The sequence below is a fragment of the Pholcus phalangioides genome, unplaced genomic scaffold (assembly GCF_987345545.1).
Source record: "Pholcus phalangioides strain wild (caught in Gottingen) unplaced genomic scaffold, Ppha-v1.0 ptg000032l_1, whole genome shotgun sequence".
NCBI lineage: Eukaryota > Metazoa > Arthropoda > Arachnida > Araneae > Pholcidae > Pholcus > Pholcus phalangioides.
In genome coordinates this window covers 315,178-451,872 of record NW_028301622.1, presented here as the reverse complement: position 1 = coordinate 451,872, position 136,695 = coordinate 315,178, and the positions used below count along the sequence as shown (strand labels likewise).

Below are 136,695 nucleotides of genomic sequence, written 5' to 3'. Positions count from 1 at the left end.
CTGAGTACTTTGTGAGGGGTTTGCAGGATCATTTTCATTTACTACCATTGCATGAATGACACATTCTGTGCTGTATAATTTATTCAATTTTTTATGATAGGCAAATTATAAAAATAATAACCTTTGGATTTTATGGGAGAGGGCTCGAAAATGACTTTCCAACGCTATGGGAGGGGTGTTCGCAGAGCATTAATCAGCACCACAAAGGGTCAGTGACATCGACAAAATTGGAAAATATTTATTTATGTGATTTTTCAGATAAAATGTTTGTAAAGTTTAAGAGCGCTTTGAACGCTGATTAAATCAATGTAAATTATAGAAATATGAAATAATTCCCTATGTTTTAGCTATGCTTGATTATCTATGATGTAATCATTCTTTTGTTTAATTCATGTACATTTGTTTTACTAATATGTAAATAGTTTCCTCTGTATCACAGTTAACCCCCTTCATGGGTTTGATGGTCAGGGAATATGTTTTTTTAGCTAATTTTTATATGCTCTATTTCCAATAAATATTTGAAACATAGCAGCATAATTAACATGCAGTTCTGCTATCTGTTGCCTGGAATAGGAAATAGAAATAGCCTAAATGAGTAAAATATGGGTGTGCTATGGAATACATAAATTAGAGAAGACAACTTAAATGATTTTGAATTTCTCCATGCCTTAGGTACATTCAATATGCCTGAATACAACCTAAATAGCCTAGGAGGTCATGGCATACCCAAGTACAGCTCGTGTAAATCCAGGAAGGGATTTTCTGAATTTGCTGAGGGAAAATGATGTTTTGTCTTCCAAGCATGAAGTAAAACTTGGCTACATCTTGTCAAACAGTTCTATTCTTTTAGGTAAAATTATTGCACATAGAAAATCTCTCATCAGTTACTGAGCTTTTGGCTTCTTCTAGAAATAGATTAAAATGGATCCATTCAACGCGACGGGACATGACCCAATGTAGATAATCTCGTGCTTGGAGGACTATATTATGGTATAAAATTTTTCATTGGCAATTATATAACGTTTTTTCCGTATTTATGTGAATGTTTGTATGTATATTACAACCTAGGTGCAAAGTGAGGTTGACTTTGAATGTTAGCCATGACGTGTATTGGGTGTCCACTCCTTATCATTTTGAAATAGCTGATTCCCTTAACTGCTAGTTTTAAAGGAAAGTTTCAGTTGTGAAAAAGTTTTCAAATATTTGCACCTATTGCCCCAGAAGCTGTTCTAAGCAAAATTGATTCCTTAAAAAGTGACAAAATTTCATTCTTTTTCATATGGTCCAGAGATCCTGTAAGCCATATCTTTCTTTTTTTGTCAAATTCATACAATGACATGTTGAACTAAAAAAAATCATAATTTTGTGACCACAATTGGTAGAGCTAAAGATAACTGAAATTGAACTTTTTTAATGAGAAATAGGGGGGGGGGGGTTATTACACATATACAAAAAGTTATTTCAGAGAGAAATAATTATGAATAGATGTTTTCATTAGGAGCATCATAACAGCCAGAGCTGAAACTAGGGGAGGGAGCAGGCGGGTTTGGTGCCCTGGGGGCGACAGAAACAGAGGGCACCAAATTTACCCTATTAATTTTTCAATATGACACAGTAGCGCCAAAATGTGTGGTTTCCCTAGTTGGCTAAGTATCTATATCCTGCAACACATTTCAAAACCAATGACGTTGCCTGCACTGTCTAAAAGAAACCCTTGTGTTGGACAATGATGAAAAGTAGACACACTGTATATATATATATATTGTGCTACCTTTACCAAAAACCGAATATTTTTTCTATTGCACTGTTAAAAATTTATCACATGTTTGCATGTATTATTGATTTTAGTAGGGAACAAATTTGGATAGATAGATTTGATTGTGCTTTCTGTAATACTTGATAATTTTTAGAATGTTTCAATCCATTCAGGTCATTGTCTCCTGTGCCTCACCCCCTCCTTGGCAAGCACTGATCAGTATCGTGATACCTTAAAGTGGGGGGTTGAGATTTTCTTTTTTTATTCCTTTTTTTTAAATCTAAATCCGCCCGGTTTTAAGAATATTTTGCGGAGTATATCCGTGCGATAGAAGTGTAGATTGTAGAAATTTGTAATTGTATTCTGTAGTGAAAAATTGTAACACAAATATGTATATATATACACATATATATACCTTATTATTTGAATTGGAAATATTGGTATGATGAAAGACGGGAAAAAATTACGAGATTGCTTTTAAAAAATATTGATGTGATTATATACATTTACACATTGCTGTACATCATTTATATATCAGTTTGTGTGTGTGTGTGTCTCCTCATACCATATATTATATACATACACAAATGCTTTGTGTAACATATAAAAAAGAATGTTGTATGTAGATTGCTGGCTACTGATGTATTTTAATTTTTTGTTTGCGTTTCCCTATATTTGAAGTATGAAATTCAATTGCAGTTCAGCAAGTTTTTGTTAAATGCAGAGTGGCTCTTAGGGGGCTGTGCAACAGGTGCAGCCACACTGCCCCCTACCCTCCCCCACACTCACAGTAACAGTGATTTCTTTCATAAATTCTGAATTTTTATCATTTTTGATGTTCAGAATTGGATTTTCATCAATTCTGAAATCCTGCATTTTCATCTAAAAAGAAATAATTCTGGAATTCATAATTTTCATCAGTTCCAGAAGTATTCCTTTTATTTATTTTGAATTCTCATTTATTCTGAAATTATTTCATTCATTTATTTGGAATATTTTCTCATTTTGAAACATTTTCTTTTATTTATTCTAAATTTTCAACAATTCTGGAATTACAGTAAAACCTTGATAAGTTGTCACCTCAAGTTATCGAAAAATTATGACGGCTTAAGCAGAGTTCCGTCAGTTTTAATGTGCAATGTTATGAAAATCGTATAAATTTAAAGTAATATGACATTTATTAAAGTATGAATCAAAATAACAATATATTAATAAAATTTATAGATTGCAAAAGAAAAAATAATAGCAATTTTTTATCTTTTTTATCTCTTATTACACTGCTGGCCACCGTAAATGCAACACCCTGAAGGAAGCATGCAAATAATATGAAATTTACAACATGCATTAGTGGAGGTGAGATATGCAAATGATTAGAATTTCAGCGCAGACGCACATCACGCGTGCCTGTGGCGCCACTTCAAAGCGCTATTTAAGGCTTGGAGATTTCGACGATTTGAAGTACGGCAATTGTGTTTTTCTTGTGGTTTTTTCAAAAAAAACGATCAATTATGCCTCGTAGAAAACAGCGATCATCTTTTGATCAAGTATCCGAGTTCAACAGAGGAAGGATAGTGGCCTACCGAGATTGTGGATTATCTTTCAGGGAAATCGGTAGTCGTGTTGGACGAAACCAAACAACTGTAATGCGGATATGTGATCGTTGGATGCAGGAGGGTACGACGGACCGACGTGTTCGATAGCATCCACCTCAGTGCACCACTTCACGTGATGACAGGCGTATTGTGCGTATGGCAGTGACGGATCGCTCAGCCACATCACGAACCACAGCACAGCACATTCAGTCTGTACCACATCAACCAGTGTCTGCGCGTACCATTCGACGCCGTTTACAGCAGAGTGGTCTGTCCGCAAGACATCCATTGCTTCGTCTACCCTTGACGCAGAACCACAGACGTCTCCGCCGCCAATGGTGCGATGAAAGAAGGATGTGGACGGCACAATGGAATGAAATTGTCTTTACTGACGAGTCACGCTTCTGTCTGCAACACCACGATGGTCGGATTCGAGTCTGGAGACACCGTGGAGAGAGGATGCTGAACAGCTGCGTTATGCACCGCCACACTGGTCCTGCACCGGGTATTATGGTATGGGGCGGTATTGGATATCACTCTCGCACTCCTCTAGTACGCATTGCCGGTACTTTAAAAAGCCAGCGCTACATCTCCGAGGTGTTGGAGCCAGTTGTCCTTCCTTACCTTCAGGGCTTGCCCACAGCCATATTTCAACAGGATAATGTTAACATTGTGGTCTATAAGAACTGGAATGGTCTGAAGAAAAATGACGACTTAACAAGGTTTTACTGTACTTTACTTATTTTGAATTTTCATCCCTTCTGGAGAATTCTGAATTTTCATCTAGAAAGGAATGATTCTGGAATTCTCCATTTCCATCTAGAAAAATTTAATTCTGGAATTATTCATTTTGTTTACTCAGATTTTCCATCAATTCAGGAATATTTTCTTTCATTTATTCTGAATTTTCATCAATTCTGGAATCCTGCATTTTCATATAGAAAATGTTAATTCTCTAATTATTTCTTTCATCTATTCTGAATTTTCATATGTAATAGAATTATCTCTGTCAATTATTTTTCTTATTTTCAATTCACCAATTCTAAATGTTCATTAGTTCTCAGACAATTTCTTTCATTAGGTCCAAATTTCAATTTGTTTTGGAATTATTTCTTTCATCAATTTAAAATTTTTTAAATTCAAAATTTTCATTAATTTTAATTTATTTTTATTAATTTACATTCAATTATACCTATGGATATTTCTCAGTATTCCTATATATTTTGTAATAATGTATAAATTTTTGGATGCCGAAATTATTAAGATGCCTCTGGCCCCGCTATTATTTTTGCTCTGGGCACCTACGTCTGGTAATGGCGGCCCTGTTTAAACACTTGGTATGTGTAGTTCTGATTATACATTGAAGTATTCTGAAAGCTCGCAAAGATTTTTTTTAAAAACAAGAAGGGAGAATTTCAGAGAGTTAGAAATTACACCCGGTTCAGCAGGGACATCTTAATGCATAGGCCCATCCAGGCAGCACAGCCCCTAGGATGCCTTGTGTTCCAGAAAATCACTTTGACCCGGGGCCCTGTCATGAAGGGTAGTGTCAAGTCTGTCATGAATGAAGCTATCACTATGATCATTTGAATATTCAAGGTTGAATAGCTGTGGTCCTGAAGAAATATTATTTACACATGTTTCATCTACATCTGCAGTAGCATCTTCACAGCCGGCCGCTGTGGTGGTCGAGTAGTCATAGTGACGGACTCGCTTCGCGAGGTCCCGGGTTAGTGGTGGTCAGCCGAAGTTGGCTTTCTGTGGTTCCCAACTTCAAGGCACGAATGCGAGCCGATCTCCCCTTTAAAAAAAGTCTCGCCACAGAGAGGAACAGGCCTACAAACAGTAAAAATGTAATTCAATCATAACACATCACTCACTTCACTTCTGAAATATAGATGGCAGCACTAAAAAAAAAAATCAAACACAATACTACATACGCACTCAGACAGGTACACACTTAGGTACACACACAGTTACACTTCCGGCACACCTCACTAGGTGGTGAATCGCCCATAGAGGGTGATAGACCCGAGTTGTACTCTGTGTGAAAGAAAAAGTATCACCTTCACAGTGGAGTCAGAGATTTTCAACTATTTTTTATTTTATGGCTGGCTTCTCAGCCTTCTTTGGACAACCAAAGAGATCACGCCTCTATTCTTACTGAGGATAATAGGGGCTGGGGCTGTTCAAGCACCTCCCCCCCCCCCCCAAATAAATTTTCTGAGGCGCTGATTTCCCCCCCCCCCCGCCAATAGTTAAGAAATATACAATCCAACGCACCCCTCCCTCTCTTGCGCGCAACAGGCATGAATCTCGTATATAATCGATGACTACCAATTTTCAGTCACTCCCCCCAATGTTTTCTTCATGTCTGCTGAGAATGCAGCCACAAACTTGGATGAAACGCATGGAAATAATTTTTTGGATTCTGGTCCCTTCAACCTGGAATTAAACTGAACTTTGTCTGATGCCGTGAAATACTGTTACGATATTACTTTTAAAGTAGCCATTGGAGAAAATAATAAGGATTAAACAAGACAAAAAATAAACAATTTTATTTTAAGGGTGGCAGCTTTTCACATGAATGTGGTGCTCTTGCCGAAAATATAGTGTTCACTCCATCGCGTAAGGGTTTTTACGATCTGCAAAGAAGTCTGCTTGAATCTACGAGAATTAAGTCATTAATAAATGAGAAAATTAAAAAAAAAAATGGAAACCGGAGGTTTTTTTGCTGAGGTGAACTGGTAAAAATCTGAAAAGTGCTCATTAAATTCTTCATTTTGGGCTTTCACTGAACTGATATTCAGTGAAACCTGTATGAGACGGAAATATAGTCTAGTGAATAATTTATTCTTTTTCAATATTAGGAAACCTCTTCAAGACGGAAACTGTATAACGCGGAAACGGAAGGCATATTTAGTCCATTTGTAGATACAAAACCTGCTAAAACGGCAAGAATTTTTGTCCAAGTGCAAGTTTTTGGATGGGAGGAAAGTCGTTCTGATTCGCCCTTTTCGTTAGGCAAACTTTTTCACTTCTTGGAAAAACGATGCATGCTTGCTATGAACTGGTTCTAGGGGTCGGGCTTGAGAGGAGGAGGATTTACTATTCAAAATTTAGTAAAAGCTTGTTTTTAGCATTTCATTTATGATATAAATGGTGACTTTTGTTAGAAAACACTCCTATTTCTTGAAAAAAGTTTGATAATTTCGAAGGAGTAATACGCGAGGAAGACTGAGTTATTGTTTGCAATTTGGCGATACCGTGTTTTGACTACTGCAGAGATTTTCATTCAGTGTACAAATGGCCACCGGCAACAAGAAACACGTATTGAATTTGAACATAAAAATAGAGTTCGTAGAGGCGTAAAAAAACCAAATTTAAAAAAGTGTTACAGATATTTAGAATCTTTCTTTCACAAACACTATTGGTGGTTGATCTCGTTATCACTGTTTTTTAAAAAAGGTGTGCAATTTCTCAATTTTTATTTTAAACACAGTGAAACCTCACTACAACGATACTAGATATAAGGATATCCTTTACTACAATGAATCCCTCTAACGATATTTTTGAGAGATTTCTGAAACTGCTATAACAACAATATGTTTTTATATTTTGCTCAAAATCGTTTTGGGCGCGGTAGCCCAGGTCGATAAGATACTCGCCTAAAGTACCAAAGGATGTTTAGAGGTGTCGCGAGTTCGATACCCGGTTCGTCCTTGTCAGAAAACTTTCCTGACACACGGGTACAACAAAAAAACGGCGACTTGACCGCAGCAAAAAATTGCTACCGCAGGAAGTCCCCCATCGAGGGGTTAGCGCACCAACCTCTCGACGAGTATGAAAAACAAGCCTGCCGTTCGGAATCGGCAATAAATTGTAGGTCCCGGTCTAATTAGCCCTCGTGTGCAGAAAATGACCGTGGTGCGACAAAAATGATCAAAATCGTTTTGAATTTAATTTTAACTTCGTCTCTCATCACTTCTTTTCCTTCTTTTGAAGGCATCTGATACTACCAGTATTTTACTCTAAAAAATCACAGTAAGCTTAAGTAAGTTATTGGAATAGGTACTTTCTGTGTGTGTGTGTAAGACATGAAAGTGCAATACAGTAAACTTCTTTACAGAGGCAATGCATCTTCATGAATTTTTGTAATAAATTGTAATTAATCAAATGCAATTTTTTTGCGGCCAATAAATACATAAAAGATCATTTTCTGATGGCATTAACAGTGTCGATGTAGAAAAGATGACAACAGCAGCATAAATTTGATCACACGTAAGGACAATTTTACCTCTCGATATAACGATAATCCCTCTATAACGATATTTTTCTTGGTCCGCAGAATATCGTTATATCAAAGTTTCGCTGTGCTAAAACATTTTCATTTATTGACAAAAGTAAGTGTTTACTCTATTGCTATGCAAAGGAGAACGTTTTATATTGAAGTTTAACTATTAGCGCATTAAATATGAAATTTCAAATCTAGTTATTTGAAACAGCAAACATGAAAAAATTTAAAATAAAATAATATACACGTCTCTGTTTAACACTCATTGGTTTATGGAAGCTAGGGTGATGTTTTCAAAACTCGTAAACGATAGAAATGGGGCCGTTCAAGTATTACGTCATCATCGATGGGGGGGGGGGTTCCGATTTGCTGACTTTTGATGACGAGGGGGGTTTGGATAATGCTTACGTCATCAACCACCCTTTATGAAAATATGAGTTAGGATTCAGAGGGTCAGAGCTGATGACGAAATTTTGCTGACTAGGGGGGGGGGGGGTCAAAAATGGCTAAAAGTTTGCTTACGTAATACTTCAACGGCCCCAATAAATCACTGCAGATATTTTTATGTGCACCTCTATAAAATGGAAACCTGTCTGGAACGGAAAATAATTTCAGTATCTATGACTTGAGGAAAACTCATAGTTTAAAAAATCGATTGTAGATGACAGCACTACACATAACACAAGCATATATATATATAAAATATTACACACACACACAGAAACAAACTTCACACATATTCCAACATGTACCAATTCGTTAGAAGTTCCGCAAAGGAATATGGATGAGGTGCATGTCTAGTAGTAGTATTCTCTAGCCATTTCGTTTTATACAGGTTTCACTATAATAGTAAGTTCATTATTTATTCAAATTAATGACATCCATATTTTTATGGGCATCTTTTTCTCAGCCACCTGGTTGGGCATTTTGCCTGTTGTAGCGTTGTATTTGTGATTTAGTTTATTTTCCTGGAGCGTCCGCGGATCGCAGGTTGGGGACCACTGACGTGGGTTCACCACACGATCTCCCGCCCCCAGTTTTTTCCCGTAATATGGACCATCTCGATATTTTTAAAAAAAAATCTGCCATTTCTACAAAGCGGATGCGGTTTGCAAAAAAAGTTATTCTCAGGAAGAAGGATTTTTTTTAATTACTGAGAAATTAGTTCGAATTTTCATCGATAGTGGGCGCTGCAAGAAAGAAAATCACTGTAAAGTGCAGGTTGTGCGATTAGCAGCTTATTTCTGAATTTCCTGTTACTGGCTCTTAAAGGATTTCATAGTGATGGTGCCTTTGGTGGATGAGGCACTATCTGGTGATATACCGCCAGCAGTGCCTCATTAGCGTCACCTGCAGAAGCTTCACGAACGTTTCGGAAACAGGGACTGAAGAAAGGTTCGAGTCTTGGATTATATCATTTGCTGTCATGCAGCGCCATCAATTGACAAAGATTTGAATTAATTTTTTTTGTTCCTGTATCAAAGAATTTCCCCCTTCTTGAGAATAACATTTTTTTTTTCAAACCACCTTCTCAAATATACCAATACGCTTGATTTTTATGAATTTTTTAAACTATTTATGAGACACCCTGTACATTGAAGCACGTTGACATTTTTCAATAGTGTCTGTTATGGGAGGTTTCACTATTTGAATGATCATATCAGTGGTTCTCAGCCTGGGACCATATGGCATCCTTGTGGTCCTAGGATATTCTATGGGACTATGGATAAAAATCAAATGGCAGAGTAACAATGACAAGTGGCTGTGAAAATTTTTCTGATGTGCAGAAATAAAGCTTTTCAGAGAGAAATATTGTGGGAAATTGTGATTACTTCGATTCTAACTAGCACAGTAAGACCAATAAAACCCAGCGCCTTTTTAAGAACATCGTGGCCAAAACATTCAAGGGATTTTTATGAGGCCCTACCCTGCAAATTCTTGAAAATTTCAACCAGTTCTCAATTTTGTGAGGTTCCTTGTCCTATCTCATCCATGGGTCCATCCAGTTATAAGCAAGAAGGATCCACCACTGACAATACAAATTTTATGCTGTAAAAGTTTCTTTTTGGATTAGAGATCGTACTTGTTTTCCATTTCGGTTGAGAGAAAATACCATTATTTACCTAAACTATTTCGTGGTTTTTTTTACATTGGTACCTCGTGTTACTAGTATGTTGCGCTTAGATTTGATACTGTCGTGTACACTCGACTCAGGAAAAACTTCAAAAAAATTCAGTCATATGTCAAAAAAACATTAATTTGTAGGTCAGAGGTCCTCAATCTTTTTCCAGTCACTAGCACTGCCTATACCCATCATCAAAAGAAGAGCACCCTTACGACAAGTCCAACATACGAATGCATGAAATGACGATTATTTTAATCCTTGAATGCATTTCCTCTATGATGTTTAATTTAAAAGTTGATCAAGTGCTCGGGAGCACGAAATCGGACACGAGCACTCTGGGTACTTCAGGGGAGCACCGTGGTTCTCGCAAGCAACGGGTTGAAGATGCCTGTTATAGTTGATGCGGTTGGCATTAATAAGTGAAGAACTATTTTCAATGATTTTTCTTTTTACAAATCTCAAAAGTAAATTTGATGGATATATATAAAATGAAAAAAAGAGGCCTACAGGGTTCCACTATAAAAATTATATACAAAAAGGGCTCCTCGAGTCAAACAGGGCTCCGATATAAAAGCTATGTACTGAAAAAGGGCTCCGCGAGTCAAAAAAGGTTGAGAACCGCTCTCTGATCTCCCTCTATACTATCTAAGTTGTTCCTGAAACGCGGAGGTGTATCCCTTTTGAAGCACACGTTACAAAACATCTTACTTCCATAGAGTAACATGGCTAGAGAATCCATTCGAATGTCATTTCCCACGTTCTTTTTTTTTTTTTTTTTGCGAGGACAGTGCACATTCGTGATTCTGGGATGACGTAGCCGATATATTGGTTATTGTACAAGCAGAATTTGACGAAATTACGTTACAAAACAAATTACAGTATGATACATGGTAATTAGCTCAGCTGAATAAAGGCATTCTTTAGTTTTGACATATTTTTTAATAAAAATGTCTTATTTGTAAGTTTTTGCTTTGGAGAATCTCTCACATGACCCCCAACCTCACCTCAGTTCATTGACACGAACGACCCACGGTTTGCGCACCTCTGTGATTCGCTCTTACCATAGTTGAATAACAATGTGTTTCAACAAATGAATTCTTTCTCGCTCATTATTGAACAACGGAATCCTTTAAAAATGCATTTTGGAGGTGTTGATATGTCTGTTGAAAATCATTCGTGTTGGAGATTCCATTCCGGTAAGACGTGTTTGCGTCTAACCTCGAAGGAAGGCCTCTGTATGAGGCTTAATCTAGATTCAGGTAAGAATCACAGTTTTTAGGGCTTTGGTCGTGGGCATTGACACGGCTAGGTAGCTCTGGGAAGGGTTCCCAATGTCTTCGTTTGATGTTTTTGCGGTTCGTTGTTCTTTCTCCCCTGTTAGTTTGGCTTAGCTCTGTGGACCAGAGAGGTACCGAGCATCGTGACTCCCGGCAGTTTGAGTGAGCGAACCCTTTGCGTTCGTCCTCTCTGCATTTGGAGGTCAGTTGCTCAGCCACTCACACTCAACATCGTTGTGGCAATGGTATCACTGGCTCCTTGTTTCGAGTCACTGTGCCAATGGTGCCGGGTTTTGAGGTGGTGGGCTAAGGGTTCGCAGAGCTGAGCAGAAACGGTTTCATTCAAGACTACTGCAGTCAAACGTAGGTATGTACACTAAACCACTGTGGTGGTCGAATGCGAGAACCCGGGTTCGAACTCTACCTTCACCACAGTGGTGGTGAAGTTGGTTCATCTGAAGTTGGTTTTCTGTGGTTCCCGTAAAATTTTCATCGGGATGGATAAGATTGACCACATGAGTTATCAATACACCGTCAATCGACTGCTTCGACAAGAGGACATAAGTACCGTTTGAATTGGTGCTCTACCCCTCTGTCATGTAATCCTTGATCGATCAAACTTTTGATTGCTCCTGTGATATGATTTTACACAACTTGCTATAATTTTTTATTGGTGTCCGTTGCAGTTTGACTTTCACTTGATTTATTTGATTCTTCGATTTACATAATGTTCATTACGATGCACTACATTTAATCTTTGGCATATCAATAAATTCTGGTTTTACCTGAGATACCCTGTTTCCCCCGGGGGGGGGGGGGAGCGAAGTGCCTACGTTGATTGTGCGTCAGTCTGGGTGTCTCGCGGTTTTTCCAGTTATAACCGAAATGACTCCACGCTGATCCAAGGAAAGCCGCCCATTAAGTGAAGCTACCCATTTGCTTAGCTCAAGAGATTTAGAAAGTATTAATTTGTTTACTATTTATTTATTTATTTACAATAACCCCAGAAGGCATGAAATGCACTTATACTGGAAGGAAAAAAAAAAAATAATAATAATAGTCAGTACGGGAAGCACTTCGCATACGGAGCTAGGTCGAAATCCCCAATAGTGGAAGCAAATCTTGCGTAGGAGGCACATACAAGTTCTGATGGAAGACTGTTCCATATTCTTGCCACACGGCATCTATATCCGTGGAAAAAGCAATCCCTTCTAGCCATTGGTATTCTTATTTGGAAGCGATGCCTACGTAGGTTAACTCGCCTGTCTATGATGTCAAAGAAAGGCTCTCTCGATGGTAGATAAACATTTTGGTGGACTAGTTTGTAGCACATCTTCAGATCTGCAGCGATTCTACGCCATTCCAGTGAGTGTAAACCCAGAAATTGAAGTCTCTGGCAATAAGATAGACCGCTCATGCCAGGTATTCGTTTAGTAAACGACCTCTGTGGCTTTTCGAGGAGCTGTATGTCCTTGATTTTGTAAGGGCTCCATACTTGCGAACAGAACTCCAGAGTCGGGCGAACGTACACACAGAAAGCATATGACAACGTATGCGCATCACACTTACGGTATGCCGTACGTAATATATATGAAATTCTATTAGCTTTGCAGACTATGCCATGATAATGATCAGTGAAATCCAGAATGCGGCTCATTGAAATACCTAAATCCACGCATGTATCCAATTGCTGTAACGTTTCATTACCTAGTTGGTAATATTCAGGATCGGTGCGTCTACCTAAATGCATTGATCCACTTTTTGATGATGAAATAGGTAGCTTATACTGACAACTCCACTGGAAAAGTTGTTGGCATGCAATTCTTAAGCCCCTAGTGTTTTCCACTGGAGAGAATAACTTCACGTCATCAGCGAATTGCAATAGAGAGATGGGTGTCACAGCCTGAGTAATATCGTAAGTGTACAAAGTAAATAAGATCGGGCCTAACACTGATCCCTGGACAACTCCGCTTGGCACCTGACATTCTCTAGACATCACGCTGGCTACGCGAACCTGATGAACTCTGTCTGACAGCAGTTCTTACTAGTGTAATTAATGAGATGATTAAGTACAGTGAAACCTTTCTTTTGCGGTCACTGGTGGGACAAAAATAAAATTCGTCCGTAAAAAATGGGTGACCGTTTATCAAGGATTTCAATGGTATACTTTTATTACACCAAGTTAAAATACTATTTGGCCGTAAAAGAAGGGTGACTCCATCAGTGGAGTGTCCCCGTTAAGAGGAGTTTTACCGTACTACTTAACCGCACATGCATCTCGTAAACATTTCTCTGGGAAATTTCTAAGGAATTTGTGCATGCAGAACGTGTTGTGTGCATATGCGTGACTCCCAACGTACAGTCAAACTCGGTTGTAACGACACCTCGGCTGTAATTATTGACTGTTCGTACTCATTCCCATAAAGAATAATGTTAATGAACATTGCTTATAGCGTCGATAAAATGCAACCACCTCGGATACAACGACGAATTAAATTAAATTTGTGATCCTCACGTATTCCCAAGGGGTCAGCATGATCCGTCCAGGGACTGTGTTAGTAAAAATTCATGCCCGAACCGGTATTCGAACCCAGACCTGCACAGTGAAAGACTAGCTTCCTAACGGCTCGACTGCCAGGCGGCAAGTGTCACTTTTGTTTCCATGCTGATGACGTTTTCTCAAGATATTGTTGAGATTAGAGCTGATTACATCCAGGGAATGTTCGTCTGTTTTTTATACCTAACGTTGGAGAAAAAGATTCATTGCATGTAAATCGTAACAATCGTAAAATTTGTCAAACAGGCGTTTGTTATATCGAGGTCAGGTTTCAGAATTCGTCAAATATGAGCTAATTATAGGTGTTATTTCGAAGATGTTCGGAAAAATTCGCTAAATCAGTGTGCATTATATCTGATTCCGATAGTCATCTGGATAATAAAATGCTATCACGGAAATGGGACCGATTTATCCCACTTACCAATACGAAATGTCGATTATGCATAACAACCGGCAAATGTGATGAATTTAGTACGATTCATCATGTCATGGACGACGCTTGGGTATTATGCATAATCGGCGGTAAAAGTGATAAATTTAGGGTAGTTTATCAAAATTACAAAAATGGTAGGTGATTACGCAAAATAAACGGATTTATCACATTTACCGTAACATTATCACCCTAATTATTATAAAGAACACTGATTAACAGAAAAAAAGACGAGTCGCTATAACCACGGGGTCGTTGCATTTTCATTGACAATAATGTGGGATGAATATATTTATGTGATTATAATTAATTATAGTCATACTGAGTCATAATTATCATGATATAATTTATGTCATGTAAATAATCTTAATTATTGATTTCAAAACTTCAACTAAGCCTTGTTGAAAATAGAGAAAAATAAAAGGGGCAAGGTTCGTTAACATTATTCTCTATAAGAATTAGTTACAACCGCCACTTATTGACATTATAACCGAGTTGTCGTAACAACCGTGGTCGTTCTAACCGAATTAAAATGTATTTGTAAACGTAATTTGTAAACGACTGAGAAAACATAGGTCCCACTTGATGGACAAAAAAATACATTTAGAAGTTTTGGAAGTATGCCTCTCTAGGATCAATGGTTCGCTAGTAGAAATCGCGCGTGCTGTTGTTACCTATGCATCTTGTATATACACTGAAGAGCCAAAAAACTGGTACACCTGCCTAATATCGTTTAGGGCCCGCGCGAGCCCGCAGAAGTGCCGCAGCACGACGTGGCATGGACTCGACTAATGTCTGAAGTGATGCTGGAGGTAATTGACACCATGAATCCTGCAGGGCTGTAAAAATAATAAAAAAATAAATCCGTAGGAGTAAGAAGGGTGGAGATCTCTTCTGAACAGCACGTTGCAAGGCATCCCAGATATGTTCAATAATGTTCATGTCTGGGGATTTAGGTGGCCAGCGGAAGTGTCTAAAGTCAGAAGTGTGTTCCTGGAGCCACTTTGTAGCAATTCTGGACGTGTGGGGTGTCGCATTGTCCTGCTTAAATTGTCCAAGTCCGTCGGAATGCACAATGGACATGAATGGGTGCAGGTGATCAGACAGGATGCTTACGTACCTGTCACCTGTCAGAGTCGTATCTAGACGCATCAGGGGGTCCCATATCACGCCAACTGCACACACCCACTACCATCACAGAGCCTCCACCAGCTTGGACAGTCCCCTGTTGACATCTAGGGTCCATGGATTCATGAGGTTGTCTCCATACCCGTACACGTCCATCAGCTCGAAGCAATTGGAGCCGAGACTCGTCAGACCAGGCAACGTGTTTCCAGTCCTCAACAGTCCAATGTCGGTGTTGTCGGGCCCAGACGAGGTGTAAAGCTTTGTGTCGTGCAGTTATCAAGGGTACACGAGTGGGCCTTCGGCTCCGAAAGCCCATATCGATGATGTTTCGTTGAATGTTTCGCACGCTGACACTTGTTGATGGCCCAGCATTGAAATCTGCAGCAATTTGTGGAAGGGTTGCGCGTCTGTCACGTTTAATGATTCTCGTCAGTCCCGTTCTTACATGATCTTTTTCCGGCCGCAGCGATGTCGTAGATTTTAATTTTTAACCGGATTCCCGATATTCACGGTACACTCGTGAAATGGTCGTACGTGAAAATCCAAATTTCATCGCTACCTCGGAGATGCCATGTCCCATCTCTCGTGCGCCGACTATAACACCACGTTCAAACTCACTTAAATCTCGATAATCTGCCATTGTAGCAGCAGTAACCGATCTAACAGCTATGCCAGACACTTTTTGTGTTATATAGGCGTTGCCGACCGCAGCGCCCTACTCTGATTGGTTCCATATCTCTTTATTTGCATACGCATGCCTGTACCAGTTTTTTGGCTCTTCAGTTTATGTATTGCTATACATATACAGGATGCACAGGTAACGGCACGCTCGGCATTTCACTGGTGAGTCATTGACCAAACTCGGAACTCCAAGTAGTTTCCATCTGGCCAGCGAAAGTTGTCCCGATTGAAAAGTATCTACACACGCACAACACGAAAAATATCTAGTATGACCATATTTCTCTTATAAAAAAAATACGGGATATTGCCAAAAAAAGTCAAGTTGCCAGTAACAGTCAAAAGAATTGTTAAAGACAGGTGAAGTTGCCATTTAAAGCTGAAAAAATTTGTCAAAGACAAATTAAGTTGCCAATACCAACCGAAAAAAATTGTCAAAGGCAAGTAAAGTTGCACTTTATGGCCGGAAAAAAATTGTCAAAGACGAACGAGTAAAGTTGAAATTTACAGTCGAAAAAGTTATGAAAGACAACTACAGTTTCCAGTTATAGCTGAAAAAAATAGTCAAAGGCAAGTAAAGTTACCAACAACGACCAAAAATAATTTTCAAAGGCAAGAAAAGCCCGTTACAGACAAAAAAAGATAGTCAAAGGCAATTAAAATCGCCAGCTATCGCTAAAATTGCTGAAAAATCACAGGTGGCGGGAAATGATGGCTACTGCAAATCAAAATGTAATGCGCCAAAGCAACGTATGTGTTTCACAATAGTGTGGGGGATGAATATATTTATGTGATTATAATTAATTATAGTCATAATAATCATGATATAATTTATAAGTCATGTAAATAATCTTAATTATTGATTTCCAAACTTCAACTAAGCCTTGTTGAAAATAGAGAAAAATAAAAGAGGCATTTTCAAAAAGTTCGGACGGTCAAAAATACGGAATGTCCCGTGAACTATGAGTCACATGTTCAAATTTTATGTATGCTACTACCAAAGCTCGAAATGCAGCCAATTCGCGAATCGGACGAGAGTTTTAGCCAAAGTTCGATGTGCTGATGAAAAACGGTCCGGTGGGTGCCAAATCTATATTTTTTCACGCCAATGTGTGATACGTGGCGATATATAGTAGCTGTATTGGATTAGCTCCATGTGACGAGATAGAAAAAGAAATTTGAGAGAAAAAAATTATTTATATATAATTATATAGACACATAGTATTCTGTCAAATTTTGACAGCAGTAACCTGTCAGCGGTCATATCTGACTGTAAAATTTTGAAAAAAAAAAAGATTACCGCATTGTGACTGTGATGTGATGGATTGCCTTTAGCGAACGTGGACATGATTAACACGAAGAAATATGCTAAATGGTGATGACCCCGAATCCCCTTATCTTTTCGGACTTTGGCCAGGGATCTCTGGCCATTTCGCGCGAACTGGTCGGGTTCAGGCTTTGTCAGTAACATATATATACAAGGTTGTGCATCCCTACGTTAGAATGTTCGTTAGTCAAATCCGTATTTGCAGTAAAACCCATCATAACGGACAGCCCTCTCTTACGACCAAATAATAATTCCTCCTTGTGTAATAAAACTATGCTTTTTAAACCGCTGATTCATCACCCTTCTTTTACGGGCAAATTTTTTTGTCCCATCGGCGTCCGCGAAAGGGAGGTTTCAGCGTATTAGCCAAGGTAGGAAAAATGTCGGAAAGAAATCTTCGTTAGCCGAAAAATTCCCAAGTCGAAGCGTTCGTTAGCCGAGGTATCATTAAACATACCAATTTCGTATAAACGGACTTTTGATAACAAAATCTGGAACCAAACCTTAACGAGAAAGCATCGATCATTAGCTCCAAATGCTCACAATAAAAACCAAAAAGAATCTCAGAGTACCATCAACTCATCAAACGTTGAACCGGGCCACAATCACCATCATCATTAAAGTATCGATAACACATGATATCACTCTTTCATCCAGTACATTAACGAAAAACATCGAAAACTAATCATTATGACCGCTATTCCGATTCATCTTGCTATTTAACCACTAACGCTGCTAATTACGTAATTTTTACGGAGAGGACCTGTACATATTAACCATAACCACATTCTCTCCAACGTGGAGTAAAACCGAAACTTATCAACACTGCTAAGCCGAAAGTTAATCACGTGAGAGATTAGCAATCAGCGCATCATTGATTTTTAGTGAGCGAAAATATTGAAAAATTATGCAAATCAGTCATTATTGAAGAATATCTTATATCCTTGATTCATGGGAAAATTCGCCGACAGCAATTCATCTTGCCACGCAATTCACCAATATGAAAATTTCATGGACAAACAGTTCGTCACGAGTGAGTGAGTGATTGAGCAAGTAAGTGAATATGTGAGCAAGTAAGTGAATATGTGAGCTAGTGACGGAATGTGTGAGCGAGTGATTGAGCAAGTGAGGGAATATGTGAGCGATTGATCGAGCAAGTAAGTGAATGTGTGAGCGAGTGATTGAGCAAGTGAGTGAATATGTGAGCGTGTGAGGGACCGAATGAGTTGGTGAATCAGCCAGTGAACAAGCTAGTAAGTCACTAAAGTGTTCATGTGCTCACCAGCTCACTCACTCGCTCACCTGCCCACTCACTTGCTCACCTGCTTTTTCACTCGTTCATCTATTTACTTACTCGCTCACCCACCCACTAACTCTCACTCACTCACCCATTTATTTTTCCACTCACTTGCTCAGCACTCCTTCACTTATTCTTATTTCTCATTAACCTCGCTCGCTCAACCGTCAGTTTCTGTTATCCGTCATCGTTTAAAAAAAAAATGCGTGAGTATCAACACAAACAAACAGACATCTTTAAAATTGTCCACGGATTACTTTTACACCCTACTGCAGCGGTTCTCAACCGGTGCTCAGCGGAGCCATTGGGGCTCCTTGTGCGCTCCTCAAGGGCTCCGCGGCCACTCCAGGAAAATACAAAAAAAAACAGTTATTTGAAAAAAAAAAATTATAATTACTTTAGAACAATAAAAATAAATCAGTAATTTTGCTAAATAAGTAAAAAATAGGTCTCCGCCACATAAATTATATGCCAAAAAGGGCTCCGCGAGTCGAAAAAAGGTTGAGAACCGCTGCATTAAATAATAAGTAAAAGAATTCATAGAAATTAATTATTAGATAATTAATGCAATCAATTACAGAAAAAAACCCCTGAATTTTCTAAGATAAAAAACATTGGGGGCGCGGGAATGTAAGTCACATTGGGGGGGGGGACGAGAAGGAAAAAAAAAATTGGGAACCACTGCTCTAGACAATGCCATAGGTCTCCTCCCTCAGGTGGAGGCCTTAAGTGCAGGGGGGGGGGGAGGAGGACACTTGTAAAAATGATATTTGGTCAAAATTTTCAAAATTAAACATTGTGTCGCCAGGTAGAGGTCTCAGAAAAATCACTTTGCCCGAGGGCCCAGGATGTCGTTAAGACGGCTGACTCTAGGCCACTAAACTGAACTGGTCCCTCGCTCCGTAGGTCGCTTGTTTGGTCATTCCCATGGTTCCTCACTCTCTAAATAACTCTTTTGCTCATTCACGTTCTTGCGAACTCTCTAGGTCACTCACTGTCCTTATAGTGATGGATTTATTGAGGGTTATATACTGTATATACACATTAGATATATACAAATTTCCCCGCCGTTCTCCCGTCCTGCTAATTTTCTTGGCCACTGACACCTCAAATTTGCCGTCCCTCTGAAATTGCTGCCCTAGTCCATAGCCCACTAAGCCCCCCTTTAAATACGCCACTAACTTCAGTGGCGGGGCATGCGGGTTTAAAATCTGAGTGTTACAGAAAAAAAAATTGTGAGAAAAAAATTAAAAAATACAAATATACAAATACAAATACAACGCCACAACTGGCAAAATGCCCAACGAGGTGGCTGAGAACATAGCCTAAAAAAATAGCATTAAAAAATTACGTAGATTGAGTTGAATATTTCTGGAACACACTAATAGAGATACGAATTATTAGTACAATAGGCTCTTGCTAATCTGGCACATCACACCAGAGAGAGAGAGGGTGTGCTAGATTACCAAAATTACCAAATTACTGCATGTTAATTGGAAAGCTTATTTAAATAATATAAACTTCTGCTCATAGACATGCACCGATATGTGCTCCTTTTTTATGCTCTAGGAAAGTCGGCCTGAAAACGTCGGATTACTGAAGGGATTATTGAGTCTCATTTCTATACGTACTAGCAGGGCCGTAACTAGGATTTTTGCCACCCCCAAACTGTAAAATTCGATAATTTTATAACGGTGTTCTTTGTTCCAACCTAAAATTGCCAACCCCCTAAATTTTGCCATCCGAGGCAGTTTCCAGCAGTGGTTTTAACTTCTTTAGTGCATATGCCAAGCAGATAAAGGGTAAATCCTAAGCTACGAGGATTTATTGAGCGAAAAAGCAAAGTCCACAGGGGCCCCCTGATGAATGAAAACAAATACCCTTTGGCATGGCCCCCACATCCTGGAGTAGGGCCCCTAGGCTGGGATCTTTTGCGGGGCCCCCGACCAGACTTTCACGGGCCTCTTTATGGGGGATTTATAGCGTGAAAAAACAAAAAAATAATGAAAATCATCCCGGACCCCAGCGATGGAGCCTTGCCAGCCCACCCCTTGTGGAGGCCATGCCCTTTGGTCAGGTCCAGTGCCGGGTGGCAAGTACTGAGCTGATATGAATAGAGTACGAGCCAAGCAGAGCCAACTAAGGGGCTCCATATGGATAGGCCGGCAAATAGAATACTGAACGAGACAAACAGAAATCACAGAGGGTTCACCTGGGAGTTCCTCAGTGTCGTAACCAAAGGTCATTTGGCCGGTCCGTCCCAGCACCAGCACGTAAAGTCTGAATAGAAAACAACACTATCCTGTGCTGTACTGCAGGGTCGTTTTAAGAGCTCCCGGGTCAAGTGATTTTTCTGAGGCACTACCTGGCAAATTCTAGAAAAATTCAACTACTTTCAATTTTTCTGAGGCCCCTCTTCTCTTGAGGCTCCCGGGCCATGCCCAGATGAACCCATGCGTTAAAACGGCACTTCTGTACTGAAACCGAAACTGTCTTATCATGAACCCTACATGTTAGAGGACAAAAGCTATGCAGCGTAGGTTGTTTTTTTTTCTGTTAGCATGTGGCTATTTAAAGTTTGAGCGGTCACATACATTTTTCGCAAGCTCAGTGCGACCCGTTACGGGTAGGAGACTGTTATTGTGTGTACGCTGTACATAATCGATAACTGCTGTTTGTGTGTCGGGGCTTTGGATTAATTCTTTTTCTTCAAATAATCAAAAATTCTTCTCAATACAAGGTTTCTGGTATCCGAGGTAGCTCAGAATGCATTTCCTCTGGTTGACCGAGATCCCCATTTTATTAATATTGTTTTGCCTAATTGTTATCAAAATGTCGCAAAGAGAAACGTTTAATACTTTCACAGGGATCAAAAAATTAAATTAATAAGGAAAATATCTACCTACTTTGACATGAAAAGCTTGAAAAAAGCATTTATCGAATACATACGGATAAATTTTTATTTGTGTACGTTGTTTGTCTGTTGTTATTATTATTTTTTGTGTTTATTGTTAACTCTGAGCCTTAATTTTTATCAAGCAAAGGAGAAAGAAATAGGATTCTAGGAGTGTTTTAAAATAATAATTTTTTATATGCTCTTGGATATATTATGCTTTCTTTTCATCTGCAAAGTTTTCATTTATTTGTACATATAAATTATTTTAGCTATTAATGGGCATCAGAATTCCTTACAATATTTATAAATATAACACATGTATGTATAGGCCTATTATTCAGTCCCCCTCAAACTTTTTTGTGTACAAGGCTAGCCGGCACAAATGTCCAAATTTATTGTCAAAAACAGATAATTCGTCAATTGTAACACTAGTTGTTGCATAGCAATTTTTAAAATAAGTGTTTATTGAAAAATATGACTTTTACAAATATAAATTTTAATTTAGTTTTAATTTTTAACAAATGTAAATTTGTAATTAATTCGATTCTTAACATATTTTAATTTTTAATTAACTTTAAAAAATTTATAATTTTTATGTTCTAAGTATGTTTGGCATCTGCGCACACTAGGTTGGGCCTCACTGTTCGATACCTTCACTAAAAAAAACTCGCCTCCCAACACATCACTCTGGATCTGCGCCTGATGAGAATAAGTATGTCGATATGTTACAGGGTGTTTCACGAAGGACCCCCTAAGTTTGAAAATAAATAACTCGGAAACGGTGATAGATAGAAGCATGAAACCAGTGGAATGTTTATTAAAAAAACCGTAAAAATCTGATACAGACGGCTCAAAATTTTACTTACAAATTGTGCCAATAGATGGCGCTACACCGGTGGCATTACAGATTCATATAAAGAGATCTCAGATGCCGAGAGCGATCAGTCGTCGAAAATTTCGCCGTTGAAACGTGACCGTTATTAGCATATAGTGAAAGAAATTCCGGAAGTGATGTATTCCGTGTGTTTATTGTGTTGGAGTACCACCGATTAAATCACAGCTTTACTGCCACAAGAAGTTTTCAAACGCGATTTCAAGCCGCAAAAGGCCCAGATAAGAAATTAATTCGTGAGCTATTCAAAAAATTTCAACAGACAGGCAACGTGGCCGATGCGTTAGTCGGAAATGTGGGTCCCACCCACTCCGTCGTTACACCTGAAAATGCAATGATACTTGCTGCAGTTATTGAGCGTCATCCGAATAAATCTGTCTACAGAACTTGCAGCTGAATCCGGAATCACGCCATCCAGCACATACAGAATCGTGCGCAAAACATTACACATGTTTCCGTACAAGATTCGATGCCGGCACGCCATACCAGTTCTAACTGAACGACGACGACATACAAACAAAAGGTCTCAAGGAATACATGGACGAAATAAAGGTTAAAAACATTGATTTGTTCTTATGTTTCACATAGTTTTTAGCAATTTGATGGGAATTTTTTCCACGTTTGACAGTTTTTTAGCAATCTGTTGGCAACTTCTTCAACATTTGATAATTTTTTACCAATTTTTTGGAAACTTCTTCCACATTTTGCATTTTTTAGCAATTCGTTGGCGATTTCTTTCACTATTGACATTTTCTGGTAGTTTATTGGGAATTTCTTTCACGTTTGGCATCTTTTTTTGGTCAAAATCGGAAAAGTTCCGTATTATCCCGAATTCCATAATTTTCTCTATTAAATATGGTCAGGTAAGCTTCAACAAGGTGATTGATGACGTCATTCGATAACCAGCGACGTTCGTACACATTTGCTGTGTGCTAATTTTTACTCCAAAAAAAAAAGAGCCAAAGTTTAAAAATTTTGTATTTTACGTTATTGAAATAGTGTTATTTATTCGGGAAATAATTTATAATTTCGAACAACTTGAAAACACTATGTACAAAAAAAACAAGAAAAACAGAGGAAGTAAATACATTCATAAATTTCAATCCTGTCAATTACGACTTTATAAGCGTCGTATTGGCAACGTGTGCGCGATCCCCGGATGTATAATGGTCGTCAAGTTTGACTTTCAGGGAGGAAGAGCCGCAGACTGTTTCAAATTTAATTATATTCCTTGACAAATCTATTGAATTAATTATAATATTAGTGTTAGTTTTGAATCGATTTAAAAATAGTTTTGGCATTGATGGTAATGCATGCAAGGAAATTTCCACGACTCGGCGATGGGTACTTTATCTTTGTTATTATAATAGTGGAGATGCATTTTTTTTTATTTATTTGTAACGTGTAAATCGAGGATAATTATAGTATAATTAACCATTGATAATTAATTTAATTATTAATTGTGACAGATTATAGTGTCTATACATTAGAATAGATAGGATTAGTTAATGTCCCACTAGGACTGTTACTGACAACAAGCTGTTGTTGCAACATTAGACAATTAGTATATGGATTGTAAAACAGAGTTAAAGTGTTAAAAAATTCATTTAGGTAATGTAACAATCGAAATTCAAGCTTTCAGTGTATTTAGTTAGTTGTATTAATACTTTTCTCCAGTCCAATTGAGATCTCGAATAACAGATTGCCCTCATGAATATTTCAAGTAATTGGCGTATTCCCAGGTATATTTTTAAAAAAATTAAGGCTTAAGAGATCTCGCTTTCCATTTTAACCTGTATCTTAATCATATTTAGGGTTTTGGTATTGGTTAATGTGTATCGAAGAAGTCTATTATGGTAAGTGCTAAATAGGGACTTCCATTCATTTCTACATTGAAGTAACCATCCAGCACAGATATAGGTATCAAAATCAGCGTTTTTGGCATTTGATAGCGTGCAATTTGGTGGGTGACTTGCGAACCGAGTTTGCATGCAATATATATGACGGATCACAAGAATAAGTCCTGTCTAAACTGGTTGGCAGAATCCCTCTAAAATCCTAAACTTTGACGGGGCTATCACCGTTTTTTTAATTAACGGAACATACTTTTAGCAGCAGAATCTTACGATTTGGTGAGGTATTTACAAAAACACTGTTTTTGCTAATCACAATTCAGTTACACAGTTAACTAACATGTTTATTGACAATCACTGTTATTTGCATGAAAACTTATACAAATACACAATATCGGTTCTCCCAACATGTATTTCCTTCACAGTACATGGCAGGTTATTCAGTAATATATGAAAAATGATCAGCAATGATGGGAAAAGATGAGAAGTAATAGAAAAATACCCAAAATATCTTGGTCAATTTATAAATTTTACTTCAAATAATTCGATAATCCTCAGATGTATTTTTGAGAAGGAAAGCTTTAAGAGATCCTGAGTTATTTTAATCTGGTATCTCACATGTAATCAGGGTTTCACCGGTGATTAATGTGCATCAAAGAAGTCGTCTATTATGGTAAGTGCTAAATGGGATTTACATTCATTTGTACATAGAAGTGAGCATCCAGCACTGATTTAGATATCAGAACCAGTTATTTTTGGTACTTTATAGCATTCATTTGATGGTTGACTGCCAACTAAGTTTACATGGAATATGACATCACAAGAATCAGTAGTGTCTAAATTGGTTGGCTGAATCCCCTAAAATCCTGAACTAAGAAAGGGGTATCGCTGTTTTGATTATTGGAATGAACTTCAGGATCTCGAGGAATGCTTGAAGAATTGTGGAATCTCTCATGATTTGACGAGATACCTAGCACACCACTGTTTTCACTAATTTCAATTTAGTGATGAACTTGACCCTTTAGGTGGCAATGACAAGATATCTCGCCTCCATAAAAGCCTTCTATTTTAGCATTGACAAGCACAGATATTTTGTAAAGTTGATTTCTCAATAGAAAAATTTTCCCACATATACCTTTTCGTTTACACCTGCAGAAAATCGGAGGAAAGCCTACTATATATAAAAAAGTATATGGTGAACATTTCAAATAAGTGGTGAATTTGTCTATATTTGAATATATCTTCAAGAGATATATTTCCATTTTAACCCCAATTGCATTCAGGGCATCTCTGTTGATTTATGTGTATCAAGAAAGTTGTCTATTATGGTAAGCGTTAAATGGGATTTCCATTGATCTCTACATAAAAGTAACCATCTAGCGCAGATGTATAGGTGCCAAAATCAGTTTTTCTTCCACTTTAAGGCACACAATTTGATGTAACAATTTGACTTGCAAACCGAAATTACATGAAAATGATGGATCATAAGAATGAGTCCTGTCAAAATTGGTTGATTGAATTCCTTAAAATTCTGAATCAATAGGAAATTTGCACATTTTTATTGTTGGAACGTATTTAGTGATCTTAAGGAAAATTCAGAATAGTGGTATCTCTGTTGATTTTGTGATAAAATTAACATTGCTTTTAGTTATCCTAATTCAGTTATATCTTCTTTCACTTCAACAACCAGTGGCGTATTTGTGGGGAAGGGGATTTAGCGGGCTATAGCCCAGAGCAATATAGCCCGGTTCACAGAGGTGGCAAATTTGAGTAATGACTGGCCAAGAAAGTTTGTAGAATGAGGGAAGGGTGGAAAAATTTGTATAAATGTGGATAAATCAGCCTTTGCCTACAAAGCAAGAGACTAGGTTAGTGGCCTAGAATATATATGTAAATCATCAAAAGAGTGATCTAGAGCGTGTGCAAGCTTGTGAATGACCAAAACAGTAACCTAGAAAGGGTGAAAGCATGTGAATGACAAAAAGAATGACCTAGAGTAGTTGAGGCAGCCAGGTACAGGGCCCTGAGATAGTCAAACCGGGCCACGATAGTGATTTATCATTCATTTTTCTCCCATTAAGTGAGTTTACGACTGGGCATCCACTCAAAAAAATGATTTTATTCCCCCGGTAGAATGAAAGAAGGGTTGGCAGAAATGCAGGCTTCCAAAGGTTGAGGACCATTGACCTAGAGCATGTAATAATCATGAGTAATCTATAAAGCAAGAAACCATGTCAGTGAGTGGAAAAAGTGTAAAATAGAGCATGGAAAGTATGTTAGTGACTAATACTGTAGAAGGGTACGAGTGATCAAAACTGCAAGCATATGAATGACTAAAAGAGTGACTTAAAGAGTCTGTGAGCATGGGAGTGACCAAAAGAGTGACTTCTTTCACTTACACAGAGACGGGTGTACATTACATAAGTAGGGAGGGGGAAGGTCAAGCAGGTTCTAGTACAGGGTGGTGAATTTTATGAAAGAGTAGTCATGAAAATTAGACTAGAATGGGAGAAAGTGAGAAAAATTGGTGTAGCACACAAGCAGCAAAACCATAAATGCACCTCTGTCAACCACTCATGAAAACAATCATTGTTGGCAATATACTGCAATCCTTTTGCACGTTTCTAGAGATACAAACTGATTCTATGTTGGTAAATAAATCGAGCACCAGGTCGCCATGGTGATTAAAAAATAGATATTGGCGCCTAAAATTTTCTTTGTGCTACTAAATTGCATGCTGAGAGCAGCACAAAATGTTTGGAATTTATAGCAGCATATCTGCCAACATGAAAGAGGGTCACTATGTCCTGAAAAAAGTTAAAAGGAGTATTACTTGGGACCTTTTTCTCTGGGTAAAATTTTTTTTTCTTTTACCTGGATTTTTTTGCAATTTATCGAGCTCAGTTCTATGTACTTCTAGGATTGCATGTTACACTGATTTTTACATGTATGCTAGCTGCCTGTGCATCTCTAAGGATGTGTAATCCTCGTTTCCGGTTGTACATATGTTCAGGATTAAGAAGGTCCCTCCCCCCCCCCCTATCGAGGAACTAGAGGATAGCATTGGGAAAGCTGTCAACAGTTCCAGGTTTAGAGACGAAACTCTGGCAATAGTGCTGCATAATGGAAGAAATAAATGCATTAAAAGTGGACATTTTTTAAAAGAATCAACATGAACTTACGGAAAATAACACTTTCAGTTTTGTATCATTTTCAAAATTTGTTTGAATTTTCAAATGAATCAAAAAAGAATCCTTTGAATTTTGTGTGAGAGGGGATGTGTTACGAATATGGTTAGTGTAGAGCAGAGTGGTTCAAACTTTTGTCTCATTGCCCCTCCTCACCGTAGTGAACCATCTCATATGATCCCATGTCACCCCAAAGCAGAATATATTGAAAACTGTTACATACATCGCAGAACAATCTGGAAGAAATAAAAGTATTAAAAACACTCTTATGAGGATTTTGTACCATGGAACATTTTTCCAGCCAACTGAGGGCTCATTGTAGAACAATGCGAAACATTCTGTTTTCGGGTCTTGTTGTATGTGAAGTATTTCCCACTTTGGGAAACACTGGTGTAAAGTTATGTTCTCAGTGATGCGATAAACAATATTCTTGGTGAACCAGTTGCCTACAAGTAATATTGGCATGGTCTGTGCAACAACAGAAATCTTTGCAAAATGACAAGTTGGGAATGATCTATTCTGACTTGGGTTGGATGGGATGGGGAAACAGTTATATATATACACTCGCTTCCAAAAGTTGAGCATGTGACGGCTTATCTAACATTACACCACTTTAACCGTCTCTTTCTGGATTGGACAGTTAATGGGAACACAAATGCGTGGTACTTGGGCGCATAGTCTCTTCATGTAGAGCTGTTGGCACACAGTACTGACAAATATTGTCTTACTAAATGATGCTGCAGCAATAGATGTAACAGCGGTGAAAGTCACTTGTGGATTTGGCTTGAGTACTATACCAATATACCGATTATGAAAACAATTCCCAGGCAAGTTGAACAGCTGACCGGAAACATGGGTCCAGTCAACCAAGGTTACCACCTCTATCTGATGATCAGTATATTGCTATAGTACCCAAGCGGAATCCACTAGTGACTTTCACCACTTTTACATCCATTGTTGCGGCATCATTTAGTTAGACAATATTTGTCAATACTGTGTGCCGAAAGCTCTATATGAAGAGACTATGTGCCCAAGTACCACGCATTTGTGTTCCCATTAACTGTCCGATCCAGAAAGACACGGTTAAAGTGGTGTAATGTTATATAAGCCGTTGCGTGCTCATAGGCTGAGATAGACTTGGAAGTCTGGGGGGGGGGGCAAGATGATGTCAATTCGTATATACATATATACATTAGATCAGCCGACTCCACCTTTGACGCTGGGGGGGGGGGGGCATATCTCCGCCCATGCGTGTGCTTAACTTTTTTGGAAGCGAGTGTATGTATGAGTGAAGGAAACTGATATTTTCTGGATTTTATGCCAAGATGCATGGGCAAAGATACGGGGGGGGGGGGGGTGCTCAAAGGTGAAGTAGACAACAGATCTAATGCATATATGTATATAGTATATATGAATCATCTTGGTCCCCCCCCCCCCCAGACTTCCAAGTCTATCTCTGCCTATGCCGAGATGAAAGAAGAGTCATCTGGTTTCCTTGATTTATATTTATTTAATCAATAATAATTATTCGTCTATTTTATAGGTATATGCCTACAGTTGGATCTCTATAGTTAGCTATCAGAAAAGGGAATTAACCATGAACATATTTTATAATTACACACACACATATATATTTCTGCTCTACTTCCATATTATGTTTTCGATAGTTAGTGAGTGATTATGAAGACAGTTATTTCCATCCTGGTTGGACCCCCCCAGAACATCAATTTTCCCGGTGACCCATGCGTAGGTGGATTTATTGCTCTTGCTTATAAGCAAGAGCAATAAATCCATAATTTCTGAAACCATTCTCTGATGAATTCTGCCCATAATGTTTTCTAGTCAGAAACAAGAAAATATGGATAAAACCACTATATAGAATTATTTTAGTCAGAAATTTTCAATTAGAAAGTAAAAAAAAACTCTAAAGTTTTATTTTGCTAACCTATTTCTATGAAATCATGTAGAAAGCTTCGATTTCATTCCATGAAAGTTGTATAGTTGGTTTTACACGAGAAAGTTTTGACTGGCGAACTTAATATTAAAATAGTCAAACTTATTGTCAATATTGTCATTCTTATTTTTGCACCTAAGTTATAGGAGTTTCTCTTAAGCATCGTATGCAATCAGCACTGTTAAATTGAAGGACATTTAAATCCTACAATTTAGTATTTTCATTGCTAGCTATATTCTAATACAGTGGTTCTCTCGACCTTTTTTGACTCGTGGAGTCCTTTTTGGTATATAATTTCTGTGGCGGCGCTTGTAAGGCTTAAGGCTTATTTTTTATTTATTCATGAAAGCTACTAATTTATTTTTTAATTGAAAATATTTAGAATTATTTTTTTTAACTTTTCCTTTTATTTTCCTCGAGTGACCGCAGAGTCCCTGGAGAGTTCACACATGGTCCCCGTTGAGAACAGCTGTTCTAATGTAATGCACAATAAGGGTATTGTTTTAAGTATCATGAATGAATGAACGCCAGAACTTTGCCACTGGACTTATCTCGTTTTAAGTACCGGGGGGGGGGGTTGGTGTGATTAGTTAATTTAATATAATAGAAATCGACATTACATATGTGGCAAAAGAACTTTTTAAACACCCATCTATTATGAAAAGAGTACAGCAGATTTATATTATGATCTGTAAATGGTCAATAGTGCAATTTTTAAAGGGCCCCTCCAAAAAGTATCTGTTTTATGATGGCAACAGCATACTGGTCCAGTTTTATTTATTTTTTCACCGTGATTAGTGCTATGGAGAACTCTGTTTGGATCTATAAAAACGATGGGAAAACAGATCAAGGGATTAGAATTGGACACTATCGGAAGTCGGTTGGATTTTGCGAGAAAGTCGCTATCTGATTAGCTGGTAAATATGTGTAAATTGCTGTTCTGTAAATAAATCTGTGTCCTTCGAACCGCTTCTTGTTTTGCAATCTTGAAATCTTGTGGACAATATCCGGAACAATATCAGTACACATATATAAGCAGTTTAAGCAATTTTGGAAGGTCAAGAATTGTTTTTAATTGAAGAAAATATCAGATAATTACATAGTTTTCCCTTCAGTTTTTGTTATGCTCCATTCAAATTGTATATTTTACATTAAAAAAACATGTATATATTGTTCAAAATAATTCTATAGAAAGTAGAAAATTATTTTACAATCATATTAAGTATTTATTTATAACAGTCACTTTAAACATTACATGCAATCAATGTGTAGATTTTCAACAGGAATTTTTATATTGAAAAGCTATATTTATATACAAAAACTTTCTTTTTGACAGTTTAAACTGCCATGCCAACCCTGGTAAAAACCATCAATGGTGAATAATGTGCCAACCCTGCCTACAATTCTGTTACAAGAAGGGCTAAAATTGATGGTGAAGGAAAAAGAAATAATTGCAGAAAGATTTCGAAAATTAATAAATGCATTAAACAGAGTAATTTGTAGAAGAAGAAAAACAAATTTTTAAAGTGTATCATCTAGCTGGAAAGACTGTGAATTTTTAAGGTTTTTCTAGTGTGGTTTATACACTGAAAGGGGGGGGGGTAAGATATGAAGTCTTTAATGGGCACAAAGTCTCAAATAGGTTTGGGAGAAATGTTCAGGGGGCAGCACATTTCAGAACAAGCAGCTAAAGCTTTTGTCTGTTGTCTTTAGCAGAGCCTTCCAGATCTAGATTTTTTTTACAGACCTTTTCTAGCGAATTTACAATGCAAACTATCAAATAATAGATTAACAGGTCTGAGAGCTGGAACTCCGGTTAGCCTTACTTGTGAAGGGGAGGGGGTATAGAAATAGTTTTTGTCTTATAAATATTTCAGTTTCACTCATCCACCCTCAACTCCTGCGGAAAGAGTTGCGTTGAGGGGGGAAAAAGCTACTAGGGGATCTGTGCAGATTTTCTTTGTGGGATCTTGCTTTTGTGAAAGTTTTCATTTTTTGCTGGACAGACCCCTGGCTACAAACCATGAATGCAGGCTATACAACGGGCAACAATGCATGCCATATACAGGACACTTTAATGTTAGTGCATGTGTTCTCTATCCTGTGGGCTATAGACAGGAAATTATGGTTTGTGTGTGTAATGCTTGTATAGCGCTTGAAAATGTAATTATGCTATGAAAATGTGAATTTTTATCTTTTCATGGGGGGGGGGGGGAAATCAGATTTTTTTTTTCCCACCAAGTCTTCTGTAAACTATTTCTTAAAATTGTACTACGCAACATACATGCACATTTGATGGTTTCAAAAGTTTAAATTGATGTACAAAATAAATTATAGTAGGCTATGGTAGGGTTGTAAGCCAGCACAGATGCTTAATTATTTAATTTGTAACTTACTTAGATGATTAAGATTTGCCAATGAGGATGGATGTTGGTAATGTTACATTATATTTGACGTTCTCTTAATTTTTCTTTTAGGTATTTCGAAAAGAACCAGTCACATTCTTTCGAGGTTTGTACACATAAATACTTCAACTTTTGTAAATGTTAATGTTCCAAATTTTTGATATTTCAGCTTGCTTTCATTTGTTTCATGCTCATTAGGGATGGTACGAATAGCGATTTGGCTGAATAAACGAATATATTCTGCTAATGTGTTGGACGAATATCAATTTACTTAAGTTCATCACAATTATAAATAAAATGTGTTTTTAATTTAAAATGAAATTATCAGTTTTTTCAAATAACTGATATTAAATTTTAATTATGCAATTTATTATTTAAATAAATATCAAATAACTGGTAATTGAAAGATTTTATTGCCATGATACTGACAATCAAATTTAACAACATAGGCTATTTTATTTTAATATTACAGAATCAATTTTTTTTCAACACTCGTTACAAATTTACATCTAATCAAGAACCATTATTTACTCTCAACTAGTAATGCATCATAAAATTCACGACTAATTTTCTTTTTTTTCCTCTTCAGATGTTTACCTTCTTTCACCAGCTTAATGGTGGTTTTTGTTTTCTTTGTGTTGAAAGTTTAATATTATCAAACTTCAAAAAATGAGTGATAGATAAGTTTTGGATGCATTATTTTCTTTTCAATTATTATTATCTATTATGAATAATTAAAGTGTCAGAGTGCTTATTGAGGAGTTCTATGTACTCTGAGAGGGTTTTTTTTGTGTTCATATAAAATCAAATTAAAAATATTTTGTACTTTAGCGTGCAGGAAAATCCTAATCAAAATTAGCTTCCCTTTAATAATCAATTATTTTTTTATCATTAAATTTTTTTATAATTTATTCCTCAACAGGTAGCATCTTATAGCTTTTTTAATTTAGAGACCAGGGGTCTGTCCAGACTTTTTTATAGGTCCTATTTCTGTGAAAATGGCCCTAATTTTTGTGAAAAGGATCATTAATTTTGTGACAAATAAGTAGTTTTTTGGGAAGCAAAATCTAATTAATCTGTCACAAAAGAAACAATTCCAAATTTATTGTTTCATTAATTTTTATTTTGCGAAGGGTCTGGAAAACGAATCCAGATTTTGACTGGACAGACCCCTGAAGAAATTCACCCACAAGTCTAATATAGTAAATACTTTATTAGATTTACATAGAAAAGTTTTCAAAGCCTTATTTTTTTTTACAGCCAATTGGAATAGTGAAGTTTTTCCAAAGGTTTTAACAGCCGTCTGATGTAAAGATACATTTTTCGAGAGAGAAAATTCAACTGCCCCATGGGGAATCAAACCCATGTCCTTTCACTTCCCAGGAAAACGCTCAAGACCACTAGATTACAGAGGCAATGATTCCTTGGAGCTCGTGTGCACTAAACAGGACCTTATATGGACGGTCAGACACAATTCAGGCCAAAGCTCACAATACCATGTATGGCCCCATTCAGTGCACACGAGCTCCAAGGAAAGATTGAGATATTCGTTTCTCTGTAGTCTAGTGTTCTAGGGCGTTTACCCGGAAAGTGAAAGGATGTGGGTTCGATTCCCAGTAGGGGCAGTTGAATTTTCTGTTTCCAAAAATGTATCTTCGCATCAGACGGCTGTTAAAACCTTTTGTATGGATAGCAGAGAGTGACGTCATCCTTGGATAGTGAAGTAATGTCGGAGTGTTTTATCCAAGAGTCATAATCCATAATACTAGTGTCTATATTCACCAAATTTTTGACATTTTATTCCAATTAGATAAATACAACTTCTTTCTCATTAATTAAAATCTTTCCCTAGGCTATAGACTGTAGACAAGAAATTTGTTATATTATTAGTGTTCTGTAGAGAAGAGCCCTAGTCTCTCCGCAGAGAGCAGGCAGACCTTCAACACGATACTTACATAACTTATAATTCAGGGATATGCCACTATCAGCTCAAACTATACAAGTCCATCTCTAATCCCAACACAATTCTCTTTAATGGTTTGGAAATGACAATATTTGAAACCACGATTAATGACAGCTTTGAAAACCACGTATCATGTATCACCCATATCTTAAAACTCCAGTAGTCATAATTAGCAAATGATACAGTAATTAATTGTAAAAAGCTATTTCATGTTATTTCTTAATTTCATAGCGTTTCAGTGCAGAGGCATAGACAAAAAAATTGGGGGGGGGGGGCTGATGGTTAGGATTGATAGACATCCGATATATTCGAGGGCATATGTGGACAGACAGGGTGTATTGTATGCTTATGAATTATTTATGCAGGGGGTGCTGAAGTACCCAGAGTTCGCAGGTTCTGCTGCTTAAGATTGCAGACATAATTTGTCAATCTATTTTTCTGGATTAAAAATACACAACTTCATTTCCATATCCATACATTCTTGGTTACTTGCATCGGTTACTGATAAGCTCAAGTAACATTTATATGCATGTGAAATTGACTTTTATTGATTTTTTCAGGGCGCAAATAAATACTCAAGACCTGGTGACAGATCTAATGAAAAATTGCGAGAAAACTTTGGTTCTAATCCTGAAACCTCTGGAAGAAATGATAGCATAGAAAACAGAAACAGCCCACGCTACCATAAGTCTTATTCTCAACGTTTGAAGGAGAAAGACTCTCACGAGGATGGTGAGGAATATAATCGATTAGTTTTGCCCAGAAAATAGATTATTTAAATATTTGATATGGGGGAAATAATTTTTTGTGTGCTGCATGTAAAGAAATGTGAGTGTTATAGTGAGAATTTTTTTATCGAAATTGGTTACAGGAATTATATTCCTTTTCCCTCATAGCTTCATCATAGAAAAAGGCTGTTGTGGTTCTCTTTAAAAAATTTCAAATTAATATTTATCTAAATAGAACCAAGTAGTTTCAATATATAGGTTATTGGATATTAACATCTCATGTATTGGTTAATATAGAAAAAATACAAGTCCATTGATACAATATATATATTGAACAGTTACATAATAAAACTAATGAATAGAATTTTTGAAACAATACATTAGCATTCATTCACCTATTGTAAAGTCTGCAATTCCAAAACCATCTACTACTTCTACTTCACCAAACACCAACTCTGGCCATATCGCTATATTGCAATTTACTGCCATTAGTGAGATGGGTTGGAAGTGAAGGTGCTGTCAATCGGTGGTCGTCTCAAGTTCATTTGGGAAAATATCTTATCTATATCCTCTCTTGGGTTCGAACCCAGGACCCTGACAACAACCTTCATGATGGTAGACGAGCATCTTACCGCCATGCCACTCGGGCACTCTAAAACCATCTGTCATCTTTAACCCAAGTACTGGAATGAAGTTTCTTATAAAAAGGTCAGGCATCTTTTGGTATGAGGTGATGGATAGATAGGATGTCCTTATGCTTTTACTTGCTTATTGGCTTTCCTTCAGGCAATAGGGAAATCAACCGAGCCGAATGAAAGCAGTTTGATGGTATTCCTCCTTATTTGCTCTTATTATATACTTGAATGAACCTGTCTTGTGAATGGCTAGTTTTCATCTGAAGGATAATAAATGGTTTAGTCCTCTCAAGTTTAATAGCACGATCTGTGAGCCAGTTGATTTTCTTTCCCTCAGTGTCCATCTCCCTGTTGGTAATAACTTTTTCAGCTTTTTTGTCCCTTTAAAGTCATCCTTCTGCATTTGTGATACGGCCGCTGTGGTGGTCGGCTGAAGTTGGTTTTCTGTGGTTCCCAACTTCAAGGCATGAATATGAGCCAATTTCCCCCTTTAAAAAAATCTTGCCACAGAGAGTAACAGGCCTACAAATGTAATTCAATCATAACACATCACTCACTTCATTTCTGAAACATAGATGACAGCACTGAAAAATCAAACACAACACTACATATGCACTCAGACTGTTAGGTACACACACAGTTACATTTCTGGCACAGCTCACTAGGTAGTAAATCGCCCATCGATGGTGATAGACCTGAGTTGTGCTCATTTTGAAAGAAAGAAAGCATTTGTGATACAATATTTTTTTTGTTTTTGTGACATCCTTCCATCACCTTAACGTAATCCTCCAAAGTGTATAGTTATCGGTTTTTAGGGCAGATTCTCCATCACATAAATCAGAATCATTTGGAAGATTACTGTGCCCTGCGGGAACCCACATCCTGGGTACCTTGCCCTGCAGTCCCTTCTACCCAAACATAAAAGAAACTTATGTTTTCATTTTCAGAGTGGATTCCAGTATTATATACTTATATTTGCCTCTTGTAATACATAACATCTTTGGGATTCTTGGTAGGGTAATGTTTTCTCCATGTCATAACAAAGTTTCCAGGTGTTCATTTTCCTTTGCAGTTCACAGGTCGTCTTTTACTTTTTTTGCTTCTGTGGCATCTAACTCATGCACATTTAAATCATCTTCTATTTTTCCCATGTTAGCAATGTTTGGACTGTTCTGCATATTAGCATAAAAACTGTCACATTTATTGCAGGTATTTTCAGCTTTTTTCTTTTCGTATTAAAATTTGTGTGAAGTATCCTGTAGCAACTAAACCTCACTGTGCCATTCCCTTTATTTTCTAATTTGTATAAGTCATTCACTGTTGATTTTGTTAGTTCTGTTGACAGATTTTGTATCACCATTCTCTCTTCTGCAGTAGCGCAATTTATATCAGGGAAACTTATTAATGTGCTCCTATACTTTCTGAATTTCATCTGGGGAATTCTAGGTTGTCTTTTTCTGCAAGTTCCTCTCTTGTTAGTTTTCTGTAAACAGAACCAACTGCCAAGGATAACCTAGTTCTGTTCAAATAAAATAAGATGATGAAAACTCAGTTTGGTGGTTAGTTTAAACGCACACAGACAGCATCATAGCCTAGATGTTACTTAGTTCTATTTAAATAAATTCCTCTTTGAATAGTTCAGATGTCAGTATATCTCAAAAATGTTAAAAATGGGGTTTGAATCCTTTTATATAAAAGCCGTTCATTTGGAAGTTGTGTATGACATGTTTTGAATTTAATATTAGAAGTATGAGATTTACAATTTTTTATTCTCTTGATTTAGTCTCTAGTAAATCGCCAGCAATGAAATCTGAAACCAGAGCAAACAAGGATTTGCAGCACAAATCTTCACTCGAATTAGAAGGGTCATCGGGCACATACCAAAGCAACCATGACAGGAATAATTCAGAGGTAATCATTTTTTTTTAATTTTCTCATACGTAGTTACCTACCTCCCCCACCTATGTTAGAGAGAATACAAATTTCTTAAGTTTCTACATACAAATCTCAAGCTCATATTTGGAAACGTGTAAAAAAAAACCCTATAAAATGATGCCATTTCCATTAAAATATCTGGATTTGCTTGCAATGTACAAGCATTGAAAGATTGGCGAAGTGCAAAATCAAATTTGCTGAAATCCATGATTACCTATTCCCGCAATCAGATTCTTAGTTGGTCAAATCGATCCAAAACATATCCATTGCATCAGCTTTCAAAAGAGCCTTCAATAAATCATATCGGTGTTGTAATTCCAGGAGAAATTTTGCCTCTTGTTTACTGAAATTGCCATTTGTCAAAGTAGATATTTGAAAAAATTCTGAATTGACAGTTACAGATTTTGGTGGCAATTTTTTCTGCAGGAAAAAATCCTGTAAGGTAACACCACCTCTATAAGGATATTTGGATTTGATGGTGAGCTACAAACGCTGAGAGATTGGCAAAGTGAAAAATCAAATTGTAGCCAAAATCTACTAAAATGTCTTGTCGACAAATGCTGATTTTATGATACATTGATTCAAGTCTAAATTTTTCTTGAACCAGAACACCAATGTAGTTTTTTGTGGGCTCTTTAAAAAGCTGGTGTAATGGGCAAGCTTTTGGTAAAGTTGACTGATTGTAGCTAATAGGGTGTTTGCAGAAAAGATTGTTACAGATTTTGGCAAAAATTTAATTTTACACTTCGCCAATCTTTCAGCACTTGTCACTCGCTATTCAGTCCAGATGTTCTGATGGAATATACGGTTTTTTCTGTTCTTTCCAAACATGTGCTTAGTTTGTCTCAAGGTCGTTCAGAATCATTGCAAATTTGGGTTTTTAAGACATGTATTTTTCTTCCATAATATATTATACACCATTACTAAAAAAAATTTCTGATAGGACAGGATTGCTATAATGCCCAAGTGGCATGCTGGTAAGATGCTCGTCTGCCATAGTGAAGGTTGTTGTCACGGTCCCAGGTTCAAACTTGAGGGAGGACATAGATATAATATTTTCCTTAACTAACTTGAGGTGACCACTGATCGATGGCGCCTTCATTTCAAACCCAACTAATTAATAGCAGTAAATTGCAATACAGCGGTATGGCCAGAGTTGGTATTTGAAGTACAGTAGTTGCTATGGTGTTTTATGTTCCACTTGTCTGTCACCCATTTTTGTTTGGCAGAGTAGGTCATGTTCACCCTGTATACTTTTTAATTTTGTATGTTTTTTTTTTCTCCCATGGGCTATACACAGGAAATTAAGATGCAGTTATCAACATTTGGGTTTTTTTCTAGGAAAAGGAAATTTTTATTTTCATTACATGTTTTTTCCATGAACTTTAGAGCAAATGTTTTTTAGTTGTTGAATTTGTCTCCTGCATAATTGATGTTTAAATTCATGTATTTCAGGAAAGTGAAAGAAGACTTCAGGCTGGTGATTGGTCAGAGCACATCAGCTCTTCAGGAAAGAAGTACTACTATAACTGTAAAACAGAAGTGTCTCAGTGGGAAAAACCTAAGGAGTTGATTGAGCTTGAAAGGTATCTTGATAACTCTGACTTGCTCATTTCACATTTGCAGTACCATAAAAATAGCTTTTTTGTACAAATATTTTGATAAATCTATATTCCAGGGTTCCCAGCAACCTGGAAAGTCAGGGAGAATCAGGGTAAGTCAGGGAATTGGAAAATGGTCAGGGAAAGTCGGGGAAAATGTTAAATATTTGTGAAAAGTCAGGGGAAATTCTAAATACTTGGGAAAAGTCAGGGAAAATCTGAAGGAGAAAAAAAATCAGAGGATAAATCTACATTCAAGTGGTTTACCTTCACTTTTTTCCATGGAAGATTATTTTTCAGATCCTCAGAGGGAGGAAAAAAATCTTTATCAGCATTTTTCACCAGATCTCCTACTGAGAGAAATGTGTTATCAGTTGAAGGGTGGGATTTTACATACTGGAAAACAATGTTGGCCAAGGAACAATCTGCCCTCTGAGTAAATAGATGATGGTATCTGTCTAAAGAGGAGAGACTCACCTTTCCATTGTTGAAAACAAAGCCAATACCAGCTCTAACTTCTTTTCTATCTCTTCTGAAAACATATTTTATATATATCCTCTTGCTTTTTTTCCCTTGCCTGTGGGGTAGAGAACCTTTAACCTTTTTATGTTGAAGAATGATTTGAATTCAATTATCTCTGTGTGAGATTTCCAAGGAAACTGGTATTGTGTGCAAGATCATATACACAATTTGATTTGGTGACAAAATATTAACATTCTGTCTGTAATGTGCTTTTCAATGGTATATTATCACAAAATGTTATACATTCGGCCCTCCCCGTATTCGTGGTTCCTGTATTTGTGGTTTTTTTTCTTCATTGGAATTTTTTTTTCAGCAATGCTCAGCAATCGCCATTCACATGTTTTGTTTACAAGATTTGAGTTGTGCGTGTTTAGAATGGCTCATTTGTCTAGTGCGCTACTGATAATACTCTAAAAGGAGGAAAAAAATTTCACTTTTTTTCAAAACTTTGAAAATTTGAAACTTTCAAAAACTTTACAAGAAAAATTGAATATATTGGCTATGCTTGGCGAAAGTCAATTGCTGCTGTGGCTTGCCATTACGGAATCAACGAATCTACTGTGAGATATATCAAGGAAAGGGAATCTGAAATTCAGTCAGCCGTGGGTGTAGCTGCACCTGTGGTAGTGAAAACTTTGCATTGCCTATGCAATCCACTTGTTTCTCATACCGAAAATGCAGGGTTTTTTTGCTAAAAAGTTTAGTAGCAGACTTTCTTTGTAGCAGTCTTCTGCTACAAAGAAGGTAGTCCAATGGATCATAATATTATAATGGGAAATAGCGAAAGGATTAATTTACTCTTCTGTAAAGGGAAGGGGTAGTGAAACGTCTCTTTCATCAGAATTTTATGCAAGTAAAAGTTAATTTCATTGGTTTAAGAAACGATTTGGATTACACAATGTAAAAATCACTGGCGATCAAGCCACTGCTGACCAGGAGGCAGCTAGAAAATTTCCAAAGACTTTGTAGAAAATTATTGAAGAGAATAGATATTCACCTCAGCAGATGTTTAATGCTGATGAAACTGCACTATTTTGGAAGAAAAAGCCGCAGAAAGCATTTATCACCCATGAAGAAAAGCAAGCCCCTGGTTTTAAGGCAGACTTACGGTAGTTAAGGTAGACTTACTATGTTGTTTGTGCAAATGTGTATGGGTACATGGTAAAGCCCACCATCATTTTTAAATCTATGAATCCGTGAGCATTGAAGGGAAAGGGTGAGTCAAATTTCCCGCACAGTATTTTTGATGATCATTAGAAAAGCTTGGACTATGAAAATGTTTTTCCTGGATTGGTTTAAACAATGTTTCATTCCAAAAGTCCGGAAGTACCTTGAGAGCGAAGACATGCCATTCAAAGTTCTTTTGATACTGAATAAAACTCTTGGACACCCAGATTTCAATTAGTTCAAAGTTGATGGTGTGGAAGTCTGTTATATGTCTTTTAATACATCTATCATTTAGCCCCCTTGATCAGGGGTAATGCGAGCATTCAAGGCTCACTATACATGTCACTCAATGAAGATGATTGTGCATGCAAATGCAGAAAATATCTTGAAGGTATGGAAGAATTACGCTATCACTAATGCCATTACTGTCATCACTAGAACCATGGCAGCTCTTCAGAGAGAAACAATCAACTCGGTTGGATTGATCTTTGGCCACATGTGCACTCCAGGACACAACCATTTTTAGAGAGCCAACTGAAGAGATTATAAAAGACATTGTCATGTTAGCAAAACAGGTAGGTGGAGAAGCGTTCAATGATATGGATATAGTAAAAGAGAAGTCGAACAGCTAATTAATAGCAATTTAGAGGCATTGACCGAGGAAGAATCAATGCAGTTGATTGCTCATGAAACAAGCGGTACCAGACGAAAATACTAGAAGTAAAATACAAGTTCACCATGAGTAACATAGGGGAGGGCTTCGCAAGTTGAATGGATTATTTTCATGATATAGATCCCTCTATGGTACATTCTTCACGTGTAGAAAAATTGGTAGAGGAAGTCTTGTCAACACACTCCAATATACTTGATGATATGAAGAAGAAACAGTAAACAGAAATCGCAATGTTCTTTCAGGAAACATCAACAATCAATCGCTGCACTATCATTTACATTCCCTTATACTTTTGCGTCATCCTGCTCTTCTCATGATGTTCAAGAAACGAGATAAACAAATCAAACTTTGTTTTCGGTTATTCCGCAGATTTTCCGTATTTTCCCCATCCCCGGAATGTAACCCGCCATGAATACGGGGGGGGGGGGGGGGGAGATGATAATTTAGAGTGATATTGGATGGTTTAGAATTATTATGGCGCGTTACAATGTTTGGTCAGGGAAATGATCGAGCAGATTTTGCTGGGAACCCTGTATTCCTTTCTAAATGTTATTGTGATGGATATTTCAAGAAAATTTTAGTTTAAGTTACATGCTGATAGGAGAAAGCTATTTTAACATTGGCGTGAACTTTCATTCTTTTTTTCAAAATGACATTCTCCTATACTTTGATATCATTATGGCCTACCTACTGTTGCATAAACTCACCGAAGCATGGTTCAAGATTATGGCAGGCTGTATTTTATTCTGTCACTTTAGAGATGCAAGAGCTACAACAAACTGCGGCAAAACGGTTCTCTTACTACACTGTGCACTAAGGCACCAAATCCCTGTGCATTTGTGCCAATTCTTGTACTACAAGGAGACATCACTCTTTGATGCACTGTAGCACGTCAAATACTCGGAATTTAGGAAAATGAAGCATGTGGAAATTTTGTTCATGTATCCGACGGGATGGGTTCTTTCCATGACAAAGAAAAAGGTATGGAGGGGTAAAACCTCCATACAAATTTTTTTTCACCCTTTCCCAATCATCCATCCATCATAATCGCGCTATCTCGTGACCTTGGAAAGTAATTCTACTACTCTGAAGTACAAAGTCTTGTACCATTACTGGTATAAATCTGCTCACTATTGAAGTCTAAATGAAGGGCTATATACCAAATTTTCCGGTTTCAGAGAGAGTTTTTTCTCCTCCTGGTTATACACTGAAATGATTGTAATTTTGCGCCTACCTACCTGCATTTAAAGACAGTGTACCAGCGGGGTAGATTTTCTTTGTTTCTCACAAGTCTGCACATGTGCCTTTGTGAAACATCGTCTAGGACTGGTTCACGTGTTTAAATTATGAAACATTTTTGAAGATTGTTGGGAAAAAAAACTGGGAGCCGTAAAAACTCCAATTAAAATGCCCACGGTTTTGCCATCTAGCCATTACACGGTCGTGTGGCAATGCACATGAGCAATTGGCGATTGCTACAATGTCACATCGCAAAAATCTGGAAACCCGTGAATGGGGCAGCTTGAGGAAAAAAAAACTACCCATGCTGGAGTTACCGACCACAGGTTTCTTTGGTCAACAAAGCTTTTTTGTTTGCCCTTTTGAATCGAACAAACTAGGAGCACACTCATTTTACATAACTTTTGTGAAATACCTTATTATATATAAATGTCCTACCTTTCCAAAAGATGTTGGAGAGAATGGAGTGTTTGCATCCTCTCTTCTAGTTACTCGCACTCCCTCTGTTACAGAAAGTTCTTCTCTATCTGAAAAATTAAAATTATTTGCTGGATGTTGCTTAACATTATATCCGCCACCGAACTATCAACTCTGTGTGATGAATGGGTTGCACTACACAGTGAAGAATTACAAGTAACGACACCAGTTCAGAGAATGGAAAGATATTACACTGACATATTTGAACTTTGTAACCTTGAAGGTAGCCCAAAGTTCAAAATCTTGCCAGTATTGATGGTGGCTATTTATCTTTAATGCATTGCTACGCAGACAGTGAAAGAGTCATTGTTAACAGAAGTTTGCTTGAACAGTGAAAAATCTGTCCATCCAATGCATTAATGAAATAAGACACTTAAAATCTTTTGTTCAAGAGAGTGGAAAATTTAAAAGAAATTATCATTGAGATGCTGCCCTCTTGAAAATGACTTATGATTCATATAGAAAATATTGTAAACAGTCTTCAGGCTGAGAAAACAGCAAAGAAAGATTTTTAATTGATTAACATGCTATTACCAGGTGTACAAGTATAAAATGCGGATTTTTTTTCAAAAAAAAAACATGTTAAATTCGGAAGAATGATAAAAGGTGCTTTATTCAAAGTATTCTCCATTGCTTGTTATACATTTCCCCATCTTTCCTGAAATTTGTGAATACCACGCCAGTAAAAATCTTCCCCTTTTGCTGTGAACTATTCATTGAGCTATTTTTTCACATCTTCGTACGAACCAAAGCGTTGCTCAGAAAGTGTGTGACCCATCAATGCAAACAAGTGGTAATCGGAAGGACCCAAGTCTGGTGAGTAAGCCGCATAGGGTAGAACTTCCAGCTGAGTGCTTCCAACGTGCCGCGAACCGCTTTTGCTGTATGTGATGGAGCATTGCCCATTGAACATTGTCAAGGAGCATTTCACGTTGTCATGGGGCATTGCGATTGGAAACAGATTGTTGACTAACGCCCAATTGTTCTGCGAGTTGTTTTTGTGTCTATGTAGTATCATCTTCGTCCAACAATGCTTCCAATTCCACATCTTTTTTTCTTGGAGGTTTTCCATGTTCCTTGTCTGCAACATCGAAGTCGCCACTTTTGAAACACCAAAACCATCATTCACACGTATCTTGCGATGGAGCATGTTCACCATAAGCTTCTCGAAGTAATCGGTATGATTCAGCAGCAGTTTTCTTCAAATGAAAACAAAAAAATTAATGCTGTCCGCGAATGCTCTTTGTTCATTATAACTTTCGACATATTGAACACAACAATACAACACTATGCACACACTTTTCCAATTTATCACTCGTGCGCATCTGACACTTGTTGATGACACAACAAAATGGCGCAGTGTCTAATCTTTATAGCACAAACTGCATTGGTGCACCATCTGTTTTGTGAAATCCACATTTCATACTTGTACACCTGGTATGTTAGAAACTGTTTAAGTAAATAGCAGACCTCGCAGCGCTCCTATTTTTCCTACTTTTCCTATTTTTTAGAAATGCCCTCCTATTTTCCTACTTTCGTCGCAGTCGTCCTATTTTATTCCAATTCTTTCCTACTATTCCTATTTTATCACTTCCTCCTTTTGTTTACGGCCAACATCTCACTACGAACATTCCGAGAAACTGCAAAATGTCACCGCTTTCCGTCCCTCTTTCACGGGTTTTATTCACATCACAACTCGCTACTGAAAAAAAAAGGAATTTTTTTTTCTCAGTTCCATTGGAGCAGGGGACGACGACAAGTGTATCTTTTCGCCCCTGCACCGTATAGTCAAAGTGCTAAAAACTGAAGTCCAGTGAGGAAAGAGAATCTGTTTGGGAGATCGGTTGTCATAAATAAGAAGGTAAAAAAAGGGGGGGGGTAGGGACAGGCTCTATCCACACAAGAGGTTCCATGAGAGACTATAGGTTTCTATCTCGTAACGAGCGTTCAAAGCCGGGGTTTTCCAGTAGGCGTTTCGCGCCATGTGAACCGAACTGTATAATTTCGCTTCAGCAGAAATGTGTTACATAATCATGCTACGCATTTGTGTTTTCCAAGCATGGCGCATCAGATTAGGGCGGCTATATTGTAGTATATGGCCCTGGGGTCAGCTACTCTATCGGCAAAAATCGCTGAAACTTTGCTGCCGTAATACTTGAACGGCCCCTTAGTTTAAGCATGTGCTCAACCCACGGCCTAAATGTAGCGTGCTTCAAGTGGCCTCGGTACACTTACGGATAAATTAAGTGGCTCGCGCATATTCTTACATCATTTAAATGACCCGCGGCATATTTCCAGATCACTCAAGTGGCTCCCGGTGCATTCTTACTTCAATTAAGTGGCCTGAGGCAAATTTCCAGATCACTTAAGTGGCCCGCTGCACATTTCCAGGTGACTTGAGTGACCTGCGGCACATTTACAGATCACACAAATAATCTGCGTCGCTGTTCTAGATCACTTAATTAAGTGGCCCGTGACACTTTTTAAAATCAATGAATTGGCCCCACACTCTTCAAAAGGTTGAGTCAAGTTGTAATATGCCGCGAGTCATTCAGGTGGTCTGAAAGTATGCCCAGGGCCGTTTGAGTCATCTGGGATGGTGCCGCAGGTCGCTTGGGTCACCTGGAAATGTTCTGCAGGCCTCTTGAGTCATTTGGAAATGTGCCACAAGTCACTTGGATGATCTGAAAGTGTGCAGTGGGCCACTTGAATAAAATAATCTAAAATAATCACTAATAATAATCTAATAATCACTAATCGCCACTGAAATAATCTATAAAAAATGCATCAAGCCACTTAAAGTGTTAATGTATTGCAGACCATTAGGTGATCTATGTGCTGCGAGCCACTCAAGTGATCTCAAAGCTTGCCGCTTAAATGATATGTAAATGTGCCTCTAGCCACTTAAGTGAACTGGGGGTTTGTCACGGGTCGCTCAAGTGATTTGGAAATGTGTTTGGGGTCACTTAGGTGATCTGGTCATTTGATCATTTTTGTCACATCACAGTCATTTTCTTCACATGAGGGCTAATTAGACGCAGTTCCTACAATTTATTGCTGATTCCGAACGGCAGGCTTGTTTTTTATACTCGTCGAGAGGTTGGTGTGCTAACCCCTCGATGGCGCACTCCCTGCAATTTTTTCTGTGGTCATGTCGCCATTTATGTTGTACCCCTGTGTCAGGAAAGTTTTCTGACAAGGATGAACCGGGTATCGAACTCGCGATACCTCTAGACATCCTTTAGTACTTTAGGCGAGTACCTTATCGACCTGGGCTACCGCTCCATAGGTGATCTGGAAATGTGCTTGGGGTCACTTAAAAAAAAAGGTGTTATATTAAAGGTGATATATGCTTTGGCAGCGTAAATGATCCGGAAATGTGCCGCTTACCATTGAAGTAATCTGGAAATGAGTCCTACTTAAATGATTTGATGATCGCTCTTGAGCCACTTGTGTGGTTTTGTTATTCGTCCTGGGCCACATAAGATAACTCTGAGGGCCATTGGTTAGCATGTGTTTTTTAAGGCATAACTAGGTTTGTGTGTATGCTATTGACGACGTTGTCTGGAAAGACAGACATTCATGAACATAATATGCAGGCCATTCTAATCGTTGTATCCTTCGGGTGTAATGTAATGTTAGTTTTCTTGTCTAGGGGCCGTTCAAGTATTATGTAAGCAAATTTTTAGCCATTTTTGATCCCCTCCCTCCCCTTGTCAGCAAAATTTTGTCATCAGCTCTGCCCCTCTGAATCCTAACTCATATTTTCATAAAGGGTGGTTGATGACGTAAGCATTATCCAAAACCCCCCTCCCCCCTTGTCATCAAAAGTCAGCAAATCGGAAACCCCTCCCCCCCCCCAATCGATGATGACATAATACTTGAACGGCCCCTACCTGTAACTATATTTACATGATTTTGAGGATGTCAGTTTTTTTTATATACCCAAAGCAAGTTTACAGTGTTTTTGCATGACTAGGTAAGTGAATGAATTGCTTGGGTGGATATTGTTCTTTTTGTCTTGACGGAATTCACTTACATAGGTTCAGTTTATGCTTATATTTATTCAAAAACTTCAATGACAACTTGTCTCTGACAAGATTAATTGTTGATTCTTTGAAGAAATTGAATGTGTTAGAACTAGTTTAACATGTTATGGTATGTTGATTAACTTGCAATAACAATGGTAAAACTGAGGCATATTAATTTTTCTGATTCATAGGCAGCAGAGTTTGTCTAGAGTGCCACACGATGCGAATCGTGCACGGGATAGATTGCACGAACGCCAAACTAGTGCAAGCAGTAGTAAAAGTAAGTAAATAACAGCAAATTTAATCATACGAAATTTATTTTCTAGTTATAAAAATCATAATTAAATATTGATGGAAAATTTATGTAGATCTATTTTATTTCTATTTAAATTCAAAAAAATATATACATACAGTAGAATCTCTCAAATCCGGACTCATCGGGACCTAGGTGATTCCGTATTATGGATCAACTTTTATTTCCCGAGTTTTTATATTTAAAGCAGTAATATATCTTTTTGAGCACTTTTAATTAACCCTTTGAGGGGCACTATATAAAAAAAATTTTTTTTGGCCGAACTAACTTCATATACTTGATACATAGGACTCATATAAATGTATTTTGCAACTATTCTTTTATTTTCATCAAAATCCAGCGAACAACAGGTGGTCGCACAGTGGGGACACCGCACACCTAGAACACTGAAAGCTTCCCTAGGGTGTAATGCAGGAAAAACAACATTTTGTTTGAAAAATTCCCTTTCTACCGATTTTTTAGGCCAAAATGATCAACATAAGCATATTGATAGCTGGTAAATCTTTTTCAATGAGATGGCAGTGTAAATTTTCCTTCTTGAGTGGCATATAAATTTATTCGAAATGATAAATTTTCCATCAGTGGCACTGAAAAAAACAATAAGAACATCAAGATTGGCGATGTATCTGGCATTGGTAGAATTTACTGAGATGGTCCCACTTCTTCCTTGAAATCTGGATTTTGGTTTTTTTCTCCTGAACCATATGAAATTGTCGGGAGGATCCAGGCATTGGGCAGTGTATACATCAGCATCATTTTCGTGATAATCCATGCAGTAAGCTTTGTTTTATTTTCTTTATCTGGTGTATCATCAGATGCATTAGACTCCAGATCAAAGAGAATTAGTATAACATTGCTTCAACTGTACTTAGGAATTTTATAGGCATTTCACCACCAATAAAAGTAATAAATGCCCAATAATCGGTTGTGGAGGAGGGGGGGGGGGGACTCAAAGCAAAATAAATTCCAGAAAATAAAATTAAAGCAGTAGAGAGAGCATAGAAAGTAGTCGTCAAAAGAAAAAGCTGCTCTAAAACCACTAGAATGAAAGAATGGTTATGTGTGGGACAAAAAAAAAAAACATATGTTGTGTCTTCCATTCTAACCCCCGAAATTTCCACCACAAATACACATCTGAGATGTTTCAACACCATTGCTGCTGTCACCCATTTTCTAGTAAACAAGAAAGAGGGGAGAAAATGAAGAAAAAAACAAGGTCGCTTCGTCTCCGAGAGGTGGTTTCACACTGACGTCACTTGGTGTATCTCATTGCTCTAGGTGTGCGGTGTCCTCAGTATGGAACCACCTTTTTAAAACTTTCATAATTTGATTTTAAACTATTCTTAAGTTTATTGAATGGCTTGATTTCAACAAATAGGGCAAAATCTATAAAAAACCATTATCAATTTTTGAAAAAATTTTTTTTTTTATTAGGAAATAAATTTTAAAACAAGTACTATAAAAATAGAGAAAATGGCGGATTTTTTTGCAAAACAAAACCAGCATGATGCTGCCATCTCTGACAGAAAATCTAAATCTTAAGCTATTTAATAAGATTTAAATGATTACTGTGCGAAAATTAGTTATTTTTTGATGGAATTTTGAAAAGGTGGTTTCGCTATGGGGACACCGCGCCGGAAAGGGTTAAAACCATAATTTATATATCATTACTAGTTACTCATAAAATAAAAAATATTTTTATCTGGAAAAAAGAAATATTTAATTTTTTTGTTTCTGAAGATCCTAAACAGTAGATTTACCCATTCCTACACTCCACACAATATTTGTACTGGTGTTCAACATTCTAGCTCTTTCAAAAGTTCAACTTTCTCATGTATACACAAAACATAAAGCATTGCTTTCATTTGCACCTTGTATCTGCCACATCACTTGACATTTTCGACATGTTTGGAAACTCACTTAGATAATCACATAGCACTAGACAAGTTCCAAAACACCATGGTTAACTGAACAGCACCGAGAAATAAAATGAAGGAAGAAAAGTTCTCTTTTTGATCAAAGCTGATTTTCTGACATTCCTTGAGAGACATTTTCCATCATTGTTTTTAAAATCCCGAAAATTGCAGTGGACACCAATAATAAAGGACAAAAAAATAAATGGCTGATGTGTGTGCATTAGAAAAGACAAACAGAATGTGAAGAAAAAACATCTGAAGTCCCCGGTTGGAAAATAAAAGTTTTTTTGGCCGAAGTGTCTGGATTTGTGAGTTCCTATTGTATTTCTCTTTGGACTGAAAAAGAAAAATCTTGATCATATTAACAGGGGTGGAGATTGGGGGGCAGTGCACACCAGCATTCATGATGGAGCCAGCTGATCTAATGTATATGCATATATAGGTCATTCCAAAAAAAGTGTATAAATCGTTTCCGAGATTTCATAATTTTTTTACAAAATTTCCGTTCCAAATTTTTTCCTAGTTTTATTTAATTCTTTCATATGACATTCCTTAATTTTTTTTCAGGTGGTATTTAATTTTTTTTAATCATATCTAAACCTGAAAATCTGGCTGTCCCAGCTTGAAAAAAGTTAGAGACTTGGTGCAAATCTGGAATTTTTTTCTCAAAAAACTTGTGCCATAGATAAAACTATATGTGGCATATATGTATGAATGAATAAAACTGGCACACACACACACACACAATGAAATTTTGAAAAAAAAATTTTTTTCCTATGAAAACTTCTTTTATTCTAGTCCCAAAAACTTTTCCCATTTAAAAATGTCCACTCTGTTACGGCCATTTGGGAAATATATTTTTATACCAGATTAAATCTGATAACACTTATGAGCTCATTAAAAGGTTTACTTTGAATGCTTGATCAACAATTTTGGATTTGACTTTTGCAAAATGACTTAATAATCATGTTATGTTTTGGTACCAGATTTTTCTCTGTGGGATGTCCACTGTTATGTCATTATCATAATAATTAAGATTTGTTTTAATCTATATCAACATAAAGTAATAGTACATGGCGATATGCTTCAAAATATAATAATAGTTTTCATAGATTACATTTAAATTTATAATGAAAAAATAATTTGGACTAATTTGTCCATTCTGTTACATGTCTACTCTGTTATATATTCCAAAAACTCAAGCAACAGAATAGAAACTATCATTTAAAGACATCTTAGTTAAAAGATTTCAAGTTAAAGTTAATAAGTGGGGATACATAAATTTTGTATTTACAAAATAACCGCGATAAATGTACAGTAGAGTCTCACTTATCCGACATAAACGGGTCGCAGAATGTTGGACAATACAGAGGTGTTAAGGAAAAGCCTATTAAACGTCAAACTATGTTATAATTTTGCACAGTATGAAACTAATAATCACGTTTACAGCAAAACAGAAAAAATTAAGTGAGAAAATGAACTTGGTTGCAGAATGTTTTGAAGTTAAATACAGTATTTAAAAAAGTCCAGTCCTGTAATGATTTAAAAAACTTTTGATCGTAGTCTGCTTTTCTGACTAGTGTCGTTTCTTCGCTGCCATATCTTGCCATCTTTGCAGCATCATTATGTTGATTCCTGTAGCTTCTTGTTGCTCAATGTATTTAATTGCAGTTTCTATGAAATTTCGTTATGTGAAATTCTAAAAGCTGAACAGTTGGTGCTTGAATTTCTCTTTTTCTTTTTTTTGTGGTGGGACGTGGATAATACAGAAGGTCGGATAAACGAGACTCTACTTTATGTTAGAATTGATGAATGGCATAGTATTCTGCTGAGGACACAGCAGCAGAAAAGAGTTGAAATGAATTGCATAATCATCATGCCCCCCTCCCCAAATTTCATGTTTCTCTCTGTCTATGCATATTAGTTTTGGAAATATTATTTACAGTTGCTATAGCCAGGTACAGATTCTCAGAAATGTGGCTGTAAAAAGTGTAGGAAGCATTTTTGAGGAAAAGTGGGCAGACAACTTTTTCTGAATGTATTTGATGTGCTGATTCTGTTCGATACCCGGTTCGTCCTTGTCAGAAAAACTTCCCTGACACAGGGGGACAACAAAAAACGGCAACTTGACCGCAGCAAAAAATTACTACTGCAGGGAGTCCCCTGTCGAGGGGTTAGCGCACCAACCTCTCGATGAGTATAAAAAATAAGCCTGCCGTTCGGAATCGGCGATAAATTGTAGGTCCCGGTCTAATTAGCTCTCGTGTGCAGAAAATAACCGTGGTGCGACAAAAATGATCAAATTTTAAAATTTCGAAGGGGAAAAGTCAAAGCAGTAGATTGCCAGGTAAATTTGGTTGCCGACCCATGATTCAGAGAGTGTGAACATGATTGCGTATTTAGTGTGTTACAACAACACTAATTCTAATTGGATAGCCATGTGCACATATTTCGAAGACAGTCACTATAAAATCGAAACCGCCGAGTAGTTTGCATCATTTCCATATTAAATAAATATATATATAATTTCTAATTAAACCGTGTTGCAAGTGGCTTTGTTCGAACTTGAATAATAAGAATTGGCTGAATTTTATCATTAATGAAGTTTTATGCAATCACTGGAACTTATCATCAAAACCTTATTTTGTGTTCCATGTCAAAGTAGAACACTCAACTCCAACATGCGTTGGTGCGAATAATTTTGTATAAAATAAAATTTCTGGATACGCGATTTCATAGGAGTACGTAACACATGTTAAATGTAGTTTAAATTGTTTCAGGAATGTGTAAGGTGCTGTTGACAATGGGGAGAGGGAGATTAAAATAATATATATATTTTTTTATGTAACCTCTCTGATCATCACATATTCCCAAGAGATCCTTACCATCTGCAATGAAGTAAATAATCTGTACTGAATGAAAAAAATAACAATTTTCAATACTTTTCTTTTCAATCTCCAACAATATCAATTATCACATTTACAAGAAAAATTGGCAGAAATAGCATTAAAAGACGGTGTGACGTTCAAATTTGAAGATGGCTATTAATTTTTCTTTCTGTAAAAGCAAATACCATGCCTGGAATTTATGGGGATATACAGAGGAATCTCCCGTAACACACTCCCTGTTTTTAGCGGACACCTCTCAAACACTTTTTGAATTATGCCAACAGACTCCAGACTCCCATTGAGACTGATTATTTTACTATCCATTAACGGACACTCCTCGTTAGCGGCAAAAATTTTCGGTCCCTTGAGTCAGTGCCGTCTTAACGCATGGGCTCCTGAAGAAAAGAAGGGGCTGGGAAAAACGAGAAGTAGTTGAATTTTTTGAGAAGTTCCCAGGTAGGGCCTCAGAAAAATCACTTGACGGGGGGGGGGGGGGGGGGTCCATGATGTGCTCTTAAGACGGACGGCCCTACCATGAGTGTCCGTTATTGAGAGTTTCTAATGTAGCTGAACATTTTTCATGTGCGAGACGTTTCAATGCACTCACAAATCTTTCGACAAAAATCAAAATCACCTACAGATATTCAATTGTGAGGATTTGAGAACACTGCATAGTAAAACCAAGCGACACTTAGAAAACATCTATTAATAATAAAATTATTTTTATTAAAACTAAGTAACAATTGTAGTTTTGCGTATTAATGGATATATTTTGTGTGATGTGAATATTACTTTGACCACAATAAATGCAACTAAATGCATGTTTATAATTTTATAATTCACAAATTTAATTTTTTTTGTTTTGCAATGAAGTTCACTGTAGTTTTCTTAATTGTAATTATTTTAGAATTTCTAACCCTTTTTATACTAGAAATGTTTCAGGAAAACATTAATGCAAAAAAATTGAAAATTCGCCACTGCATCTTTCTACTTTTTAATATGTGGGTTTTTAACATCTCTTCCAAGGGGTCGATGAGAAATTTTGTTTTTGAAAAGGGGGCGATGGGCTGAACAAGTTTGGGAAACACTGTACTAGATGGTCAAGCATTAGCTGTTGCACGTGGAAAGCCTGCAGGAATTTTGAACTTTGGTCAATTGGCAGATGCATTTCTTAATCTTGTTGCTTCTATGACAAGAAGCTTTAAGGCCGGTATTACACTATAAAAGTTTGATAAAATCCCTTTTATAAAACTTGCAAAGTCTAACCAATAAGGTTATTTGTTACATTCTAGAAAATGTAACCATTGACCTTATTGGCTGCATTTTTCAAGTTTTATAATAGGACTTTTATCAAACTTTTATAGTGTAATACCGGCCTAAGAGGATTGCTGTCATCTTTGATCAGAATAATAAAACTTCAATCGAGGCTGGAATAATGGATAGATGCTTGAAACATGCTTATTTAGTGATGAGAGTTATAGAAAATGGATCCATGCCAATCCCTAACAAATTCAGTGACTTTTTTGCTAAGTCAGAGAATAAAAATGATTTGGCCTGTTTTCTCTCTAATCATTTGATCAACAATGCTTTCATTTATGGATCCTGTCTTCAAAACTCTCATCCTATTTCATGCCATAACAAGATGTGACACAGTATCCTACATTGCTGGGATCAGCAAGAAGACAGCATGGAAACTATTTAACACTGATAAAAATGATCTACTAAATATTGGTGTTGACGAATTGAAACAAGAAACAGCACATAAGATAGAGGAGTTCATATGCAAGTTGTATGGTATATTGGGAGGCAAGCTGCTGTGATGAAGCCATAAGCTGTTCAGCAAAGGAAAAACACAAGTACTGCCCTCCCACTACCGATGCGTTACTGTTTCATGTACAATGGGCTCACTATCAAGCCATGGTGTAAAGGCAGTCGGCATACCAAAACCTATGCTACCATCACCTATCTTGGGATGGAAAATGGTTGATGAGGACAGCTCATTCCAAATCTTTCTTCACGGCCAACAATACCAAAATCCTACACCCATCAGTGGATGTTTAGGTGGTGGTATATCTGCTACATGTTTCTGCTTGTATGTAACGGCCAGCTTGTATCTACTGCAGCTTGCAAATGTGCAGATACTGGCACTAAGGAAAAATAAGGTGGGATAAAAAAGGATATGAATTTGCCACACTGGTACTGTCAATATATCAATATGGTCTTATGATTTGAATAATAATATTTTGCATCTTTACTTTAGCAATGTTCTATACTTTTTTCCTGCATTAAAAACCTATTGTTGCACAAGAATCAGTTTTATTTCTGGTTCAAAAGTATGGATACGAAACATTGCATGAATTCACGTAACTGCCATTTTGTTTTTTAGCGATTTGCGATTTGCGGCAAATAGCTTAACATTTCAGATTAGAAAACACAATAGTTAGATTCAGCATACCCTAAAACGTTATTTGACACCAAGATCACTATTTCTTTCTGCTCCTTCAAAAGTTATTAGGACCTTATTTCATATGGCCGCCATTTTTTTTAGCAATTTGAAGCATATAACATCACAATCAAGAGAGGCAAATAAAATATTGTAATCTACACATCAAATCAGTCAGAAAAGTTTGTTTGCTCGCTTTTCCTCAAAAATGCTTCCTACTGTCAGAATTTTCAAATATTGTCCCCGTCTACTATTGAAACGCTTTTTTCTTGTTTGCATATCATTCATTTATAAATGATAAAGCATTAAGCTTTTGTGTATATTTTTACTCATCACCATGAATATTTATAATGTTTACAGTTGGTAAGCTGTTTCTCTGGATATTTTATGCCAAAATTTAATCCGGCTCAATAAAGGTGGGACGAATATTCGGCTGCTATTCGGTATTCAGTCTATTTGGCCCTTTCGCCAAATATTATGTTCAGCCAAAATACTGCTCAGATATTTGGCTGAATAACTGTGTAAATCTTAGCACAACAAACTGATTTAAAAAAATTATATTAATTGGAATTTTTTGCATAAATTAACAATTTACTGATTATATTTTATTGTGTGGTGCATATCTATCCCTTTTTGTGTAAGAGGTTATGTCAGGATGAATTTCTAGGAGAAGTAAAACATGAAGCTGAATCCTACCATAATAATGTGGAGGTGAGCGTGTGAATTACGCAACCTCATTAATTAAAAATGTACCTAGACCAGAGATGCTAACATTGGCTTAAAGTTTGTCAGTAGTGATGAATGTTTAGCTTTGCCATGGGGGGGGGGGGAGAGAGAGAGGAAGGTACCCTCAGGACAACATAATAAAAAAATAATCACTCAAAAATTTAATTTTTTTCAAATTTTAATCAGGGGTGCAAGAGCTGCGCCAAACTGCGCCAAAACAGTTCTCTTGCTACACGGTGCGCCATGGCACCGAATCGCTGCGCATTTGCGCCAATTCTTGTTTGTGGTTCGCTGAGGTACCGCTAATGCACTGTTGTGCGTCGAATACCCTTAATTTAGGAAAAAGAAACATGAAAATTTTGATCATGGGACGGGTTCTTTCCGAGACACAAAAAAAGGTACGGGGAGCGGGAGAAACTTTTTTTTTTCACTTCCCACCATCTGCCACAATCGCGTTATCTCGTGACCTTGGAAAGTAGTTATACTACCTTGAAGTATTAAGTCCTGTACTGTTATTGGTATAACCGGCGGGCTATCAAAGTCCTTGATTGAATATGTCAAATTTTCTGATTTTGGAGACAGTTTTTTCTCCTGCTGGTTATATACTGAAAATAACAGTAATTTCGCGGCTGCCAACCGAGATAGATATTGGGCAGACATATTCAAACTTTGTAACTTTGAAAGCAGCCCGAAGTTCAAAATTTTGCCAGTTTTGGTGAAGGCTTTTTTATCTTCAGCATATGGTAACGCAGACAGTGAAAGAGAGTTCATTGTTAACAAATAAAGAAAGTCTGTTTGAACATTGAAAAATCTGTCCATCCAATGCTTTAATGGAATAAGACATGCAAAATCTTATGTTCAAGGGCATAAAAAAATTGGAAAAAAATTGTCATTAAGATACTGTACTTCTGAAAGCGACTCGTGATTCGTAATCTATTAACATGTTATTTTAGGTTGAGAAATTGTTTAAGTAAATAAGGTATTTATATTTTTCTCGTTTTCTGCATTTTGCTTTTAAATTTAATAATTCCTTTAAATTCTGTGAGAAGCCAATTTTTCACAGAAACTCTTATTATATTCTGCACACACTTTTTTTGCTATATCAGGATGAATAAGATTTTGGTGTTCAAGCTGCAGAAATTCTTGCTGTCTAGGTTTTCAGTATGCATGTTGCTTAATTTGAAAAGTCTAATAATTTTTATTCATCATTTCACCAATGTATGTTTTATTAGTGACAGATAAGATAATTCAGAAAAAATTTTAATGAATTTTAATTTGTGAAGGAAACTTATTTAGAATTATTTGTTCCAACCATTTTTGGCAAAACTATGGGCATTTCACAGAAAAATTACTCCTTATATCGCAGATATAGTTCGTGTTTAGTTCTATTCCATTTTCAAAATTTCTGCTCCAAAAATGAAATTTTCTGCTCCAAAATGGATGAGGGGCACTTGCACCCCTGTTTTAATTCAAATTTCATTTATAGGGCTCAGGCCACATGAGCCCCCACCTCCTGAAACAACTTTCCTAGTTCACTGAGCAATCCCAACCTGCATACACCCTTGTGGACCGTATATATACAGACGTCTCTCTCTAGCAACCAGGGTTGTTAAATTTGCTTCCTGGGTAAATACCTATTTTCACCCTGGGCTGGGTTTTTTTTGGGAAAAACAGGGTTTTTGGGAATATTGTTTTTGAAAAAAACGTGGTGTTTTCAGGTTAAAATTTTAATTTGAAGTTAGTTTATGTATTCCAAAAATTGCTGCATAGTGCAGTGTGTAGTATATGTATATTTTGAAATATTTTTATATGATTTTTTAAGAGCAAAAACGTGGTAATAAATAATTTCTTGGAATCACAAACACACTTTTTATAATTGTTCTGACTACATTTTTTTATGTAAGCATTTAGGTACTAGATTCACATATTAAAATATGTTACAAGAAACCACAAGCAGGAAATGTAACCATGGACCTTAGCTTAAAAAATATACTTGACATGTAATATATGATAAGCATATCCACAGAAATTATTGCTTATTTATAATACAATAATTTTTCACACACAAAATCCTTGTATAAATAAGTTGAAGCTTCGGTGGAGAAAAGTAAACCAATGTATGTAAACTGAATTTTCATTAAAAAAATATTTACATGTTTGCATTACAGTTTTATACAGGTACATCATACTTTCATAACTGAAATATCAAGAGCCAAAAATAACATTATCTCATAACGAAAAGAAAATAACTTTGTGGGATTCTTGAATTGAACATTGGTAACGAACATATTTAAATGAAACAGAACAAAAGTATAGTTTTTCTTTGAAAATAAGACCTAACCAGAAAATAAGCCTTAGCTTGATTTTTCAAGATGCTCATAATATAAGCCCGGTTTCGAAAATTGTGGCCTGATAAAATTATCAGCCAGATGAAGGCATTCTGTAGGTCTGTTGCGATACATGACAGGTTTTCTTGTATAAAGTGATATTAATATACAATAATGCTATTGACATTTGTGTTTAATGATAATTCAAGTTATTTTGTAGTTTTAAGTTCCCAAAAATGGCTAATTTGGACAAGTAAAAAACACCTCCAGGGTAATGAATCCTCAGAATGACTGCTATCTCCTCCTCTTAACCAGATCATTTTTCAATTATTACTGCTCCTTTAAAAATATTTCAGAATTTAATTTAATGAAGCAGGGATATTATTTAACAGAGGAATTCAAGAAAAAGAGAAGAATGAGACTAGCTCCTATAAGTTTGGGTTCGATTAAAAAAAAACTTTATGGTTCTGGTTCCATAGCTAAATGTTTTAAGGTTTTATTTTTGATGGATCAGGACACTTTTGGATACATTTACTGCAGGGTTTGAAAAATTTGGAGAGAAAAAAATTCTGGCACCATTGTGATTTCTCATAATTTTCATTATCCAAATTCATTTATTTTACCACAATGTTCTTGCCACAGTTCTGTATACAATTCAAGGTTCACATATAATTATACAGAAGTGGGTGTGTTTGTGTGTGGACAATTATTCCCTTATAGTATGGTCAATTTTATTGATCAAATACATAGTTTAACATGCACCAAAAATGTATATTTAGACATAATATAAGATGTACACATAAAGGATATATATTAGGGTGGGTCGAAAAAAATTATATTTTCAAATCGCTATAGTGCAGAAAAGTTTCCTCCTTTAATAAAAAGAAAAAGGATGCAAAACAATTTAAAATCTGTTGACATCTTCCAGTCACGCATCATTATACTCAAAGTTTATGAAAATTGACGAAATTGAACATTTTTCTTATTTTTTTTTATATTACTTAAAATTGAACGATCGACACACGAAAGTTTGTTATGCTTATTTTATGGTTCAATAAAAAGTAAAATAAATTAAAACGTCATTATTTCAATGTTTATCGGTCGTGCAATGTGTTCACACAACTGGAATTTTGCAAGTTTCATTGTGCAGCTCTTCGCATGCTTTATCAAAACAAAATGACCCAGAACTTATCACAATGAAATGGCTGCACATCAAGTTTCACCCACACCCTATCCAATTAACCATCCAAAGTAGGAGAGTGTAATTTACATTATAGTTACCAAAATTGACTGGGATTTAGTGGTTTACAGTTTTTTCTATTTCTTTCCCAAGTGTTCACGTTTAAAGTCTGACTTTTGGGAGAAATTACACATGAGTAATTTTGATAACAGCATAGAGTTGGTGTAGCTATCTCTAGCTTTATCTCTACATACTTTAGTTGAGGATTCGGTAATATGTCAGGCACATCTCTTGACTGCCAGAGTGGGACTGGAGCACATGTGAATTGCACGTGGGAAGACCATTACAGTGGATCGTGTGTCTACTCCATTTCAACGAACTCCCTTTCCGTAATTTTTTTAACTTATAGATGGTGCACCTACAGGGTCAACATCTTTTTCTGGGCCCATTGGATAACAGCTTACTGAGTTTGAGAAGCTCAATGTGGGGAGTTGAATCATGAGATTATTTGATTCTAGAAGTAGCCAGAAAGATGCTGCATAAAGAGCAACAGTACTGTATTAATTACATATCCAAAGCAATAAAGGCGAGACATTGTCCAGAGGATTTGCCAATTCGAGATCCTGGTCCTCTGTCATGGTTCCACATCAAAAATAAAAATTATTTTAGTGACACACTAATCTTGTTTTTCTAGCAGTTCAAACATTGCAGTATTTATTTGACGACTGACTTCAAGTTGTTAATCCAGTAATTGAACACAATGTGTTCTTTGCACACCCTGAAAATTCACTATTGGCTATGATCATTGATGACAGAAAACACATTCTAAAGAGATTGGGTATAGAAGAATTTTAAAAGTAAGATAATCCGCCTCTGAATTAAGAACTATTGAGCACTTCATGCTAAGCTTAATTGCATTAGCCTAGCTAAATTCTTATCATTTTCTGTTACATTTTTAATTTTCTCATTTTTCTTTTCTCCTGATCCCTTGATTAACCGTCTGGACTACAGATTGGAGCTTTTTCCGGCACGACCTAGCCCTTCTGGGCACTGAGCTTACATCGCTAATGTGACACAGTCTTTTATATGCTCGTTTGTTCTGTTCAGACACTTCATGCTACCTAAGATTAACTTTAAAGCTACCGATTGCCTTCAGATTATTTACTGGAATACTGGCCTGTTGTATCCTTCCCCAATGCTTAGGGAAGTATGTAATGATTTTATATTTTTCAATTCAGACACTAACATCAGAGCCATCAAAAAGTTTCCCTGTCACACTCGGACAGTCCAGAGATGTGCCAAACTTGTTACAGATGCCTCAACTAAAGTATATAGACATGAAGAGAGAGATATGGAGATGGGGGGGGGGGGCTATATCTCAGATCTATATTATTATCAAGATCAGTTACGCCTGATTTCTCCTAATCGTCAGATTTTGAACGTGTTAGTTTTGGTAAATAGTTTTAAATATGTCAATTACACAATCTCCTACTTTTCATGGTTAATTGGATAGGGTGTAGATGGAACTCGACAGGCAGCCACCTCTTCGTGGTAAGTTCTGGGTCATTTTGTTCTTACAAAGCAGGTGAATAGCTGCACAATGAAACTTGTAAAAATTTGGTCATTCCCGTTTTTCGAACACATTGTGCAACAGATTAACATTGAAATATTAATGATGTTTTAATTTATTTTACTTTATTGAACCGTAAAATAAGCATAAGAAACTTTTGTGTGTCATCCCAAAGCAGCACATGCCGAAATCTGTGACGTACGTCGCAGAACAATTACTGCTGCTGCAGAGCAATTTGGAAGAATTTTAAGGAAAAAGTGCAAAAAACACTCTTGCATGAATGGGGATTTTTACCGCAGAACTTTCCAATCAACCAAGGGCTCGTCGCAGAACAGTGCTAAACATTCTGCTTTAAGGGCGTGTCGATCGTTCGATTTTAAGTAGTAATAAAAATATTGAGAAAATATTCAAGTCAGTTTCCGTAAACTTTGTACTATGTGCAACCAAAAGATATCAACCCATTTAAAAAATTTTTACGTCATTTTTCTTTTTATTAAAGGAGGAAACTTTTTTGCTGTATAGCAATTTGAAAATAAAAACCTATTTTTTTTTTAACCCATCCTAATGCACATACATGTTTAACTTACATATTTTGAGGTTGTGGAAAAAGGAAATTCAATTTTCCTCCCATCTCGCCCAAAAAACCCGCCTGGGCTGTAAGTTAACAATTATTCCCTTATTGTATGATCAATTTTATTAATTAAATACATAGTTTAACATGCAGGACTGTCATTTCAACTTTTTCCAGGGGGGGGGGGCGCAAAGCACATGTACTCCATGTATGTATATATATATATATATATAAAATTTTTAGTGTATTTTTAAAAGCCGGTGGGGGGTCCCCTGCACTGCCTAAATGATTGGCCTGTTGACATGCACTAAAGATATATATTTAGGCATAATGTAAAATGTATTCATAAAAAAATATACATACATGTTTAAATTAGGTATTTTGAGGTTGTGGGAAAAAAGGAAATTCGATTTTTTGCCCAAAACCCCCCGGGCTGGGTTTTTACAACCCTGCTAGCAACCCTAGACTCCCCTCCATCCCCATCTTCTTATCAGAGCTCCTATGGTGAAACATTTTGTCCGACACAAGTTCCACGATCTTGACCATGCATTATGCAAATGAAGCTGGTCAGGACCTGCCATGCTGAACCATTCAAAAACCTGTTTGGTGTGATTTTGATGGAAAACAGGTTTTTGCGCATTAGTACAGTCAACACCTTCTATAGTAGAAAGCCTTTGCGCGAAGCTCGTGATGTCACTGAAGTCATCCATTTATCTGCAGCCATCGGATAAAGCAGGCCAACATATGGGAAATATTTATCTTTTTTGCAGTAAATGCAATGACTATAGGTGAAATGGACGACTTCAGTGACATTACAAGCTTTACGAGGCTTTCTGCTATAGAAGGTGTTGGTAGAGTGGCAGGTTTAGACGCAGCTTTACGGATTGCCTTTTGCACACAAAACAGATCGGCTCCAAGTTTGTCTTTTCTCAAATTTTCTCACATGCGTATGAGAATTTATCGTTGTGGTAAAGATAGATGCAATTTTGTAAAAATAATAAAATTAAGTAAAAACACAAGCACTCTAAGACCAAATTTTTTTTAAAACTGATTTTCGTAGTATTGAGAGTGCCTCCTGTAACCCCATAGTTCATTGCGGCCATCCATAGAAACTATGGACAATCTGTAGCAGTTGGCAACTCTGACCTAGACAAGAAACGCATAGAGCTACTGAGAAGGGCAAAGAACATCTAGAGAGGAAAAATAAGTCAAATTTTATGATGCATTAATACTTGAGAGTAAATAATGGTTGACATTTTTTTAATTCGATGTAAAATTGTAACAAGTGTTGGAAAAAAAATTTATTCTGTAAGTACAGTGATAACCTCATCTAACGAATGCCTCTGCTTACAAATTTTCTAGCTAATGAAGATATTTTCGTGATTTTTCTACTTCAGCTAACGAATATAGATTCAGCTAACAAACATTTTGATAATATGTATGCACACATTAACATAAAATATCTGTGTCATGAGCTGAATTTCTGCACCAATCATCAGAATTACTGTCACCAGGTCCAGGTTAATTCATGTCCATCTCAATCTTTTTTTCAGATGTACGTATGCTTCTCTTTCTGTAATTCTTTGAAACATTTCATATGAAATGAAAGGTTCAGCCAAAATAGGAAATGTATTGAAAGAAAAAAGGTAGCCTGTTTTCAGAGCATGCATTCTTTTAGTGCAATACTCATCAAGCTGAACAGTCTGAGAGATTATATTTTTCATCTGCATGTATCAGACTCAGAAATGAGCTGACCAAATCACAAATGGATGGGGACACTAATGAACTCGATTGGGTTTGTCTAGCTTTAGTAGACTTGAGTAGAGCTTGGTTGTATTACATGTTGGAAAATAAGATCTCTCATCTTCCTGTATATTCTCATTTATACAATTTTTGAAGCTATTTATTTAAGCCTTCAATCAGTTCTTGTCTTTTTTTATAGCATCCCTTGGTGTTTTTTGAATAAATTTTCTTAAAATTTCGACGAATTTTAAGAAAATTGATATTCAGCTGCTAAATATTCAGTAATCGGCCGAAACATTAGCCGAATAGTCAGTATTTTTGGCTATTTGGCCAAATCACTATTTGTCCCATCCCTACAGCTTTAATTTATTTGTCATATTTCTGTGTATTTTTAATGCTGTTAGAGTAGCAGTTTTATATGCTATGCAATGAAAAATAAAAACTAACTAATCTTTCAGTATATCAAGACATTTCAGCTTTGATTTGAATTATAGAGGAAATTCATTATGCTTAATCACATCAATTCCAGTGTCAACCAAGCAGGTGCTGATTTATGGTGATGTGTTGAGGGGAGGCACTTAGCAGGAGTGAAGTTCATACTGTTACTGCACATCCCACATTTTTTACGGAACAAACATTATTTTTAAAATTTTTTTGTTTGGGGGAAGGGAAGGCTGACCACTCCCTTAGTTCCCCTTTCCCAGGATCCATTCTTGTAGCCTAGCCATAGATACATGTTGCGACCACAGAAGAATAATTCCGGCAATCTGACAGTACCAGGCTTTAGTTTTCGGGAAACATTGAAGACATGTGAATAGACAGTGGCCCTATAGCCAGCGAAACTCTTTCATACTACAACAGCCATGAAACCAGATCATATGATCCACAGATTCTCATTTTAAGACTTTTCTTATTCCTTTTTTTTCTCCTCAGGTAGCCATTCCCAAGACACTAACGTGTCACCAGAAAATTCTGAGTCTTACAACACTCATCAGAATTCTGGATCTCACAAAAACTCATATTTGCAGCACCCTGCAACAACATCAGCACAGCAGTCACAGATGCAGACACATCTACTATCACCATCACAAGTTACCCTGTCCAATCTGCCAAAGCTTATTTCTCAGCTGGCTGGAACAAAGGGCCTCCCCAATTTATCAGAGCTCTCCCCCCAAGAAGGTGAGATTTTTTTTTTTTAATTTTGTAAGTATGAAATATGAATTCAATAAAAATCCTGTATAACAATAATCACCTATATAACAAGATTAAGTTCTAGTCCCAGTGCACTTTTCTTAGTGCTATGTTCATCCGTGACTGTGTTTTTCAACCCTTTTCCATCCCGTACCTAAATGAAATTTGGTTTACCTTCCAGCACCTAATTCAATAATGTTTTGTCCACAAATTTTTTCTCCACTTCAGTTTTTTTTGTAATCAATTACATCAATTATCCATTAATTAGTAGTTATAAAAATTCTAAACTTGAAGGACAATTATACAAAATTAACTTGTGTTGAAAAAAAGAACAGCTATCAAAGCAACAAAGTTAAAATTGCTGTACATGTCAATTTTTATCGACTAAATTGTAACTTTTCATAATATTTTGTGATTTAGGTTCATTAATTGAAAGGGGGACTACCCACAAATTATAACTTTCATTCAAGTGATTTTTGGTTTGTTTTCATAAGCAAAAGTAGTAGAAACACCATTTTGCAAAAATAGGTTTTAGCAAATTGTAAAAGTGTTTGAAAACCTGTCTTCCTAAGTTTTGGAAATGGTCCCAGGACTCCAGCTTGTCCTACTTTTCCTATTTTGTGGTAAAATGTCTTACTTTCTAGGTTTTATCCTACTTTTCCTACAAAATCCTATCAACAAAATTCATGTAACTGTTCTTAATTGAAGAGGGAATCATCAATATATTGCCAAATTATACAAATGTAATAGATCACAATTAATTAATGATTGTGCCAAAACAGAAATCGTATTGTTTTTCAGGTCATTTGGGGGTTTATGTCGATTATTTAGCTAATTTTTGTTTTGCTTAGTTTGATGGTTTAAAATGCAGAGTCATCATTAAAAATGTGTGTCTGGATGGAAAAATAATTTTTCATTTAGTAATTTATAGACCTGGACTATTTATTGCAGAGTAACTAACATTCAGTATTGCCTAGGAGTAGTAGGGCATTTAGGAGTAGGATCTAGAGCATTTCAACTCAGGCCTGAAGGACATTTTCTCCTCTTGTGGGGTCATGTTTTTGGAGCTTCCTTGGGATGGGATTCATCTAAATAGGCAGGGTATCTGGGAGATTTATGATAGGCTTTGTCAGGTTTTTTATTACCAGACCAGGTAGACGGGAATGTACAAATATTCAATCATTACAATTTGCTCACAGTTTTGAAATATAGATGGCAGCAGTGAAAAATCAGATATGTACTCAGACTGTTAGGTACACACACTTTGCTCCAGACTTTGCCACGAAATTGGGCTGGAAGAGATCTCGGCAACGGGATGAGTCCGGTGGCAGTCCTGGCATTCATTCATCATCTGCTTCTCCCTTCCCGCACATATTTTTATATGATTTGGCCAATTTCATTCCAGTCTAAATTTCCAGAATACAAGAACCCAAAGTTGCCCCAGAACAGGATAGGTGCTATTCTAATGTTATACTGCCCAGCTTGGTGCAGTATAACGTCTCCCACCACAAAGGTTACTGTCAAGGTCAACGGGTTTAAATCCAGGGGAAGAACATCAAAAATAAGTTCTTTACCTACGGAGCCTGTGATGACCACCGATAGATGGGGGCCTTTATTTCCCACCCAACTAACTGGTTGGAAATTGTGGTATGGCAATATATGACCGGAGTTGGTGTACAGTAAAGTTGGTCGATGGGTTAGTTAATGATAATATCAGTATTGACAGGAAACTACCTACCCCTCACTTGGATAGCTTCTCTATTGATGCTAATTCACTGACCACATTTAAATGTGTGTTACTGAATGACGGGAGTTACTATATTCGAAAAAATTTTCAACTATCTGGGTATAGATTAGGAGAACCTTTCAGCTAGAGATCAATATAAAAGAGACTTGCGTTAGTTTTCAATAGTTTTTTGTATTGAAAGACACTAGGAGTACTACTATTTTAGATTTAGTTCTCGCTACTTCCGAGGATCTTGTTGAACTTTTTTTGGGAGGGGGACAAGTTTGCTTCTTGTGATCATCATGCCATTAGTTTTCTCTGTAATTTTTCTTTGGGTAAAGCCAATAACAATAGAATGGTTCCTTGTTTTTGAAGAAGCAAGTTTGATTTTTTGAGAGAAAAGATAGTGGGAATTTTCAAAGGCCGGTTGGAATCAATTTGGGGCGGTAAGTCAGTGGGAAGAATTTAGTACAAAGCTTTCCTCTGTTTAACGTCTACTAAATAATTTTCAGTTGTCTTCTGTACTTTGAACACATGCAGAGACATAAACAATGTCTACAAAAATCTGCAAAGAGATAGAAATGAAATTGTCAAAAACGATCTTGTTTGCATTGAACAGTAAAATGTAAACAAATCCCTTTAAAAAGGGATGGATAGCACATTAAAACCATGCAGTTTATCTTGACTTATTTATATTGGACCTTGTAATTTACACATTTTGCAGTATGAAGCTCTTTCAAGACCACTTCCAAAAGCATTTTTAAAAACATGTCTTCATAGTTTGCTGTACATATCAAGGATAGTACATATCGAGGAAGAGAGTTAACAGACGATTTGGGAAGACTCCTTAAAAAAAAGAATATAATATATATTGTAAGGAGAGACAAAAAAGAATTGGCTGTGCTTTGTTAGTACACTGTTTTGGGTAAAAAATGTTTGTTATCAAGTCATTTGTCATTTTGCTTTGGCTTGAAAAATATTGCTATGAATTTTTTTTATTTTTAAATTTTTTTGAACTAAAAAAAAATGAATTTTTGACATTAAAAAAAATGCTATGATTATATTTTGTGGGGGTGGAGGAGGGTACACCATGTCCTACTTTTTCTAAATTTTTTAGTCCAAGCCCTGTGGTTTCAACTGAGCACAAAAATTATTTCAAGTCTGTGTTTTGAAGTCATGCTAATGGCAGGTGGAATGTATAATCCAAAGAAAGACCAGTGTATTAGTAGTTGCATTACCTCACAGACATTTTAATTTTTTTCCCATAAGAAGCAGCACATCTCGTACTGTATATCGCCACCAGGCTTAATATTGAATTATTATTTTTTACATATTTTCAACCTTACCAACAGTTAATCAAGGTTTTACTGTACAGTACTAAAAGCCAGAAATTGGCCAGTTTGTGAAGTGGCCGGTGATTTCTGTCCAAATAATTTTCAGTTAGAAATTCTTTGGAATATGGACTGGGTCACCATTTGGTTAGGATGTGTCATGCCATCACAGGCATGAATTTGCATTTTTTTGTACTCAACCCTGATCGCAAAATCGGCACATACACCTCCCCCAAGAATGTGTGTGGTTCCTGCAAAGAACGCATGGTACTTTTTGTCGGCAGAAAGTTATTCTTCTGAATACATCGCTCTCAAATTTTCAACAATTGGCCAGACTTTGTCTCTGTAGCAAATAGGGGTTGTCAACCTTCTACCAACTGAGGGCGCACTATCGTTATTCCATAGCTGCCAAGTCTCCCGAATTTTTCGGGAATCTCCCGAATTTTATCTTCATCGCTCGATCTCCCGAAAAGTTCTTAAATCTCCCGAATTTTTACAAAAATCACAAAAATCCCTAATTGTCCCTAAAAATTCCTTACTTTATTAAAAAATCCCCGCTTATGAAAACAATCCCTAAGGAATTTCTTCTGGGGCATGAAGCCTCTTTTTTTTCCCTTTCGAAATGACGTCACACGTCGTAAATGGGGAAATTCCCTTTTTAAGGAAGTTTTACAAACCCTCTGATGGTAACAAGAAAGTTGTTTGTCTTATCGTGCAGGGAAATGGCTTAGCAGCCAATAGTCCTGGATAATAATTGAAGATTATAGTCACGCGAATGTGGTCAAAATTTCTTTTGTTATAACGTGCGATATAACAAAACACGAATACTGATAAGCAAAAACATATTTAATCAATTTTAAAGATACTTATTCCGATGAATTTCCTTTCATCAAACGTTCCAGAAGAGGGCAGACTTTTCCTTTTTGTACAAGTTGTGTTACGGACATAAACATCGGTCATGGAAAGACTGCCATCATCACTTGTGAAATGAAAAAAAAAAAAAAAACATCAAGCAAGTGTCACAAAAAGTCAGTGTTCTTTAAAAATTGACGGTGTTTTCCTTCATCTTCCGATGATTTTGGGGTCATTCGCGGAGAATATTTGTTCACAGCGTTTCTGATTGAACACAATATTTATTTTTACATCATTGAAGTTTTGGCCTCCAATTTCACTTGTTTTTTGCTTAGGAATTTTATTCCCAAGGGTTTAACTTCCATGTGTGTAAAATCCCTATTTTAATTGGACTTCAGTTTTTGAGTAGGGATTTTATTCCCTACACTTCAACTTTTATGTTTGGAAAATCCCTATTTTATTTGGAAAAATCTCTATTGTATTTATTAGGGAGTGGTTTTAGCATAAAATACGGGTGTGTGCGAAAATCTCCCGAATTTTCATTTTCAAAAGTTGGCAGCTATGTTATTCATTCAATGCCAGGGCCTTTGTATCAGGCTTGGTGACAACCAGAAATCACCAGTTACATTGACCGCTACAGCATAAAAGGACAGTCGCATACGTCAGCGGCAAGTTCAGTCATGTACACTTGGCGAACTCATCATCACTAATGTGTGAAAACTTCGAGCTGTGTCATGTACAAACTGAGAGCACAGTCATCATGTGATTTCCGAAGGAGACTGTCTGCTGTGATTTCGAAGTACCTATGCAAATATGGTAACGAAATTTTTGTATACACATTTTTTTTCAATGCAAGTCATGTGGTCAGGTCAACTTAATCAACGAGTCCTCGATATGAAAAAGTCACCTGTGCAACTGCAACTTGCGATTGAGAACTTTCTGTGAACAAAGAACTTCCACCATAAAAAAGGAACCTTCCCTCGTCACAATCATGGTGTAATGGGTTTGTAATTTTTTTTTTAAAAGTGCTTTTCATCCCGTAATTAATATAATAAGTTAAACGTATAGCCATCTAATGACTTGGTCATTTAATAAGTGATTTTTATTAACCTAAATGTCATGTTGGAGCACAAGAAAACTCCCAAGATTGATTTGCAATCATTTTTTTGTTCCTCATCGTTACCAATCTCATGTTGAACTTGTTTTCACCATTTCAAGTATTTGTTCAGATTTAATATTCTACCTTTTGCGTGTTATAAAGAAACGTAAACTAAATTGAACCACCCTGTCGATCTGCCTTTGAAATAAAAAATCTTTTTGCATTTTGTCAGTCCTTGTTTTTTTCCCTTTTCGCCTTTTTCAGATTTCACCACCTTTCAGGTAAGACGGCCATCTCATCCCATTCATTTGCTTAATGTAATAACCCTTTTTGCATCACAGGATGCGCAGTAGTAAGTGACTTATGAAGATACCCTTCTGGCTTTGGAGATACCCCAAAATGTTATGTGAAGTGGTCGGATTGCAAACTTTGGTGAATTGAAAGCACATTCACATCATTACCATGACATAGGCCTATTCTGATCTGTTGAACAAGCACTTTGGTTCTTCCATTTCACAGCCACAACACAACACAGCACATTTAACATTTCTTGTGTAAGTTGTAGTTGTGTGTTTAAATGACTTTATTTTTGTGATGTTTCCATGAATTACGAAATTGTGACATGCTAATTCCATTATTATTCTGCCTTGACTGGCTATCATATCTACTCTGTGAGCAAGTTTCCCATGTGCTGGATGAGTGCAGCATCATCCATTTAACATTAAGTATTTTTCCCCCTTCACCATACAAAATTCCATTGCCTAGGGAACATTCATGTAAATTTTCAGGTCATTCTGACCAATGGTTTTCATTTTAATGTTTAGAAATCAGAACTTCAGTTATAATCATCCTGTATATTGTAAATCATTGCTAATTAATCTGCATTAATTATGCTTCATTAAACACATTGCATTTGTCTAGTTTTTATCAGTTTTTGCGAAATGGTGTCCTAATTAAGCATATCGAAAGTATTGAGAAGACACCAACGAATAAGGCAAATACACAAAAAAATAATAAAAGTCCTAATGCATTTCAACACCAATGGGTGCCGTCTTCAGAGGAAAAATTTAACCACTAGTCTCGCTGACCGAGTTTCCCACTTGGGTTGAATACCAAATCTTCACGCTCGGTTGCTCAGCGGAAGAAGTACGTCTGTTCACTTCAAACGTCGTGGTCAGAATGAAGCTGTGAGCATGCATGAGATACTAATGCAGCGTCCTGATTGGACATTTGCGGAATAGTGTTATGAGAGTATTGGATCGTAGGGTATGACTACACTTTCTGTGAGTGGTCTCTCTGTAATATTTTCTAGAGTGGTTCCTCGTGCCGGTTTCAAGAATTTTCTACTTAATTCATCAACGATCTTGGTGTTGAACCCCGTGTCTATCGCAATTGCTCTGATGGTTTCAAGTTCATGGTCTAATGTGTTCCGATCTGAACAGATGTTAAATGCTCTCGCTACATAGGTGCGAAGAGCCGAAAGTTTCTGTTGCATGGGATGGCAAGATCTGAAATGAGGTGGTACTGAGACCGCGAAAGGCTTACGATAGACCAAGGTTTGGAACTGTGATCGGAACACATTAGACCATGAACTTGAAACTATCAGAGCAAGTGCGATAGACAGGGGGTTCAACACCAAGATCGTTGATGAATTAAGTAGAAAATTCTTGAAACCGGCACGAGGAACCACTCTAGAAAATATTACAGAGAGACCACTCACAGAAAGTGTAGTCATACCCTACGATCCAATACTCTCACTGAAGATCAAACCGATTCTTAAAAAGTTTAATCTAACAACCATAGATGTGCCCACTAAAAACTTTGGTTTCATGCCCCCTAAAGATGCTATACCGCAGAATAAACAATGGGGCATTTATTACATTCCATGTGGTGATTGCTCTCTTGGTTATATAGGACAGACAAGGAGACCCATAAAAGCAAGATTAAATGAACACGCTCTCTGTGTTAAGAATCAGGAATGTGAAAAATCGACCATCGCCGCTCACTGTTGGCAAGAAGGCCATAAATTCAAATTTCAAGAAGCGAGAGTTTTTCAGAAAGTCATGTCCACAGTTGACCTAGATTTATACGAAGGCACATATATTCGGGTCTTAAAAAATATACTAGTGAACGATAATAAATCTACACCCCCGATCGCTACACCATGGCTTAAATTCATTTCGAGCGGGAATTACAAGAAAATTCGAATAGACCAATCGGATAGCATTATTCCGCAAATGTCCAATCAGGACGCTGCATTAGTATATCATGCAGGCTCACAGCTTCATTCTGACAACGATGTTTGAAGTGAACAGACGTACTTCTTCCGCTGAGCAACCGAGCGTGAAGATTTGGTATTCAACCCAAGTGGGAAACTCGGTCAGCGAGACTAGTGGTTAAATTTTTCCTCTGAAGACGGCACCCATTGGTGTTGAAATGCAGTAGGACTTTTATTATTTTTTTGTGTATTTGCCTTATTCGTTGGTGTCTTCTCAATATTCTTGGGCAAAGTGGATCAACTCTTCTATATCGAAAGTAACCACAAAAACATCTTTATTATATGGTTAATAATACGAATTGTCAAATACAAAATAATGCCTTGAGTTAAGCTATAAAATAATTGAATTGCAAAAGTTTGTTTTAATAAAATGTAAGAAATATTTATAGATTAATTAGTATGGGAAATGTGTTAATTATATTAATAAACATTTTATTTTAATTAATAGAAGTTTGAATGATTTTTCAGAAATTTTGTTTTTAATGTAAGCACTATTAAAACCAAAAACCTGGTTTTTTACCAACCCCATATACACATATGTACTGGCTTGCCTTTCAGTGAAATCTTTCTTTTACCAAGTTACCATCTTTTGTAGAATTAAGTTTGAAAAGAAATGGATGCAATGGATCCATCATTCACAGAAAAATAAACTTTGCAAAACTTTCATTTGCAATCTACATATTTTCCTCCCCCCCCCCCCCCCCCTCATACCAGAAGTATGAATGTACAGATTTTAACTTTTCAGGTTTATTAGCTGGTTTGAATCCCTCATTTTGCTATCTAAGTTTTGTCAGAAACGTGAATGCTTAACCCCTATTGAAACACATGTTGCAAAACTTTTTAGGGGAAACAACACTTGTAGAAAAACATATGTGAAGTAAACATTCAAACTTTATTTCCCACATTTTGGAAATTTGGCCATTTATGCTTCTGGCATGAGGGGGGACGACGACGATATATAAGTGTGATTTTTAGACCTATTCAAGTTGGTAACATTCAGATTTCTGCAGTTGAAAGCTAAAAGATATGGTGTGGAAATGTAGATTTCGTTCATATTTTTTAATTAAAATGTTCAATTTTTTTCATTTCAATTTTTGTGAATAATCAGTCAGCATGTTGTAATTTTTTCCCCTTCATTTCACCCACCTCCCAACTCAAAAATGCTTTTCCACATCCCTGGTGGAGAACCACTGATCTATGAGAATATATTTCTCTAGTATTGTTATATTGGGGTTTTACTGTATAATATTATTAAATCTAACCTTTACATTGCTTTTTTAACTCTTGTGGAAATTTCTTGAAGGCTTTGTAGAAGAATCGTATAAAAGGTTCATGTAATTTTAATGTAAGGGTTGAAAAAACCAGGGTTGGGTTTTTGCCTGCAAAAATCAGTTTTGGCTGGGACAGTGGCAGAACGGGGAAAAAACCTGGTAAAAATTGTTCTTTTTATTCAAGACATACCGCGCTTAGTTTTACAATTACAAAATATTCTTTTCAGTATAAAAACTTAAAAAGCATGTGAAACTTGCAGTAATCAAAAATATGAAAACATATCCAAATAAAATATGCATCATCCAGATTTGCTATAAAAAAAATTCATAAATAAAAGACATTATTTATTTATAGAATTAAAAATAAATCCAATTTTTTAATTCTATGAATTTTTGTCATGTGGTAAAAATTCACCAAAAAAATTTGCTTTATCTGAATAGGCTAAAATATGCATCCAGATTTATTATAGAGAATAAGGCATTATAATTATTTATTCATAAAATTTGAAACAGGTTAATCTAATTTTTTAATTTTGTGGCAAAACTAACGGACTCTGGCCAGATACAGTTCTTGAGAATCTGGCCTGTAATATGCAATGTAATTGAATTCGTGATTTGTAAAACTTTAGGCATTTTCTGATTTTAAATTTAAAACAGTCATAATTTAAGATATAAATTCAGACTTAAATCTGACATTTAATTAATTTCAAGATTTAAATCTCGGGTGGAAAATCTGCTACAAGCTGCTACAATTTCTGACGTCTGTTATATTTTGCTACTAGTTCTGGCTGTTTGTTATATTTTGTTACAAAAACACCGAAATTCGTGAATTCTATGTCATCTTGCGCAAAAACAAAATTTTTCCTTAACACTAGAACCGCGGAGTGTGTCAATTTGACCCAAATCAAACTCGTTTTCATTTATCTTGAAAACTTAAGCGCAGATGATAAAAAAAAAATTGTGACGCTTCTTGATATATGAATGTTAATTCATGAAAGTTTTATTCTCTTCACATTTAGTGTTTCAGAGCTACAAGCACTTATGCCTAGAACCCAGTTTGGGTCATTTTTACCCAACGTACTATTCTATAGGAAAAAGGGAATGTATACTTTTCTTGGAAGTGGTTACCCTTTCTAAAACATATTTCTAAATGAAAATAAGGAAGAATAAGATTTTTCAAGGTCAATTTATTGTCCGAGGAGATTATATTTTTTGCAATGAAGGAACCGCAAGTAGAACTAAATATTTTTTCCTTTGTAAATTTGAATGCCTTATATTCTGATGGGACCCAAGAAAGGTAGATAAAAGCTCAATTCTAGAAAAAACATGTAGCTGAAATTTCTGTAGGCAAACAATGCCACAGAAATAGAATAAAATTCTGGCTTGCATCAAATGCGTTTTGAATGGATTTCCTTGATGCAACCGATCAAAAAATTTGAGAACAATGACAAATGCATCTACCGACACCTTTCACTACATGGAAGCTGGCTCAAATGCTAAAAGCCAAAACATACGAGCTTAGTAGGGAGGGTGAGACAAAATTGAAGAGCAATGAACATAGTGAAACTTCAGTTGCATGAAGCATCGCTACTGGAATACATGTTTTATAATGAAAATTTTCAAGGAAGATATTTTTCAAAATTTATCAAAAAGATAAAAAAGTTTTATTACTTAGCACGCTTCATCTGACTGTCGATATCGGTAGTGGAATCCTTAAAATGTTTCCAGTAACTATTTCACACTGCAATTCAACTCAGTTTGTGTAAATTGTAGCCGATCAAATGGCCAGAAAATATTCGGTGAATATATAGATAACATCTTAGATCTCACTATAAAAAAATTTCTGTATTTTTTATAGAGCAGTAAGAAGGCCAGAACTATTTTACGAATGCAGTTTCTCTAAAATCTTCTCTTGCACAAGGGTATGTTCATCATACATGTTGCCCTTGCGCAAGAGGAAACGTTTTTGTGTGCTCTTGAACATATGTAACTGTTCGCGAGCCATCAAAAAAATAAAATAAACGAATCTGATGTCGGGTAACATCAAAATGTCAAAACAAAACTTAATTTTTGCATGGGCTATGCAACTTCACCATGCGGTGAATGTGCAAGAATAATGAAAAAAAAAAAAAATTGATTCAAACTGCTCATCATAAATTCCACTTATCAGTAAGAAATCAATAGTTATTTGACAGATTCGTATTATACTTTTTTCCTCATACTAAATTTGACTTGCTTATTTTACATCTTTCTCATATTTTGAGATTACTGAAAAAGTTTTTGTAATGAACAGTGTGAATAATGTATTTTCATAATGTATTTCTAAATCTTATTTTTAATGAATTACATCTTTTTTAGCTAATTTTGAAGCCCATTTTATAATAAACAAATATAGCTTCCCTTTATGAATACACAATTAAATAACATTGAATGAAAGTAGGGAAAAACCCAGGAACAGAAAAGAAATTTGGTTTTTTTTTCTATGAAACACTGTTTCTTTACTGTTTGGGTCAATTTGGCCTAGTTCACGGTTCTAGGTATACCAAGAATGCCGTGGTTCTAGTGTTAAGAAACTTCGAAAGTTGCATCACAGTAGAAGCTGTTTTCGATAACATTATTTGTCCTCCCTGCAATTTGATTTCTTGGGGCCACAAATAGAATTAGCTTGAGGCCCCCTCCCTAGGATTCGGCGCCCAGGCTTCCGACAACATATGAAATGGAGTCGAACTATGCAAATTGCCACTCATTTGCAGAACAATGAATAAAAAACAACTTAATAAAAAAAAAAAACTTCAATCATCATTTTCAGATATTTTTTATGGAAAAAGTGAACTCCCTTGATTTATGTGTTCCTTATGTTAATTATTTTTTAAATTACATCTATTTTTCCTGACTGGCTGTATTTCAAGAAGCATTAGTGTATCCTTTAACAGAATGGAAAAGTTTGCAAAAGAACATATTGCAGTAGAACCTCTCGATAACGGACACCCATGGGACCAAAACTTTCGTCCACTAATGGGAAGTGTGTTATTGGGGAGGTATGATATACAGTAGAATCTTTTTTATATGACTTTCACATTTATAAGACGTTTGGATTCGGTCGCAATTGATTCCTGTTTATTACTGTATGTAAAAGTGATATACTAGTGGTTTTGTTTAGTCATCAATCATATCGATAAAGAAATTTTGATTAAATTTCACTTCATTTATCACTTTTACCAGTGATTGTGCATAATTCTCAAATAAAGTTCAAAACTCTGATAAAAACAGAAAAATTTATAACCTTTTTCTTTTCATTAAACCAATTAATTTTATTCCCCCCCCCCCAGTACATAATACTTGCACTACACATATTTTGCAATAAAAATTAAAATAAGTGCAAAGAGAAGAAATAAACGATGTCAAAACAACATTAGCTGTAATGTTGGCTTTCTTCATACGTATCAGCAAGTGTAAACGAAACCACTATTATCATTTGGAATCAACATCCTGGACAATAGTTGTGTTCAGTTAATCAAGTAATTAATTGATAGATTACCATATTTACCAATACAAGCTTGGGATTATACTTAATCACCTTTGAATATGATAAATTCTCGATTTATGAACAAAAATTCACAAATTTAGAGTTTGGAAAAAGATTTGAGTTTGTCTGATTTTACTGTCCGCTTTTTGAGGAGTGGAATACATTAAAGTCTTATTCCACGGGACCAGGGATCAGAAAAGTATCCATTAACGAAAGGTGCTCGCTAACGGGGAGTGTCCGTTGAGGGTGGTTCCATTGTATCGCACTGGAGAAACAGCACCAATGAATCTGTTTTCCCCATCAGGATCTGCGACTCAAAAGCTGTTGGTAAATTCAGGGTGTCTATGATCATGGAAAAGTGACGAAATTCCAGAAAAGTAATGAAATGAGAAAAGGGTCACAAAATAAGTGTAAAATAAAGAGTGAAAACAGATGTACTCGGATTGATTTTTTTGTGAAAATAGAATCATTCTATTAAATTTGTAATAGTTTAATCATTATTCTATAGTTTTTATTTCTGTAGTTGAAAGTTAAGTAGTAAAGTTCTGTAGTTGAAAGTTAAGTAGTAAAGTTCTGTAGTAAAGTTAAAAATAATTCAAGTCTATAGTTTTTAATCACACTATTGAATTTCTTAGAATTTCTAATAAATATTCTACGAATGACTTGCCAAAAGAAGTTATCTCAAAGTATGTTGAATCAAACTGAGTTAATGATCAAGAGCGAATTCAAAAAGAAACACGAATCATTTTAAATATGAAATGGGTAAATTCCGGTAAATAAAAGAAGCAAGATCAAATGTTGAAAAATACTTTAAAATGAAGAAAACAAAAGCTCAACTTAGACTTGCATCAATGGCAAAATCAAGAAAAATAATAATTTCTAATGAGTGTTTCTTCTCTCCTGTAGTGATTTAAAAAAATATATATATTGATTTTTGATTGCCAAGTTTACAAGGTAAATCTAAAAACATTCATTTTTCTAATTAGTTTTAAAATCTGAAATACCATATGTTATACTGTCTCTCTCTCTTGTTGATATTGTAGTAACAATATAAATGTCAAAGAGTCTCTCAAAAATTTTTTTATGATTTAAAAACAATGTATTTTGTTCCTTGGGGGTACACCCCTTTCTTCTGAGCTGAGATTATATTGTTTTCAAAGTAAAAAGTGATCCTGTGTACGCTACTGCATATATGTATATAAAAACTGTGTATTTTATTTACTGCCAAAATTTTAGTGCTACAAAACATAAATGCTGTTACAAAAATCGAATTTCCATTTTCCATCCCTGAAATCTGGAACTGTTTTTATACCAACTTGACGAAAAAAGGCCCTTGCTACTTTTCATTTTAGCCTTTAGTTCATAAAATATTGTATTTGTTTCATTTTGAATATTATTTAATACAGCCTGTTTGATATTTATCTAGTTGACTGGCCCTTTGCTGGGTTTGAGCTTACAATTCTTGCTTTAATGCATGATTTTATTTTTCAGGCTAATGCTTGCTAATGCTTGCATTTTGTGATAGCTATTGCTGGGATTTAATATATTAATTTTTTCCCCTTTCATATATTGAAGCTCTGAGAACTATACAACAAGCTCTGCAGCTAACAAAGCAAGTTACAAATTTATCAAATGGTGAGTGAAAAATGTTGGAATCATTTTTTGTTGTTTTCGCAGAAGATCAATTATTATTTTTTGGTTTTTATTTTTTTCATTGTAATAACACATCAATTTTTTGAAAACTATTTTCAGCTGAGTAAAAAGTTTGTTTTGTTTCAGTGCCAGACATGAATGTTCAGAAGTCACCAGCACATTCACAGAACCAGATTCTGACCACCTCAAACCATCATCTAGGTGGTGCTACTGGCATTCAGGCGCTAACTAATTCCTCAAGCTCAGCTAGTGCCAGTCACGTGACTGTGAATAACACTTCCATTTCTGCTTGTTCCTTGTCACATCCATTGCAGGACGACAAATGTGAGGCTGATAGAGCGTCTCCAGGATCGGACTGCAGCACACATTCATCCAGGTGCCTCTTTTTTTCCTAACTCTCCTTATAATTTGTAGATGGTAGGCTATAATATATTTTTTATTTTTATATTCTTTCGATTTAACAGTTTTAACAACTAAGATAAGTTTAAACTGTAGTTTTTTGACCCCAAGATTCCTGAATTTAATTTCAACTGAGCTTCCTAAATTAAATTTGTTAGTGGTAAGATTAGCTTTGTTTTTGGGTTTGTTCCAAAAGCCATGAAATTTTCAAATCCCCTTTGGAGTCTTTTGTCGTGAGAACCTCTCTTTCAATTGGACTATGGCTGCAAAATCTGTCCATCAATAACTTTCACGACCACAGTTTTAAAGAGACTTTTAAAAACCGCTAAGCATTACAATAGTAATCATTAATTGTACATTGGTTTTTAGAGAGAGACAATGATATAATTATTTTGCCATTATTCTGATGTTCACAAACACAGAGATAATATTCACTTCCTTTTCAGGATAATGTAAGTAAAAATTGACAGTGCATATTGAATTTTTGAGTTATTTTATGTGTTTAATCAACCTCTTGATGCTTGCCTTTTTTTCTCTCCAAAAGAAAACTTCCAAAAATTTTTATTTTTTCACATTGTAACTTACCTGAGAAACTTTAGAGAATACTGGTAACATGCCCATAAAAGCGTATTTTTTTTTACAAGTGATTACTATTCCAAACAAGTTTTTGTGAAAGTTTAGCCCTTGCACGGGTAGCTTTATTTTATTAACATTTCACCCAATAAATAACCCTAATTTTGAAGCTGACTGTTGGGGGGTGCACAGGTAGACATTTTGCACATCTAGGTCTGTTTCTTAGTGCTTTTATAAACGAAATAATCAAAAAAGGATTCATAACAGCAATAGTCTTATCCCGTTATAACAAACAACAGACTGCCACATTATTATGAAATTTCATTATAGAGGAATTCCAGATTTTCGCATTGTTCCTACGTAAACTTATCTGAGGGATTAGGAAAGTGTTCGTTAACATGAGATTTTTCGCTATAACGGTGTTCGTTAAAACGGGATTTAACTGTATTTCTAATTTCCTACACCTTTGGGAATTCTTTCAGATTGTTTAAAAATTAATTTATTTTTAAAGGAATTTTAAGAGAATGGTTGAAATTTATCACACGTGCCCCCCACTAAGGATATAGTTGTGAACTTGCCTGAAGCACTGTGAACAGGCATACATATTCATAAAGATAGACTTTATTTTTCATTGCTATATTATTTTTTTATTTACTCTCATATTTCTTCAATGCTATGGCTTAGAGTTTATACTTATAGAGCTCATTTTCTAAGTTCATTTACAACATAATATGCTCTGTTCAACTTCTTATTCTGTTCTATTTTCACATTCTTCTCAACTCTGTTCTTCTCTATTCTACTTGTCTAACGGCATACTTGTTTAAAAAATTATTCTTCAGTGATATTTTCATAAGGATCACTTTCACGTCTAACCTCTCCATTTTCTTGAAAAGTTTTGTCAGTTTTAAATCAAAAGTTTTTGCACAGTTCTTATAGGCATTTCATTCCTTAATAGCAGTCATGCATATTAGTCAGCATCTACATTTTTTTCTGAAATGACAGTTCTTTCAATCTTTTGTGATTTCTCTTTACACTTTTCAAAAGGGTTGGGTTTTGACATCAAAAACTGGTTTAAACAGTCATAAACTGGATTAAACTGTCAAAAACCTAAATGTTGAATGTTTTGGATGTTTTTTAATGGAACAGATATACAACATAATGGTGAAAAACTTACTTTTTTGAATATTACAATGTTTCATTTTCGAACACTAATTTATTATAAAAATTAAAACAAAATAATTATATATGACATGAATGTCGCTCTCCATTTGTTAATACAAGATATACAGAAGACTGCATGTTGTGAAGATATTTATTATTTGAGATGTTAATTTTTTAAGGAAGGAAAAAACTCATCTCTGCCTCTACCGGGAGTTGAACCCGGGTCCCTCGATTTCCGGATGAGTGCTCTTCCTTCCTTAAAAAATTAACATCTCAAATAATAAATATCTTCACAACATCCAGTCTTCTGTATATCTTGTAAAATAATTATAATTTGCAATTTTGAATTTTTTGCAAAAAAAAGCGTAGAACAGATATATAAGTACTATGGTTCATTTTTATCACATAGCATCCTATAACATGTAACTAATTTTTCACATTCTTCTGTACCTAACTTTTCGATAATTTTTTCTCTACCTAACTTTTCTATAATTTTTTCTATACCTAACTTCCGATTTCTAAGTTTTGAATTAATGAATCCAAAGTTAGAAATACTTTTTCAATGAAGGCTGAGCAGGGGGTGTACCACCTGCTGATTTTGAATAAGAATCTGATTCTTAACTACACATTTGATCTTTAGTTACTAATCGAGAGGTAATTTTGCTACCACTGTCTTAACTAAGAATTTTTTCCCTTTCCCCAGTTAAGAATCAGCTGACCCTACTTCTTAGCTCGATTTTTAGTAGACAGTTTTTTTTCTTTCATGTGAGATGATGTAAATTCTTTCTTTAATAGAAGTTTTTTAAATTTATATTTTAAAGAATGAAAAAAAAAAGTATTTTACAAATACATTTTTATTGCAGAATAAGGAATTCGTCCAACTTTTTTTTTAAAAAAGTTATCGAAAGTTAATGTGGGGGAGTTGAAAAGTGTAGGAGTCTATATACAGCACATACATGTTGGTAATAATGATAAAATATCGAATCATCTTGAGATAAAGTTTGATGAATTTTGCTACATTTACCACATTCACTAATGGTTATGCATGATTCGCAAATTTTCAATCTATAAATATCATGATCAATGGGTTATAGATACTTCAACTTTTTTATATTATGGGAACTTATAGATTTGACAATTTTTCTTAGTTTAAAAATTGAAAGAAAATGCATTTTTTACACAAAATACGTGAGAAGTAGCTCTTATCAGCCAAAATATAAAAATCATTATTAACCTTCTGCTGCTTTTGTTTTTTCCCACACACTTCAATCTATGTAAAAGAAGCCAACATTACAGAAGCAATGTCAATTTTTAATATTGTATTATCTGATCACTATTATCTTTATTTGACCACGGAGCAGCTATATGATGCATGTACAGTACCGTACATATTTTGCCATGAAAAATAATTTCAGTAAACATGAAGCATATTATAATAATTGTCAGTCTTGTAATGTTAGCTTCACTTATACATAATTAAATAATGTAAATTAATAATAATGTAAACACAATTATGAGACTTATTTATCATATTAACCATGTTTGGTGATTATGCATAATGTCCTATAAATGCGATAGTTTCATGGTAACACGAGCAAAATTTATCAAACTTACCGAAATAGGAGGTGATTATTCCTAATAACAGCTCTTTATCACTTTCACGGTAACATATATAGCATAAACCCCCCCCCCCCCTTTGTGGGGAGTGGCAGAGCTTGTTCCTGGTGAACATGGAAAAAATCTTTTACAAATCATATCCGATAATTATGTATGTATATTTTGGTTTTTTAATTCAACATGGCTCAAAAAGCATTATGCATTTATTATTTTTTTGCAACCATATTCACATTTTCTTAAATAAAGTCCATTTTTTCAGGCTAGCGTCATTTTGAAATTTCCTTTCCTCTATCTTGTTAACAACACATTCATTTTTAGTTGGGTGCTGATTGGTGAAATTCCCCAAAAGGGAAATTTTAACCTTAATTATCTTTGACAATCGCATCATGGTTGCATTCGGAACTTGATTCTTAATGCGTTTCTCAGGGTTGTTTGTTTTAAACCATGGTTTTAACCAAGTGGTTTTTTTTAAAAAAAACCAGTCTGAAAAGTCAAATAAAAGTGGCCTAAATATCATTTTGTCCTTGAAAAATATCATATTGGTTCATTATTTGCCAACATTTTTAATTTTCATCACATTTTATATTCTTGGGGTATATTTTGATGGTAGATCTTTAAATGGCATAAGATGGTGTAAGTGGTTTTTTTTTCAAAAAGTCTCATAAAAGTGGCCTGAATATATATATATATATATTTTTTTTTATTTCATATGAAGTATCTTAGTTATTTAAAGTTATATACAGGAGCCAAAATTTCTCATTTTTACCTTCTCTTATATACCAAATTCATGAATAAGGATTGTATCATACATCTAAATGTAGTGGTGTATTGTCTCACAAGGTTTCTTTTCTCCTTCACAAAGAAGCAGCAACAGTAGTGATACCATCATGCAGGTGGTCCTATAATCCAATAAAGACACCAGCTGTCCCTAAAGGACAAAGACTAGTGTACTAATAGTTACATTACCTCACAGACATTTTCATTTTCTTTCCCATAAGAAGTAGCACATCTCCTACTCTATATCTGTCTTAATAGTTGTTTTTTTATACTTTCACTGTTAAGCCCAGTTCATTAAGGTTCTACTGTATAGTAGTAAAAGATTTATGAAAAATAATCAGAGCTATATACAGGGAGATTACAATTAAAGTTTTGATTCCAAAACTATACAATAAGTACTGGTCAGAATGACTTGAAAATTTACATGGATACTCTTGAAGCAATGGAAATTTCTTTGGCAAAAGAAAAAAAAATGCAAGTAGATGATGCTGTACTTGGCCAGCAGTATAATCTATTGTGTGCAACCACATCATTTTGGCACTTCCACAGCATCAGTGTATGGATAGAACAACTTCTCTCAAGATGCACATTGCAATACCAGCAAAGCAGCTGCTGAAGACCCATTTTGACAATAACAAGATTGCACAACACCTGGCTGGCCATCAGTTCATTTGACCTTAACCTTAACCCTTGCAACTTCTGGCTGTGGGGTACCTCAAAATGTTAAGAACAGTGGTCGGATTGCAAACTTTGGTGAATTGCAAGCTTCAGCGCATCCCCTATATGTTAGAAGTTCCTCAGGAATATTAACGTGGGGGCGCGTTTGGTTTAATAAAGGTGAAATTGCAAGTGCAGCCACATCATGACCATGACATACTCTGATCTGTTGTTAAACAAGAATTTTTGTGCTTTCACCTCGTAGCCAGAACACAGTGCACAATATGTTTAACATTTCTTGAGTAAGAGTTGTAGTTATTTGTTCAATTACTTCACGTTTTGTGATGTTTCCATGAATTATGAAATTGTGTAATGCTATGATTAAGTTATCATTTTGCCATGACTGGCTATTGTTTCCATTCTGAAGGCAACTTTCCCATGTGTTGGATGATATCATTAATTTTGCATTTTAAGATCTCTCCCCCCCCCCCCCTCCTTTTGCTTAATAAAATTATATTTCTTCAGGAATATTCATATCAATTTTAAAGTCATTCTGACAATCGTTCTTTTTTTACAGTGTTTTGAAATCAGAACCTTAGTTATAATCACCCTGTATATCGTAAATCATTGCTAATTAACCTGCATTATTTATGCTTCATTAAATACATTATATTCGCCTAATTTTTATTATAGTTTTTGCAAAATAGCCCTAATTAAGTATACTGAAAGTAACTGGAGAAAACATCTTTATATTATATGATTAATAATAACATTGAAAAAATTTTCAAACACTAAGTAATCCAATGAGTTAAGCAAAAAAATAATCCCCAAAGCAGAATGTTTCGCCTTGTTCTGCAACAAACCCTCTGCCGACTGGAAATTTTCAGCAGTAAAAATTTCCACAACAATGTTTCCTAAATTTCTCTTTAAAATTCTGTTTTTTCTGCAGTAGTACTGAATATTCTGCAACATACATTGCAGATTTCAGCATATCTTGCTTTGGGGCTATGATTACAAATTCCAATGGTTATCTTCAAATTTGAATACTGTTTTGATACTACTTTTGTCGAGAACTTGGAAGTACTAATTTACTGCACACATGTGTCTTAAAACAAACTCTCACAACTGAAATAGAAAAGGGCTATAATTGCTCTGAAATTTTAGTCACCACAAGGTATCGGTATTTTCATCTTAGTATTGTTTTTGAAAATTTTTAATGAAGTTAACTGGGAAAAATACATCATATTAATGTGCTTCCCTCTCCCCTATTTGTTTTTGTGCACTGAGGTGTTAAATAGTTCATTCAGTATAATGCCGTCTATTTCCCAGTCGTGTTGATCTTGTGTAGCAAATGGCTAAACATTTGTAAAATGTTCCAGTATGTTATATTGATGCAATTAATTAATTTTCTTAATAGTTGTGAAAATTGTCATGCATTAACTTCTTCTGTTTCAATTTGTTTATAATAGGCATAATAGTCCCACCTCTAGCATCAGTAGTTTACACAGTCTAAACAATGCTGGGACATGCTCATTGGCGTCGGCAGTTTTGAAACCTTCCGTACCATCACTAACACCTTCACTGGCAAATTATTATAGGGAAGACCTCATTTCTCATGCGGTTGGATGGCCAGCTGATCAGGCTGATGCGCAGGTGAGATAAAATCACTGAGTTGAATTGTTATAAACTAATTTGTTATGGTAAAAATTAAATTGTTTAGGTGGCTCAAACAAAGCTGAACTGAAATTAATCAATATTTACCTCACATTTGAGTCTGGGCAGCTTTCAACCTGCCTGCCATGAGGCTCGTTTGATCTGATAGGCACAGTGCAGTCATTTGATAGTAATCTTTAAATTTCATTAAAATTTGTTCATTTAATTTTACAGTGGAACTTGGTTAATTTGAATTCTGCATAATTAAAACTTTTATGAACTCCCCTGGAGTTTTCCATGTAATTTAATGTTAAAATTGCTTGTTTAATTCACATTTCCCCCCCCCCCTCCCCCAATATTTTGAATGATTTGAAGTTGAAGGGAGAAAAAAAAAACCATGATTTTTGAATGAGCAAATGTAGACATTTGAGGAAAATCAACAAAGTCAGCAAATAATCAATATAGACTGTATGTTATTAAATTAATTTTTTTTATTAGTCAAAATGTCTGCTGCATCTTTTTTATAAAATTTTATATACACTGAGTGGCTAAAAAAAATATATTGTGCTGCTACTACTGAACCGTACATGCACCTTGTACATATTGCATTGCAATATATATTTGTATACTAGAGTTAGCATTATTGTAATTAAACGCAAAATGAACTCGGCTGAATCTTTTAACACATACTTGATCCATATGACCTGCATTTTACAGGACAGTTTTTTTTAACAGGGCTCCCACTCGTCCTAGTTTTTTGGTTTTGTCCTACTTCCTAGTTTTTGTCTTACTTTTACTATTTTATTTTTTTTACCAAATTCTATCAACAAAATTTGTGCAATCGATTTTAAGTAAGGAGGGAATCGTTATATTGCCAAATATTACAAATGTTGTAGATTGCAATTAACGATTCTGCCAAAGCAGAAATTGTACCGTTTTCAAAGTTATTTGGGGGATGTATGTGGACCATTTGGTTTATTAATTTTTATTTGCTTAGTTTGAGGGTTCAACAAGTATGATGGAACTACAAACTTGATGGAAAAAATAATTTTGTATTTACTTTTTCATAGTCTTGGACAGTAACTAACACTCTTCATTCAAAATTATGGTGCACATTTTGTGTATAGGTGAAACAACAGTTTGCATTACAAAGCAGTTAGATATATATTCCTATTCTAAGTTTGTAGCATTCAATTGTTTTCTCTATTTTTAAGACATGTGCACAGGGATAAACAATATTTACAATGCTCAGCCAAAGATCTAGAAATGGAAGTGCTTAATTTGTCAAAAACTATTTAAATTGGCATTTACCAGTAAAATTCAAACAAATCCCTTTAAAAAAATAATGGACAGCGCAGTAAAACCATTCGTGACTTATTCCAGCTTGACTTATTTACATTGTACCTTGTAATTTACACATTTTGCACTGTCCTTTGGGGAGTGGATACAAAAGAACATCTGCCTCAAAAGGCGGGAAAAATAACATAGATAATAATTGTGTAAGTGGTGCCATCTAGTGGCGATACAGAGAAAAAGAATAATATGAAATACTACAGCTACACACAAACAGAACCAATCGGGGGTTCTCTGAAATTTCCCTGTTCAACTTTCGCTTTCGATGACGTCATTTGAGTTATGCTGTCGCGTCAACCTCGGCGTTGCTACTGTAATTTATAGAGCAGTGGTTCTCAACCTTTGTAAGCCCATGGCCCAGTAAATCTCTTTTTTTTTTTAAAGGTAAAGGCCCGGCCATACACACAACTAACAAGAAATTAATGGGGAAAATTGAACTGTGAATCACTCTCGCGGCCCGGTGTGACTAGTGCTAGGACTCTGTACTGGGCCGTAGCCCAGTGGTTGAGAAACACTGTTATAGAGAACCTTTGTGTATGTTCCGGTTTTTTTTGTAGAATTCATCAAGATGCTGGTTCTGCCAAGGTTTCCTGCATTTGGGTGTGAACATGGTGCGTTCGTATTTCAGATTCCGAAAACCCGCGTCGTCTCAGATTGATTAAAAAACCAAATTTTGAGCCAAAAAAAGTTTGAGTTTTTTAACCGATTGGAGACTACGTGGGTTTTTGGAATCTTGAAATATGAACGCACTATGTTTGCACCATCGAGCTGGAGGGAGTATGAAGCAGCGGTCTTCGCCTTGGCAGTGCTGAGAACGTCGTCTGCAACATCATTCGTCGGAAGATCACGTGACTCTGGGAAAACACACAATCCCCCGTTATTTTCTTATGGCATAAATAAGAGTTTAAAACAATAAATGAAAGAAATAATTTCAGCATCTATGTGAGATAATTCCAAAATTAATGAAAGCACTAATTTTAGCATTAATGAAAGACAAATTTTAGAATTAATGAAATAGATAATATCAGTTTTAAAATAACTGAAAGAGAATTCAGCATTGATAAGAGATAATTCAACACTGATGAAAGAAAGAATTCCAGAATTAATGAAAGAAAAATTCTAGTTTGATGAAACAGATAATTTCAGTTCCAAAATAAATGAAAGCAATAATTTCAGTTCCAAAATAAATGAAAGCAATAATTTCAGTTCCGAAATAAATGAAAGCGATAATTCCAGCATTAATAAACGAAATAATTTTAGCATTAATGAAAGAAATAATTTTAGCATTAATGAAAGAAATAATTTTAGCATTAATGAAAGAAATAATTTTAGCATTAATGAAAGAAATAATTTTAGCAGTAATGAAAGAAATAATAAAGGAAATAATTCCAGAATTATTGAAAGAAAATTTGAGAATTATTGAAAGAAAATTCCAGAATTATTGAAAGAAAATTCCAGAATTATTGAAAGAAAATTCTAGAATTAATGAAAGAAAATTCCAGAATTAATAAAAGAAATAATGAATAAAGGAAATAATAATGAATAAAGGAAATAATTCCAGAATTAATGAAAGAGATAATTTAGCATTGATTCAGAAGTAAGTTGTGGAGTCATTCTGAAAATGCTAAAGATATTGATGTCGATGCCAATCTTCTGAAAGCTGTTTGCAGCTCACATCAGAAGTGTACCAAGACAGACTTCAGTACCAAAAACTTTAAATAAGAAAGTTTTTACGACCAGATGAGAATCAAATAGCAAAGCAGTAGAAAGGGAGTTGGAAATTCAGTTGTCGTCGAAAACTATGCTGAACACTGCAGAGAAAATGATAGAAGTGGGGATAAAGAGAAAAAACTTTGTAGACATCGAAAGTGGGCAAGTTCGTGTGGAAAAAATGTGTAGGGTTCTTGAGAAATTAGAGGAAAACAGCGTCATGAGTCAACAAAATGTCATGAGGTTTTTTTAATGTATGTTTATTTTTTTGATTTGTAACTTTTACCTTTTTTTACGCCCAGCTTGGAAAATGAACCAACAAGAGTAAAATAAAAACTTCACCCAAAATTGTAATCTATTTCTGTAACAAAAACGTAACCGATTTGTGTAACACAAAATCATCACCGACCTCTGTTATATAAAATCGTCACTAATTTCAGTTAGTGGGCCGGGTTAGTTCGGGTTTTACAGGCCCTTTTCGAGTTTGTGATTTTATATTATAGAGTAGATTTGTATATGGGTCAGTAAGAAAAAAAAAAGGGGTTGTCATTCATGTAGCTCTTAAGAAAAAACTACTACTGTCTTGAAAACGCTGCATTTTTGAAAGATGGTTATGCAGCGAAGTATTTCTACCACTTTGTCTTGAAAACGACACATTTTCTAAAGATTGTTTAGTAGCAATAAATCATGAAATATTTTTTGTAGATCATGTCTGAAGAATTCATCACAAGATTCTAATGTTATTGTTGAATGTATTGTCAATTTGGGATATAGAAATGTCCCACAGCAGATACATTAGAAGAAAAAATAATGAATCCCAAACATGTGCTAGAAAAATTCAGGCTGCACCATTTTCTGCAGCAAATAGTGAATATAAGACTTAAATTATTTGCTGCTCTTGGTTCTTTTAATTGTACTGTAATGACTCAGACGAGTTGAAAAACACACCTGAACAGATTATACAGACTTAAGTATCGTATGTAAATAAAATTTGTACTAGGTAAAAGAAAATTGAAAAAAAGATTGTATTTTGTGTGCTGCCACATTCATAGCACATAACATGAATAAAAATCCACTAGTGTGTGGATGGAAAAAAAATTCTCTCCTTTAAACTTTGTGTTATTTCTTTGTTTTGTTTCTTTTAACGTGAAAACATTTTACTGTTTTGAAATTTTTCCTGCTCAAATTAATTTTGAGATGAGTTGTGGAAAGCAGCACGAGGAAAGGCATTACAACTGCTGCCTGTAGTTGGCGTAATGTAATTCTCTCTCTTGCATAGCTGTTGATAAATTTGCTATGTTATTCAAAACTTTCCTGTTCAACAAAATGGTTAGTTTGATTTAATTATTTCTTATAATGTAAAAATAATCAATTTGTAAGAGTTCCATTGAAATGAAAAGTTTAGTGAAAACGGTTCATACGATTGCAGGTTGTCAAAATTTGGACACTTTTACAAATATTTAGGTCACTATTTGGTCACTTTTTAAAACATTTTGGTCACTATTTTACCTAGTTTTGAAGCCATGAGTCGTACTGAGCCCTGTATTTTGTTTTTGTTAAGGTTTTTGTCAAAGAGAATGTCTTGATTGAAAAGTTTCTCAGGGTATAAGTGTGTCGTCTGTAAGGGTTCATTTCCCCCTCAACATTTTCTTAAACACAGGGCTTGACAAATGGAAAAAAATCTAAGGCGCCAACCAAATATTTTAAGAGTGGAGCATATTTCTTTTACCCCAAACTATTAATCACACATAGAAAAATTAGGTGGTGCTATAATGTTTTTAGTCGCCTAGGATTTGTCAATAAGCCATTGGCATTAAAAAGCCTATGATGGAAGATTAAAAAAGTTATTAAAAATATATGTGAATACTAATGAATTTTAAAATTATTAAAAAAAAATTATTAAAAAAAATTGCAACAAGACATAGATGAAAATATTAAATGCAAGAAATGTTTAAAAAATTTAACTCTAGATAGATTACAGCATTGCTAAATTACTCATTAATGTTAAAAGAAATGTCGACAAGAATAAAACTAAAAATGGAAAATAATTGAGCATCAGGGAGATAACTTTATCAGTACCTGAAAGTTTGTATTGTTGTGACATGGAGAGTAGCGATTCCCGGGACTGTGGAATTTTGATGCAAAAGTTCAATATATTTTTGTTGTTAAGGCGATCTGTTTCATCATAGCTTTCTGAGACACGACAATGCTAATATGTTATTGAAGAATCCACGATGATATGTGGAATACCCTCCACTGTTTCTTGCTTGCTTTAGCAGAGTTCGTTAAATGTGATTGAGCAGCGCCCTTGGTTTTTCCTTTATAGGCCTTGTTGGAAGTTCTCATAGCACATCACCAACATCACCTGAGATATTTTGTCTCTGTTGGCAATACAAAATTCACCTTTTGACAAGATTTTGTAATTAGAGATTTACTTTTTTTGTAGTACTAATTAATTTTTCCATTGATAAAATGTTGATAATAAATTTTGTCCAAATTGAATGATGTCCCAAGCAGACCTCTCCCGCTTGGGACATCATCCTCACTCTACATCGTTTAGTCTAGTTTCCATAGAAAAATACAGCTTCAATACATTTCTTCACTGGCAATTATTTCTAGCCGGATTATCGCCACATCACACTTGGAGACAAGGAAAAGTGAACAGCGATCCGGAGAGAACTAGTTTACACCATGGTTTTGGCATACATGCGCGGCAATATTATGCTGATTCTGGTGTAGGTGTAGCTGTTAATTTTTTTTGGTGACAGTGTCTCGTTTCATTGTGAGCATGTCTTGGTTAATATAATGTGTAGAGTTCTGTATGCTCGTCTCCACAGTTGAAACCTTGACTTAACAATACAATAAAGCTCAAGAGCCCAAGATCAAGGGAAAAAGCTTCAGGAGAACAAAAATCACAAGAACTGAAGGGGGGGGGGGGAAGACATTCGAAAGTAAAAAAGGGGTGCAAAAAACGATCGAGTAGGATCGTCCCCAGTGTATGTTCTTATTTTAATTTTTATTAATACATGTTTAAGTTTGTCTTGATGAGTGCACACTATTCGGAGAATCTAGGGTTACTACATTGGCACCGTCGAAAGGACTGTGAGCAACAGATCAGACAATATCTGGGGGGGGGGGGTGGAGGGGGAGAAGCTTTCATTGTGAGAAGGCGATGCGAAGAGTAGGAAATTTTTGTCGTGAGGAAGATACTCGAAGACGGCTGAAAGAGCATTAGATGATACTCCAACCATTTCGCTTCACTTTGGAAGAAAGAAGGAAAAGTGCAGTGAGTTTTTCCTTAGGAACTGTTTTTTTATTTCTTTCAGTGAATCGTGGCTTACTTAGCAAGAGGCAAAAAGGAGGACTCACAGCAAGTCGCTATGGAAATGGAAGTTGAAAATGTTATGGATATGAAGGTATTTCAACTGAAATCCGCAATAACCGAGGCAGAATGCTATGACAGAGTTCATCGAAGAATTTTTGAACACCGTAATTGAGGACAGAAAATGAAAAGAGATGGAAATCAGGGAAGATGAAATGCAAATTAAACAAATGGAATTTGAAGTAAAAAAATTGAAAGGATTTGCAACGATTCCACAGGGGAATCTTCAGTGAGCTTAATGTCAATGCCAAGACTAGAGCTGCAAAACATTTTACAAAAGTTTGTTTGATCCCAAGAGCAACGAGATCAGCCTCTACCTAGTGGCAGGCCCGTCATTTAGGGGGGGGGGGGGGCGTGGCCCCCCCACTGGCTTTTGAAAATACACTAAAAATGATATATATATATATATATATATATACACATACATTGAGTGCATGTGTTTTACCCCCCCTCCCCGGAAGAAGTTGAAATGACGGCTCTGCCTAGTGGTGCTTTAAGAGGTAAGTAGAAAGAACTGAAATCAAAAAGAAACTCTTGGTCTCATAGCTGATTGGACTATTATCTAGTCATAGCTAAAGAAAGTGAGACAACATATGACTATGACCATTTGACTTGGTCATAGTCATATGTTAAGATATACCACCACTAAATAGATATAAGCTTGCTCCCAAGAAGTTTCAACAGATGTTCATGAAGCACAATAAATGATCCGAAGCAACGCTGTGTGATTTTGCTAATGAACTCGGACACTTCTTCACTGAATGGATCCAAGACCCAGAGATGACCAGTTTTGAAGAACGGTCTGATTTGATTATTACGGATCAGATAAAATGGAAAGTACTGTCAGAAATGCAAGACCATTTTATCGACAAGTGGTCTCAATTCAAGCAACACGACATCCTTGTTAATAAGTTAAATGACTACGAGAATGTCAGGGTAGACATCGACAAGAAGCAGAAGGATTTCTTCGAAGAAGAAAAGTCATCGTTGCAGAAACAACACTTCAGTCATGGAGAAGAATGAGAACCATACACATGAATAGCATATCAACCACCAACTTGGAAATATTGTAGCGATAAGGGCTGGAAGAAGACCTGAAAGCATGAATATCAGAAAAACCCCAAAGGAGTATTAAATTTGTGAATTGAATCATTCTATTTGAAATTGTGACCAAATATTTAAGGCTAATGCAAAAGAGAAACCAGAAGATGTGTTGACTGCAAAAATTTTATCAGAATTATTTAATTTGAGTGAACCAAATCTGGATTTGAACCCTTTACATTATGCTGATATTTGCGTAGATGATGGAAAAATCGGAAGCTTAGTTGATTCTGGTTGTCAAATTCCAGTGATTCATTCTGACTGCATACCAATATCAATAATTAAGAAAGGGAAAATTATCTCAATGAGTGCATTTAAAAAAAGAATTGAAGGGTCACTTGTGTGTGTGTGAATATTAGTGCCTCATATTGAAAGTAGGAAATAACGATTTTTGTAAACCTGTTGAAATTCTCACTGCAGTAGCACAAAAAATTTGAGAACAGTGCATTACTCCACCAAACGTGTATGGATTACTGTGCAAAGCCTCTGACACTGAAGATGGAGATTGTCCTTCCCTATAAAAGGGGAAAAGCAAAAGTCTTCTGTGAGAAAGTGAATTGAAGAGGGCACATGCGCGAGTATTGAAAAAGAGGGCAAGGTGCCATCTCTGCCTTAGAAGAAATACAAAAGGCAATCAGAGCTGGTGAATAACATGACCGAGAATTTCGGCATCACCAAAATCTGCAAATTCGAACGCAAGGTTCTCGAAAAAACTCGCCATCGCAATAATACAGATAGGAGAAGCAAATTGGGGGAGTGCAATCTAAAAATTGAACCATATCTGAGGATGTCAACATTTCCAGTATACATTCTTATTCTAATTTTTATTAAAATCCCCATTTAAGTTTGTCTTGACGAATGCTCACTATTTGGAGAACCTAGGGTCACTACATAATGCTTTTTCAAACAGTTGAAAAACTTCCATCTAAAAATAGCTCAGCCCTCATTGAGAACTTCTTGGAACTGAAGCACTTAGGGGACCAGGGGATCATGTATACCTTTTTTGTACACTTTGTGACTGTTGAAAGGGTGGAGCTCAAATTAAATGATGGTACTTCATGTCTTGTTAAAGGCGGTTTTATTCATGGTAAGCAGGACTTAAAACACAAAAGTACAAAAAGATAAACATCAGTCAGTCTATATATATAGTCAGTAATCCGCTCACCTGGCACTGTAAAAAATGCAACCAATGAAAACAGCCTCACTCAGTGCCATATTCAAAATAAAGAACACATCAGAGGGAGGGAAGAAAAACAAACAAAACATTTTCATAACTGAATGCAAGCAGATAAACATAAGACGCAAGATCATGTGAAAAAAAAAAATCAGCTATTCTGCTTAACATACACTTATCAATGCTTATCCGCGTCTTCCCAGAGCAGTTAAATAAAGAATCTCTTCGAAAAACCTTTGTTGTGCCGCCATTCTGTGGCTCACCAAAGCGATGCGCTGCACAGTTTGAGAACCCCTGCTATAAGTGATTGAAATGCTAATGATGTCTGCAAAATACTTCATGATCATTCTTTTCTTTACAGGCAAATCGGCTTTGGGAAGAAGGCTACAGCATAGGTAGTTTGAATTGTACCCAAGTGTCAGCTGAGCTAAAAATGGCCAGAGCTCTGGTGAGGTTAGCTGAAATCCAAGCAACTTTACAGGAGCAAAGGTGAGGGCTCAACTGGCTTTTCAGCGATTGTTTTCTTGACTTTTTGAATCAATTTCTCAGTGAATTTTCCTTTTACAGTGAAACCTTGCTACAATGATACTTATTATAATGATTAACCCCTCTACAACAATGTATTTTAAAATCTAGTTTGCAATTGCTACTGTAAAAATATTAAACCACTCCTGCTGCAACAATGTCTTTTACTATGATGAACCCTCTATAACAATATTTTTGAAGCTGCTACCAAGACTTCTTATAGACAGTCGTAGTGATGTCTAATTTTATGATAAATGCTTTTACTGAGCAAAAAACATGTTTTATTAACGAACCAATTAGTTATAAGTTTTTGGGGAAAATAACCTTCAAGTGTATTTTCTGTGGTACAAATGATTTTGAAGAGATGCCAACAACAGCATAAGCTTAGTGGCATGTGATAATCACTACAATGATATTTTTCTTGGCCTACAGAGTGTCATATCAGGATTTTACTGTAATTTGTGTATCATTCAATTGTTTTTGGCGTAAAGTAAGCATAGAAAGAAAAGTTTTACAAGAATTTATTTGGGCCTATAAAAATTTCAAGGTTGATACTTTGCATTAACTAACTTGTTGAAAACTCATAATTTACTTCTTATAGAAGAGTTGATCCACTTTGCCCAAGAATATTGAGAAGACACGAACGAATAAGGCAAATACAAAATAATAATAATAATAATAAAAGTCCTAATGCATTTCAACACCAATGGGTGCCGTCTTCAGAGGAAAAATTTAACCACTAGTCTCGCTGACCGAGTTTCCCACTTGGGTTGAATACCAAATCTTCACGCTCGGTTGCTCAGCGGAAGAAGTTTCTCAATACTTATAGTGGAAAAATTGTGTACGAAAAAAAAAAAAAATTGGAATGTCTTGCCACATGATTTTCCTTTTGTTGTATATTGCTGCATGTTATCTTTTTTCTTGAGCAGTAGAAATAAAAATATTTTTAAACAATCCACACACCAATAAAGAAAAATTGTTTTTCCCAAAAATAACAGATGATCAACAGGAATCAGACAATTTTTCTAAAAAAAGTGTGATAAACTTTCCATTCCTTCCTCCAGATTTTTCTAATCTTAGAAGTGATACAAATTCACTTATGAACGACACTAGATCTAACAAAAATCTCAAAGCTCCTTGATATTAGGTGTATTATTGTTATAAATTGGTGTAATGCTGCTAGTATATGTATAACAGTTTATTTATAATGGTTTGTCACTTTTTCAATCCTCCCAGTAATTGAAGGAAACCCGGGCTGCACTGGGTATTATAGCTAGTAGAGTATAAAACTGGAAAGCAAAATATGAATAAAATTAGACAGTTTCAAGAGAACCCACCATAGCTTAGTAATGACTATTTTGGCCCTGCAGTTGAGAAGCTCTGCTCTTTGTGACTGGGTACAAAATCCCTATTTTAACACACAAAATTAAACCTAGGGCTTTTTTTTCAGCCGGAACGGTCTTGAATACATTCTGGTAATATTTTAGAAATCAAATGGTCCCTAAACCCAGTTTGAAAGCCTGGTATGTTTGAATTTTCTTGTATTATGAGATGAGATGGTAGAGCTCCAGTAAACATGTGTATTAGGTAAGTACTAAAGTTGTACCCATTTTTTAAGTGAAAAGAAAAGGCAAATAAATGAAATGTTAAGTACCCCTATGCTTTCATGTAATTGCCATAATTATGTATGACTTTTTGTCATCTACTTGGCAATTGATTGATCCCACATTTTCCTGTGAAAGACTTGTGATGCCGTTTTTACTTTTTCCGCTTCATTGGTAGTTTGAAGAGCACATGATTAAAATAACAAATATCAGAAAAAGGGATTGTCCATGAAAGATCATGGATGGGAGGAGGGGGGGGGGGAGCTAATGTTTAGGAGTAGTTGAAACTTTCCAACCGGAACCTAGTAAAAGCAGCATCAGGTCTGACGATAGTCGCAATGCCTTTACGATTTTTTAAATCAAGTCTTCTACCTTTCATGCATTATGGGCTTAAATTAAAACTTCCCATGTTGTCATATCCAAGGTTCCTATAACCTCGAAAGTCAGGGATCAGACGTAGTTATTGAAAGTCGGGGGAAATTTCTAAATGGGGATGGAACGAAGTGATTTGGCCGAATACTGAATATTTGGTTAATGATTTGGCAGAATATTGATTTTCTTAAAATTCATAACAATTATAAATAAAATTGTTTTTAATTGAAAATAAAATTAATGGTAATTTCAAATGATTGATAATGAATATTATGCAATTTATTATTTAAATGAATATTAAAAGAATAAACTTGTAATTGAAAGACTTTTATTGCCATATTCTGACAAAAAATGAGATGAAATATTTTATTTTAATATCACTTATACAGAATCAATTTATTTTTCAACACTTATTACAATTTTACACTTAATCAAGAAAATGTCAATCATTATTTACTGTGAACTAGTAATGAATCATTAAATTTATGACGTATTTTCTTATTTTCCCTCTTTTAGATGTTCTTTGCCCCTTTTGCCTCTTTCAGTAGCTCAATACATATGTTGTCTAGGCGCATCCTTCAGTTAGGCAGGGATTACACTTAAACTATAAAAGTTCCATAAATTTTTTTATTATATAAAACTTGAAAACTGCAACCAATGAGAGTATCAATTACATTCAAGGATGTAACCAACAGGGTTATTGTTTTTTTTCTAGTTTTGTAAAAGTTCTTTTATTAAACTTTTATAGTATAATCCCGGCTGTAGTGAACTTGTGTAGTTCATGCTCCCTTCCACCTTATTGCAGTAGGATTCTATTTTCAGTTTTTGAAAATAGAATCCTATGCATGCTTTTCTTATCAAAGAAATTCACCCCCACATAACTTCTTTCACAGAAAGATATATAGACCATAAAATAAAATCAGTAAATTTTTAATTTATGTAGGGGTGGGAACTCTGTCAATTGCGCCGTACAGTGCCAAATTACGAGTTGAATGGTGTCGCTATGCCGGATTCAACTAGGGTGTTTCTTTACCCAAAGTGTGAGGGACTATTTTGGATTAAAAAACGACAAAAAGCAAATACAAGGGCCACAACAGGCAAATTGCTTAACAATTTGGCTGAAAAAAATTTTCCACACAAGTATGGATGCTAAATATAATCAGAAAACCCAATATAAAAGCATGTATCACTAAAAAAAAATTAATAATAACAGGGCAACTTTCTGAATTGGATAGAATCATGGTTAAGAGATAGGTTGCAATGAGTTATGGTGAACAGGGAATTCTCTAATGGGACAGGCGTCACAAGTGGAGTTCCTCAAGGAAGTGTCCTTGGCCGCAGACTTTCACTTTTTTATCGATAAACTCGATCAGGGTATCAATGGGATTGCTAGCAAATTCACAGAAGATGTGAAGCTAATGGAGGTAATCGGGAATCAAAGTGATAGGGAGTTGCTTTAGACCAACTTAAACAGGATTGCGTCATGGGCAAATGAATGGAGCATGATGTTTAGCGTTGACGAGTGCATGGTTGCCTATTTTGTTTAGAACAACCCATGGTTCTCTTACGAGTTGAATGGTGTCACTTTCCCAGATGCAACTAGGATGACTGATTTGGGAATCTCATTGACGAGCAGTTTAGGTTTTCTGAACATTGTTCAGCGGTGGTCAAAAAGTGAATAGAATGCTTGGTTTGATTTTCAAAAAGGTCTCTTCGCGTTCTCCTAAAGTCATTCTTACACTTTTTCAAGGCTTAGTTCATCCTGGACTGGAGTATGCTGTAAGGTTTTGGAGACCATACCTACAGAGGGACATAGACGTGGTTGAAGGTGTGCAGAGAAGAGCTATGCGTGTCCTTGTTGGCACACGGGGATTGAGTTATGAAAAGAGACTTCATTTTATAAATATGTTTACATTAGATGAGCGCAGGTGTCGAGGAGCTATGATCAAAGTGTTTAAAATTTTCAACTGGATGGATAAGATGCACCATGAACTTTTAGTACACCGCCAATCGACTGCTGTTACAAGGGGACACCAGTATCGATTGGTAAGGGACAATGCGAGGTTATGGTGTCGCAGGGAATTTTTCTCTGATAGGGTTGTTAATAAATGGAATAGCTTACCCCCAGATGTAGTAAATTGTAACACAATTGACACGTTTAAAAAGAAATACGATAAACATGTTGGGGTAAATCGAGAAGCTATCCATAGCTATCCATCGAGAAGCTATCCATCCAGACCTGGTGGCTGATGCCATTTGAGTCCCCCCCCCCCCGAACTCCAATAACTCATGAATATACAATTCAATGCACCATTTCGCCGTCTCCTGAGTATGGGTTTGAGTCCCTTATAAACGGAATGAATGGCAATTTTGAGCCTCCCCCCCCACCCCCTCAATGTTTCCTTCATGTCGGCACCTTTGACTGGCCAAGGGTGCCGGAAGTGTTTGGAACTTGTGGGTTCTTGTCTTGATCTTGAAGTAGGCAATTTAGATTTCTGAATCATTTCTCTGGGTGCTCATACCCATTCCATAAAGTACGCTGGGCACCAACAGCATCTCTGTCTCTGACACCACTGCAAATGTCAACCAATTTTTGATTTTTTTTCCAACTCTTAAAGTAACAACTCTCGAGTAAAAAGAATGAAATCAGACTTTTAATTATCCCATTGTATGTAACTTCATGTACATGACACTCGAAATTAAAATTACAATATCAATTACATTTAACAATTTAACTGCATATAAAAGTTTAATTATATTTGAAAATTCGGTTATAAAAATTTGAAATGTTAAATAATTGATTTTTGCTGTGATAAAATTTCAATGTCATGTGGAAAAATTTCGGTTTGTATGATATTCCCCAAATTACAGTGAGCCTATCTTTAACAGTAAATTTCTATCTGCCCCATGTGCTCGAGAGTTCCCCCCCCCCCCTCTTCGAGAGTCACCAACATTTACCATTACAGTATCTCCATAAGAACCCGAAATATTTAATTAATTAATAATTAAATTAAATTAATATTTAATTGTCACCGTATAAGCCGCACTTCTTGCTTTTGTTGGGATTTCTATTTCTCACAGCGAAAGGAGTTGGGCGCAGATCAAGGGTGGAAATGTACAGTGCTTATGAATGACGATTCAATGAAGTTTTCATAATGCCCACAGGATGAGCACCGACAAAGGCAATGTAATCACCAATAAGAAAGATGACTATGGGTTAGTCGTATAGATATAATATAACCATTAATCTTATATTTATAATCAGTCGCATATCTTTGGCTGGTTTGTTTGTGTGGTTGTAAGTGCGGCTTATACGGTGAAATTAAATATTAATTTAATTGAATTATTAATTAATTAAATATTTCAGGCTCTTATGGAGATACTGTAATGGGGCAGATAGAAATTTACCGTTAAAGATAGGCTCACTGTAATTTGGGGAATATCATACAAACCGAAATTTTTCCACATGATATTGAAATTTTATCACAGCAAAAATCAATTATTTAACATTTCAAATTTTTACAACCGAATTTTCAAATATAATTAAACTTTTATATGCAGTTAAATTTTTAAATGTAATTGATATTGTAATTTTAATTTCGATGACCTTTCTGCATTGACAAAAATTATTTTCAGTTAACTGTGTGTACACTTTTGTTCATGTTTTTATTTCACGTTTAAGGCAAAAATCTACATACAAGCTCGCGTGGAACATGTACAGTGAAGAATCGACGGTTCAACAAATTGATTCTGCGTTGTAATATATAAATTGACGGCACGACGAATTGACACGGTGGCAAACTTGTACAGCTACGAATTGGAGCTGTGACAAACTTGTACCGCGACGAATTGACACTGCGACAAACTTGTACCACGACGAATTGACACTGCGACAAACTTGTACCGCGACGAATTGACACTGCGACAAACTTGTACCACGACGAATTGACACTGCGACAAACTTGTACCGCGACGAATTGACACTGCGACAAATTTGTACCGCGACAAATTGAGGCGCGACAAGTTGTGTGCAACAAATTGACCGGCTACGCATTGTATCATGTGCATATATTGTTTATAATTTTAGTGATTCTGTTTTTAATTGGGTTGCTGTATTTTTGAAATATGACATCCATATTTGTTATGGGCATCTTTTTTTGAGTCATTTCGTTGGACATTTTGCCTGTTGTGGCGTTGTATTTGTATTTGAATGAGAAGGAAGAGAAGCGAGATGAGAATATAGCTGCGAGCAAGAAACATTGCACACATAGTGGGGGCATTTGATATAGCAGAGTATCGAATAGAAACTCGCAATCAGCTTGGTTTTTTTAAATTAAAGAATGCTTGAAAATTTCATAATTATAAAAACCATTGCTCAGACAACAGTTTAGAAATAATAGTGTTGTGTGAATATCAATATTTTTAAATGTAACTACGGAAATATTCCTCATATTTTGATCGCTTTCCTCCCTACATCTTTTCTCGCGACACTTGAGTGTGATCACTTCTCGAAAGATCAATAATATTTTCTACTAAATTTATATGAGGAAAAAATTGAGAAAAATATCAAGTTTATCAAAGTCCCCGTACTGTTTAAATTTGTATTATTAGCATAGGCGAGAGGGTAGAAGTGGAAAATCCCCCCCCCCCCCGAATAGCTTTATTTGTATAAATATTTGTTGGTTTCATTTGTTACACAAGAAACATATCTATTGACACACAAAAATCTAGCATAAAAACATTCAGTACACTTCCAATGTGGTAATATTGACGGTATATAGAAAATAAACGAAGAAAACTTGCCAATTTTTTCATAAAAACATACATGATATTTAATTCAGACTAAAGTACATTTTCCCACACTGGGCACAATAAATTAGCTTAAAACTCGAAATATAAATCATTTTCGGTTTGGTTAAGTGCGTGCGCACAAAAAAAGTTAGACGGGAAATGTATGAAAATTATTCGGTACTTGTTTCTATTCGATCATCCACACCATTTTGAAGTATGTCGAGAACTTAACATCAACGATTCTGATGACATTTTTGACCTCGCTACAGCTTTTTAACAGCGAAAACAATTTGATGGCCATCTTGGAACATCACACAAGCGATCAAAGCAGCGGAAACAAAATATCTTGGACACGTTGCTCTTATAGCTTGTCGCAGGTTGCGGTGCGCACCACTATACGCTGGCACATTGGAATCGGTGTGTTTGATTCTGCTGCTCGAATCTTTTCCCGTCGTTCTTTTGCTCTCCGTTTTACTATGTGTTCAGCCTTACACAATCATCTCTCTCCAAGGTTGGGCTTCTCTTTCTCATGCCTTACAAAAATATAAACAAATCATTTCAAACAACAGTGAAACTATCCGGTTCAACTTATTTACATTGGACCTTGTAATTTACACAACTTGCACTGTGCTTTTGAAAGTGGTCTTGGAGTCTCTTTCTTAAAAAAAAAAACTAACATGTCTTCATCGTAATTTGCTGTGCATAGTGGAAGAGAGTTGGCAGACTGGACTTTGGAAGACTTCTAGAAAAAAAAATGTAATGTAATGAGCAGAGATAGAAAAGAATTATCTGTGGTTGTTAGTAGGCCCTACTTTGTTTTAGCCCAAAATTGTTTTGCTATAGAGTCATTTTTGCCATTTTGCTTTCGCTTGAATCAGTCTTATAGAATACTGAAATATTGTTATGAAATTTATTTTATTTTTTTTGAAAATGAGAATTTATATATATTTAAAATGACGCTACAATTATGTTATCTGGGGGAGTCTTACTTTTTTAAATCGAGTTGGTGGGTGCAAGCCCCTGTAATATCATTTGTGGATGTTGAGGGCATCCAGAGCATGCTTCACTCTAGTCAGTCCCCCCCCCCCCCCCCCGTATTCGCGATTTCCATATTTGCGTTTTTTCCGCTTTATTGGGTAATTTTTTTTAGAAACACTCGCAAATCGTCATTCACATATTTTGTTTACAAAATTTGAGTTGTGCGTGTTTAGAATGGCTCATTTTTCTACTGATAATGCTTCGGAAAGACAAAAAAAAGTGGAAGATTTACAAGAAAAATTGGATATATTGACTATTCTTGGCAAAAGTAAGTCAATTGCTGCTGTGGCCCGCCATTATGGAAACAACGAATCTACGGTCAAATATATCAGGAAAAAGGAATCTGAAATTCGTTCAGCCATGGCTTTAGCTGCAGCGAAAACTTTGCATCGCCTATGGGATCCACGTGTTTCTTGTACTGAAAATGGTTTTTTTTTTGGGTGGGTACAAGACTATTACAAAAAGGTATTCCAATTGATTGTAATATTATAACGAAAAATTTGATAACATTTTACACTTCTATTAAGGGAAGTGCTGGTGAAATGTCTATTTCATCAGAATTTTATGCAAGTAAAGTTTGGTTTCATAGGTTTAAGAAATGATTCAGATTACGCAATGTAAAAATCGCTGGTGAACAAGCCTTTGCTGACCAGGAGGCAGCTAGAAAATTTCCAAAGACTTTGCAGAAAATTATTGAAGAGACGAGTTATGTACATCAGCAGGTTTTTAATGCTGACGAAACTGCACTATTTTGGATGGAAATGCTGCAAAGAACATTTATCAATCAAGAAGGAAAGCAAGGGCCTGGTTTTAAGATAGACTTACCATGACTTCAAGATAGATTTACTATGTTTTGTGCAAATGTGTATGGGTACACGATAAATCCCACTGTAATTTTCAAATCTGCGAATTCGCGAGCATTGAAGAGAAAGGATGTCAAAGCTCCCATTATTTTGGATGAACAATAAAAGGGCTTGGACTATGAAAACACTTTTCCTGGATTGGTTTAAATGGTGTTTCGTTCCGGAAGTCAGGAGGTACCTTGAGAGTGAAGACATGTCATTCAAAGTTCTTTTGATACTGCATAATGCTCCTGGACAACAAGATGTCAATGTGTTCAAAGCTGATGGTGTGGAAGTCCTTTATATGCCTCCTAATTAGCATCTATCATTCAGCCTCTTGATCAAGGGGTAAAGCGAGTATTCAATGCTCACTATACAGGCCACTCAATGGAGATGATTGTGCATGCAATAGAAGATGCCAATGCGTAAAATGTCTTGAAGGTATGGAAGAATTACACTCACTAATGCGATTACTGCCATAACTAGAGTCGTGGCAGCTCTTAAGTAGAAGACAAGTTCACCATGAGTAGCATAGCGAAAGGGCTTCGCAAGTTCAAATCAGCAATAGATTATTTTCATGACATACACACGTTCTTCACATGTAGGAAAATTAGTAGAGGAAGCCTTGTCAACATATTCCAACATACTTGATGATATGAAGAAGAAAAAACAGCAAACAGAAATCACAATTTTCTTTCAGAAAACATCGCCAACAACTGCTGCACACTCTTTTACATTCCCTTTTACCTCTAAGTCACACTGCTCTTCTCATGATGTTCAATAAACAAGATAAACAAAAACAAACCTATGATTTCAGTTATTCGTGGATTTCAGTATTCGCAGTCACCCCAGGAACGTAACCCCTTGCGAATTCGGGGGGGGGGGGGGGGACGGCGACTGTATATTGAAGTGCTGCCATTTTTAAAGAGGTACCACCCCCCTCTTTATCGGTATGGTGCCTTTTTTTAATCTCAGAAGGTCTGTTGAATCTTGCAGATTGTTTCTACTAGAGAATCACCAAGTTTCATACAAAATTTGTAGCATTGAAGTTTTTCGTGCCATTTTATCAAAAATAAAAATGCAACTGTGTTTGTTTATTTTTTCTCATTTATTGGCAGTCTGCCAGCAACTTGCAGCTCCTGCAGGTAGGTAAAAATTCAAGCATCCACACTAGGATCACCTACACATGTGCACCAAACCACGCCTCCCTAGCTTAAGTGGTTTACACATGGAAAACTATGGTTGGATACGTTTTAAACAAATCTCTTAGTAATCAAAGTTATTTGGGTTAAGCTTGGTCCTGTTAGTTTAGTTCATAATTTTAGCCTTTTTCATATGAAAACATTAGTCATCTCAAGGTCTTCAAGCTTCATGAGTGCATTTTATGTCCCACATCAGGAGATGAGCATCCATGTGAGCACTCATGGGTGCTTTTGTGATACAGTGGTGCAAGCATAAAGTTGAAGATATCTGATGTAAACCAGGTCTTAACTGGGCCAGGCACAGGGTTGCCATTTCTATTCATCAGACTTGGAAATCAGTATTGGCACTTGAGATTTTCTGTATGTGATTGCCAAAGTATAGTCAAAAAAGTCTTCGGCTCAAAATTTTCTGGTTTTATGACAGTGTATTTTCTAACATAATGGGTCATCAAGTCCCAGATAAGTAGAAAAAAAAAACTATTTAGAAATTCTTTTCTTAAACAAAAAAATCATGCTTAGACTCCTAAGAAATTTGGCTGGTGTCTATTTTTGTTTTGATTTGTCAAGCTCTGATGTAAACCAAAAACTTTTCTCATTGCTCTTCTACGAGATTATTTCATTTACGAGGGGGGTACGCAAAAAAGTAACTGGAATTTTTTTTTACAATATTTATTTCAATTTTTTTACAAAAATTCTTTGATTCCCTTGAAAGTACTCTCCATTAGAGCTAATACACTTGTCGATTCTTTTCTTCCATTGTTAAAACCATTTTCAAAATTCATCTGTTGTGATGCCGGACATTGCCTCGACCATTTTTGTTTGCATCTCATCCATGTTGGCAGAACACTTTCACTTCATCCCTAAGAATAAAGAAAAGTCGCATGGAGCTAATCAGGTGAAAAGTCCGGGTGGGGCACAGGTCTTACTGTTGTTTGTTAAAAATTTTCACACTGAAGGATGTGTGGAACGGAACATTGTCATATGAACTGCTACTATAAATGCTCCGTTTATCGTAAAGCGATTCCGGTTACTTTTGGGTACCCCCTTGTATGTGACTAGCTTTATCAATTTATATAGCCCAGGAATTAAAAATAAGACTTAATAATTAGGTGTGGCTGTACAAATGCGATAATTTTTTTTTGAAAACTTTAAAATTACTTCTTGGCATGTCATATTTTTATTTGCTTTCATGATATGGTTCTAGTCAATATACTGTATTTCATGGAAAAATAAATGGTGGTGGTGGTGGTGCCTGTGTATCTATTACTCCCCCTGTCATTGTGAAGATTGCAGGTATGGTTTGAAAAATTTGTTTTTAATGTCCTCCATGAATCTCTTCTTGTCTAGGATATTGTTTTTAAGACAACAGACAAAAGAATTAGAAGATTGGAGAAGTGTGAATAGCTTCATGTCAGATTCTTAGTATTGCAAAATGTGAGTAGAACTGAAGTTATTATGTTTATGTGTCTCTGTATTTGGCACATCTTCGTTTACTCTTGGACTTGACAAATTGAAGAAAAATAAATTTTTTCAAATTTTTATTTACAGAAAAATGGTCCAAAATAATTTTTGTTTTCAAACTTTTCCATCTTGGTGTCTTTCTGGACATATTTTCCGAAAATTTTGTGTCTTTTCATACCCTGATTCAGTGATCATGCATAGAATATTTTATGCATTGTTACCAAATTTTTAATCACCATGACTACCTTGCACATATGATTTGTCAAGTCCTGGGTTATATAAGCTACAGAGAGTATATTTCTCATAGCCATAGATTTGAGGTCCTGCTGTTGGCATAGACACTATAACCGGTGATTTTAAGAACATTCTGAAGGGATGGAAGTAAGATGTTCAAATATTAGTTGTATGTGACAGAATTACTTTTTATTTGCATAAAAATGAATTATATTTAAATAAGTAGCGCAGCTGAAGAAAAAGCATCAGTTTTTTGTGTTCCATGTCTTTACTTTTTTTTTTTTACAGAAATAACATTAGATTTCAATGCACAACAAATCGTGGAAAATTTGAATCAAAAAATGTGAATTTCAGAAATTTGAAATATCATTCACAACTTCTTTTGTCCCATTTTTAACTAATTTAATTCTCACCCAGCACACACATTGACATCATGAGGCTTTTTGAAATTATTTACCAACTCATTATTCTAAAGCAGAGGCTCCGAAAATAATCTTCCATTCTTGAAGAAATTCTCAATTCGGGAAATACACGGTCGTCTTGAATCAAATACATATCTATTATATTGTACCAGTGACTTCTGCTGCCCCCCATTTCCGTATCATTCGATGTTCTCATGGTCAAGCTCTTTTCATGACTGATTGTGATACCAATCTCAAAGAAACTTTTCTTACTGCCCAACAATGACTTAGATTGCATTAGTTGAATCAGGGTTGATTGTGTTAGGTGTCTTTCAGGTGATTATAAGTGAAAAAGTTGATTATTTGCTGGAAATGTTGTTTATAATTTGAGTCAAACTCAGATCCTAATCCCAATGTAAAAAGTTGCATAGGGCTGTTGGTTTTATTTATTAAATCAAAGGAAATGGGGATGAGGTGGTCTTAAATTCTATTAAACTAAGTTAATAAGAGGAGCTAAAAGGTCTAGCATTTGCTTGTATCAACCATTACTTATGAAATCCTGTAAGCAAAGATTACTCTGTGACACACTACAGGAATCAAGGACTTTTTTCATCATGCAATACAGCGAAACCTCGATATAACAATGCTCTGCAGACCAAGAAAAAGTTGTAGAGGGATTATCATTATATAGAAAGGCAGCTGTTTAACATTCTGCTACAGACATTTCCAAACAAGACTTGAAAAATATTGTAGAGGGATTTATATATATTGTTATATCAAGTATCTTTATAGTGGGGGGAAATGATCGAAACACATCAAGGTCATGCTGATATCTGACTAGATTTATTACATGCTTAACATTAGATTAAATAACTATGACAAGTATATGATGAGTTACATGGTGTAGTAGCAGTGGTAGTGATCACATTCGACTTACGACAATATATATATGTTTCAAGGTGGGAGTGGCAGTAGCTTCGCACACTCGTTGATATGCAGATTAGTTGGGAGTGTTGCCAGATAACAATCTTTGCAGCAAGGTTTCACTGCACTATGTAGCCAGAAGAAATTGGGAAATTGATTTAGGACTTGAAGAAAGCTGTTTATCCTCACACATATTTGAGGCCCGACAAACTTTTGTGTTATATAAATATACAAGCAAGACCGTACCCAGAGACACAAAATTTGCAGTGCCTTCACACTAATGCATCGTGCAAGGAACTGAGAAAAAAGATGCATAAGTGAGAGAAGCGTATAAGTGAAATTCAATAAAAATGCACTTTTGTCTGTGAAAATTCATTCACCATCGTGATTACGTCACAATTTTTCGAAATTCTTTATCATTGATTTAGGGTTGTTAAAATGATCCACCATAGAATATTTCTGATGTCGAAGGCATTTCTTTAGACTTTTTATCATGTTCATTTTGAAAGAAATAAATAACTTCTTTTTCCTTTATCCATTTTGAAACATAGCAAAACTAATGCGGGATGGAATGAGTATGAAAACTCAATGCTATCTTTAGCAAAAATGGAAAAATACGATACACCTTTCTAAAACAAATGTTATTGATAATGACCTTTAATTTTTATAGTACATATCACCATTTTCTCATCACATCAATTTAACTTGCCCTTTTGTATTACTAAGCAGTATGGTTTATTAATACAGATAAGCCCCACTGAACAGAATGATGATGGACATCTCAGCCACACTGAGGTGTACAGAGTGCAAAAGAACTAGTGTAGGGAACCCATGCTGAGATTGGTAGTAAATAAGTTGTATACAGCTATAAAGCTCAAGAAAAGTAAACACCATGTGTGCTATTTTTGGCACAAATGTAATACACAATAGCTTCTATACTTTTTCGAAACTCCTTTTGGGAGGAAAAAAACCCCCAAAATTTTGAGTATCTCAAAATCGAGAATCGCCAAATGAGTCGTGTAAATGATATATAAATGGCATTATTTTCCTATATCTTTGGCTAGTAATACAGAAAATTGTCTCGTAACTGAGAGGAAAGTATAAGTGAGATTACTGTGCTTTGTGTTATATACTCTGATGATCCATTTTGGTAAAAGGGAAATTTTCTCTTGCTTAGATGGAGAGGCATATGTATAAAGTGTATACCCAGGGTGGCTAACCCTTTTCCAAGCCATGCCAAAATCAAAATTATTTTCTATGTGCGTGTCACACTACAAATTTTAACAGGCAGACCATACGCCAAGTTTTACAGGACAAGAGCATTCTCTCTATTTCTGCAAAATATTTTTTTTTGCTGTCCTCTTATTTTTGTAAAAATTTTCAGTTTGTCACTCTTTTGAGTTCTAAATTATTTTATTTTTGAGTTCTAAATTTGATTATTACAATACAGATTATGTATCTAAGGCTATCGGTAGTAAAAAAAGTTCACCTTACCTTCATGATGCTGGGCATAGACACCAGAGCTGAGGACTTGGGGTGCTTGGGCCCTCCCGAATAAACTTTGTCAGTTGGCTTAGCCTCTCCTTTCAAGCATAGGCGGAGATAGACGTGAAAGTATTGGGGGGGGGGAAATGAGAGATAATGTCAGTTTGTATATATCCATATATATTAGATCAATCGGCTCTGTATTTGATGTTGGGGAAAAAATGCCCCCTTATGCTTCCCAAGAATGCATGGTTATACAGTGCCCCCATGCAGGCAACATTGAATTTTGTACACATGGAATGTCCAGCAACTATTCCCAAAGATGAAAAACCATATTGAATAGAAAGTCATCACATCATTGCAGTGGTCTTGGAGCAGAGGGTGGGTCCAAGCACCCCTAGAACTGATTGGGGTTGCTGAAACTCAAGACAAGCGCCCACAGGATTGAAACACTATCAACACTCCAGCATAATCAGGGACACTGGAGGTAAAAAGTGATTGGTGTTGCTTGAAGTTTGTGAGTCATTTCTCTGTACGGATCATAACAATAACTTATTTTTCATTGAACATATGTCCTTTTTTGAAGTAGAATGTCCCGTTTTTTGTCCCAAATTCGAATTTGATTTTAGCAATGACCATTTAAAATATTTTGCGATCATATGACCTGTTTATTTTAAATCCATTTTGAAGGTTAATGATTCAAAATTTCTCTGGGAGGGATACCCCACAAAGTTCAGTTCTGTGCAAGTCCCTCAGCCGGTGTACAGTTTATGTAAGCCTATTAATGTTATACATATGCTTAAATACATCAGTGTATACATATATGTATGAGCAGGGCTTGACAAATAAAAAAAAAAATTAGGTGCCAGCAAAATATCGTAGACGTCAAGATTTCTCCCCCCCCCCCCCAACAAAATCTGTCCAAAAATGTGTATTCTTTGACCTGTCCAGGACCCCTTCCATGTTAGCAGACAAGTTGACATGATTTCTGATAATTCTGTACTGTTTTCAGACTTAGTTATTAAAAACATTGGCTTTGGTGCCTAATCTTTTTGTCGCCCTGGTGACCTAGCGCCTGGGATTTGTCAATCCCTGTATATGAGTGATTTTTCCATCAGATTATTTGGAACAAAAATTTTTCAACAGGAAGATGGTTCAGCGCCCGAGTGGTGTGGTGGTAAGATGCTTGCTATATCACTGAAGGTTACTGTCACGGCCCTGAGTTCGAACCCAAGGGAAGATATAGATAAGATATTTTAGCTATCAAACTTGAGGCGACCACCAAGACAGCGCCTTCATTTCTAACCCATCTCATTAATGGCAGTAAATTGTAATATAGCGATATGGCCGTAGTTTTGGTGAAGGTGTTTGGTGAAGTAGAAAGAAGGTTCATATTTTTTGAACCAAGTCTTATAATTACTATTATGCAAGAAGATACACTCTGAAATAAAAAATAATGTGGGTTTTTTCTCTCAAGAAAGCTTAACTACATCTTTTTCTTTGCTTAGAAATAAAATTTAAGTTGATTCAATTTATAGTACTGTATAGTAGCGTGATAGAATTAACTATTATCCCATACATATCGGCGGTTTTCTCATATTGCAGGGAAAATTAGATTCCCAGTCCCCACTAGGTTTTCACTCCTGGGATCCAGTTTTTCCTGGGATCCAGTTTTTCCTGGATTCCGCACCTAGAATTCAACCAAGAATTTCCCTGGAATCTCAACTTGTTTCCTGGGATCATGAAAGTAGGATAAGGTTCAAGCACATCACATTTCTGTACTGAATTTGACATGTCAAAGAAATGTTTATCACTATAGAAGCATGTATTTAGAAACTGCAATCAATAAATTTTGAATATAATTAATGGTATTAATAGATAAATTATTAAATTAGTGAAATGGAGTATATTTAACCCTTTAAGCTCAATTAATGAGATATCTTGTTAATCTCTCATCTCTAATTTTAATGTTTACAAGACCAGACATTTTGTAAAGTTGATCTCTCAATGGAAAACTTTTCAATTTAATTTATTATTGTTAGTGTTAGGGTTGTCTTATTTTTTAAAATTTCCAAAGGTGGTTTTTTTTCCGTTTTTTTAAAATTTTTACTGCAGGAAAAACCCATAATGTTTACTCGGGGGAAGGGGGGTTAAACACCCGCGCCTCTTGAATCGACCTTGGGAGGGGGCAGAAAAGGGGCACAAATATTTTCTTCCAAAAAAATTCAGAGTTGCCAACTTTCAATAAGCATTTAAACTTAAAAAAATACTTAAGATTATCCTGAGGCCCCATTCTGGAGCCTCTCAACCCAACCCTCGTGAAGGCCATGGTTTCGTTATTCCAATAGTGAAAATTTGTGATTACTTCATAATTCATTAATTTAATAATTTATCTATATGTGACAAAAATAGTTGATCACGAACGGTAATAAAAGGTTCCATGCAGCTGGATTACGGACAAAGATGAGTTGAAAAAAATTTGCCACACCACAGCTTTTTGGTAAGTCCTGACCCACATCCTAAAGCAGAGTCCCCCAAGCCAGACTTTTCACTGGGGTCATCTCTATAGTGAATTTGTAGAATGAAAACAAAAAAAAAATTGTAATTGTCTTGAGCCCCCAGGGCTGGATCACTGTCAGCCCTATCCTTGTGGAGGAGGGACACGATTATTGGTGTTGGTTGCTGTACCATAGAAACTTTTTCTCCTTATGTGGAAAATATACTATATATCCTTTTAAAAACACAACCAGGGACTTTTGATGAAAGGCATTCACTCATTGTATTCTTATCAGTGGTTCTCTTTTCGCTGATTACAAAAAGACACTGATTCAATTACTGTTAATTGCATGTGTTCAGGGTAAACAACCTGCAAAACCATCTCCAGTGGCATTGTATATCTGCAGACTTCACATTGCACACAACTGTTTTTCTTCTACCATTTCAGCAACAGGACTCAAATTACCGTGGGGATGGGAGGGGGGGGGTGTTGAATACAAGAAATGGCAGGAAGATGATGACAATGGCATTCGGTTAGGAATGTCTTTTAGCCAAATCTCCTGTTTTGTCATCCCCAGGGCTAATGCAGGCATTTTTGGATGTGCAAGCTTTTCATCAATTGATATGTTCCTCGGGAAGGAGGAGGGTAAGATGGGTAGATTTTACCATTGGTAGTGTGCAAAAGAAGTGCAAAAAAATCACAATTTCTTTTAAATAGCGATTAAAATTAATGGAAACTTAAAGCACTTTCAGTGCAATATATGAGCTATTTTTAAATGGTGATTGGTGTTGCTTCACAATACCGTGAAAATGATTGTTATTGTTATGGAAACACGAGCATATATATGTTCCATCATCCCTTTGCATAATTGTCATTTTAAGAGTGCCTAGTATACTATTAATATAGGTTTAGCACTCTTCAAGACCATCATTTACAAGAAAAGGATTGTTCAAATGTTGGAGAGAATTTCTTTGATTATATGAAAATTGAATAGAATTTCTGAAAAGAGCTAGCATGCCACTCCTAATAGTATGGTTTTATTGCAGGTTGGCCACCCCTGGTGTGTATGTATAACGTGTTCTTTGCGTATTTTTTCAAGGGTTGATTCATAGAAAAAGATATTTGTACAAAATATAAAAAAAATTAAGTATCTAAATTTATATTTCATTAAAGCAGAATTTACGATGTGTTGAAAATTGAACAAAAGATGGTTTAAAAATGCTTATATCAGTCATGATCTCATATTAACCATGCTTATATTAAATGAGTCTGACTGTGATTAACACACAGACTTAAAAGGGAAAAAATTTAAGATAGAAATCAAATCTGGACTCGCCATAGGTACTTGCCAAAGGGTGTTTAAGCAAGTAACTATTGTGAAATGTTAGTTCAGTCAAAACTTTATAAACATTTCAATGAAAATATGCAAGCCATGTTAATGTCTTATACCATGAGAAATCAATAAATTACAAAATTATTGTGGAATGGATTCAGCTTTTTTCTTGTGTATGCTCCGCTGGTTAAGTGTTGTAATGATATCAGAATTTCTTGGTGTAGATTATAGACCTCTGTATATTATCTGCAGCTTCTTTGAGGGGTTGAAAGAAAAATAAATATTTAAAAAAAATAATTTATAAAAATTGGCGACGTGTTGATGACTCAAGTAAAAGGATTGTAATTTTTTCCATAAAATTTTAGACAACAATCCTTTTCATTCCTTAAATCGGTGAATGAATTTCAATCACAAGAATTATTAGACATTTTTTTGCCAAGTAGTGAAATTTACATATTGGGGGGATTGCATTTGGACCCGCTTATAACAAGCTTCATTTTAGTGAGCATTTGGATTTAACGATCAAATTAATGCATTTGGTACAATGCTAATTGTATGGCAATTTTGTTGCTTTCATCAAGCAGGTTTTCACTGTAGTTTGAATTTAATGAACAATTTGAAAGGAAATCTTGAAAAAATGAATACAAAAATAAAATGAAAAGTGAATGCTAGAAGAACTACAAGACTGGGTTTCTTTTGCGCCTCTTGTAATATGGAGGTAATACAATTGATGAGAAATGTAAATGAAATTTATATAACTCGATCCCAGGACAGAAAACCTAGTTGGGACTTAGAATCTACCCCCCCCCCTCAAATATGCGAAAATGAGCGATATGTATGGGATAACAGTTAATTCTATCATGCTGTCGCTTTTGGCACCCCTACCCCCCTTCCCGATATACCTGCCGGCCCCGCTCAAAAGGAATTTCTGGCTACGGCCTTGATAATGCATGGTATAAGAGTGATTTTTTTTTTTTCTTTTTCGTCGATTTCTAAACTTTTACCAGGTGTACAAGTATGAAATGCGGATTTCAGAAAACAGATGGTGCACCAATGCAGTTTGTGCTATAAAGATTTGACACTGCGCCACTTTTTTGTGTCATCAACAAGTGTCAGATGCGCACGAGTGATAAATTGGAAAAGTGTGTGCATGGTGTTGTATTGTTGTGTTCAATATGTCGAAAGTTATACTGAGCAAAGAGCATTCGCGGACAGCATTAATTTTTTTGTTTTCATTTGAAGAAAACTGCTGCTGAATCATACCGATTACTTCGAGAAGCTTATGGTGAACATGCTCCATCGCAAGATACGTGTGAATGATGGTTTCGGTGTTTCAAAAGTGGTTACTTCGATGTTGCAGACAAGGAACATGGAAAACCGCCAAAAAAAAAGATGATGTGGAATTGGAAGCATTGTTGGACGAAGATGATACTACATAGACACAAAAACAACTCTCAGAACAATTTGGCGTTAGTCAACAAGCTGTTTCCAATCGCAATGCCCCATGACAATGTGAAATGCTCCTTGACAATGTTCAATGGTCAATGTTCCATCACATACGGCAAAAGCGGTTCGCGGCACATTGGAAGCACTCAGCTGGAAGTTCTACCCTATTCGGCTTACTCACCAAACCAAACTTGGCTCCTACCGATTACCACTTGTTTGCATTGATGGGTCACACACTTTCTGAGCAGCGCTTTGGTTCGTACGAAGATGTGAAAAAATAGCTCGATGAATAGTTCGCAGCAAAAGGGGAAGATTTTTACTGGCGTGGTATTCACAAATTTCAGGAAAGATGGGGGAAATGTATAACAAGCAATGGAGCATACTTTGAATAAAGTACTTTTTTATCATTCTTCCGAATTTAACGTGTTTTTTTTTAAAAATCCGCATTTCATACTTGTACACCTGGTAACTTTAGGTTATTTTCATTTTTCTCGTTTATTTATAAATGCCTTTTCCTTAGTGCCTATTTCAAACATTTTTGATTGTCTATTTTATCTAAATCATAGAAATTTTACAGGTTTATTACTGTCCTGGAGCCTTCATTTTAACAAAAGACCTATTACCCCATGATGTACAAGAACACTGTCTGGGACAGTGGTTCCCAACCCGGGTACATGAGAGGCTGTTAGGGGGTGCACAAAAATGGTAATGGTGGCCACTGAATCTAAAAAAAGAACAAAAGAATTACAAAAAAATTAAAGTGGGTAGAGGTTTTCACTAATATTGTCAGTAGCAATATATTGACCTTCTTATCAATAAAATCTTCTATAATAGATGGGTTGCGTCCGCTGAAAGGATCGGCCTTCCCTCCTGCTGTACCTATGATCCAGATTCATGCACTCCTTCCTCTCGGCTCATTTTTCTTCGCTGTTTTAAATTTCATTGTTGATGCATGGTGTGCTGTGCATAAAAATGAAGAATTCTTGGTGTGTTTAACTTTTGTTGTGGGTATTTGTATTGAGGTGTGTGCGTGTTATTCCTACAATTTTTTACGTCAACTTTTCTACCAAGCACCTACTACTCGCATAATTTACTCTATTGATCATGTGAGGAAGCGGAAGTTGACTGAAGCACCAAAATGAAATACTGTGCACCTGTAAATGTGGAAACATATTTTGAATCTGCCAAAAGTGATCATATTGCGAGATGAGAAAAAAAATCGCACCATTGGTGAAAATTTAATTAATTTCACCGTGCATCAAAGATGCTGTCAGATGCATGCTTGCAGAGGAAATTGCTCCTATAAGGATTTTATACTTCTGTCAAATAATAGTGTCTCGAAGAATACAGGGCATGTCAGACTGTAGAGAGCACAGTCATAAGTCACGTCAAAGGTTGTGAATTTTTTTCTATCCAAGTCAACAAAAGTACGAATGTTTTGCGCAATATCCTGTGCTACTTGTAATTGCTAAGTACTTGAAAGAGAATTTGAGGAAAATATTTTTATTTTTGTTACCTATTGAAGGGGTTGTACGACCATTAAAGGCTTATTTGAAGTAATTGATCATTATTTCCTTGTAAAAGGAATTCAATGGTCAAAATGCATTGGGTTCACCACAGATGGAGGAAAATCCACTGAAGGTTGCTACTCAGGCCCTTATGCACGTGTGGCAGAAGTCGCCTCCAAAATTAAATGGACTCAGACTACATTCACAGACGGAGCCCTGCATCTAAACCTTGGCCTCTAAATTTGTGAAACATTCTTGATGAAGCAGTCAAAGTTGTCAACTTTAGCAAGGTTAATCCTACCAACTACAAGTTGTTTAAATTGTTGTGTGAAAACATGGACCAGCCTTCACAATTTTCTTTTGCACACCAAAGTCAGGTGGTTGTCCCGGGGTTAAGTCCTGGCATTGCTGTTTGTACTTCGGCATGAGGTACCTCTTTTTTTTTTTTTGTTAGTGTTCGACACTTCACGATTTCTTGTCACAAGCCAAGTTGAATTTAATAGTCGGTCACTTGGAAGGATTGAAATCCTCGTTTGAAAATTATTTTTCAGAGTCAGAAATGGGTGATCAGTAAATATCTAATCATTTCAAAGAAGAGTATTTTTAACTGGCTTTATTGGTGATTTCAGAAAAGGAGAAATTGCTAGAGCTCGCATCAGATGCTACTCTGAAGATTCCCTTTAATGGTGGAATGGTGAACCTAGTCAGTTTTTGAGCTCGCCACGATTGAATACAGTGAAGTTTCTAAAAAAAGCCATAATGTTTTTGTTGCGTTTGTTAGCATGGAGCTTGTTGACCGGGCGTTTTCTTCATATACTTATATAAAAAATAAATATAGAAGCAAATTGAACGCAGCTCCGAATTTGAGTTTGTATTAATCCTCTTTTGAGTCTAATTTTTCAAAACTTTGTAATTCAATACAGTCCCAATCCCATTTTTTTTCAATCTTTGTGTTCATTTGTTTGCTTACTTCAAAAATAAACTATATAATGAAAAAATAGACCATTTAATTTAATTCAATGTATACCTTTTTTAGAAAAGTTTTCGGAATCTGCAATGGGTGAAACAGATTGGGGGGAGGGATGACTGGAGGATTCCGGGTTGCGAACTGAAAAAGGTTGGGAATCCCTGGTCTAGAAGGATGAGATGGAAACTAATAAGAAACAGACCAATCAAAATTTTGAAAAATGACTAGTTCAGTCCTAGCTCCATTTTGAACCCTTAGTGCTCCGCACATTTTTGTATCACTGCCTACCAGCAACTCCGGCGCATTTTCGCAGCGGAACGAGTGAAACAGAGTCTTATTTTAAGTGAGAAGAATTACACGTGCTTGTGAATGTTTTTAATTTTATTTATTTTATACATATGCACTTTCTTCTTGCAAATGAAAGATAAATTTTGTAATTCAACATGGTGTGATATCTTTGGAAACAATCTCCCATGTGCATCCTGGGTTTACTTGGGCAAGTGTCACAGTAATCACTTGTTTCACGTCTGCCATCCTCTTTTGTTTCCTTGTAGACCACACAACACAGTCCGTCTTTGGACCTTTCCTCATTATATGAAGTTTTCCGTTTAGTCTGATTTCAGAAATTGATGTAGAAACTCTTGTTCTCTCCTGACGAAAATCTCCTACGAGTTGATTGACTAAAATTTTTCGATACTGTAAATGCGTCAGTACCTTCTCATTTTTATTGTGCTGTACAGTTTTATACAGAATGTATGAATTGATTATTGATGTGTCCATTCCCCAAAAAAACAGTTTCCGCCACCAGTTAAGTGATTTCTTCAAAAAGCAATAACTGGAGGCATATTGATCAGTCCGATGAACACCACCCATCGACTTCGTGTACCTGACAACTACACTTAGCTTTTCGATTACTTCGCTTGTACCACCTCGTATAAATCTATTAGTGGTTATCATTCCAGCATTATGCCAGTTACTCTCAATAATGTGATACTATTCTCTTATCCCTCCAAGCTAAGAGCATCGTATTTCCTCGTTTGTATGCGACAGTTTTTTTTTCATATAATTTCGGAACTGTCAGAATTATAATCAACATTGTCTTTCGCAATATATTTTTACACTTGAAAATCAAACACGCCTTCACTACCACTCAACTCTAAATTCTCATCAAAATAATTATTTTTCTCCATGTTGCTAACCATAAAAAGGTCAAAAAATGGTTTAATCGTAACAGTACAGAGACTGAGCACGTTTTAACTACAGATAACAATTGTCAACGCCGACGATACCGCAGCATCTTAAGCGTAATCATGCTAAAAACATTTGGCCTTGCAGCGGAGCCTATGGAACAAATGCCGGATGGCCCCGTAGCGGAGCCAACGGAGCGCTAAGGGTTAATACAGACTCCATGTGTTTTGTGGATCATTAGTGAAATTTTTCCTTTTCCATGTGTGCTGTACTTTATTTTTTTTTGTGGGGGGGGGGGGGGGGGAACGTCCAAAAGCAAAGTTTTGACTGTCAAAGATAAAATATAAATGATTGTTGCGGGAAAAAGGTGAAAAAAAATATTTTATACATCAAATATCAATGTAAATTCACTATAAGCAATTAATTCAGGGCTCTCATTTGTCCTACTTTTTGGTAAAATGTCCTACTTTCTAGTTTTTGTCCTCCTTTTTGCAAACTCCTATCAACACAATTAGTGTAATTGATTTTAATTGAGGGAATCATTGATATATTTCCAAATAATACAAATGTAGTAGATTGCAATTGCCGCTGTGCGGTCGCGTGGACATCGTGTTGGACTCCCATCCTGAGGATCTAGGTTTGAACCCTATTGACGGCACAGTGGTGGTCTGCTGAAGTTGGTTTTTTAGTTTTCCATCTAGTAAGGCACAAATAGTTAAGGCATAAATGTGAGCCGGTCTCCCATTTGAAAAAGTCTCTCCGCAGAGAGCATGCCGGCCTACATCACGATACTGACAAAACATGAAAATTCAAGCATTTCCATCTTTACTTCAGAAAATGGAAGCCAGATGGCAGCATGAACATGAAACAAGCGCAACTTGACAACATAAATACGTTAGAGTGTTCTGAGTGTATGCTTGACCCTCTCTCTCTGGAATGTGTCGATTCGTCAGAAATTCTGTAGAGGAATGTCTACAAGGTACATGTTTGGTTAAGTAGTAGTCGATTGCAATTAAGGATTCTGCCAAAGCAGATATTGTATCGTTTTTCAGGTTATTTTGGGGGGGTGTATGTGGTTTATCAATTTTTCTTTTGCTTAGTTTGAGGGTTCAACAAGTAGAGTAGTCATTAAAAACTAGTGTCTGGATGGAAAAATAATTTTCTATTTACTACTTCATAGTTTTAGACAGAACTAACATTCATCATTTAAAATTATGGTCCACATTTTGTCTGTATGCAGAAGGCAATCTGTAAAGCCTCATCTGAGCCAAAACGCGTCTAAATCTGATTCCATCACAACTGCCCACGTTATAGCTAAAAGGCTTCATTCGCATAGTGCATGGTCGAGCTCGCTGAACTTGTGTTGGAAAGAATGCTTCTATTAAATTATCAGCCAAACAAAGATGATTTTTCGTCTCCTGTTCAGTGGATGATCATAGACACAAGATAAGATATTCATTCACAGCCTCATTTGACTTCTAGAGAACTGAGGACTTCTGTGATTCCAAGTGCATGCTGATGAAAGTTGCTTACATTAGAGAACTTGCTTTCAGCAGTAATGGGTATTTTCTATTATGGCTTTTTGTATCCAGTGTAACCAAAACATTATAAATATGTTCCTCATAGTTTTCCTTCACAATATTTTATCTGCAGCCAACATGCTTTGAAATAATGAAATTAAGGTTATTTAAAATTATTGGGATCCATCCAGAAAATTAAAAGACTAATATGAGTACTGCAAGATACAAAATTATGTTCTGAAGAATTGCCACAGTAGGTATTCTAAGAAGTATTGTAATTTGTCTCTCGATTAACTAACACTGAAAAATTGATAATGTGTCGGGCCAAAAATATATATATGATAATTTCTATTTTGTCTTGATTTCAGGAAATTACAATTACTTATTTGTTATCAGTTATTTCAACTGATATTTCATTCAAATTTCTGATCTCCTTATTTTCTTTGTTATAGGAAACAGTAGCAAAGAGTCAAGTCTTCAGTTACACTCCACCTGCCTGTCTTCTTGACCTATTCCTGGGGGAAAAAATGGCTCGATTTCACTTACACTAAATGAAATAAAGGAAGTGTCCCAAATTTTTTCTTGGGTCCAACATATGATGCAAAAGACAGATTAAAATTTTGTTTATCGAGTATATTTATGCCATGATGAATATATTTCATGCTATTTACCTTAGTGAGTGGGTTATGTGCTGGAGTTATATTTCATGATCGCCAAATTTTTTTCCCCTTGTGTGGAGAAAATGAAGTGCTGTGAAATCAGATCGAGCACAATTGAGCCATTGAAGGAAAAGACTGCCTTAAAGGTACATCCAACAAACACTTTTGTGTGTGTTGCTAACAGCAGTTCTAGTGCAGCCTCCATCATTTCTGCCATGGCAAGTCTCTCTCGTACCTCTGGAGATGATGATTTATCTATTGTGTTCGAAATTCAAACCATAATGTATACATAAATTTATCAGGCATTCCGTATAACATGAGAAGCTAAAGTAATTTTTTTAGCTCTTAAAATGAATGCATGTTTTTATTATTTTGTGATTACAGATTCAATTTTGTGTCGTCCGGTGGATAAGTTTTAAATCGTTCATACTTGCTTGCTAGTTGTCTATATATATACTTTTTCTTTTTCACTGGAAATTCTCACTTGTGTTTTAAAAACATGTATAAAAAACACTTTAAAAAAAACAAACACAAATCTCATCGCATTAACATTGTTTTTAACTTTCCATACTTTGTGATGTGAGATTTCTTATTTTATGTCTTTTTTTTTTTAAATTCTTGTACATATTTTTAGGTTTAAAATACTAAAGTGTAAAAGTTTGGGGAAAAAACGGCAGTATTTTATTTTACCGTATTTCTTAGAATAAGCAATGTAGTTAAAGGAAATCGTTTGAAAACATTTCTTCAACACAACTGAAAATCGCTGCTCTTTAGAGCTGCACCTCTTTTTCCTATAAAATTTGAAGGTTCAAAGAATAAAGAATGTTAAATATAATTAAGAATGTTACCGGTTGTCTGCCCCAGAAATTTGAAAATAGCATTTGTTAACTAATATTTCCACTCTTGCCCTTAAACAAAGCCACATCATTGTTACTATGCACAAGGCCTTTTTCGCTCCATCCGCAAACCTGTTATTTTCAAGCAGAGGATTCTAAAAGATAAACCAATATTTCTCAGCATTCTCCCCTTTCTGAGAATGTACAGCACATTCTCCAAGCAATCCCCATAACTACATACTAGTGACTATTACTACGATGCCCCACCTCTGTAGAGTCGAACTATTTCTTTGACCATTTGGCGTCTTCTTTCTGTTTTGGTGGTATTGATTCTGAACAGCCTTCCTTATTACTCAGTGGTTGCTTTGACCTTCTAGGTACAGTGCACATGATTTAGAATTTTTATTATTACTTTGAGTGACTGCTTTATAATCAGCTTATGACAGATGTTTCGGGATATGTTTCTGACAAGCAATGTAATAGATTATCAGCCAAAGATAATTTTTCATCTCCAGTTCAGTGAAAAGATCATAGACACAAGATAAGACATTCATTCACAGTCTCATTTGCCTTCTGGAGAATTGAGGACTCCGGTGATTTCAAGCGCTTGCTGATGAAAGTTGCTTACATTAGAGAACTTGCTTTCAGCGGTAATAGGTATTTTTTGTTATTGCTGTTTGCATCCCCAGTGTAGCCAAAACATAAATAGGTTCCTCATAGTTTCCCCCCACAATATTCTATCTGCAGCCAACATGCCTTTGAAATAATGAAATTAAGGTTATTTAAAATTATTAGGAGCCATCCAGAAAATTAAGACTAATATGAGTACCGCAAGAGACAAAATTATGTTCGGAAGAATTGCCACAGTAGGTATTCTAAGAAGTACGGTAATTTGTGTCTCAGTTAACTAACATTGAAAAATTTATATTGTGCCGGGCCAAAAATATATGTATACAATATGATAATTTCTCTTTTGTCTTGATTTCATCCAATATGTAGGTTATTTTTGAACTAGTTATCAAGGTTAAATTTATATAAACAGCTTTTAGTACATCTCTGAAGGTATTGAGCAATCATTGACATCTAAGCCTAATCAAGTTCCTTGTCCTAGATTTAATGTAGTAAGCAAAGAGTGTGTGTCAAGATATACACCTTTAAAAAACCTTTTCATCAATAACTATTCATTGTGTGCACATAAGTCATGCATACCACCAGTTTTGCAGTCATTGTGTCTTGAAAAACCTGCTTGAGTCATAAGAATCTGTAGTTTAACCTTTTTTAAACTATAATCATTGGTCTTGCACAGTGTTTCACAACCTTTCTGATCCAGAGGACCATTTGAATGTGTGAAACAGTTCAATGCACTGGTAACTTATAATATGATTAGTTTGACCATATTTACTACATTTTATGGGAAGTCTGTATTTTTGGCTATTCCGACTACAGTAGATTCTTTCTAATCCAGCACATATTGGATCAGGGTGTACCAGATTATAGACATCGCTACATTACTGGAAGTAAACTGAAAAGCCTATTTAAACAATATAAACTTTTGTGCGCAGACATACAGTGACATGTTTTTCTCTTCTATGCTCGAAGAAAACCTGCCACAGATTATTGAGAGTTCCTTTTATTTTATACTATTGTCCCATTTTTTTTAAACAAAGCTTAAATGAATTTTTAATTTTTACAAAAGTTGGTGAATGAAGATAATTTTCACAATTCATGATTTTATATCATGATAATTATAACTATATATATAGATATTTATTTCACATATCAATGTTTTTTCACTGCATTTTCCTGTAGCCTTTTATTTTTCCAACATAAGTGATTTTTCAGTAATTTTAGCTACAATCTGTGATTAATGCAGTCTTATGGCAACATTTTTGGTGACAATTAGCGATTTCCCTAAAATTAGTGAGCCATATCTAAGATCCAGATTTTCCAAATTTTTCTCACCTAGTTATGATGAATTTCTTTTTTATTCTTGTTTTTCAGTTTTGTTTACTGCAATTTACAGGGGTGCTTTATTTCTTCGCTTTTCAGCAGCTCTAGCAATAATTAGCAAATTTGCGGGGAATCATATTTTTTGGCTGCAATTAATGACATTCTGTAATTTCATGAATGAAATATGGGTACCTTAGGAATGAAGGATTAATTTTTTTTATTTGAATCGTATCGGGATATTATTTTCAACAATTACAATCATTGAATAATTGAATAATATTACAAGCATTTCATCTGTTTAGAATTATATTATCAAGTCTGCTTGCAGACCACCTGTCACATCACAGACTATCTGGTAAGAATGCTGGTCTTGCAAAATTGATTAAAAAAAGTTCTAAGTTCCAGTTACAAAAGTAATAAATTTTTGTTTAAAATCCAGTGTTGCCCAGATAATAAATACATTGTAATAAAAATTTTGATAATGAACAGTCATAGTGTATGTATTATTAAATAAATAATAGAAAACTACATTGTGTGCTGGGAAAGAATATAAATATTTTTTCCTCACTTAGCGATACTTAACCCCTTAACTGCCATGGGCATATATACACATTATGGAGTCTATGCGTTAAATGGCAGTCAGATTTATACGTCTTTACAGCATGTGTGCAAAAATAGGTGGCACTGGGTAATGGATTGTGTAAGATTTTGTTGTCAGTTAAGTAGCTAAATGTGCTAAGAACGAGGAAATTATAAGAGAAAAATGAATCCATTGTGAAATAACCAGTCTGCTGATTATAGTGTGTCAGCTGTAAGAGAAGGGGGATAATGAGCATCTAATTGTTCACCCCTGACTTCTACAAAAGAAAGCTATTGTGGGATAATATTGGGAATAATGGTTGTGTGTGGTCATTTGTTTGAAATCTGAATTTTAGGTTTGTGTCACTATCCCTGATATTACAAAATAAGAATTATTCCCAAAGCGAAATGCTTTGCACAAAGCCTTCAGCTGATTTGATATGTTTTTCAGTGAAAAATTTCCCACTATGGTGTCTACACTTTTCTTAAAATTCTTTCAGGCTGTTTTGCAACATACGTCACAGCTTTTAGTACATTTTGCTTTGGTCAGTGTGATGTCACAAAATTAATTTGATATGTTAAAAATTCCCATTAGCCTTTGAAAACTGCTTCCAACTAATTCATGGTACTGTCACCTCTCTCCTTTTAATAATAATGATGAAATCCCAGGTAATGACGGTTGTAGTTTTTTAAGCAAAAATTATTGTAGGCACCATCACCACAAGCCTAAGTTTTAGAAACCCTAAGAGTTGTAGTAAGCCAAGAAATACGGTAATAATTGAAAAGCATAGAAGCTGCCATGCAACACCTCAATAGTGAAAACTGTTGAAATTTATCATGTACCTGAGCACAATACAATTTTTTATTTTTTTTATTCATGATTGTTTCACAGTAGGTTATTCTTTTCAGTTGTTTTTCGGTTTATGTCAGTGATTGCCAGTGAAGGTTCAGAGAAGAAAATTTAAAAAAATATCACGCTACATTAAAGACGTATTTTTGAATTTTTTTGTAAGGTGATTCAGGAAGATTTTAGATTATTCAAGGCACTGAACATGGAATATATTTATTAGAATTTTATGTATACACCTCTTATAGATGTATTTATTTTCTTGAGAATACTTCCGATTTCAGCATACATTAAAATTAAGTGATTGCATGCTTCGTTTCTAGTAATGACTCTTTCAATTTGGCTCTGGGCAAAATGTATTCGATTTGATTTGGTATTTTAATTATTCAAAGAAGAGAAAAGAATGATTCACTTCTTGTTCAACTTGTTTTCTCTAATCTAATTTAAATTGTATATTTCATTTTGAATTGTGTATGTAAAAATTGCTGTTGTGTTTGAAATGTAAGCGAGTGAGTTTATTCCATCTCAGGAGATAACTAGCAGCCTTCGGGAGTTATTGCAGGGTTGCTACTATTTAGTACAGGGCTCGGTTAATCCCAGGCGGTAGTTCGCCATAGCAACTTATGAAATTGTAGGCATCAAAATCATTTTCTTTCTGTTATTTAAGAAAAAATGTTTGGAATTTGTTTGCATGCCCAACAACATAAAAAGATGTCAATATGCCTTGTAAAAATAAATCTGTGCATTTCTCCAAGAAAAAAAAATTCTCTGCGCCTAAGAAATTTGACTGGTAATTTTTATTTCCAATTTGTCAACACTGCTTTAGAATGTGGTGAATGTATTTATGAATTCTGTTAACAAAAATATTCCTAAATATTGTTTTGCGTATTGAAAATTTAACAAGTTTGCTATTCTTTTCTGTGCAACTAACTCTTAGCATTTGTATCCTATGATGAAATCTGAATTTGTTGTTGAATATTGTTTTGACTTATTCTGAGAATCAAAATTACATCATTGTTTGCATTAGATTATTTTTTATTACGAGAAAAGTTTTTCAACACTAATCGTATCATGCATGACTCACATATTATGTTTTTAAAGTTGTGTAGAAATTTGTTTAATACATGGAGCTCTGTGAAAATTTTGTCACTTGATTGATTATTATTTGAATGAACACTTAAGCTTTTTATATTCATGAACACCAGGTGGTTTGTAGCTGTAAGCACTGTTTTTGTGTCAGGAAAATTTAGAAGATAACAGCATTTCAGTGTAGACGAAAGTGTAGTATAGTGGGATTTTGGGGTGGATCTTCTCTTGTGGATTCAACTCGTATTTTCTGGCGGGAAATTGTCTCCTTTCCACATTGGAGCGATCATACCAGCAACGATTTCACACTTTGTATTTTATAGGAAGGATTATAAGATCTCTGATTTTTCGCAGCCTTTTGCTCTAGAACAGTGTTTCCCAAAGTGGGAATATCGTCTCCCTGGTGATCGATGGAAGCTTCTGGTAAAAAAAAATGTGTAATTTTATGGATTTGATTTTTCTTAATGCGACAGGCATTAAATTTTCTTCAAATGGCATCTTATTTTTGAGATTTTAAAGAAATAGATACGTGTATTATTTAAAAAGAATAAGATAATAGTCTTCTATCTTTTTTTACGATTCTGTAAATCTTTTTTTTCTAAATCCACTTACCTTTTTGAAAATGTTAATATAATAGCCACATATTTTTTTTGCAATTTTAAGATAGCAGGCTTCACATTTTCTTCAAATATGAGATCATCAATCAAAAACTCTTGCCACAGAGAGCAATAGACCTGCAATGGTGCAAATATTCAATCATTTCATTACACTTCAGTCATATTTTAAGAAATAGATGGCAGCAAGAAAAATTCATGCACAACACTAGATATGCACTCTAACTAATAGGTACACATGTATGCACACTTCCGACATGACCCATTCTAGTAAATATTGCATATGGCGATAACCAGAGATGTGCTCAGTTTGAAAGAAAAAAATGTTGAGGATAGGGCCATGCTACTCTTGTTTTTTTTTTTTAATTTTAAATTAAAACTTCAACTTTGCTCTACAGAGAAAGAATGAGGCACTTTCAGTTCATAACCGTTTCTTGTTTAGGAATTTTTGTGTAAAATGGCATGTGCAGCCATCTATGATGAGCCTGCAGACATTTCTGTCAAACAGTTGTCAGTACTCGAGATTCACATCAGAAGGTATAGCTCAAAATCACACTATTCCACTTCCATCTAACTTTACATCTTGAACCCTCTTCACACGGGGATATTGATATTGCTTGGATATTCGACAATTCAATAAACACACACAGGTGGCCCAACTCGTGTATATCTATGACTCCACTCAGATAAGTGTATTGGAGTGTTGAAAACAATTTAATCCTGCGAAATAACGACTGTTTGCAGCTTCAAACCACCTGGTATTTATGACGAGGGAGTAAGTTCTTGCAGAAATAAAAACAAACACACTCTCAAATTTTTTTGAGTTGCAAAACTTTCCTAATGTCTCCTGTACCAGAGAGAAAGAAAAACTGGTCTTCACATTTGATCAAAATATAAATTGCATGTATAGTCTCCTGAAGGCTGCAGAGCATTTAAAATCTGTTAATTTTGTGCAAGCCGACCTTATGTTTCATAGAATTCGGACCTAATTGACGACATGATTAATTACGCTTCGTCCATTATATTGAAAGTGACATAATGCAAAAAAAAAAAAAAATTGTCAGGTGAAAGAATATTAACTATTTTTGCCTTGGCATTATATATATATAGTATATATGTATGACGTAAACGATGTACAACACACAAATGTATCTCTGTGGTTATATATATTATCAGACTTCACACATTGGGCGTGCTTTAATGGCCCTTTGAAAAAAAAAAGTTATATATATGAATGTGTAATTTGCACTGCAAAATAGGGCAAGGGTGGGGAGGGCGAACCCAAACATGCAGGCATGGAAAAAGCTATACCTATTTCCCCTCATTCTTTGTTTTTCGTGGATGTGATTTTTTTTTTTTGTCTCAGAGGATCTATTACTGTGACTTAATTTATCCAGTTGATTGTGTATAATATTATTAAAATAAGCTGTAATGCATTATCTGGTTTGAATAAAATTTTATACATGGAGGCGTGATTAAGAGTTTTGATTTTTTTTCAGCCAATGTACTTTGTCAATTTAAATTTTTGCAAGTTCTATATATATATTTCGTGAAGAAAGTATCTTGCTGCGGCACTGCTACTGCTCTCCTTGTCTTTGTTTTAGAGATTGTGGTATCAAAGAATGTTATATTGTGTCGTGAATGCCATTTTGCCCCATCAAAATATTTGAATTTCTGCAATTGCATGTGCATTATTTGCGTTTTAATCAGAGAGACTTTCTTTGCTTTCACTACTTTGATTACCACTTTTCATGTACATACATGACAGAAACTGGTGCTATTGAATGGCGCACAGACACTAAAACATTATGAAAATTCAATAACTCCCACGCTTCAATTAACTAATCTGATTAGAGCTTTTTTTTGTAACGTAGAAGTAACTATTACTTACACTTCTTTTGCAGCCATTTTGCGTGTAAGCTTCACATTTTAAGTAGTGTGGGAGGGTAGGTAGTTCCCTGAAACACGAATCTTGAGCAGGAATAAGCTGTTACCCTTTCAGTTAGGCAAAAGGGTTGGAGATGAGAATATGAACAGAAACCATTTCAGCCAAGCAGGTTGCTCCAAGCAAGTTCTTAATGAAGCACGTATTTTCTCAATTAGAACCATCAGCATAGGAGTGCAATGAATATAGTGAAATGTTGTCAGCCAGGGGTGCTCAAGCACCCACAGTAATTTACGGCGTGGGTCTGAGCACCCACTGAACTGATTCAAAAATTAAAATTTTCTACGTAAAAATCAAGAACACCCACAAGTTTCGAATACTTCCGACGCCCTGATTTACCCAAGTAGTACCTCCTTGGTCAAACACAGAATGAACCAAAAACTCGGACTCTATGCCACAGCTGCTTATATCTTGCAGGAAACCTTTAAAAGCCACTAATATAGGATACTAGCTATAATACCCGGCGTTGCCCGGGTTTTCTTCAATGAGGCTTTTTTGGATCACGTGATATCTCCCTCTTTCTTTGAGGGACATGCAAACCGTGTCTAAGTTCTAGAAATGAATATATTTTTTCCTTTTTTAATTGGGTGCTATTTCGACCCCCCCCCCCCCCCCGAAATTCAAGTTATCCATCTCTGCCTGTTTCTGCTTCAAAAAATGATTAAAGCTGTGGAATTTTTTTGATGTACTTTTTACGGGCCCATAATTAATTTTAAAACAACCTAAACTATATGAATTTATGCAGTTGAATATTAAAAGACACAATACGGAGACATTAATTTTCATGCTTGAGAAGATATAAATGAAAAGTTGAAATCAATGTTATTGCATGGATATCAATTCAAAAGTAGGTCCTGCTAATTACTTCATATTTAATTTTCTGGGCTTCGTATAGCCTATCTCTAAGCGAACTCAATATTTCAAAAATCGAGTATTTAATACAATTTTTAAAATTATTGATGTGACAGAAAACCCCACCAAATTTACGCATTTCTACAGTAAAATCGGCAATTTTAACACTGATTTTTATGAGGATCACCCTTTCCTGACCATCAAAGCGATGCTGATGATGATTACGACGTCATTCAAAAAACCCCATTACTGGGAGTATTGAAAATGTGGCAAACCATTATAAAGTCATAAATATTATACATATACTGAAGAAATGACAAACCATTGTAAAGGCATATGCACGTCTTAAACGCATTGCTAGGGAACCACAGTAACCAAAGTAAACGTTCGGAAAGTGATTGTTGAGGCCCAAAAACCATTGTTGCCCGACAGTTTTTTTGCCCATTTGGGGCATTTGCCCCGCTCTGACGACATTTTAAAGTAGCCTATCATTCAAGTCGGGTCCCATTTGGTCTATACGCAAAATTTGGCGACGATTGATCTAAAATTGTAGATTTGTATAGAGAACATACACACAGACAGACACACACACACAGACAGAAAATCAATTTTATATATATAGATGTAGAAAGGACTAAATTTTACATATATCAGTATCTCCCGTATATCAGAGTCGGGAAAATTTCTGCTTGTTTCATTAGTTTTGATACGGGTCATTGAAGTTAGTGCTTATTGCACTCTAAACAAAGTAAAGATCACTATCATTGACTAACAAGGAAGTCTCTCCCAGGGTGACGTCTTCATAAAGTTTTGCAAAAATTACCACTGATTCTCATTCAAATGTGTACAGAAATATAAAAAAAGTCCGGCGGAATTATGGGTCCATGGAATTTATTTAAAAATACTGCAATCTTGACATCACCTCTTAGAGTGACGTCATTCGAGCAACACGATCGGATACGGTACGAATAGAGAAAGAAAAAGTAAACGGATATATAAGTAGTATAACCCTGAGGGTTTCTGGCTTCAAATCCCAAACCTGAGGGTTTCTCGCTTCAAATCCCAAACCTGAGGGTTTCTGGCTTCAATCCCAAAATTGAGGGTTTCTGGTTTCAAATCCCAAAATTGAGTGTTTCTGGCTTCAATCCCAAACCTAAGGGTTTCTGGTTTCAATCCCAAAATTGAGTGTTTCTGGCTTCAATCCCAAACCTAAGGGTTTTGATTATTTACAGGTTTATGCACTTTAATATTAGAAAATATAAATGTGTTTCAAGTGTTAAAATTTATAAAGATAAAAAAAACTTACTATTCATCATTTGTTTCCGGTGTCTTCTTTTTTCTTTTGATGTTGTTTTATACCACTATATATGCTAGTGCGAGCATAAAAATATCTAATGTCGTTTTTTATGCACGTACTAACATGAAAAGTGATATTTTTCTTATTATCTTTATTCATAGCCACTTGAACCAATACAAAATAATTTTCAACAAAGAAAACACAATGGCTTTCTTATATATAAGAGAAAGGATTATGTTTAAGAATAATGCGATACATTTTAAATGAGGATTGTAAATCCTATAATAGATATTGGGCACAATGCCCACTGGCGGTCACCATCCTCCCCAAATACCGCCACCTTCACCACCAATTATGAAGCAAAATTTGCTAAACGTTAAAGAGTGAAATTCAAACATATGCTTTTATTGTTATATTAATCAGAATTTTAAAAAATGTAAAAGCATAGATTTCGATCTACATCTCCAAATATCACAGTTTTTACCAATAACATTTGAAGGAAAATTTGTTAAACGTTGATTATTCATGATATTTTTCTTATTATCTTAATTCATAACCACTTGAACCAATACAAAATAATTTTTAACAAAGAAAATAATGGCTTTCTTATAGGTAAAAGAAAGGATTCGTTTTAAGAATGACGCGATACGTTTTGAATGAGGATTGTAAATCCTGTGATAGATATTCGACACAATACCTACTGGCGGTCACCATCCTCCCCAAATACCGCCACCTTCACCACCAATTATGAATCAAAATTTGGTAAACGTTAACGAGTAAAATTTAAAACATATGCTTCTATTCTCATACTAATCAAAATTTAAAAAATGTAGAAGCATAGATAGAAGAAAAATTTGCTAAACGTTGATTTTATGCAATTTTCACGACTTAAGTAGAAATGAAACAAAATATTTGCAAAATAGTTTTATTCATGCAATTAAAAAATGAATATACTCAATAACAATTTTCACAAAGTCCAAAATATACTGAGAAATCAAATTTGATAATACACCACCACCATTTATAAACATGAATATATATGTAAGCACCATACAGAAGTATTGTTTGTTAATAATAATAAATTTTCTTTTAACTTTTTTAAATGTCAGAAAACAGTTTTATATATATATTGCTATGACGTAAATGAATGAACTGTAAAAGTATCAAAATAATTATCCTATTTCACACAAACTATAGGAATATACTAAAAATCCTAAATTATATTTCAAACATCCAACAATTTTGTCTATTTCAATAAACAGAGATAGAAACAGACTTTATTAAAATGTCCTAAATATAATTTTTTCATTATATATCACTTAAAAATATTCGATTTCCAATAGTTTTATTATCTTTAACAGTTTATTATGTTTTTATAAATATCATTCAAACAAAAAAATGTTCTTTTGAAATTGATTCATTACGTCAATGTCACAATCATTCATTATGTTTTGAAATTGATTCAACATGTATGAATTTTTTCATTTAGAAAAATAGATAGTGAAAAAAAGTTCAATGAAATACAAAATATAATAATTGTTGGTTATATAATATATACCACCACCTATTCAAACAATGATTATATAAATTTCCATTAAATCATGAAAACATAGAAATTTTACGTTTTCAAATACTTATGTTCTGATCAAAGAATATATAAGATGCATTTCTAAGATTGAAACATATAAAAAATATCAATTTTTAAACTGTAATGCTTTGATAATGTCAATCATGATAAATTTAGAAAGATAAATTTAAGAGTTAAAATCATGTTAAAGTTTTATAAAAAAAAACTCGAAATATAACATACTAGAAAAGTTTTTATTTATGAATCTTATGATGACCGTATGACAGTACATTTAAACCATCATCTAATAGATACTTTTTGTCATAAAAGGGAGACAAAGAAACTTTATTTAATTTTGTTGTTTTCAAAATATGATTTTTAGAACAGATAATATTCTGAGAGTCTTTAAATATTTGATTGTCAAATAGACATTTTTTATAATGATCAATGTTATAGTTATCAACAACAGATTTTTTTAAACCTTTAGCTCTTTTTTTTATATTTTTACCATAAGAAAATGCATACATTTTTGGTTTTAAGGATACCCATTCCTCGATAGCAATACCGCTTGTTTCATCTTTTAGTGTTCCCGGTATATTTTTATTATGGGAAGAATAGAATTCACTTTTTTTAGGGTAATTACTAAAATCCATTATGTGATTAAAGTTGTTTTTTAAATCATGATACACATCTGACGTTTGAATTTCAAGTATTAAGGAATCAGTGTCTGTATATAGTAATTTGACATTCTTGTCATAAAAATTAACAAAATCCTCATAAAATATTTTATACATATGAAGCTTAGACAACTCAAGTACAGTAAAACCGACTTGAATCGGTTTGTTCAGCAATAGTGCTCGTTTTTTAACTTTAAACATAGCTAAAGAATCGTTTAAGGGTGTAAATTGTTCGACACCTGGGTTTGACATTATTTTTTTGCATTGATCTACGGAAGTAGCTATCTGAACATTTATTTTTTTTCTAGGATTTTCCATAGTCTTCCCATAAAATGCATTATTCATTAATTTAAACAAAGTTTTATCTGATTCAGTTTTAGCGTTTCTTTTTAATTCACTGTTCATGTTAACATATGACTTGATCCATTCTACCTGATGGAAACCTAAAATATTATGAATTTTAGTGAGAATCATTCCTTTTTTTAAATAATACTTTAAATTACGGTAATGAACAATATAATTTTTTTTTTCATAAAAATTTGGAATGAGTTTTTTAGTTTTAGACAATTTAATGTTAAATTTTTTAACCATTTCTAACTGATATGGTGATAACATGTTTTCTGTGATTTCTAAATGATCAACAGCCAATGGATAATTATCATGTAACTCATGATAATTCACAGGATAAAATAAGTCAACTTCCAAAATGTATCCATAATCGGAATCATCACTCACCGATAAAACATTGAATTGATCGATTTCTGATTTTTTTAGAAACCGATATTCTGAGAGAGGTAATTTTTCTGTTAAAGATTTACTGTATAAACCATTTACATCTAAGTTTAATATAAAAACGTTTTTTTCTTTGCAATTAAATTTCTGTGTGTACTTATTATTTGCTTGAGAGTATCTATGACCTGTAAAACAAACTCCACCTCTAATACCTCTTTCAATAAAATTAAACATATTAACATTAGTAAAGAGCTCCAATCTGACAGAAGAATGTTTTAACCCCGCGCTCCATGTCAACTGGGGGAGGGATAAAAACTGTACTACATCCAATTCGAAAAAAGATAGCACTGCCGAACGGAAATTTAGAAAAACGTCTGCTAGTAATGCAACATCTGTTATTTGATAGATTTTTAAATAATCATGAAAAGTTGAGCAATTAAATGATTCCCAAACTTTTTTTGCGTAATAATAATCAGAGTCAGTAATTGATTGTCCTGTTAATAAATTATGAAAAAAAAATTTATCAGGTAAATTTTTGTCTTCTAGTAACTTTACGCTATTGAAATAGGAGTATGGAAAAACTCCTTTTCTTAGTAATAAATGTCTTTGATTATATTTTCTGAAAACCTGATTGAATATTGGAAACGAATAGGAATCTTTTACTAAATTTTCTACTAATACACTCAATGATTCATTTAAAAAAGAAAATGAATCAAGAAATTTAATATTATCTAGAGAGAAGGAAGTGAATTTTTCGAATGAACTTGGGATTATATTGATGTGAGTAAAAACATTTGGAGGTATTGCTTTAATTATAAGATGACTGTCATAGTTTTTAAGTCCGTGAAAAAGTACAGGAATAAAGTATGACGTTTGATAACTTAAATTACAGGAATTATGAGCATAACCGAGTATTCCTAATGGTAATGTATGGTGATGGTTTCTCACAACGACATCACCTGGAATGAAGTTATGTTTGCAGATGTGACATGTTTTTTTGTCAATTTTAATGTCATCATGATTCTCCTCAAGAGGATATGATATTTTCATTCTTTTTAGTAAAATTTTTGATACCTTCGTTATAATATCAATAAAATGTTGTGCAGCATTCTTTCCACAATAAAACTTTTTATATATTATGTTTTCATTATTCTCGATAACTATTATACAATAGGATATAGCTTGATGTTCTTCTTTATCCATTTGATAAGAATTTAATGGTGATGGTTCAACTCCAGATATTTTTTTTGTTATGCATTCGAAATCTGCAAAAATTATAAAAGGATGTTTGCACATTTTCTTTATATCTGTAAATTTTAATACAGGATTTGTTGGCATGATTATTTTTTGAGCTTTATTATGAATGCATGAAATTAAATGGTTGTTCAGTGTTGATTTTCTTTGGAAACCTATTAAACAATTTTTACAAAAAAAATACAGTTTTTTTTAGTATGCATAAATCGATTAAAGTTTTTAATGAGAAAATAATGATCTTTATAAAGCAAAAGATCTACAGAAATTTTAAAATTTCTGTTACTAATTCGAAGTGGGAAAACAAATTCATCGAAGCCGAATACATTTATAGATATTTGATTCAAGCTTTCAAATGTGTTTATATCTCTCAATTTTATTGGAAATGTCAAATTTTTTAATTTGAAAAATTTGAAAAACTTTTTATAATTTTTATGTCTTTGTTTATTGAATTTGGAAGGAAAAAGTTTTGCAATAACTGCATACAGGAAACAAAAATTATCATTGCAATTAATGGTTAATATACATTTTTTGTTTCTAAGAGATTTTGGTAAAACAACGTATCCGCAACCTCCTCTCCATTGGTAATATATTCCGACATTAATTTGTATTTCGGAGACTTTAAAAATTATCCATCCACTTCCTTGCTGTGTGTAAGTTTCTATGCTATTGAGGATTTTTGAAAAAGCTTCTAATAATTTAGCATTAATCTGATTGCTAGTGATTATAACCATAGCTTTCGATGTGAAGTAAGCTGTTCTATATATGTACATATTGTTCACAAACTTTTTAAGTACAATTGTTAGTGTGATAAACATTTTTAAACTATTCATTATAATATTCTTTTGAATAATCTTTTTGAATTTTTTTTTATGTTTCATTAAAGCCATTTCTGGGTCGATTTCACTTATTTTCTTTATGTATTGTCTAATATAACCATTAAATGGTGAATGAGTTTCAACAAACATGGTTGATAAGTATTTTAATTACTATTGTTGTGGTATTGGGGTGGTTAAGGACATGATCATTATCAAAGCATTACAGGATTCGTTTTTTTTCATCATTTTCATTTTACGTCATCATTTTTCAATGCATCGTTCAGATGCTTTATCCCTTTCATCAAATTGGGTAGAAGATCCAATGGCAAGATAAATCGATTTTTAACTTGATCATTTATTTTCCGGCTAAGATTTATATAGTTAGCACGTTGAAATTCTTGAGTTTCAATTGAAATTCCCTTCCCTAAGTATATCCGAAGGGTTTTTACTTTTTTAAAACCGGTTGACAGATCATCCAATAGGATGATGTCATATTGCTCGTTGCTCTTTAAAGCTTTTGATGAGATGTCTTCTTCATCAGCTACATGATTCTTTCTTTTTTTTGTGATGACATTATCTAACAAATTAAAATTATGAAAATATATTTACTTAAAATTTTTGATAAAGAGTAGGAATTTTTTTAATTAAAAAAATTGTTCACTTACTGCTGTTTTGATGGAGATTTTTTGAACTTATCTTTTTTTTCTTTGATTCAACGCCTAATTGAAAAAACTTTAATAAATTTTGAGGATAATACATCTTTTTAAAAATATTATAAACTTATCTAGTTTCCTATTAAAAAAAACTTACCATTATTCTTAACCTGTGATGTTGAAGGAATGGCGCAAAAATCCTCATCCGAGGAAGAAGAAGAGGAGGTAACTATTTTTTAAAGCAAAGTGAACGGAATGAGTTCACTAATATAAATCATAAGAATCTCATAGAAAAATATAAAATTTGAGTGTACTTACCAGAAAGAGACATCTCGTTTGTTCTTTAGGTCTTGTGATGACAGTGATGAAAAAAAACGAATAGTTTCAGCTGTGAACTAGAAGGCTTTATATACCTTTGAAATTTTCAGCATTTCCATTTTATTTTTATTTGATTATATGTTATATTGAAATAATTCTAGTGATTAATGATGAAAAAATAACATATCCTCATCAAAAATATAAATTATATTGATAAGACATAGTAATAACAAAAATATTCGAATCGACCTCGATCAGGATAACGCAATATTATTAATCACTGGATTAATATAAATATTCTTACAAATGTATTAAACTAAGTATAGAAATATGTATCGTTTGTAAATATAAAAATTAAAAACGATTTCGTAAAAATTAGTAGTTTAAGCTCGTTGAATAAGCATAACATACAATCACTTCTACCATTAGTGTTTCGACATCAAGCTATGCACATTATACATCAAAGCCCTCAGGCAGAATCTTCAACGGTCACTCTATAATGAATTAAGAGCGTGGAAAAAAAAAAAACTTGATGAGAATCTTCCAAGTCCAATTCCAGGAGACCTATCCCCACAACCTTAAAGGACATATTTGACTTACATATATAATCCATTTGTGTTATTTTCACATTTTTCCATAAAATTACCATTAAAAAACATCCAAACAGGTAATTAGTGGAAAACACTCAGTAATTCAATGGTATTTTTGTTTTACATGAAAAAATATATTTATTCTATAGTTTCGACAAATTATTAAATGAAGAAAGCAAAATTGCAATAAAAAATACTTTGATCAAAAAATTAGTATTTTTGTTATAAGTTAACTATAGTAATAATTATATTATTTCACGATCAACTCTTCTTTTGAGGTTCTCAGATAAAATGACACAAATTACTCATTAATAAACATGAGACAAACTTTGTATAATACATGTTTATTACTTAATTTCATATGCACAAATATTACATAAAACGAAAAAGTGATACAACCATTTTTTCGAAAACATAATAGTATCAAGGTTATTAAGATTATAAGAGGGCTTTAACTAGTTTTTTTTTTCTTTGCTGCTTCGTCGTTTTTCTTTCTTCATTCGTAATGCGAAGATGCTAATAACACAGATTTTCTGAGTCTATCTTTTTTTGCCATAAATTATGTATTTCTTTCACGAGGTCATCCGTTTCTAAAAACTTAAAATAAGCTATCTTGATTGAAGATGTTTCAGGTAGATCGAAATTGTTTTCCATAACATAGCTTATACACTGTGAGATATTACTGTAAAACATTTCGCTGTATATACATGGAACATATTGTCCTGCTTCTAGTTTCATGATGCAAAATCCAAACTGCTCATTTTCAACATTTTTCTGAGTCCATTGATTGTGTAACTCTGCTACTATTCTTTTATTATTCAGAACTTTAAAGTATTTCAATTCCACAGGACAACAATCTGGATAGCTGAAGTTTTGGCTCATTGCATCTTTTATTGTTAAAATCATATCAGGAAATATCATTTTTCCTGTATGGTATGGCCTTCCATCTGAACCGATGTAGATGTAACCGTATTTTCGATCCATCTTGTAATTGCAAAATGATCAAAATCATATGATACACGGCTTTTATAGACGAGATTGTCTTAAGAATAGAACCTTCTGATTGGTTTAAAGTAAACTCGTGCAATTCTGAATTAAATTAATTTGGGGAATGTATGAGAATCGCAAGACTTGTTTTTTTAGAAAAGAACACACTGTTTTTTCGTTTTTTTCTTTATTGTTTGTCAATTTATCTAATTTTTTTCCACGCACAATATGATTAAGAAAATATAAACAAAAAATACCACACGTTTTTGAAAACGGAGATTGATATACTGTTTCATTGTATTCAATTGTCCTTGAATT

At 35.2% G+C, this 136,695-nt stretch overlaps 1 protein-coding gene across 2 annotated transcripts; it reads left to right on the top strand.

Moving 5' to 3' along the window:
- Nucleotides 1-23,359: 23,359 nt before the first annotated feature.
- On the top strand, nucleotides 23,360-122,812 carry wcy (WW domain-containing adapter protein with coiled-coil wacky). Of its 2 annotated transcripts, XM_089253254.1 has the most exons (13): nucleotides 23,360-23,593; nucleotides 31,722-31,755; nucleotides 34,173-34,344; nucleotides 36,759-36,886; nucleotides 38,366-38,496; nucleotides 46,812-46,900; nucleotides 63,231-63,476; nucleotides 77,147-77,206; nucleotides 77,351-77,600; nucleotides 83,878-84,061; nucleotides 93,143-93,270; nucleotides 104,503-104,589; nucleotides 118,572-122,812. In XM_089253254.1, exons 1-12 carry the CDS (start codon nucleotides 23,553-23,555, stop codon nucleotides 104,576-104,578), a joined length of 1,539 nt encoding a protein of 512 aa, XP_089109380.1. In that variant the 5' UTR covers nucleotides 23,360-23,552; the 3' UTR covers nucleotides 104,579-104,589; nucleotides 118,572-122,812. The 2 variants fall into 2 exon arrangements, with proteins under 2 accessions (XP_089109380.1, XP_089109381.1); XM_089253255.1 differs by lacking the exon at nucleotides 63,231-63,476 and having other exon boundaries at nucleotides 23,427-23,593; nucleotides 118,572-118,657.
- Nucleotides 122,813-136,695: the final 13,883 nt, after the last annotated feature.

Coding starts and splice junctions, on each gene's coding strand:
- wcy (XM_089253254.1), top strand. CDS start 23,553: ATGGTAATGCATGCAAGGAAATTTCCACGACTCGGCGATGG. Junction 31,756..34,172: donor ACCAGTCACATTCTTTCGAG/GTTTGTACACAT, acceptor TGATTTTTTCAG/GGCGCAAATAAATACTCAAG. Junction 46,901..63,230: donor TAGTGCAAGCAGTAGTAAAA/GTAAGTAAATAA, acceptor TTTTCTCCTCAG/GTAGCCATTCCCAAGACACT.